The 136,624-nt window shown below is 55.1% G+C and overlaps 6 protein-coding genes across 7 annotated transcripts; 2 read left to right on the forward strand and 4 right to left on the reverse strand.

Moving 5' to 3' along the window:
* Positions 1–2,120: 2,120 nt before the first annotated feature.
* On the reverse strand, positions 2,121–27,225 carry KPNB1 (karyopherin subunit beta 1). Of its 2 annotated transcripts, XM_058820456.1 has the most exons (22): positions 27,142–27,225; positions 26,829–26,887; positions 23,256–23,438; positions 19,284–19,484; positions 17,784–17,936; positions 17,144–17,203; positions 16,948–17,037; positions 15,942–16,052; positions 14,372–14,473; positions 13,345–13,569; positions 12,528–12,719; positions 11,866–11,996; positions 10,770–10,917; positions 10,433–10,504; positions 8,358–8,502; positions 7,682–7,764; positions 6,899–7,006; positions 6,015–6,158; positions 5,385–5,490; positions 4,249–4,363; positions 3,134–3,295; positions 2,121–2,530 (listed from the first exon to the last, which is right to left on the reverse strand). In XM_058820456.1, coding segments are annotated over exons 1-22 (2,631 nt in total). In that variant the 5' UTR covers positions 27,182–27,225; the 3' UTR covers positions 2,121–2,529. The 2 variants fall into 2 exon arrangements, with proteins under 2 accessions (XP_058676439.1, XP_058676438.1); XM_058820455.1 differs by lacking the exon at positions 2,121–2,530 and having other exon boundaries at positions 3,130–3,295.
* Positions 27,226–30,929: 3,704 nt separating this feature from the next.
* NPEPPS (aminopeptidase puromycin sensitive) lies at positions 30,930–64,614 on the reverse strand. Its single transcript, XM_058820447.1, has 23 exons — positions 64,461–64,614; positions 56,659–56,743; positions 49,781–49,858; positions 49,344–49,465; positions 48,412–48,519; positions 47,058–47,258; positions 45,412–45,508; positions 45,256–45,289; positions 43,921–44,035; positions 42,695–42,859; positions 41,924–42,028; positions 41,605–41,665; positions 40,812–40,921; positions 40,296–40,359; positions 39,490–39,629; positions 38,155–38,289; positions 36,746–36,965; positions 35,269–35,411; positions 34,979–35,035; positions 34,585–34,692; positions 33,611–33,766; positions 33,448–33,495; positions 30,930–31,216 (listed from the first exon to the last, which is right to left on the reverse strand). Exons 1-23 carry the CDS (start codon positions 64,581–64,583, stop codon positions 31,064–31,066), a joined length of 2,628 nt encoding a protein of 875 aa, XP_058676430.1. The 5' UTR covers positions 64,584–64,614; the 3' UTR covers positions 30,930–31,063.
* A 4,563-nt stretch (positions 64,615–69,177) lies between these two features.
* MRPL45 (mitochondrial ribosomal protein L45) lies at positions 69,178–73,250 on the forward strand. Its single transcript, XM_058820646.1, has 8 exons — positions 69,178–69,252; positions 69,435–69,630; positions 70,138–70,255; positions 70,699–70,797; positions 71,227–71,275; positions 71,493–71,642; positions 72,223–72,396; positions 72,850–73,250. The coding sequence occupies exons 1-8, from the start codon at positions 69,196–69,198 to the stop codon at positions 72,901–72,903; spliced, it is 897 nt and encodes a 298-aa protein (XP_058676629.1). The 5' UTR covers positions 69,178–69,195; the 3' UTR covers positions 72,904–73,250.
* Positions 73,251–74,693: 1,443 nt separating this feature from the next.
* Positions 74,694–86,112, reverse strand: GPR179 (G protein-coupled receptor 179). The gene is made up of 12 exons (XM_058820558.1): positions 85,280–86,112; positions 84,759–84,867; positions 83,832–83,934; positions 83,442–83,638; positions 83,255–83,323; positions 82,822–82,931; positions 81,963–82,201; positions 81,263–81,401; positions 80,933–81,038; positions 80,339–80,485; positions 77,001–80,060; positions 74,694–76,685 (listed from the first exon to the last, which is right to left on the reverse strand). Exons 1-12 carry the CDS (start codon positions 86,110–86,112, stop codon positions 74,694–74,696), a joined length of 7,104 nt encoding a protein of 2,367 aa, XP_058676541.1.
* Positions 86,113–87,478: 1,366 nt separating this feature from the next.
* Positions 87,479–115,496, forward strand: SOCS7 (suppressor of cytokine signaling 7). The gene is made up of 10 exons (XM_058820559.1): positions 87,479–88,299; positions 107,823–107,887; positions 108,334–108,438; positions 108,882–108,983; positions 109,407–109,537; positions 110,087–110,255; positions 111,632–111,760; positions 111,938–112,073; positions 112,619–112,765; positions 113,286–115,496. Exons 1-9 carry the CDS (start codon positions 87,479–87,481, stop codon positions 112,737–112,739), a joined length of 1,779 nt encoding a protein of 592 aa, XP_058676542.1. The 3' UTR covers positions 112,740–112,765; positions 113,286–115,496.
* Positions 115,497–120,732: 5,236 nt separating this feature from the next.
* On the reverse strand, positions 120,733–128,573 carry LOC131568478 (basic proline-rich protein-like). The gene is made up of 4 exons (XM_058820560.1): positions 128,281–128,573; positions 124,721–125,804; positions 124,118–124,408; positions 120,733–121,032 (listed from the first exon to the last, which is right to left on the reverse strand). The coding sequence occupies exons 1-4, from the start codon at positions 128,571–128,573 to the stop codon at positions 120,733–120,735; spliced, it is 1,968 nt and encodes a 655-aa protein (XP_058676543.1).
* Between the last annotated feature and the right edge of the window lie 8,051 nt (positions 128,574–136,624).

Genomic DNA, 136,624 nt, shown 5'->3' on the forward strand with positions numbered 1-136,624 from the left:
AAGACAAATAAGGAGAAAAAGAAAACTGGAAAAAGGCAGAAAAATTGAAAAAAAATTAAAAATGGAGAAAAAAGAGGACAAAAATGGGGAAAAATGAAAAATGGGAAAGATTAAAATAAATAAAAGAAAAATAAAAAAATTAAAAGAAATAGAAGTAAAATAAAGTGGAAAAAATAAAAATAGGAAAAATAAAAATAAATAAAAGAAAATTTAAAAAAAATGAAAGAAATGGAAGTAAAGTGGAGAAAAAATAAAACAAAAAGGAAAATAAAAATGGATAGGAAAAGAAAAAAAAAAATAAAGACAGAAAACTAGGAACAGGAAAAAAACCCAAGAAAAATTAAAAGGGAAATAAAAGAAAAATTCTGAGAAAAAAATAATAAAAAAAAAGGAGAAAAATGGATGAAAATTAGAAGGAAAATTTAAAAGAAATTAAAAGGAAAACCAAAAGAAAATTAGAAAAATAAAAAATAAAAATATGAAGAAAAAAAGGAAAAATAAAATTTAAAAAAAAGAGAAAACTAAAAGAAAAAATTAAAATTAAAGGGAAAAATGGAAAAAAAAGAGAAGAATTAAAAGGAAAAATAAAACTAAAAAATAAAAAATAAACCTTTTAAGAACTGAGGAGCAAATCCTGCCCATTTTCCTGCTCCCCCTCCCAGGAGCTTTCCCGACACCTCCACAGAGCTGCAAACGAAGTGAAAATTCCAAATCTCCAAACCCTGAACATCCCTAAGGAAAAAAAAAAACTTTTTTATTTTGATTTTTCCCCCCTTTTTTCCTTTTTCCAGAGGAAAAATTCCGCTCCCAACGCGGCGAGAAATTCGGGAACAGCAAAGGAAAAATTCCTTGTGGATTACTGGGAAAAAACACCCAAAATCCATTTAAAAATCCCAACTTTTTCCTGGGTTTCCCTCTGGAAAAGAGCCAAGAGTATCCCAAAAAAAAAAAAAAAAAAAAAAAAAAAGGAAAATATTGGGGAATGTTTGACACCATTTTATTCATCTTCAACTGCAGTGGAAAAATAGAAACCTTTTACAAGCGCCGGCGTTGTCAGCTCAACTCAAGTTATATATTTATATATTTTATATAAATTTCTTTTTTTTTCCTTTTTTTTTTCCTGTTTTTTATTTTTTCCTTGTGTTTTTCCAAGTGCAGCAAGAGACCAAAAACCACATCGAGCCTGATCCGAATCGAGCCCCGAAAAAGCAAAAAAAATCCCAAATAATTCCAAATAAACAGCTTTTAATCCCAGTTTTTGTGGGTTTTTTTTCCACATCCAATTTCCTCTCCAAATACCACCTGAATTTCTTTAAATTTTTCTTTCTTTTTGTGCATATTTTTATTTATTTCATTTTTTTTTCACCTCTTTTTGAACTCTTTGGCACAATTTTGATTCTGCTACAGTCCGAGTCAGGAGATCTCTTTTCCCAATTTGCAGCACTTTTTTAAAAAAAAAATCTGATTTTTAAATTTTTTTTCCTGACTTTTTTTAACTTTTTGAAGCCTGAAACTCGCTGGACAAATGGATTTTTCTATTCCCTGCAACCCAAAAATTGTGTTTTTCCCCCATTTCTACATTCACAGTTGAATATTTAAGGAAGGAAAGGCGCTTTTGTTGCTGAGCAGGACAAGCCAAGAGCTCCAAACATTCAGCATTCCCTAAAAATAAAATCCCTAAAAAAAGCGACTTTCCTTAAATTTAATTTTTTTTTCTTCTTTTCTACTTTTTCTTCCCTATCTCTTACTGCCTGAACCTCAGTTATGAAATGCAACAGCTGAACCCTTAAATTTTGTATATTTTAGATTTTTTTTGTCTTTTTTTTTTCTGTCTTTTGTTTTGTTGTTTTTTTTTTTTTTTTTTTTTTTTTTTTTTCCCCCGGATTTTTTTTTTTTTGTGGTTTTGGGAAAAAAAAAAAAAAAAAAAAAAGAGAAACTGCAATGAAATTTTTTTTCTTTTTTTTTTTTTTTTTTTGGGAAGTTGAGAATGTGGATATGACCTCACTCACACACACTCACTCCTCTTGGAATTCCTTCTCTCTCCTCTAGGATTTGCCTCATCCTGGAGACTCCCAAATCCCTGGGAAAATCCCAAATCCTGGGAAATTCCCAATTTTCCACCTTCCTCTCTTCTCTCTCTCTCTCTCTCCAGCAGCCAAAACCTCACAGAGCACCACTTTAATCCCAATTTTCCCCGTTTTTCCCTCATTTTCTCCTCCGAGCTCAGCCGCTCTCGGGCTGGTGGGAATTTCGCTTTTTTTCCCCCATTTTTTTTTTTTTTGGTGGAATTTTTGGGGCACAGAATTCCCTCCTGGATGCCGGGGGTCACCAAAGGTTGGGATTTTTGTTCCGAGCCTCACTCACTCATCCTCAGCATCCTCTCATTCCCAAACATTCTGCACACGTCCTCACTCCCGGGGTTTTTGGGGGGTTTTCTAGGAGATTGGAGATTTTTCCTTTTTTTTCTCGGTGTTGTTGTTGGTTTTTTATCCAGTGGGGGTCCTCAGGTGTCGTCCCAATGGTAACAGATCTGGAAAAGGGAAAAAAAAAAACAGGGGATTTAGGGGGAAAAATGGGATTTTGGGGGGGAAAAAGGGAATTGGGGAATTCAAGAGGGAAAGGGAATTGAGGGGAAAATGGGGGGAAAAAGGAATTCAGAGAAAAAAGGGGATTCAGGGGAAAAAAGGAATTCAGAGTAAAAAGGAATTCAGGGGAAAAAGGGGATTCAGGGGAAAAAGGGGATTCAGGGGAAAAAAGGAATTCAGGGAATCAAAGCCCTGGAATGTTTAAAAACGGGGGGATGTGGCTCTTGGGCTGGACTCCACCTTGGAGATTTTTCCAAATTTAACAATTCCAGGATTACAACAAAAAAAACCCAAACCTAAATACTGCAAATCAGGAGATAATAAAAAAAAAAAAGTGGGGGAAAAATTGGGTTGGGTTCAATCCTGGAGATTTTTCCAACTTTAAAATTAAGAAAAATCGACTTTGTAGGGTCAAAAGACCCCCAAATGGGACTTTTTTCCCCACAAAAAAACAGGAAAAGAGAACTTTGGGATTGTGGCCCTTCCCAGGCTTAGCTGAGCCAATTCCAGGAATTTCTGGGTGGGAAAAAGCAGGGCTGAGCCCTCACCAAGCTTGGTTCTTGAGTTTCCTCAGCTCTTTCGTGGCCCAGGTCGCGAGGGTTTTCGTTTTGTTCGTCTTGGATCTCCTCCCTTCCGTTAGCAGTTCGTGGATCATGGGTCTGGCTTCTACTAATTTCAGGACGTCCTTCCCAAAAGCTGTACACAAATCCCTGGATGCAGAGGAAAATTGGGGAGAAAAACCAATTGTGAGTGGCACAAAATGCTGGTCGGGGGGGGGGGTGGGCTGATTTTGGGAAAACTGCAATTTAAAAATGCTCCAATTCTTGTTTAAAGGTTGATTTCATCATAATTCTCCTTCAATTCAGCAGGAGAAATGAAAACACCTCAGCCTGCCTTTCTCTGCTACCTAAGGATGAGTTTTTTTGGTTCTAAACTCCTGGAAAAATCCTAAATCTGGGATTTTTGTGACGACTTTCTCACCAGCAGAATTGCTTCACACCTGGAGCCAAACACCCAAACTCCAACCCCAAAACTGACACTAAAAACCTCAGACAGGCAAGAAAAAAAGGGCAGATTCCAGGATTTTAACCTGGTTTCCTCTGTTCCCTAAGGATGAGGGATTTTGGGTTCTAAACTCCTGGAAAAATCCTAAACCTGGGATTTTTGTGACGATTCTCTCACCTGCGAATCCCTTCACACCTGGAGCCAAACTCCAAGCCCAACAGTGACCCTAAAACCCTCAGACGGGCAGGAGGAAGGGCAGAGCCCAGGATTTCAACCTGGCTTCCTCTGTTCCCTAAGCATGAGTGTTTTTGGGTTTTACACTCCTGGAAAAACCCTAAACCTGGGATTTCTGAGACGATTCTCTCACCTGCGAATCCCTTCACACCTGGAGCCGAGCTCCAAGCCCAACAGTGACCCTAAAACCCTCAGATGGGCAGGAGGAAGCCAGGTTGAAATCCTGGGATCTGCCCTTCCTCTGTTCCCTAAGCATGAGTGTTTTTGTGTTCTAAACTCCTGAAAAAACCCTAAATCTGGGATTTTTGTGACAATTCTCTCACCTGCGAATCCCTTCACACCTGGAGCCGAGCTCCAAGCCCAACAGTGACCCTAAAAGCCCCAGACGGGCAGGAGGAAGGGCAGAGCCCGGGTTTTTCCTCACCCTATGAGCCCGGCGGCGCAGGCCACCACCCCGTCCGTGTGATCCTCGTCCCCCGCGATGTGGTCGATGTAGGACAGGATAAACTCCACCCTGGGCTGCACCAGCATCACGTCGGCTGCAGGGAGGGCAAAGGCCTGGTCAGGGCTTTGGCAACGTCTGGGATGCTCCCAAAACCCGCCTGGCTCCCACCCAGATCCTCCCTCTGGATCTGATCAATTCCCCTGGACTGACTGGGGTTTTCGCTGTTTCCTGCTCTGAGGGTTCGCCGCTGCAGGGATGGGGCAACCCCAAAAAGGAGGATCAGGGGGAGCTCCTGGATCCCTGGAAACGCCCCAGGAATGTGGGGATGTGGCACTGGGCATTCGGAGGAAAAAAGGGAATTCGGGGAATCAAGGGGAAAAAGAGGGAATTCGGGGAGAAAAGGGAATCAGGGGAGTAAAGGCACAAAAGGAGATGTGGTTTGGAGGTGACACTGGATGATTTTAAAGGAAGGGATGTGACAACCCCAAAAGGAGGCTCAGGGAGATCTGTATCAGGCAACTGGGAATATTTCTCCACAGGAAGAGTTACAAAATATTGGAACAACTTCCCAGAGCAGTCCCCATGCCAGGAAATGCCCTAGGAATGTGTGGCTGTGACACTGCAGGACATGGCTTGGAGGTGACACTGGATGATGCTAAAGGAAGGGAAGGAGCAGGGATGTGACAACCCCAAAAGGAGGCCTAGGGAGATTTGTATAGGGTAATTTGGAATAATTCCCCACAGGAAGGGTTAAAAATGCCCAAAACCAGGTGGACAGGCCACTGGGGGTGTGGTTTGGAGGTGACACTGGATGATGTTAAAGGAAGGGAAGGAGTAGGGATGTGACAACCCCAAAAGGAGGCTCAGGAGGTCTGTATGGGATATTTAAGAATAATTCCCCACAGGAAGGGTTAAAAATGCCCAAAACCAGGTGGACAGGCCACTGGGGGATGTGGTTTGGAGGTGACACTGGATGATGCTAAAGGCAGGGAAGGAGCAGGGATGTGACAACCCCAAAAGGAGGCCTGGGGAGGTTGGTATCGGGTATTTGGGGACATCCAGGATTCCAGGGCGTGGCTGGTTTCCAGGATGGCTCCCACAGGGACCCCACTCACGGTGCACGTTCTCCTGGTCTCCCTTGAGGCCCTGGATGATGCCCGTGTAGGCCTCCAGGCAGCCCTCCCGCAGCTCGTTCAGGTAATCCACCATGTCGTAGTCGGACTGGGGACAGACACACGGACAGACACAGGGACAGAGTGAGTGACGCCTTCAGCCTCAGCTCTCACGTTTCCCACATGCTGCACTGCCTCAGCGTGGCTCTGAACTCACACAGAGTGTTAGCAGGCTCTGCTCACAGCTCAGTCACACAGAACAATCCTTTAGCCCCAGAGACAAGGACAGACACCGCTGCAGCTTCGGGCCCAAAAAGTGTAGACAACAAAAAGGCCCAAAAGTGCAAACAAAGCAAACTGAGGGGAGCAATCTGTGAGGATGGGACTGCACAACCTGGAGCTGTAATTGGCTAATTAACCCCGATATGGAAATGGACCAAAACTTGTAAAAGTGAGAAAACTCATGACTCTTGAGTCCATCTTGGGTGTAGCCATGGCCAGGCTCTTGTGCTGCCCAAGGTGCATCCTTGAAGCCTTTCAATAAATCCCTGCTTTATTAATTTAACTCTGTACAGCCTCTTTGGGCATCAAGATGAGACCCCAGAATGTCCCCTGGGCCTGGGGACAGCTCACCTTGTCCACCTGGGCCTGGGATGCCTGCTGGAGGGTGTTGAGCACCACGTCCAGGTACTTCTTGAACTCGCCGCCGATGGCCAGGGCGATGTCCCCGAACACCGAGAGGATCTGCGGCTTCACCGACCTGTGCACGTTCTCGTTCTGGGGAAAAACACCCCAAAAAGGGCCTGGATCAGGGTGGGAAGGGGCAAAGGAAAGGAGGGAACGGGCTCAGGCTGCACCGCGGGGTTTGTGTGGGGTGTTCCAGAATGTTTCTCCAGTGGAAAGAGTGTAAAATGCTGGAGCAAGAACAGGGGTTGGAAATGCCTGGAAATGCCTCAGGAATGTGGGAGAGGGAGGGAAAGGGAGGAAGGAATTCAGAAGGAAGAAAGGAATTTGGAAGGAAGGAATTCAGAATTCTAAAGGAATTTAACAGGAAGGGAGGGAGGCAGGAAGGAAGGCAGGCAGGAAGGCAGGAAGGCAGGAAGGAAGGAAGGAAGGAAGGAAGGAAGGAAGGAAGGAAGGAAGGAAGGAAGGAAGGAAGGAAGGAATCCAGGAAGGAAGGAATGAACTCAAGAATTCAGGAAGGGACTCAGAAGGAATTCAGGGAGAGCGAGTGGGAGTGATGCAGAGTGGGAGACAGGAAGGAATGTGGGAGAAACTCAGGAATCCAGGAAGGAATTTATTTAGGAATTCAGCAAGCTGATAAATGAGACATTCCCCCAGCGCCCAAAGCCCTTGCCCCCAGCACCTCCTGGCCGCCGTTCAAACCGCGCCGCGGCAGCGCCGCCAAACACGAGACATTCCCGGAGAATTCCTCCCACTTTTCCCAGGCTTCTCCCACCTCCCACTCCCCTGGGAAGAGTGAGCATCCAACTGTTACTCGGGAATCTCCCACTCACCCCCAGGTTCTCCAGGAGCAGCTGCATCACCTCGTCGCAGAAGGGGAGGATGTTGGACTGCAGGGCTCGGCACAGGTCCCCCACCAGCCCCACTGCCGACAGGCAGACCTGCAACGGAGCAGGGATCAGCTCTGGGATTTGGGGTCATCCCTGGGGATTTTGGGGTCATCCCCCAGGAATTTGGGGTCATCCCCCAGGAATTTGGGGTTGTCCTGGTGCTCCAGAGGGATGGGAGGGTGATTAAATCCTGGGAATAATGAGCTGCCTGACAGCACTGAGGGGAGGCATGAGGACATGCAGGAGTGGCAGGGATTTGGGTTGGAAAAACATCTCTAAATTCCAATTTCAAAGGGGAAATCCCAGCCAGGATTTGGGCTGGAAAAACTACTCCAAAATTCCCATGGAGGCCATCAGGATTGATAATCCAAGGGGAAATCCCAGCCAGGACTGATAATCCAAGGGGAAATCCCAGCTAGGATCTGGGCTGGGGAAAAAACCTCAAAATTCCCCTTGTAGGCACCAGAATTTGACATTCCAAGGGGAATTTGCTGCCTTATCCACATTTTTCCTTGGAAACAACTAAGAAAACTTAAGACACCAAAATTCTACGCTCCAAGGTGGTTTGGATTTGAGAATCCTGGGATTGTTTGGCTTGGAAGTGACCCCACTGGATGGGCAGGGACACCTTTCACTATCCCAAAACTCATCCAACCTGGCCTTGGAAAATTCCAGGGATGGGACAGCCACAATTCCCCCTAGAAGAGGGAGAAAACTGATCCATACCTGGTACTCAGCGTAGTTTTTCAGCCCAATCCCAAGGAAAGGTTTGAAGGCATCCATGTACTTCAGGAATTCTCCACCCAGGACTGTGCAGGGAAAACATTTCAGTGAGAAGGAAAAATCCCAATTCCTGGCATTTGCCATAAACAACAAATCAGATATCCCTCAAATTCAACCCAAACCCAGTGAAAACCAAAAATCACTCGACAACTGAGAACAGTGACATTATCCAGGTCCTCCTGGGACTGGACAAATTCCAAAATTCTTACTGGAAGTAATAAGAAAATCTACCAGACCACAATTCCATGCTCCAAGCTGGTTTAGATTTTAGAATCACAGGATTTCTTGGGATAAAAGGGACCTTAAAGTGACACCTTCCACTACCCCAAGCCCTTGTACACTTCAGCCATGAGAACACCCCCAGCTCTCCTTAATTGCTTTATCCTTGGGAATAATAAAAAATTACCAGAAATCAAAATTCCACACTCTAAGGTGGTTTGGATTTCAGAATCCCAGGATTTCTTGGGTTGAAGGGGACCTTAAAGTGACACCTTCCACTATCCCAGGTTGCTCCAGCCTCGGACACTTCCATGGATGGAGCTCCCCCACCTTCCCTGCACCACAAATTACATTTTTCACCACTTTGCCCAAATTTCCCGGATCCAGCCCCATTCCTGACCTTCCACCAGGGTGCTGACGGCCATCAGGGCGTCCTCCTGCACCCCGCCGGAGCCGGCCGTGCTCTGGAACATTCTGAGCAGCGACGCCATCACCACGTCCGAGATCTGCAGGGCGTCCTGGTGCTGCACCTTCCGCAGCACGTTCTGAGGGAAAAATCATGGGAAAAGGGCAAAAATCACTGTTTATCCTACAGGTAAAGCACTCCCACAGCCCTGGGTCTGCTCCTTCTGAGGGAAAAATCATGGAAAATGGGAAAAAATCATCGCTCATCCCACAGGTAAAGCATTCCCACAGCCATGGGTGCTGCACCTTCTGCAGGGATGTTCTGAGGGAAAAATTGTGGAAAATGGGCGAAAATCATCAGTTATCCTATAGGTAAAGCATTCCCACAGCCATGGGTCTGCTCCTTCTGAGGGAAAAATCATGGAAAATGGGCAAACATCACCATTTATCCCACATGTAAAGTATTCCCACACCAATAGGTGCTGCACCTTCTGCAGCATGTTCTGAGGGAAAAATCGTGGAAATTGGGGAAAAATTGCTGTGTATCCTACAGATAAAGCATTCCCACAGCCCTGAGAGCTTTGATAAGGATGAAAGACCTGCTGTTTGAACCCTTTTGCAGCCAAAAAAATCTGCTTTTGTGGCTGCAAAGTCCCGTTCATTTGGCTGCATTCAGATTTTCCAGCTGAATTTCCCTTTCCTGCTGCATGGGCTGTTCTCAAAGCTTTGCCATGTGTAAGCTGGAATTAAATGTGACCAGCCCAAATTTAGCCTATTAAAAAAACATAATAATGAAATCCTTTTTTTTTTCTGTCGCAGCTGAGCTTGCAGGGGTTGAACCCATCTGAATTAAAGTTTAGAAATGCTTGAAGTGGTTAAAATACAACAGTTCCCAGGAAAAGAAAAAAAAAATCCTTAATTTCCAGAAGAAAGTAATTATTTAAAGTTTCATTTTTCACTCCACAAAAATGGACTTTGGCTGTTCATATAATTAAGATTTGATTTATGGAATTACAGGATGGTTTGGGTGGGAGGGGAGCTTAAAAATCCCCAAACTCCATGGACAGGAACACAGTCCACTGAACCAAGTTGTTCCTTCCAGTGATAGGATTTTCTCACTTAATTTTCAATATTAACAAATGCTTTTTCTTCTGCTGGATGTTTGTAATTGCATTTCCAGCAAAACAACAAATAAAATTGGGAAAACCCCCCATATATTTTATTTTTTTAATACTGAAAAAAGCCCCTCTGCTGAGTTTTACTCAGTGGGTTTTTAGCATTTGCTGCAACTGGGTAAAAAATTCAGGTTCTGGGATAGTAAAAAAACCACATTTAGAAATTAAAATTGGCATCTTAATTCCACCCGGATTATGCTCCCCAGTGCCCACCCTGCAAGATTCCAGGGTGAAAATTCCCCATTGACACTCTTTCTAAGAAGAGATTATTCTCATTTCTCATTATTTTCAAAAATTACCCTAAAATTGGAGCGTGAAAACAACCACAAAGCTTTTGAGGATGAAATTATGGATTTCTCAAATCATCCTGGAGACCACCTGGGTTGCTCTGAGCTGATTTTGGGGTAAAAAACTCCTTTTTTGAGTGGTGTTTGCAACAGTAAGCACTGCCCTGATGGCTCCTGCTCATCAGCAGATGTTTAATTGGGAATTCTGAGGACACTCAGAACATTTTAATTGGTGCCATTTGGATCAGGAGCACCAAGCACGAGAAGCAGATGAGGGAATCTCTAAAAAGCCTTGAGGGAATTTTTTTTGTTGTTGTTGTCTGTGGGATTGTTGAGGCTGTAGCCAACCCAAGAACCAATCTGACAGCACAGACAACCTATAAAATCCCTAACAACATTCTTTGAGTCATATTGCCCTGAATTTTGTCTCTAGAGCACAACTCAGAGACTTCTGAACCTTGCATCACCTCCCACGTGTCAGCTGGGACCCAAAATCCACTTTTTTCATTCAACTCTCAGCACTGGGAGCTGAGGTTGCAGCTTTAGGGGCACAAAAACACCTCAAAAATCACTTTATTCCCACAGCAAACTCAGGAGAGAGAATTTACCTGGAGAGTAGCACAGAGAAGAGACTGGAGGTCGTTGAACTGGATTCTGTCAGAGGTGCTCTGGATGTGAGACTGAAACAAGAACAAAATCCCACGTGTGAAGAGGCTGCCTGGGATCCTGGCAGCTCCAGGGAGAGCCAGGTTGTACTTTAAATATTTGTTCTTTTCAGATTTCAGAGCACAGGGGCTGTGAAGAAGCTGAATATAGAATCCCTGAGTGGTTTGGGACCTTAAATCCCAAATGGGCAGGGACACCTCCCACCATCCCTGGATTTGGACACTCTCAGGGATAGAGTTTTAAATTTAAATTTTTAATTTTAAATCAGGATTTACCCACCTCCATCTGCAGCACTTGCTGGAGCCTCTCCATGATGACCAGGGTGGTTTTTTGGACAGCAGGATAACAGTCCTTGGCACTGTTTTTCACTATTTCCATCAGGGATTCATAGGCAGAACTCCTCAAGTTATTCTGGTGTCCATCAGGTCTGCAACAGAAGGAGGAAGATTTGCAGCTCCAAGTGCTTGGAAACAGATTTTTTTTTAATTTTAGTAAACCAGCAACAGTTCCATTTGAATGCTGTGACAAGCAGGAGCCACTTGAAAAGCCTTGAAATAACGGGAATTTGTGAAGCCGCTTCTGGCAGTTTTGTTTTTAACGATTTTCAGTTTTTGAAATGATTTTCAGCAGCTCTCACGACAAGGAGAGGGACAGAAGGAGCCTCGGAGTTGGTGTCAGGTGAGCAGCACTTCAGAGCCCCTCCCCAGACACCCCTGAGGGTGTGAAATTTGGAATTGAGGCACCTGACATGATTGATGGGCTCCAGAGCCTTGAGCCAGACACTCCACTCCTGGCTGGATGTAAATGAAGACAGGGAAGGAGTTTAAATTTTGAACTGGGACAAGGCTTTTAAGGAGAATCAGCAGCAAAAAAAGCTCCATCAGTCCATGGAGCTGATCCAGGGATTGAACCTGGAGCTGTCAGATTTATGTGACCTTCGAGCCACCATCAAATTTGAGTTTTAGCCTTTTTTTTGCCCTGCATCTGAGAGCAAAATATTTTGCGTCAGATGTGAGAGGAAAATGGAGGAGTCATGAGGGGAAAATGGGGGAGATGTGAGGGGAAAATGTGAGGGGAAAATGGGGGAGTCATGAGGGGAAAATGGGTGAGACATGAGGGGAAACAGGAGAAATTGGAAGGAAAAGGGAGAAGGGACACTTCTGGACTTCCTAAAACCAGATATGGACAAAATATGAGAAATTATTCAGTGAGAAGAGCGGTTTTTACTGGGATTTGCATCCTCTATTCCTCTGGGGTTTTTTATACCAAATAAAGCCATGTTTTAATCCAACAGCAGATCTCAGCTGCCAAGAAGAGCCCAAAAGCGTGGAGTGGGAAATAAATGAGAAAAGGTTTTTTGGGGAGGTTTTTTTACCTGTCTGCAGTCTCCAGCAGTTTCTGCACTATCAGCTCAAAGGAGGAGGATAAGCAGTAGGTTGCTGGCTCTTCCTGATCATCAGCCACATCTGCAGCTTCATAGGCAGCTTCAGCAAGGCTGGAGAAGGCCTGGGACACAAAATATCCAACTTGAGGAAAAATGGGGGAGATGTGAGGGGAAAATGGGGGAGATTCGTGAGGGGAAAATGGGGGAGATCTGTGAGGGGGAAATGGGGCAGATTCGTGAGGAGGAAATGGGGCAGATTCGTGAGGGGGAAATGGGGCAGATCCGTGAGGGGGAAACGGGGGGAGATCCGTGAGGGGAAAATGTGAGGGAAAACAGGAGAATCGTGAGGGAAAACGGGCCAGATTTGGACAGCCAAGACCAAACAGCCTTAAGGGATGTCAAGGCTGGATATTAAGGAAAATTCCCTCATGGAAAAAGTCCCAGGCATCTGCACAAGCTGCCTGGAGCAGGGCTGAACTCCCAATCCCTGGAATTGCTCACCAAATTCACGGATGAGCACAGAAGAGCCAGCACAACTGCACTGCTGCTGGCAGAATGCTCCGACTTGGTGACACCAAAACCCCTCCAGATCCCACCAGGAGCTGCTGTTCCCAGTGGATCTGGATTCCTGCAGGGTGTGGGGGGTTCCTCACCCAGCAGACGTTGGTGGCCACCCTGGGCTCGGCGCTCAGCCCCTCCATCAGGCACTGCAGCAGCGGGGCCAGGTAGATGTCGTTGATGGCGGCCTCGGGCAGCATCTCGCAGATCCTGCCCACGGTCCAGGCTGTCGTGTCCCTGACCACCACGCTGGGATCCTTCATCAGCTCTATCAACGTTGGCATGGCCTGGAAGGAGCCAGGAGAAAACACATGAGGAAAAAAAAAAAATTCTCCAAATAACCATGCAATTTTAAACTCTAAAAACCCCTAAACAAGAGACTTCTACCTCCAAAACCAGACTACACCCTCCTGATTTTCCTCAAGTGAAACCCTCCAAAACCCCACAAAACCCAGGCTCCAGAAGCCTCCAAAACAGGCGACATCCTTCTGATTTTTCTCAAAATAAGATCATGTAGAAACCAGACATTCTCTCCCAATTAACCTAGTGATTTTGGGTTCTAAAACCCTACAAAACTCAGGCTCCAGAAACGTTCAAAACAGGTGACACCCTTCTGATTTTCCTTAAAATAAAATCAATTAACCCAGTGATTTTGGGCTCTAAAACCCTACAAAACTCATGCTCCAGAAACGTTCAAAACAGGTGATATCCTTCTGAATTTTTTTAAAATAAGAGCATGTAGAAATCAGACATTCTCCTCCAAATAACCACAAGACTTTTACCTCTAGCAGCCCCTAAACAAGGGATTTTTTTACCTCCAAAACCAGACTGCACCCTCCTGACTTTCCTTAAACGAAAGCCTCACACAAACCAACACCCTCCCCGAAGAACCACAGCCAAACGAACGCTGACCTGTATTACTAAGGGTTTGAGCTGGTTGGGCTCGGGCCCCTCCAGGATGCAGCCGAAGGCCATGACGGCCGCGTCGCGGTACCGCCAGTCGGGATTCTTGATGTGCTCCTTGATGAAGGGCAGCACGTGGGGGACGATGTCGTCCTCGCAGCACGTGGCCAGCAGCATCAGGCACACCCCTGCCGCCTTGCACGGGTTCCAGTCGTCGTCGTCGTCGTTCTCGTCCTGCAGGAAAAACATCAGGGTGACGCCTGAAGTTTGAACTTTGATTATCACAGATTTTGTGCTGCCTTAGGGTGAGGGTCTGGGCTTCCTATTAAGGGTTAGTGAGCTCTCTTCATAGAGTAAGGAGAAAAAATAATTCCTTTTACAGCTTGGGACCAAGGACAATCTTACAAGTTACAGGCCCAAGAGCACATTCTTGGGTCAGGAATAGAGGGAATCACCAAATCTCTCTGGGAACAAGAAATATTGGGAAGCACAGCTCCAATAAATCCCTGGAAGTTTAACAGGGAGTAAAGAAATCCAGGCCTCAAAAATCCCAGGGATTGGGAGCTCACACGAAGCTGTGGAATATTTGGTTTAATATCCCAAATAGGAATAGAGGGAATCACTAAAACCCTCTGGAAACCACAAATCTTGGGAAGCACAGCTCCAGTAAATCCCTGGAAGTGTTTAACAGGGCCTAAGGCCTCAAAAATCCCTGGAACTGCAGCCCACATGAGACAGGGGCTGTGCTATATTTGGTTTAATATACCAAATATTCTTTCAGGAATACAGGGAATCACCAAACCCCTCCGGAAACTACAAATGCTGGGATGGGATCAGGGAAAAAAAGGAGGCAAGTCCCAGTCTCAGCCCAAAACTTGCTGCATCACTGGCTCAGAGTGGTGCATGAAAGCTCATCACAGACCAGGGACTGCCATCTCCTGAGGCATTTCTGGGATCCCAATGGGACCAGAGGAATCCAAAACCCCATTCCCAAGAGCTCCTGAGCTGCAATTCCCTCAGGGAATGTGGCACTCACCTGTTTTGTTAAGGTCTGGGTTAGAATAGGGACCAAATATTGCAGTGCCCCCTTGGCATAGAACTTGCTGGTGTGCTCTGGGGGCCGTCCTTGTTCTGCTGCCTGCAGAGAAGAAAAAGAGGTGAAAAGTTTACTTTCATCAACATTTTTATCTGTTTCTATGTAATCTTTTTCAGCATTAAAAGGCTGAATGATCAACTCCAGGAGGCACAAATTCCCCATTCCCCTCCCTGCTCCCCAGCACAAATTCTGAGCTGCCTCAAGGGCACTTTGAACTGAGGTAAATATTCCAAAATCCACTTTAAATATTCCAAAATCCACTTTAATTCCTCATCCCTCTCACAGGGCACAATTATCCCCATTTTCACTTGGCTGTCAGGTGTAATTACCAAGTGACCCCGAGGTGAAGGAGCAAAAGGTTTGGAGCAAATAAACCCCACCCCACTGCTGCTGCCTGTCCTTTTATCCTTCATTTTTTATTTTTTGGGAATGCAAGCATAAATATAGATTTAGCTGCTTTAAAAAAAATGGATGTGATTCATGCAGAGCCCTTCAAAGTTTCAGCTGTTATTGATCCCCACAGATAATTTCTGCAAACAGCATCTGCATGCAGAACAAATTCCCCAAATTCCTCTCCAGCCCCAGCCATTCCATAGGATAATTACTTTTATTTCATCCAGAATTCCAGGTCTGACTCATAAATAATGGATTTTAGGGAATGTGAACCATCTTCTGGCATAAAGCCCCTCATGGTTGTGACAGACCCCAAAATTTTGGACATTATTTTATTAATCCCATGGATTATTTCCAGGAAAAACACAGGGGAGCCCTGTGATGGAGCTGCATGTGGAATTGGGTGGAAATAGGGAATAAGAGTGGTAAAATTGGGTTATTTGAACAAAACCCACCAGGCTGGAGAGTGCTGGGACGGTGAGAGGTGTCCCTGCCCATGGCTGGGATTTAAGGTCCTCCCAACCCAAACCATGCCAGGATTTTGGGATTAACAGGAATTCCAAATGCAGAGTCAGCCAAAAACCCCCAATTTACCTGGGGGAGCAGGACCTCGGCCAGAACCAAGTGAGGAGCTAAAAACTCCTTTCAAAGGAGGAGCCAAAGAGTCCCAAATGAGGAACTAAAAACTCCCAAATCAGCAGCTAAAAAATCCCAAAAGAGAAGCCAAAAACTCAACTCCCAAATGAGCTAAAAAGGCCCCAAGGAGGAGCTGAAAACTGCCAAGGGAGGGGCCAAAAAATCCAAAAGGAGGAGCCAAAAACTGAACTCCCAAATGAGCTAAAAACCTCCAAAAGAGGAACCAAAACCTCAACTGCCAAAGGAGCCAAAAAACTCGCAAAGGAGGAGCTAAAAACCCCCAAATGAAGCTATAAAGCTCCCAAAAAGAGGCGCCACAACCTCTTTTAGGGCTTTTCAGGCGGTGCTGTGAGCCCCAAACCAGCCGGGAATTGCCCCATTTCCCCCAGGAACAGCAGGGGCAGCTCCTGGGGTGGCCAAAGGCAGGAATGGCAAATCCCAGGGGAAGAGCAGGGGACGGGTGAGGGGAGCCCAGCCCCACCTCGGAGGCCTCGATGGCCAGGTCCATCTCCTCGTCGCACACGTTGGACCAGAACTCGATGCCCTGCAGAGCCACCTCGTCTATGTCGCTTTTCATCGCCTCAATCGTGATCTGCCGCGGCACAAAAACGAGATTTCAGGGGTTGATCCCACCTGAATTCACCCTGCTTTCGGGGAGATCAGGAGGGGACTGGGGATTGCCGGAAATTCAAGTTATTGAGGTTTAAAATTACAAATAACTGGATTTTTTCCCCCTTATTTTGTCACCTCGGAGTGAGGTTTCTGTCCCATTTGGAATCTCAAAGATGGGGTTTGTAGGGATTTTTTAGGGATTGGGATTCCCAGGGATACAAAGGAAAATCAGGAATGGAAGTTTATAAAGAGATGGCCTTTGGAGAAATAAAAATGGAAAATATAAACTGAAATTGAGGGAGATTTGGGAAATAAACATCAGAAATAGAAACATAAACAAAGGAAAATCAGAGATACTAACACGAGGAAATATAAATATAAACAAAGGAAAGCCAGAGAAATACTAACACAAGTAGAGAGAGAACAGAGAAATAAATATGAGAAATACAAATGAGGGAAATCACAGAAATATAAATAGAAGAAAACCAAGAAAATAAATATCAATATAAACACAGAGAGATCAGCCAAAAAAAGTGAGAAATATAAATTCAAATGAGGAGAAATCAGAGAAATAAACCAGAGAAATAAAAATACAAATGGGGGAAAATACAAGCAGAGGAAAATCAGAAGAATAAATATGAGAATTAGAAATAAAATTTATTTCTTTATTATAAATAAATAATTTATCACATAGGAACTTATTTAATATATTACTTACATACTATTAACATATATTAATGTATCAATGTATAAATATTATACTGTTACATTATCTTAATATATACTTATATATTAAATTATGTTTATTATGAATATAAAAATTATTTTATAATTAATTATACAATTATTTTATAAATAAAATATGAACCACTCACAGCAAAGAGGGCAGGCCCCATGTAGGTCTCCATGTATTGATAATAAAGGGACATTATCTTCACCAGGTTCTGTAAGGCAGCCACTCGTACCTGGGGCAGAGAAAAATGCCCAATTTCACACAATTTACTTATTTTAATTTTAACATATTTTTGGCAGGCAGATACTCCCCAGGAAGGGAATTTTGAATTTACTCACCCTTGTGTCTGGACACTGTGTGGCTTCACAGACTACTTGCATAATAAAGTGCCTTTCGGACTGAAATAAAGAGAAATAAAAGAACATTTAAAGGGGTTTAAAGAAGAATTTAAGCTTTTAAAGGCTTCCCAGGGAGGGTGAATTTAGGTCTGGACCAGCACAGGGCACCACTCCCTGCTCTATCTTAAACCATTTTTTCCCAATAATGGGAATATTTCCCCCCCAAAACAGGAGTGCTTTTCCCCAAAACTGAAGTGGTTGTTTCCCCCAAAATGGGAAATTGTTCCCGCCCCCCCCCCCCCCCCCGAATGGGAATCCAACATTTGCATTTCAAGGCTGTCCAAAATAAAGACACAGCAGAACTTCAGAATTCAAAAATCCTGCTGGTCCCTGAATTATTTCAGCAATTTCTTAAAAAAAAAAAAGGAAAAAAGAAGGAAAAAAAGGAAAAAGTCACTGCTCCCCTCCCTGCAGATCCCCAGCGCTCCTGCCTGCCCAGAGCTGCATCCAAGTCTCAGTTTCCACAGGATTTATCCATCAAAACTCAGCGTGGTGCATGAACCTCATCACTGACCGTGGATCAGCAGCTCCCCCTGCAATCCCTTCCCAAAGTTTGGGATTTCTGGGGTTTTTCCCTCACCTCTTTGTCAAAGTTTGCTTTGGTGAATTCCAAAGAGTTCAGGAGTGCGTTGGTAGCTGCAAGCTTCACATTGTTGCTGGGCTCCTCCTTTCTCATTCCCTGGATTATGGCAGTCAGGATCTCATTGGATTTGTCCTGGAGCTGCTCTGGATCCTGAAAAAAAACGTTTAAAAAATCTGGATAAAGTTATTTATGATTTAAACAGATTTTCCTGTTTTCAAGCAGCAGAATCTACGCATGAAAAAGATTTTTTTTTTGGCCAGAATCTACAAATAAATGTTTTGGAAAGATTTTAGGATAAACCAGGAAATCATGGGAAATCCAAGGAATTCCTGCAGCACCTGGGATGGGAAGGAGAAGCCTGAACTGAGCACAAATGCTCCAGAACTCCCCTGGCCAGAGGAAATCCAGGATTTTCCAGGCCAGGGAGGATCCCAAGGCTGGTCCCTGTTTTCCCCGGGATGTGGATGCTGAGCTGAGGTTTTCCCTCAGCCTGCGGGAGCCTCCACGTTCCCTTCGGGAATGGTGACCTGGATTTGGGGTGGGAAAGGAGGTCAGGCCTTCCAGGAACCTGCTGGAGCGGCCAGCAGGGGGAAAAGGCTCCTGGAAACCAGGGAATCCCCTCCAGAGGCGTAAAAGCCTCCTGGAAATCAGGAATGCCTTAAGGCTGCCAATCAGCAAAGGATCATCAAAGTTTCCTGGGAATCCTTAGCTCAGGAAAGCCCTCCGAGATAATTTTAAATCTCCCGGAAAGCAGGATTTCCTTAAGGCTGGAAAAGCCCAAGACCGTAAAAATCTCCTGGGAATCCTAAAAAAACAAAATCCTTAAACAAAAGATCCAACTTAAAAAGCCCCAGTTCAAAATCCAACCAAAACTCCTACCAAAAAAGTCCAGCCTAAAGAACTCAATCCTAAACCCAGCCTAACAAATCAAAAAAACTTCAACCCAAAAACTTCAACCCAAAATACAATCCAAAGAATCCAAGCTAAAACCCAACCCTAAATCCAACCCAAAAAATCCAAAAAACTTAAACCTAAGAACCAATCCAACCCAAAACGCAACCCAAAGATCCAAGAAACTCCAACCCAAAAACTTCCAACCCAAAATCCCATCCAAAGAATCCAAGCCAAAACCCAATCCTAAATCCAACCCAAAAGATCCAAAAAACTTCAACCCAAGACCCAATCCAATCCAAAACGTAACCCAAAAAATCCAACCCTAAGAATCCAAAAAAATCCAACCCAAAGAACCAATCCAACTCAAAATCCAATCCAAAGATCCAAGAAACTCAAACCCAAAAAATCAAACCCAAAAAATCCAAAAAAAAACTCCAACCCAAAGAATCCAAACAACTCCAACCCAAGAACCAATCCACCCCAAAATCCAACCCAAAGATCCAGGAAACTCCAACCCAAAAAACCCAAAAATCCCCAACCCAAAGAATGCGAGCCCCAGCCCAACCCGTCACGGCCTCGGCCCCACAGCCCCGTCCCACTCACGATGTCCTGGCAGATGTAGCCGATGGCCTCGAGCGTGGACTCCTTCATGTGCTCCGTGCTGTGCTGGTTGGTGACGTTGGCCACCAGCTGCGGGATCAGCTCTGGCCACTGGTTCATGGGGATCTCGGCGCAGGCGATGCCGGCCACGCACTGCGACGCCGAGCTGGGCCGGTACGTCTCCGTGCCCAGCGTCTGCAGCACCTGCACGGCACGAGAAACGGGGGGATAAATTATCCCACAGAGCCCTGTGCCCAGGGAAACGGGGATAAACACCCCACAGAGCCTGATCAATCACCCACAGAGCCCCTGTGCCCCGAGAAACGGGGATAATCACCCCACAGAGCCCTGTGCCCAGAGAAACGGGGATAAACACCCCACAGAGCCCCTGTGCCCAGAGAAACGGGGATAATCACCCCACAGAGCCCCTGTGCCCAGAGAAACGGGGATAATCACCCCACAGAGCCCCTGTGCCCAGAGAAACGGGGATAATCACCCCACAGAGCCCCTGTGCCCAGAGAAACGGGGATAATCACCCCACAGAGCCCCTGTGCCCAGAGAAACGGGGATAATCACCCCACAGAGCCCTGTGCCCAGAGAAACGGGGATAAACACCCCACAGAGCCCCTGTGCCCAGCGTCTGCAGCACCTGCACGGCCAGGGATGGGAGAGACGGGGATCAATCACCCACAGAGCCTGATCAAACACCCACAGAGCCCTGTGCCCAGGGAAACGGGGATAAACACCCCACAGAGCCCCTGTGCCCAGAGAAACGGGGATAAACACCCCACAGAGCCTGATCAATCACCCACAGAGCCCTGTGCCCAGAGAAACGGGGATCAATCACCCACAGAGCCTGATCAATCACCCACAGAGCTCTGTGCCCAGGGAAATGGGGATAAACACCCCACAGAGCCCCTGTGCCCAGAGAAACGGGAATAAATCACCCCACAGAGCCCCTGTGCCCAGGGAAACAGGGATAATCACCCCACAGAGCCCGATCAATCACCCACAGAGCCCTGTGCCCAGAGAAACGGGGATAAATCACCTACAGAGCCTGATCAAACACCCACAGAGCCCCTGTGCCCAGGGAAATGGGAATAAATCACCCCACAGAGCCCCTGTGCCCAGAGAAACGGGGATCCATCACCCACAGAGCCCAGAGAAACGGGATCAATCACCCACAGAGCCCAGAGAAACGGGATCAATCACCCACAGAGCCCAGAGAAACGGGATCAATCACCCACAGAGCCCAGAGAAACGGGATCAATCACCCACAGAGCCCTGTGCCCAGCGCCTGCAGCGCCTGCAGGGCCAGGGGCCAGGAGAAACGGGCATCAAACGCCCACAGAGCCCAAACCCCACAGCTTGGGCACAAACCACCCGGGGTCTACTGGAAAAACAGTGCTGGGGACGGGAACAGTCCGGCTGGGACTGCCGTGGTAAAGGTTCAACAAATCGGGGTTGAATTCACCCCAAAAAGCAAATCTTTTATGCCAAAATTATCTGGATAGTTTTGTTGGGCGTTGGGATAGATCAGGAGGAGTTCAAAACTTTGGGAACTTTTCATTAAAAACATGGAGGGACTGGGATGGATTTTTTCAGCTTTCCCTGTAATACACCAGTAAAATTTTCTTTAAAAAATAGAGGGAGCCGTTTGCACTTTTCCATCATTTTTAGTTGTACACCAATAACTTTCTCTAAAAAGTAGAGGGATTTTTCCCAGCATTTCCCAGTCATACACCAGGAAAATTTTCTTTAAAAAGTAGAGGGAGGGGTTTTCATTTTTCCATCATTTTTAGTTTTACCCCAGTAACTTCCTCTAAAAAACTGGAGGGACATGGGATGAATAATTCCCAGTTATACACCAATAACTTCTACTTAAAAAAAAATTGAGAGTGAAATGCTTTTTTTTGATAATTTCCACTTGAATACCAATAATATTTTCTATAAAAACCAGGAAGGGATTAGCATTTTCCCAACATTCTTGGTTATAACCAATAAAACTTTCTTTAAAAACCAAAGAGATGAAGATTAATTTTTTCAGCATTTCCAATTACACACCAACAACATTTCCTTTCCAAACTGGAGGGAGTGGGATGCATTTTATCAGCACTTCCAGTTCCACACCTTCATTTTCCAAGTTTCCACCTAAATGTTGGATTTTTGGTGTTGAAAACAGCAGCAAATTGTTCAATTCCAGTGCACAAGGACAGCTCCTGATCCCAGTAAAATTCCGTGGAAATAAAGGAGCAAAGGTGCTCCATCATCTCTCACCCAAATTCACCCTCTGGTGTGGCTGCCCCTGATCCCTGCATGTCCAAGCCCTGGGAGAAGGAAAGGTGGGAATGGATGGAATTTAAGGTTCTCCCCACCCAAATAATTCTGGGATTATTGAGAGACATTCTATTAACACCAAAAAAAAAATAAACATAAAGCTCAGGGCCGAGCTGATTCAGTCACAGAGCACTGCACAAATCCCAGCACCATTTTTTGCTCCCATCAGCCAAAAAGAAACAACAAACCACTGAGCCACCACTTCTGTCCCTGCAGGCTCTGCACTCCAGCTGGGCAAAAAGCACCCTCAGGAAAACACACGGATTTTTATTTATTTTCTATCTGGGACTTGTAATTTTTTCCCCATTTTCCACTTTTAAAACTTGCTGGGCCTCATGTGAACATTGCTCAGACTCAGAGCATTTCAAAGGTGTTGGTGGGGAGTGGAGAGCACCTGGGGAAGCTCCTCCTCAGAAAGGGAAGAAAAATCTTCCTCAAAAAGCATTTCCTGCAGAAAATTCAACGCCCAGCCCAGCTGCAGGGGAAACCATGGAATCCTGGAATGCTTTGGGTGGGAAGGGACCTTAAATCCCACCCAGGGCCACGGGCAGGGACATTTCCCACTGTCCCAGGGGCTGCCAGCCCTGTCCAGCCTGGCCTGGGGCACTTCAGGGATCCCGGGGCAGCCACAGCTGCTCTGGGCAATCCCTGCAGCGTTTTCAGAGCTTCACTGTAGAAACTTCTTCCTTCAGCTCACCTAAACCAACCCTCTTCCAGTCTGAAACCATCCTCTGCTGTCCCAGCAGAGCCTTCCACAAACCCCGAACATCCTGGGCTGGAAGGGACCCACGGGGATCACCCAGCCCAGCTCCCATCCCTGCAGGACACCCCAAATTCACCCTGAGCCCCCCTGGCAGCGCTGCCCAAATGTTCCTGGAGCGCTGAGAGGTTTGGGATCACCACCATCCCACGGGGAGCTGGCCCAGTGCTCTGGGGGAAATCCCACAATCCAACTCAAAATCCAACCCAAAACTGGAGCTCTGAGAGGTTTGGGATCACCACCATCCCACGGGGAGCTGGCCCAGTGCTCTGGGGGAAATCCCACAATCCAACTCAAAATCCAACCCAAAACTGGAGCTCTGAGAGGTTTGGGATCACCACCATCCCACAGGGAGCTGGCCCAGTGCCCCAACACCCTCTGGGGGAAACCCCAAAATCCAACCCGAGAAATCCACCCCAAAACCCCTGGAGCTCTGAGAGGTTTGGGATCACGACCATCCCGCGGGGAGCTGGCCCAGTGCTCTGGGGGAAACCCCAAAATGCAACTCAAAACTGCTGGAGCTCTGAGAGCTCTGGGATCACCATCCCTCCTTGGGGAGCTGTCCCAGTGCTCAAACACCCTCTGCGGGAAGCCCCAAAATCCAACCCCACAAATCCAGCCCCAAGTTCTCCCGCAGTTCTGGCAGCTTTGGGATCACAACCATTCCACGGAGAGCTGTCTTACCCCTCAACCAACCCCCGGGGGAAGCTCTTTGTCCAAAGCTCATCCAGATGAAACCAACCCCCAGACCTGAGCAGCTGCTGCTGCTCCAGGGACCGGGAGAAGACTTTCCATGTGGAAAACCACGGGTGACGACCCTGCCCGACCCCTCGCAGGGCACACACAAGGGGAAGAGGAGGAGGAAGGGCAGCACTTACGAAGTTCTTGACCTCCCTGCGGGCGTTGGCGTCGATGGCCAGCCATCTCTGCTGGTACTGCGCCTTGATGTCGGGGTCCTTGGAGGTCAGCGAGTTCTTGATCTGCAGCCCCGCGGCCACGCGTGCCACCTGGCTGTTGCCGGGGTTGGCCAGCACTTTGGACAGTTCCACCAGGAAGGTGGGCTGTGGGGAGAGGGGGTCAGCCCCGGAGCCCCCCCAAGCCCCCCCAGAGCCCCCCAGAGCCGGATCTGGGCCAGATCAGGGCTAAGCTCCTCGCGGCAGGGGCGGAGGCGCCGCTGGCTCTGCGCCGCGGGGATTTCTCTGGAGCTGGCACCGGAGCCCAGTGACCTCCCCTGCTCCTGCCTGCCCCGACAGCTCCGCCAAACCACTGCATTTATGGGTCCAAACACGGATTTTCCGGGTGGGAGTTATGGAGGAACCCCCTGCTCGTTGTTTCGGTGATTCCACACCCAAACCAGGATGGGTAAAACGTGGAATCTCTGATTTGTGACGTTCCAAACCCTCTGCTGATCACAATGATGATTAACTCCTCAAAATCATAATTAACCCCTCAAAATTATGATCAACCCCCCCCCAAAATTATGACTAACCCCCCCAAAATTATGATCAACCCCTCAAAATTATGACTAACCCCCCCCAAAATTATGACGAACCCCTCCCAAAAACGCCTGAGTGCACACAAAACCCCCTGGCGTTGGTGCCACTTCCTTTGCTAAAACCTTTAATTTTTAAACTTTTCTTCTTTCGAATCTTTTTAAAATTTCTTCAAGTTTCAGAAGCTTCCCTGAAGCCAAGTGTCAGCAGAGAAGTTTTATTTTTTCCTGAGTATTTTTCCTCAAAAGCTTTTTGCCTGCCCAGAAAAGCCTTCCTAGAAAATAGTGGGAGCAGATGCATTGCTTTCCAAGTGATTTTCCTAAAAATCTTCTACTTTTTTACAATAAACCCATTTCTAAAATCTCTTAAGAAATCTTAAAATACATCTTTATAAAAACAACTTAAACAATCCTAAATTACAAAGAGTTTGGGGCACCAAAATCCCATTTTTAAAACTAACCCAACATTCAAAAGTTGAACAAACAACTCCAGTGCCTTGGACTCCAGGTTTCCAATGCCCAAGCTCAGCTCTTGAGATAAAATTGATTTTAGTTGTTCCATCCCAAACTCTTTAAGTTCAAGCTGAAGAATTTGGGGTTAAAAAATGGGGGAAAACTTAAAGGGATGGGTGTAAATCATTAGAAATATTCTAAACTTAATGCAATAGAAAAAACCCTACAAACAGACCCCACTAAACCACTTCAAACCGAATTTTAAACTCTGATTATATCAGGAGTGAGGAACCAGCCAGAATTAGTTCACAGGACAACCCAGAAGTGTTGCTGCCACCTTGGACATGAAAACTCCTGAAATTCACAGGTGGAGAAGCATCCTTGGGTTTCTCACTCATAAATTAGCAGGAAAATTTGTATTTTCATGAGGTTTTGGGGTAAATTCAGCTAAAAAAAATGAGCAGCATCACAAGAAACCTCAGATTTGAGAGGTAAGGTGAGGGCAGATGGGCCTGAGCTGGGTCCCACCTGCAGAGGTGTCAGGGAACAGCTCAGGTAAAAAGGGATAAATTAGCTAAAGGGGATGAATTAGGGGTGGAGAGGAGGAGGAAGGGGGTGAGGAAGAGCAGGAGGCTGCAGCAGGGAACTGGGAGATGCTCCCAAAGCCCTGGGGCTCTCCTGCCCCTTCCCTCTCCTGGGAAAGGCTCTTCCCACCCAGGGACCACATCCTGTGGTGGGGACGGGCCTGAATTCCTCATCCTCATCCTCCTGGCTTCGTCCCCACCCTCATCCTCATCCTCCTGGCTTCGTCCCCACCCTCATCCTCATCCTCCTGGCTTCGTCCCCACCCTCATCCTCATCCTCCTGGCTTCATCCTCATCCTCATCGCTTCATCCCCATCCTCATCCTCATCCTCCTGGCTTCATCCTCATCCTCATCCTCCTGGCTTCATCCCCACCCTCATCCTCATCCTCATCCTCCTGGCTTCATCCCCACCCTCATCCTCATCCTCCTGGCTTCATCCCCATCCTCACCCTCCTCCAGGACTCAGCCCCCTTCCATCCTGGACCATTCCCCCTCCCCGTCCCACACAAATCCTTGGTGCCAGCCCAAGCTCTGCTCTCACCCAGCCCTGCCTCTCTCTCACAAAGCAAAGTAAAAATGAAAGCTTGGAGCAATCCCCCCAGGCAGAGAGGAAAAATGAAACCTCGGGAAATCCACATTTCCCCAGCCCTTCCCAGCACCTGAAATCAGGACCATGAGCAGCTCCTGCCCATCACCCCAAAATCCCTCACACCGCAGAGCCCTGGAGCTCCAGGCTCAGCTGGGGCATCCTGAGACTCCCCCAGCACCAACCCAGAGGATTTTCCCTCAAAACTGAGGCTCAGCACCAGGGCTGCATCAATGCTGACCCTGACAGGAGCCCACCCTCCTCGCAGGAGCACCACAAACACAGAACCCGCGTGGCTGTCCCAGCGCACAGCAGCCAGGGCAGGAGCTGCTGCGGGGTGACAGGTGCCAGTCCTGGGGGTGACAGCGGGGCCGTGACCAGGACAGCACCGGGACACCGGGACCCGGCACCCCCCAGTGCTCCCCACGGCTGCAGGGAGCGGCCAGAGCTGCAGCCCCTCACCTTGACTAAGCAAAAACCCTTCTGGAGCAGCAGCAGCCTCAAATCCCCGCTGCAGCACAGCGACTACACCCGGGGCTCTGGGCTTTTTGTTCCCCCTTTCTTTTCTTTTTTTCAGACTTCTTTTCTTCCTCAAATCTAAGGTCACCGGGGGTGCAGCTCCCCCGGCCCAGCCGCACCTCCCTCCCCCACCGGCCGCCCCCGAGCTCCTCCCCAGATCGCCAAGCTCCGGTCCCGCCCCGCGGGGGCTCCAGGGGCTGCGGCGGGACCGGTGCGCCGGGCAGCAGGACCGGACGGGGGTCCCGAGGGCACAGGAACCGGGCAGCAGGGCCGGGCGGGGGTCCCACAGGCAGCAGGACCGGACACCGGCACCGGGCAGCAGGGCTGGGCAGGGATCCCGCGGACGGCGAGGCTGGGAGAGGGTCCCGCTGGAACCGGCCGGGGGTCCCGCGGCCGCTCGGGCCGGGCGGTGGAAGCGGGCAGCGGGACTGGGCGGGGTGCGGCGGGCACTGGGAGCGAACGGGGTCCCGCGGGAAGCGGCGGGCGGGGCCGGCCGGGGGTCCCGGCGGGCGGCCGGGCTTTAGGACCGGGCGGCGCCCGGGGCCGCGATGGCCGCGGCGGCCGCACATGGCCCGCGGCCGCTCCCGCACCGGCCCCGCCCCCCGGCCCGGCGCCGCGCGCTGATTGGCTGCCGGACCCGCAGGGCGCGCTGTGATTGGCCCGCGCGGCCGCCGGGCGCGGGCAGGGGCGGCAGCGGCCATGGCGGCCGGGCCGGGCCGGGCCGAGCCGGGCGGGGCGGGGGGGCCGCGGAGCGCTCGGGGCAGCGCCGGGCCCGCCACCGGCCCCGCCACCCCCGGGGCCGCCCCGAGCGCTCACCAGGTTCTCGATGGCCGCCTGCTCCAGGAACTTCTGTGCCGCCTCGAGCTCCGAGCAGTCTGCGGAGGGGAAACCGGCGTCAGCCGCGGCCCAACCGCCCGGGCCCTCAGGCTCCGAGCGCGCCCCTTAGCGTGCCCGGGAGCCTCCCCGCCGCCACGGTTCCCGCCTGCCCCACGGCCTCCGCCGCCGCCCACGCCCTCCCCGGGGCTGCGGGCGCCGCCTCGGCCGCCCCGCGGGTTGCGCGGCCCCCGCCCCGCCCGGCCCCGCCGGGCCTGCCCGCCCCGCCGCCCGCAGCCCTCAGCCCGCGCCCTACCCGGCGAGACCGTCTTCTCTAGGATGGTGATGAGCTCCATGGCGGCGGCGTGGCGGCTCCGGCGCCGGCGGGAGGAGGAGGAGGAGGGGAAGGGGAGGGGAGGGGGGGGGAAGCGGGGCGGGCCGGAGGAGGGGAGGGAGGGGAAGGGCGGAAAGCCGGGGCCTGCCCCGCGGAGGCGGCGGGCGGAGGCCGGAGCGGGGCGGGGGCGGTGGTGGCTCCCGGTGCGGCTGCGGGGCGGTGGCGGGAGATTATTTTCAAAAAAAAAAAAAAAAAAAAAAAACCAGAAAAAGAAGAAGGAAAAAAAAAAGGGAAAAAAAAAAAAAAAAAAAAAGAAGGGGCCGCGCGAGCGGGGAGGCGGCGGCGCGCGCGCGCACCGGGCGGCGGAGGGATACGCCAGGAGGCCCCGCGCGCGCGCCCCGCGCCCGCCGCGCTGATTGGCCGGCGGGGCCCCCGGGCCGGCGCGCGCGCCTTTCTATTGGCTGGGCCGGCGGCGCGAGGACATTGGCGGGGGGGGGCAAAAGGGGGGCAACGGGGGAGGAAAGAGAAGGGGCGGGGCTTCCGGCGGCGCGCGCGGGGATTGGGCGGGGCCGGGCCGGGACCATTGCCGCGGGGGGGGGGGGGGGGGGGGCGCGACCACGTCGGGCCGCGGCGGGGGGGGGGGGCGGCACCGGGACCACCGGGACCGGCGGAAGGAGAGCCGGGGCCCCGGGGCACCGGCACCGCTGCTGGTTCCGGCCACGGCCCGCGCAGCTCCGCCCGCGGCGGGCGCGGAAAGCGGCGGCAGCGGAACCGGCTTGGGAGGAGCCACGTGCTCGGCGCGAAGCGGAGCCGGCGCGGGTGTCCCGGGGCCGGGGGTGTGTCCGGTGTGTCCGTGTGTCCTGCCCGGCCCGGCCCTGCAGAGTCGCTCCGGGATCCCGCAGGAACCGGCATGCAAGCGCTGCCTGGGGAGAGCCCCGCCAGGACCCGCCCCGCACCGGTGTCCCCCGAGTGCCCCGGAACGGGCACCGCGCTCCCTCCGCGTCCCGGTGTGTCCCCAAGCCGGGTGACACCGGCACAGCCGAGGGGTGCGGGAACGGGCAGGAAAAGAGGGAAAACGGGACCGGTGTAGAACGGCGGGTAATAATTAATTAACGGGCCGCAAGTGGCAATTAGTGACACACAAACCGCAAACACCGCGGGGACAAGCGACAATTACCGGGCCACAGCCCGGCCCCTCCCGCGGCCGGGAGGCTCCGGGAAGGGCCGGGAGAGGCGAGCGCCGCCCCGGGCGGGGGAGCGCCGCGCTCGGGCCCCGCTCCCGGGGCATCCCGGGATCCCGGGCAAGGAACGCGCTCCAGACCCCGGATCCGGGGGGAATTGAGCCGGGCAGGGTCGGGCGGGTCTGGGGAAGGAATTCCTGCCTGGGAGGGAGAGGTCGGGCTCTGGGACGGCGCCCCGTGCCACGGTGGCCATCGCAGACCTCGCGGAGCTCCGGCAGGTTTGGGTTGGGTCCATGGATCCCTCCTTGCGTCCCTCAGGTCCCAGGGGACGCTCCCGAATCCCGTGGGCAAAATCGCGGAACGGTTTGGGTGGGAAGGAGATCAGAGCTCATCCAGTGCCACCCTGCCACGGACAGGGACAGGTCCCGCTGTCCCCGGTGCCACAGGGACACTGCAGGGGTGTGGCAGCCACAATTCCCTCGTCAGTCACCACAATTCCCTCAATAATCAGCCCTTTCCTCACCCCAAAACTCCTCTGTCCTCGTCCTGCTCCTCTCCCCAGCCTCACTTTGTCTCCCACGATAAAAATGAAGATTTCCTATGGAAAGGACGGATCCCAAAGTTCCTTAGCTGGGGATTGAGCCGCTCGCAGCCCGGCCCGGCTCTGTTGTTGCTGTGCCGGTCCCACACGGATCCCCGGGGTTGCTCTCGCTTTGTCCGTGTGCAGGGAGCAGAAGGGAAAGCGGCTGAGCTGGGGCAGGGCTGGCGCTGACCGCAGGCAATTCCCAACCCGGGCTCGTTCCCAGCCTGGGGAGTGCAACAGCCAAGAGCTCAGAGCCCCAAAATTCACATTTCTGGGGTGTTCCCCACCCTGGAAGCGCCTCCATGGTGTTATTCTGTCAACTTCGTGCTGTTTGATAAAGTTTTTGTTATTCACAATTAGGTTTTTGCTTTCATTTCTCTGCTAAATTCAGTCCTGGGCAGTTCTGGAGTGCCTGAGGGTGGTTTTTATTCACATTACTCAGGCTCTGATTGGGTCTGTCAGCCTGAACTCTACCCCTGGGGCACAGGAGGGGTCCTGCAGGTGACACCTCGGCCTCTGCTGTCCCCTCACAGCTTTGGGTCCTCTCAGCCTCCAAATAAACCCAGCTTTGGGTCAAATAAACCCAGCTTTGGGTCCTTCCAGCCTCCAAATAAACCCAGCTTTGGGTCCTTCCAGCCTCCAAACACAACACAAGGTGAGGATGTGGATTTCACATTGACATTTTTATTAACGCCAACTGTTTTAAATCTTTTTTTTTTTTTTATTATTTTGTACTCTTTTTTTTTTTTTGTTGGTTTTTTTTAGGATTTTTTATGGGTTTTTTTGTAATCTTTTTTTTTTTTAACAATAGCACAAAAATGTCTCGAGGGGGAAGCAGTCTGACAAGTTAAATCTGATGACCTTCCGAAAAAATTAACAGTTAAGCCACACCAAATACGAATTCCTGTTAAAGAAAATAAGGAAAAAAAGGGAGGAAAAACCAAAAATAAGAAGCTGGAACTCCAACCTTTGTGTATTAGAGGGTGGCTGGTTAGTAGGACCACGCTGCTTTGGGAGGGGATGATGGCACAGCTTCTTCATCATCATCATCATCATCATCGTCACTGATTTAAGGCTTCAGAATCGCATTTTCCACGGCAATGATGGAGAGGAAGGAGCAGGAGGAGCAGGGCAGCCCCGTCCCCCTGCACGGGGCAAGGGGCCGGGAGGAAATGGAAATAAAATCAAACTGCACGAACCTTTCTGCTTTAATGTGGCTCTGAGAGGAGTTTCCTTTACAATCCCGACTCTGCTCGAAGGACACCAGCGACAGGGGTGGGGGAACCCAGGAGAAACAGAACAGGGGATTTTGGGGGGTTTTTTGTGGGGTTTTTTGTAGGTTTTTTGTTGCTGAGAGGTAACACAAAAGGGAAAGGGAACCCTACTATCCTTGGGGTGGGGAGGGGTTCAGGGACAGCTCCCCAAAACCTTGCACAGGCTCTGTCCAACCGCACCTGCCTGGCCCCGGGACCTGTTCCACACAGGGCTGAGGCCCCGCTCCTGCCTCAGACTCTGCACTGCCCTCAACACCCCTGCTTTCCTCTTTTGGGGGGAGGGAGGGTGTAAAAAACAGAACATCTGTCAATAAGTGTCAGGAAAGGGGAGGGGGGTGTTAAATATTTTAACCACTGACAAGGCTTGAGGAAGTTTCACAGTTTTGTTATGCTCTATTTTATTACTATCATATTTACAGATTTTTCTCTCTTTTTTTTTTTTTTTTGTATTTTTGTATTTTTTTTCTCTCTCTCTCTCTCTTTCTGCAGAATCGCTGATAGATTTTTTTTTTTTTGTTGCTGTTGCTGCTGTTGGTGGTTTTTTTTTTTTCCCGAACAGAATTTTCCCAAATTCTTGGAGTGTGTGAGCAGGAACCGATTAAACTCTACATTCACGGTCCAATCCCCACGGGCTTGAGGAGGAGGAGGAGGAAATAAACAAACAAACAAACAAAAAAAAAAAAAGGAAAAAAAAGGAGGAAAAAAAAAAACATAAAAAAAAAAAAGGAGGGAAAAAAAAAAAAAAAAAAGAAAAATGGGAAAAAACAAACCAAAACCAAACTCCCGAATTCTTGGCAGGTGGGTCGGCGGCGGGGGCTCCTCCCGGTGCCCGGGGCTGCGCTGCGGCCGCGGCGGGCGCGCGGGGCTCACACGGGCGCGGGCGGCGCCCGGCGCTGCTGCAGGAAGTGCTGGATGCTGTCGGCGTCGCGCCGCAGCCACGCCGCGTTCAGCAGGATGTTCTCGCAGCACTGCTGCACCGTGCGCTCCGCCGACGGCGCCGGGTGGCTCTCGAAGAACGCCTGGGGGGGGGGACAGCGACACGTGGGGCGGGCTGGGGACACGGCCCGGGGGCGGCGGCGGGAGCGGGGCCGGGCGGGAGGAGCCGAGGGGCTGCAGGGGATGCCGACATGATGGAGTGCGGTGGGGGGAGATGAAAAATCGGGGTGGGGAAACACCTGCAGGGGTGGGGAAACACCTGCAGGGGTGGGGTGCCCAGTCCAGCTCCTGCCCTGCAAAGGATGATGACCCCCACAGTGCCAGCCTGTCCCTGAGGAATTGCCCTCACACCCCTGAGGAATTGCCCTGACACCCCTGAGGGAATTGCCCTCACAGCCCTGAGGAATTGCCCTCACACCCCTGAGGAACTGCCCTGAGGAATTGCCCTCACACCCCTGAGGGAATTGCCCTCACAGCCCTGAAGGATTGCCCTGACACCCCTGAGGAATTGCCCTGAGGGAATTGCCCTGACACCCCTGAGGAATTGCCCTGACACCCCTGAGGAATTGCCCTGAGGGAATTGCCCTGAGGGAATTGCCCTCACACCCCTGAGGAACTGCCCTGACACCCCTGAGGAATTGCCCTCACACCCCTGAGGAATTGCCCTCACACCCCTGAGGAATTGCCCTGAGGGAATTGCCCTCACACCCCTGAGGAATTGCCCTCATACCCCTGAGGAACTGCCCTGACACCCCTGAGGAACTGCCCTGACAGCCCTGAGGGAATTGCCCTGAGGAATTGCCCTCACACCCCTGAGGAATTGCCCTCACACCCCTGAGGAATTGCCCTCACACCCCTGAGGAATTGCCCTCACAGCCCTGAGGAACTGCCCTCACACCCCTGGAGCTCACAGGGAGCATCAGTTCAACCCCTGGCCCTGCTCACACACCCCGAACCCACCCCGGCCCCATCTGGGCACTCTCCAACAGCTCCAGATCAACCCTGGCACCCAAAACTGCCCGAGGTGACGCCACTCTGAAATCCTGAGCTTCCACTTTGGATGGGCAGTGCCCCCATGCCCAGTTCACTGCCCCCAGCCCCATTGCGGCCAGCTGAGTGCCCCCATGCCCAGTTCAGTGCCCAGCTGAGTGCCCCCAGCCCCATTTTGCCCAGGCAGTGCCTCCAGGGGATGGCCAGTGACCCCAGACCCAGTTCAGTGCCCCCAGCCCCATTTTGCCCAGTTCAATGCCCCCATTTTGCCCCACGCAGTGCCCCCAGCCCCAATTTGCCCCATTCCCTCGCCGTTTCCCAGCGCTGCTGTGACTCTGCATTTCCAGCCCAGGCAGTGCCCCCAGCCCCATTTTGCCCCATTCAGTGCCCCCAGCCCCAATTTGCCCCATTCCCTCGCCGTTTCCCAGCGCTGCTGTGACTCTGCATTTCCAGCCCAGGCAGTGCCCCCAGCCCCATTTTGCCCCATTCAGTGCCCCCAGCCCCAATTTGCCCCATTCCCTCGCCGTTTCCCAGCGCTGCTGTGACTCTGCATTTCCAGCCCAGGCACCTGCCCAGCCCGGAGCTGTCCCTGCCTCCCTCCAAGCAGCTTTCCCACACTTGGCACAGCCCTCACGCCCTGCAAGGTGACACTGAGCCTCAGGCCTGGCAAATTCCCCTCTCAAAGGTCAGGAATCCTCTTAGAAATGAGCTGGGATTTATTCAGGGCTGGTTTTCCCGCTCAGTGTTTTGCAATAAAATAAAATAAAATTAATTCTAATGCAAAATTTCTCTGTAAAGTAATTTCTGCTATTAAATCTTTACTAAGAAAAGTCATTAAATGATAAAAAGGACAGAGCCAGTTCAGGGCTCAGCTGATCTTTGGAATAACAATTCCTCCTCAGTGTTTTCCTAATAGGAACATGCTAATTAACCAATTAACAGCCCTATTCTAAAGTTTCTTCTTCCAAGATGTTCTTGGAAAAATGTGGGGAAAGAATAAATAATGAAATCCACTCTCAGAGCTCTACCAATGATGGAGGTTGGGATAATTCTGAATATTTCAAAGTTTCCTTTTTTGGGGAGGCTCAAAGCTGCTGCCAAACTTTGCTGGATTTTATCAAAGTTGAAATCAATGAAGAATAAATCAGTGGAAATTACAGATCACTTCCATAATGCTGATTTAAGGCATTTCAATAAAATTTTATCCACCCTAAAGAGGTTTGGGGACAGAACAACAAAATCCACCAAGGTTTGACTCTTCCAGCCAGAGCACCCCAAGTTTATCAGCGACTAACTAATAAATTCTTTAATTAAAGCTTCTTACCTTCACTTCTGCAGCCATTTTATCATTTGCAAATCCATCCACTGTGAGCTGAAGGGGAAACAAACCAACATTAAATTATTAATTCATTATTAAATTAAAGGTGAAATTCACCATTTCCAGTGGCAGATATGAGGGAAGGGCTTTTCCCCAGGGCCCCACGTACCTTTATTAATCTGGATATTAGGAATCCACCTTGGTATCGATTATAAAGCTCCTCCCAGTTGTCCCTCACGAATTTCCAGGCAGCTTTCCTGCCCTGTTTGCTGCCTCCAGCCACCCCTCCGATCACTGACACCGTGTCCTGGGGACGTACCTCTTCCTGGGGAGGGAAACAGCATCAATATTCCACATTTCCCCAACAATTCCAGCGCCTTGGGTTGAGGTTTTAGGTATCTCTATACCCAATCAATCAAGTAAAGCAAAATTTTTACCCAAAAATGTAATGTACAACTCAAAGATTGAAGGAGAAGCAAATCCCTGAGTTATTCTCAGGTTACACCCACCAAAAAAAAAATCTTATTTTAACTAAAAAAGGAAAGATTTAGAGGGATTATTTTGGTTTTTTTGGTAAATTGAGAGGTCAAACTGCATTTTGGCTTCCTGGGAATTGGTGCTGGAAGCAGAGCAGTGCCAGGAAAATTGGGATTAATTTCCACAGCACCAGGGAACCGACTGCTCTGAGCACAGAAAGTCCCTGCAGCACAGCAATCAGAATTTTCTCAATTTTATTCACACTCAGAGGGTTTTTTTTTCAATCAACTCATTCAGAGTTTTTTTTTTAATTTGAAACCACCTTCCTCCGATTTTTTTCTCAATTTGGAACCAACTCTCTCAGATTTTTGTTAATCTGAATCCAGCTCGAAATTTTGTTAATTTGGAACCAAGGCTCTCAGATTTGTGTTACTCTGAACCAACTCTCAGATTTTTCTTAATTTGGACCCAGCTCAGCCAAATTTTTTCTTAATTTGGACCATTTCAGTCAAATTTCTCTCGATTTGGACCCAACTCAAAATCCAAATTTTCCTTAATTTGGACGCAACTTGCTGAGATTTTCCTCAGTTTGGAGTTTCCCCAAACTCTGAAGACCCAGGAGGAGAATTCCTGCAGGTTCAGCCCAGCCCAGGGAAGGGAACTCACTGAAAGTGCAAAGGTGAGAACTTTTTGGATCAGCTCAGGCTGGGAGATGGCCCCGAGGACGCGCTCGATCCGGTTCTTCTCCTCCTGCATGTCAGCCTGCTTGTGCAGCTGCAGGGAAACACAGCCAAATATTAATTCCTCGTTAATCCCGCGCCTAATGAGCCCTCTGTGGGTGCCAGGGCTGCTAATTACTCAGCAACCCTAATCAGGGACAAATTGGCCTGGCTGGTGGCGCCGTTCATTGCGAGGAATAAAGTGATTTTCAGCGGTTTGTATAAAGGTCAGGGAGAAACTCCCAAGGGAACTCCACACCAGCAGGGACTGGGCGTGGATAAACCCCAGCCCCGAGGGGTTTTTAGGGGGAAATGTGGGGTTTTGGGGAGCGAGCACCCACCTTCAGCATGGTGTCCAGGGTGGAGCTGTCCCCGTGCTTCAGCACGGTCACATAGACCTGGGAGGAAAGCAGAAACAAACCCATCGCACTCTTGGAAACGCAGCAATTTGTGCGGAATTGGGGTGGAATTCCCACATCTAGAGAGATTGCTGCAACCCTTGGGTGTTTTCAGGAGAATTTTGGCGCTTCCCAAAGCGGGAAAAGCAGGGTGACAGACGGCGGGATGCTCCCATCTCGCAGCCTGCTCCCTCTCACCGCCAGGGCATGGTCGGGGGCACCCCGGGACGTACAGGACTCCTCAGGTCAGCGGACAGGACGTGCTTGCCCTCCACGTGCTCCTTGAAGCGGCGCCGCGCCTCCTCCAGCGTCGCCCTGTGCCCGGCCTTGCCCAGCTTGCCCAGCACCAGCCCCCGCAGCAGGGCATCCAGGTGCCCTGCGGGAGAGAAACGACACAAAAATCAGATTTTCTGCGAGCTCTGCCCAGCACCAGCCCCCGCAGCAGGGCATCCAGGTGCCCTGCGGGAGAGAAACGACACAAAAATGGGATTATCTGGGAGACAAAACTCAGTATTGGATCTTTATTTGAGCTGTGTGATAATCCCTGAGGATATCCAGAGAATCCAGGCCTCCAGGGGTGGTTGAATGCCTCTTCCAGCCTCATTTTCCTCCCTTCTTTCCCCCAAATCCCTGATAATTTATTGACACGCAAGATTCCCAACTCCATAGCTGAATTGCCCAACAGAAATTTTCTCCCAAATCCCTGATGATTCATTAACACACAAGATTCCCAACCCCACAACTGAATTTCCCATCATTTCCCCCCAAACCCATTATGATTTTCACCAACCCTCAATCTGAATTTCCCAGCATTTCCCACAAACCTCTGATGATTTTTATTCAATCCCAACCTGCATTTACCATCATTTTTCCCCCCAAACCCCTGATGATTTTCACCGATCCCAACCCGAATTTCCCATCATTTTCCCCCAACCCCTGATGATTTCTACTCAATCCCGAACTGAATTTCCCATCATTTCCCCCAAAGTCTTGATGATTTTCACCCAAACTCACAACTGAATTTCCCACCATTTCCCCCAAACCCCTGATGATTTTCACCCAACCCCAAGCTGAATTTCCCCCCAAACCCCTGATTATTTATCCCCAACCTCAAACTGAATTTCCCACCATTTCCCCCAAACCCCTGACAATTTTCACCCAACCCCAACCTGAATTTCTCATCCTTCCCCCCAAACCCCTGATGATTTTTACTCAATCCCAACCTGAATTTCCCATCATTTCCCCCCAAACCCCTGATGATTTTTACTCAATCCCAACCTGAATTTCCCATCATTTCCCCCCAAACCCCTGATGATTTTTACTCAATCCCAACCTGAATTTCCCATCATTTCCCCCCAAACCCCTGATGATTTTTACTCAATCCCAACCTGAATTTCTCCCCAAACCCCTGATGATTCTCACCCAACCCCAACCTGAATTTCCCATCATTCTCCCCCAAACCCCTGACGATTTTCACCCAACCCCAACCTGAATTTCCCATCATTCTCCCCCAAACCCCTGACGATTTTCACCCAACCCCAACCTGAATTTCCCATCCTTTCCCCCAAACCCCTGATGATTTTTATTCAATCCCAACCTGAATTTCCCATCATTTTCCCCCAAAATCCTGATGATTCTCACCCAACCCCAACCTGAATTTCCCACCATTGCCCCCACGCTGACGATTCTGCCCCAGCCCAGCTCTCGTACCCTCTCCGGGCCGGGGGTCCCAGCCCAGCCTCTCCCCGATGGGCGAGAAGACGTCTCTGACGAACACCTGGATGTCCTCGTAGAAGTCTGTGTGGGACAGCAGCGTGCCCAGGATGCCCAGGTTGCAGCTCAGGTCGCTCCACACCGTGTAGTTGGGCTCGTTCACAAAGGCTTCCATCACCTTCAGCACCTCCACCGTGCTGATGATGCCAGCTCGGGCCTGGCGACGAGGAAAAAAAAGAAAAAAAAAAGAGATTAATCCCCATTTCTAATAGCTCGTCCATTTATTTTATTGATTATTCGGAAAATACAGGGATTAATCCCACTTTTTAATGGGATTGCTCCATTCCCAGAGTATTTTGCCCCAATCCCAGAGGATCTTCCCTGTTCCCAGAAGATATTGCTCCATTCCCAGATGATTTTTTCCCCCAATCCCAACTGATTTACCCCAATCCCAGCTGATTGACCCCCATTCCCATAGGATTCCCCCCATTCCCATAGGATTTCCCCCCATTCCCAGCTGATTCCCCCCATTCCCAGCTGATTCCCCCCGTTCCCATTCCCATCTGATTCCCCCACTCCCACAGGATTCCCCCCATTCCCAGCTGATTTCCCCCCATTCCCAGCTGATTTTCCCCCCATTCCCATTCCCAGCTGATTTTCCCCCATTCCCATCTGATTCCCCCCATTCCCATTCCCAGCTGATTTTCCCCCATTCCCATCTGATTCCCCCCATTCCCATAGGATTCCCCCCACTCCCATAGGATTTCCCCCCATTCCCATCTGATTTCCCCCCATTCCCATTCCCAGCTGATTTCCCCCATTCCCATCTGATTCCCCCCATTCCCATTTCCAGCTGATTTTCCCCCATTCCCAGCTGATTCCCCCCACTCCCATAGGATTTCCCCCCAATCCCAGCTGATTTTCCCCCATTCCCATAGGATTCGCCCATTTCCATAGGATTCCCCCATTCCCATAGGATTTCCCCCAATCCCAGCTGATTTTCCCCCACTCCCACAGGATTCCCCCATTCCCAGCTGATTTTCCCCCATTCCCACAGGATTCCCCCCATTCCCATTCCCATAGGATTCCCCCCATTCCCAGCTGATTTTCCCCCCATTCCCATTCCCAGCTGATTCCCCCCACTCCCACAGGATTCCCCCCATTCCCATTCCCAGCTGATTTTCCCCCATTCCCATAGGATTCCCCCCATTCCCATAGGATTTCCCCCCATTCCCATAGGATTCCCCCCATTCCCACAGGATTCCCCCACTCCCACAGGATTCCCCCCATTCCCAGCTGATTTTCCCCCATTCCCACAGGATTCCCCCCATTCCCAGCTGATTCCCCCCATTCCCACAGGATTCCCCCCATTCCCACAGGATTGCCCCGCAGTGCCAGGGGCTCACCAGGGAGAAGAGGTCGTTCTGCAGCCCCAGCCTGTCCACGGGCGGCAGGGACAGGTCCCTGATGGCCGGGATCAGGCTCTCCAGCATGGCCGGGCTGTACTGCGTGCGGTAGAACCCCACCGTGCCCAGGTTCAGCTGCGGCACAAGCGACAAACAGGGTCAGCGGCCAAGGACCGCACATTTCACACCTCTTTGTGCCTAAAATGGGCTCTGAGTTTGTGTACATTTAAATAAAATTCGGTTGTGTTTGTATATTTAAATAAAATGCCATTTATTCTTGCACGTAATCATATAAAATCTGATTTATGTTAATATATAGTTGTGTATATGTATCTAAAATATGCCCTTGTATCAATTCATAGCTATATAAAATATGTATTTGTATTTATACTTACTTATCTAAATTTTATAGGCATTTATCTAAAAAATCTTTTTATCCATATATATTTATCTAAAAGATCGTCATACTGTTATATATTTAAAATATGCCTGTGTATTTACACATATTTATCTAAAATACATCTTCATATTTATCTAAAATACATCTTCATATTTATCTAAAATACACCTTCATATTTATCTACAATACACCTTCATATTTATCTACAATACACCTTCATATTTATCTAAAATACATCTTCATATTTATCTAAAATACACCTTCATATTTATCTACAATACATCTTCATATTTATCTACAATACATCTTCATATTTATCTAAAATACATCTTCATATTCATCTAAAATACATATGTTTATATATGTGTTTTATATATTAAAAGCATATGTAAGAAAACTATATACAGAAAACCAATATATCAAATTATGCATTGATATATATGCATATTTTTATATGCATTAAAAAGATTATAATTTTAAAAAATATAAATATATTGTATATCTGTATTCATTAAAATAATAAAATGCATAGGCTTATAATATATATGTAGTTAAGAATTTTAATATAAATGTATTATAGTAAGATAATATATTTAATACATGGCATAAAGTATATCATGATTGTAATAATTATAATGAGACAATAATACCATAACCATAATAACAATAATTGCAATAATAATGATAACAATGACTAAAAAAAACACCACATCTCAACTCAAATCCTGCCTTTAATTTCACTTATTTTTCCAGATTTGAATTCTCAAAGAATTCCAGTAGACACTGTAGGAAAATGGGAAAGAAAGGGGAGGAATGGGAACCAAAACTCCACAGCAGCACAGGGAAGAAAAGGAGGTTTTCCAGAGGAAAATCAGAATTCCAAGGGGAAAGGGAAATAAAAGGGGGAGGAGGAAAACGAAATTTTGAGCTCTCACCTTGACCCACTGCTCTGGCTTGGTGTCCTTCAACACCACGGTGAGCTCGGGCTTGTCCATCAAAATCTGCATTTTGGCACAGCTGGGGTCCTCGCTCGTGCAAATACTGATGGGCACCATCCACATGGGGAAATCCTCCCCTGCAACAGAGGGAAACGGGGGGAAAATGGGTGCAGAACACTGAGAAACAGCTCAAAACCAGCCAGGTTCAGCACTGAAAACGAAATTGGAAATAAAAGGCCCAAATCTGGAATGTCTGTTTTCAGAGGTAAAAATCTGAGGGAAAATGACAGTTTTAATCTGGAGTAAAATGTCAGTTTTAGAGTTGAAAATATGAGGGAAATCACAGTTTTAGAGCTAAAATCCCCAAAATCTTTAAATCAACTTTCAAGCCAAACATTTTAATTTAGATAAGCATGGAAGGGGAGTGGAATCAGGGCTGGAATCAGTGGTTGTGCCCACCTGAGGTGTTTTAATTTCATTTATTTCAGCAGCACCACAAACCAGCTGCTCCCCAGCCCCTCAGAGGGCCTCGGCCCTAAAATTGACATTTTTGAAGGAATTTTGAGACAAGAAATGCTGCTCTCCATGCCAAGATATGGAAACCACAAGTGGGAAAGGCCCAAACTTGGATTTCCTCACATTTCCCCCCCTGGATCCAGGCAGAGCACAGGCCTGGGGCTGTTCCAGCTCCCAAAATTGCTGCTTTTGGATGAAAAACAACAAAAACCCAACAATATCCCTTCAAAATTGGGATATTTTGTGGTTTTGTGCCCACCCATTCCTGCTCCCTGCTCTCCTCTTACCAGTATATGGTCCACTGGCACAGAATTTCTTCTGGACCAACTTCAACACTTTGTCATCTTCTTGCTGAGGGAAAAAAATTTAAAAAAAAAAAAAAAAGAAAAAAATGTGAGAAAATGAGAAAAGGGGATGATTAGTTTAATTTCGGTCCCTGTGTGTCATTGCCCTCTGTTTCATGGAATAATTTGGTTTACCACCCCTAATGCAAGGAAGTCCTCTAAGTCAGGGAATATTGTTAAATTTGATCCAAAATTTAGGCACAATTCCATTTTCACCACCCCTGATCCACAGGAATGCCCAAAATTTGTGGATATTGTTAAATCTGATCCGAAATTTAGGCACAATTCCAATTTTACCACCCCTGATCCAAGGGAATGCTCGAAACCAGGGAATATTGTTAAATTTGATCCAAAATGATGGCACAATTCCATTTTTACCAGCCCGGATCCAAGGGAATCCTCCAAATCAGGGAATATTTCTGAATTTGATCTGAAATTAAGGCACAATTCCCTTCTTACCTGTTCAGCCTCCACGTAAATGAGTGGAAATCCCATTTGTTTGGTCCACGTGTTCATCACAGCAGCAATGGGTTTGCCACTGGCTTTTTCCAGGCTTTCCCAGAGATCCTCTGCAGGAGAAAAGGATTTGAATCAGGTTTTATGAGTGATAACATAGGGAAAGTTGGGTTCTTAATTCACCTTTTACACTTTTGGGTTTTGTTGAAATTTAACAGATAACAGGCAAAAATAAAATGGAAATAGTTTAAACCTCCTCAGGAAGGAGAGAGGGGAAAAGCAGCCTCTTTACTGCTAAAAAACCCCAATCGATACACGTGGTGATACAAAAATTAACATTAAATATTAAAAGAGAACAACATTTCCCTTTAGGTTTTTTATGTATTATGTCAAAAATTGCTGAGCAAACACCACGGATTGGATTTGGCTGATGGAGCTTTGATGTCCTCACTTCCACGTTTGTGCCTGATCCACAAAAATAGGTTTAAAAGCAAAAATATCAGATTTTGACCTGTTTAATCACAGGATCAATACTGCAGAAGGCTCTCTTGGCAAACCAAAGAATATTTGTAGGATATTTTTCAGTGGTAACTGAAAATATCTTACAAATGTTGGAGATCACCTCAGCCACACACTCCAGGGACAGAAAATCCCCAGGCACGCTGAATCCTTCCCATGCAGGGCATGAAACTGGGAACAAGCCAGGAACGTCCAGGAATTTCAATTATTTCAGGTGCAAAACCAGCAGTTTTGAGTCCCAAAATAACTTGTGTGCCCATCCCAGTGACCCAGTTACCTGTGGCAGCATTCCTCTGCTGGAACTTGGTCAGGTACAGGTTCATTCCTTTCCGGAAATCCTGGGAACACACAAGTGGGGATGTCACAGGGATCTCCCATCCTCCTCCTACTCTGCTTTTATCCCCAGGAAATCAGGCAAGGAATCTTCAAAATCACTAATTCCGTCTGCATTTCCCATTATTATTTTTCCCAGATGAGCTCAAACAGAGCTTGAAGTGGAGAAATTTTCAAAACGCAGAACAACTTCATTTTTTTTAAACCCCGGTAATTTTAGCTGTAAAAAACGCCCTGAAAATGTCAAATTCTCATCCCTTCACCTCATCCCCAATGTAGTCGTGCAGCATCCGGATCACAGAGGCTCCCTTGCTGTAGGAAATGGCATCAAATATTTCATCCACCTCGGAGGGATGGCCCACGCTGACCTGCGGGAAGCACCACAACCCCCAGTGAGAACGACCTGGGCTGCCAAAAAATTGCATTTTGCTTGTGGCAAAGTTTTAGAGTTGAAAGTCCGAGTGAAAATGTCAGTTTTAGAGGTAAAAATGTGAGGGAAAAATCACTTTTAGAGGTGAAAATCTGAGGGATTCTTTCTCTCCTCTCCCACTGCTGGATTGTTTGAGGGGAATCTGAAAATCCCTCACATATGTCTGGGTCAGGGCTGGTTTGGATGTTAAACATGGTTTAAGTTATGTTTTGGCGCTGGATCAGATAAATTTGGGGATCTCCCTTCAACCCCTGGCTTCCCAAAAGCAGCAAATCTTTTGTTAAATTAAGATTAAGATTATTAAATCCAGGAATAGTGGGCAAGGCACGCTCAGGGAGTGAATCACTCTAAAATGCCCTGCTGGACAAGGTTAATTCCCAAAATTTACTTTAAATAATTTGTAAAGCATTAGAATCCACAGGAATTAGATCTTTAGGAATTAGAATTCCTAGGAGTTCCAAGGGAGGTTTTTGGGGCACGGGGAGAGCAGAGCCCACAGGGCGCAGCCCCAGCTCCGGATCCCGCTTTGCCCAGCGACCACCACAAAATTCCCTTTCCAATCCCAGGGACAAAGGGGGGGAAAGGCTGGAAAAGGAGGGCTGACCTCGATGGGGTGGCTGTTGTCTAAGGCATCGAGCTCCTGGGCCCGCGTGTAGTCGGCAGACACGAACTGGGTCCAGATGTCGTACTCGGGGAAGCAGTGGTCCACGCACAGGTACTCGATCCACGAGGCAAAGCCCTCGTTCAGCCACAGGTGGGTCCACCACTCCTGCGGGGCACCAAAGCCAGGCATGAGGGGCAAAACCCACAGGGAATAATGAATTTGTTATTTTGACACAGCGTGCTGCTGTTTAGGGGCACCCAAACTCAGATTTTGGGCGGGATACGAAGCAAATTTGAATTTAAAAAGGGTATTTTGGCGGTACCGTAAACCACCATTTAAATATTAAATTTTGTTATCACGGCGTGCTGCTATGGAGGGGCACCCAAACACAGATTTTGGGCAGGATATGAGGCAAATTTAAATTAAAAAAGGGGATTTTGGAGGTACCATAAACCACCATTTAAATATTAAATTAATTATGTTATCACAGCATGCTGCTGCTTAACGGCATCCAAAATCAGATTTTGGGCAGGATAGGAAGTAGATTTAAATAAAAAACTAAACCTTGAAGGGTTAGCTACTATATATCACCGTTTAAATATTAAATGAATTATTTTAACACAATGTGCTGCTGTTTAGGGACACGCAAACCCAGATTTTGGGCAGGACAGGAAGCAGATTTAAATAAAAATTAAATTTTGAAGGGTTAGCTACCATAAATCACTATTTAAATATTAAATTAATGCTGTTATCACAGCCTGCTGCAGCTTAGGTGTACCCAAACCCAGATTCTGGGCAGGACAGGAGGCAGGTTGGAATAAAAGTGGATTTTGGAGGGCTGAGATACCATAAATCACCATTATAACAGCATGCTGCTGTTTAGGTGTATCCAAACCCAGATTCTGGGCAGGACAGGAGGCAGACTGGAATAAAAAGTGGGATTTTGGAGGGTTTAGGTACCATAAATCACCATTTAAATATTAAATTAATGCTGTTATCACAGCCTGCTGCAGCTTAGGTGTACCCAAACCCAGATTCTGGGCAGGACAGGAGGCAGACTGGAATAAAAGTGGATTTTGGAGGGTTTAGGTACCATAAATCAGTATTTAAATATTAAATTAATGCTGTTATCACAGCCTGCTGCAGCTTAGGTGTACCCAAACCCAGATTCTGGGCAGGACAGGAGGCAGGCTGGAATAAAAGTGGATTTTGGAGGGCTGAGGTACCATGGTGACGAGGTTCCCAAACCACTGGTGAGCCAGTTCGTGTCCCACCACCAGAGCCACCCACTGGCGGGACGAGGAGCAGGAATTCTTGGGGTCGATGAGCAGAGCAGTCTCCCTGTGGGGCAGAGAAAACAGAGCTCAGCAGGGACGGGACAAGCCCGGGGCATCAGAAACCACAACCCAAAGGAGGTGAAATTACCTAAGGGAGGAAAAAAACCCCCCCAAAAAACCAACCCACAATTTATCTCAGTGTAGCCATGACATTGTCAGGGTGAGTTCCACAGCTGCTGCAGCGCTTTGGAGCAGGAATTATTTTATGGCATGCAAGAAGTGGAAGGAAAAAAAAAAAAAACAAACAAAAAAAAACAGGCAGAAGGAGGAAAATTTAGTTTTTATTTATCAAAATGCTCCCCTAGGTAATTTTTGGAAGCTCAGCTACCTCTGTGCTCAGATCTTGTTCCCCTTAGTGGTCCCAAAGGAATTCTGGCTGTTCCAAGAGGTGCCAACAGCACTTTCTCCTCTGTGGCACCTCCAGCCCTGCTCAGGGACCTCTGGAATGCTGAAATTCCAGGGAAAAACCTCCCAGAAAACCTTCCCAGGATGGGGCCTGCAGGTGCCCAAATGGGGCAGAGCAAACTCAGCACCAAGGGGCAAAAATTCACAGCTCCAGCCCAAAAATTCTCCTCATCCAGGATAAATATATTAAATTGTTTTCCCCACATGGAATAAAATATCGGATTTCATCAGAATTGCAATAAGCAGGGAAAAAAATTAAAACCTGGGCTTGAATTTGTTTTGGATTTTTTAAGGCCAAATTCAAACTGAGCAGAAGAAATCCCAAATTATTTCAGGGTTTAAAGTCCAAAGCTTACAAGTTGGTCAAAATTCAGGGAAATCCTCCTGACCACCAGCACAGAAAATGAATTAATATCAAGCAAAAGTGCAAAAGCTTGATCAGAAGAAGGAAAAAAATCAAACTGCAAAGGAAGGCGAGTTAATATTTTTGATTTTCCCACTTCCACACCTTTACTCTGTGGCTGCCAAATTTACCTACGAGGCAAAATAAACTCTCCCAACTGTGTCAGGAGATTTTATGGGAGAAAAAAGGGGCCAAGAAGGTTCTTGCAATTTAAAACCCTCAGCCAGTGGCTGAATTTTGCCTTCCCAAGCTGTAACACCACCGCCAAAATCATCCAAACCAAACTAAAAATTGAAAGGATTGGTTCTGTCTGATTGGGGATGACACCCAGCAATTAGAGCTGCCTCAAATGAATCCAATTAACTCCAAGAATTAATGAACAGAGAGGGGGGAAAGACAGTATTTTAACATCATACCTATAAGTAACAAGGCCCCAGTTCTCCATGGCACCTTTATAAAATAAATACAAAGGTTTATTGATATTGATCCACACCTCTTCCTAAAGGTTTTTTAATAAAAAAAAAAAAAAATCAAATAAAATACAATTTCAGCAATAAAGTGAGTTACTTTACCAGCAGCAAAGTCTGCAATAGCTATGAGATCAATTTTAGGAAGAGGGTAAGGAACATTGAAGTAGTCCTTATAAAAAGGCAGAGTTTTAGCAGCAACCTGTAAGAAACGAGAGGAGAAATGTTCTGTTAACCTGGAACTGGGCAACACTTGGGAAATTGTGACTGAAACTGAGGAATTAGGATTGAAACTAAGGAGTTATGGTTGAAACTAGGAAATTATGACTGAAAATAGGAAATTACCATTGAAACTATAAATTTATGACTGAGACAAAGAAATTACAACTGAAAGTAAGAAATTGTGACTGCAGTTAAGAAATTAGGATTGAAAAACTAAGGAATTATGACTGAAACTAAGAAATACGGCTAAAATTAGGAAATCACGAATGAAACTAAGAAATTATGACTGAAACTAGGAAAAGAAACCCCAAAACTCCCAGATTTCTGTGAATCACCAGACCCCAAACCCCTAAACCAGACTCGGATTTACCTCCAGAGCAAACTTGCCGTTCTGGGCAAAAACGCCCCAAAAACCAGGAATACAACCAACAAAAAACTCCAAGAAAACCCAGAAAAAAAAAAACCAAAACTTGCTGATTTCATAGAGTGACCAGACCCCAAACCCATCTCAGATTTACCTCCAGGGCCAACTTGCCCTGCTCGGCCTTGCCCACGGGCGTGTAGACGCGCACCAGGACATGTGTAACCCAGAAAAAATGAACAAAAAACACCCCCAAAACCCCCAAAACTGGCTGATTTCAGTGAATGACCAAACCCCAGACCTGTCTCAGTTTTACCTCCGGGGCCAACTTGCCCTGCTCGGCCTTGCCCACGGGCGTGTAGACGCGCACCAGAACTCTGCTTATGTCGAGAACCCACCAAAAACCCCTATAAAAACCCCCCAAAACCCCAAAAACCCCCTCAAACTCAGAGATTTCTGTGTGCGACTGGATCCCAAAGCCATCTCAGGTTTACCTCGAGGGCGAACTTGCCCTGCTCGGCCTTGCCCACGGGCGTTTAGATGTGCACCAGGACTCCGCTTATGTCGAGAACCCACCAAAAAAAACACCAAAAAAACCCCCAAAAACCCCTCAAACTCAGAGATTTCTGTGTGCGACTGGATCCCAAAGCCATCTCAGATTTACCTCGAGGGCGAACTTGCCCTGCTCGGCCTTGCCCACGGGCGTGTAGACGCACACCAGGACTCCGCTTATGTCGAGAACCCACCAAAAAAACCCCCAAAAAACCCCCAAAAACCCCAAAATTGGCTGATTTCAGTGAATGACCAAACCCCAGACCTGTCTCAGGTTTACCTCGAGGGCGAACTTGCCCTGCTCGGCCTTGCCCACGGGCGTGTAGACGCGCACCAGGACTCCGCTTATGTCGAGAACCCACCAAAAAAAACACCAAAAACCCCCAAAAACCCCTCAAACTCAGAGATTTCTGTGTGCGACTGGATCCCAAAGCCATCTCAGATTTACCTCGAGGGCGAACTTGCCCTGCTCGGCCTTGCCCACGGGCGTGTAGACGCACACCAGGACTCCGCTTATGTCGAGAACCCACCAAAAAAACCCCCAAAAAACCCCCAAAAACCCCAAAATTGGCTGATTTCAGTGAATGACCAAACCCCAGACCTGTCTCAGGTTTACCTCGAGGGCGAACTTGCCCTGCTCGGCCTTGCCCACGGGCGTGTAGACGCGCACCAGCACGCCGTCCTGCGAGCGCGCCTCCACGAAGTCGTACTCGCCCACCACGAAGGCCACCAGGTACGTGGACATGACCGGGGAGCGCGCGAACTTCACCTCCACCAGGCTCTCGTCGTCGGGGTACGGCCGCCGCTCCACCACGTTCTGACAGACAACACGGCCAGTTTGGGGGCTTTGGGCCTCCAAAACATCAATTTTTTACCCGAGCGCTGCGTTTTTTTTTTTTTTTAATGGCACAAAGAGGTTCAGAAAAGGTAAAAAAAAAAACCCCAAAAACGGAATTTCTAAATGGGATTTCTTGATGGATTTCAGATCATCCTGCTGCTGCTGTCTTTATCACCACTAAAACAAGTTAAATCTCAAACCATTTGGGGAGTTGCTCCAAAATAACTCCTAAATTACCATTATGAGCAACTTTCCAGCTCCAGGACTGGAATTATTTGGGATAAAACCCCTCAGGTGCATCATGCCTGCTCCAAAGTGGGAATTACCAACATGCTGCAGAAACCATTCCCTCCTTGGGGTTAAAATTCAAGGGATTTGGTGTTTTCAAGCAGTTCTCTCGTGGCTGAAGTGCCCCATCCCAGCAGCAGGTGTGATTTTATTATTATTATTAAGTATTCATAAATAATATTAATTATAATGTAGTTACAGTGTAATTATAAATATTACAATATTTATATTGTATACAAGTATAATTATTACATATAATATACAATGATTACATAGTATATATAATTTTCCTATTATATTTCTATTGATAATATTAGCATATTATTGATACTATAATAAATTTTAGTTCATATTTCAGTTATATCCCATTAGCAAATAAAGAGCTTCAATCCCATCCCAGCAAGGCACCCCTCTAAATCCAGACCCAAAAACCTTGTGCAGGGCAGGCCAGGCTTTATTTATTTATAAATGAATTTATTTATAAATAAATAAACCCTATTTTAAAACCAATTCTTCTCCAGCAAGATCACCTAAAAACACGTGCAGGCAGCAAATCAAAAATGCTCATTTGTGTTTGTTTGTGTTTACTCTGTTTCCACATTTTGTTCCAGCTCTGGACAGAAACCCAAACAGGAAAACTCACAAAGGATTTTTTTCCCAGTTCCTCTTAATCAAGCAGCACATGAAATTAATTTTAATTTTGTTTTTTTAAAACCACCAGGTTTGTCCTGACATCAAATTTTGTGTTTCTCTCCCCATTTATTGCAGATTTTATTCCCAGCTGTTATCAAGGCAAAATTTTAATTATCAATGGCATATTTAATTGAAATATTTAGGAACTTACCATATTTGACAAAGCTACTCTGTCTTTGGGAACCACCAAAGAAATATCAAACGTTGCTTTGATTGCAGGCTCATCCCAGCAGGGGAAAGCCCTGCGAGCATCAGTGGCCTGGAATAAAGAGAATTAAACAAATAAATCACAGCACATTGTGGTAAAAACCACAGAAATTCAATTTATTTCCAGCAAAAAAAAAGGGAGAATCATGGCTTGGTCTCCTCACTGCACTCCTGACCTCTGAATTAGGTTTTTATTCTTCTTTCACTCCCGATTTTACATAAAAATTTGTCCAAATTGAGCAGAGGCACAGCAGGAGGGGAAGCACTGAGGGCACCCAGGCGGGCACAAACCACCCCAAATTTGTCCAGAAGAGCCCCAAAAATGCTCTGTTTGTGCTGGGGGAGTGCCCTGGACAGCACCAGCCCAGCCCTGAGCTCACTGCAAGGAGGGGAAAAATAATGGAAATTTCTGATATCCATCCAGAGGGGATGGGTGAAGGTGAGAAAATGTGTCTTTGCCTTTTGATTTACCCTTTGTTGCAAGGATAAATCCTGGTTCGAAATGTAAATGAAAATGAAAAGAAAAAGAAAATAAAAATAAAATGAAAATAAAAATAAATAGAAAAAGAAAATAAAAATTAAAACAAAAATAAAATTAACATTAAATTAAAACTAAAATTACAATTAATTTAAAATAAAATTAAAATCAAAAATAAAATAAAAATGAAAATAAATTTTAATTAGAATTTTTAAACGAAATAAAAATGAAAATATAAATGAAAATTAAAATAAAAAAGAAAATACAAATGAAAATAAAAATGAAAATATAAATAAAACAAAAATGAAAATATAAAATAAAATTAAAATTAAAATTAAAATGAAAATTTTATAAAAAGAAAAATAAAAGAAAAATAAAAATAATGCAGAGAGGCTTACCTCGAACTGGGTGACGGCGGCGTAGCGCGTGTCCCCGCTGGGTGTGCTGTACTTACTCCGGTAAAACCCTTTCATTTTGTCATTCAGCTCCCCTACAAAGTCTATCTTGAGCGTCCCTGTCCCTGCAACACAAGCACACAGACCTGGCCTGGGCAGGTGGCACAAAACTTCGCTGTGGGGTTGTTCCCTAAATAAAACAAACCCACAATTCCCCACAGGGTTTTTGGATTTTTTTGAACAGAGCAGCGACCAAGAGAGACCTCAAAAGCTCCATCTTCCAATGAAACTTGGAGGAAAGTCTGCAAACTCCGGGATTTAAGGAATTGTGGCAAATCAATGATGGATTTCAGCGCAAACCAGCCAAAATCTGCAGTTCCAGGGCAGGTCCAGGGAAGGAGCTGCTGCCCAAAGCCCCAGCAGGCAGGGAGGGCTCTTACCTTTCTGCAGGGTGCTGGGGAAGGACAGAGTGACCTTTTCATCCTCATTCTGGTAGTTGAACCCTGTGGCGTGAACCTCTGGAAAGGGAAAAACAGCACTGGGATCAGAATCGTCCTGGAAAAGGGTTTGGGCTCAAAACTCTGCAAATTCACCCAAAGCAGCTGAGCTCCACAGCTCTGAAATAATTCTGAGTGATTCTGAGTGAGGAACTACAGGAACGGGAATTCTCTCTCGTGGCGGGAATTGCAGGAGTGAAAGTTGGGCTGAAAAACCCCAAACCTGCAGGAGAAACGGGATTTGTGTCCCAAGAATGGTGAAATACAGCCCCAAATTCCCCCCTTGCTGTTAAACACTCCCGTCAGTGCAGCAGGATTCCCATTAATTATCCCAAACAGGATGCTTAGGGTTTATTGACCTAATTTGTGGCTCTCACTATGAAAATCCCATTAATCTCCACAGCAATGGGGAGGGGGGGGTTTGCTTGGATTTAACCACAAAATAAATGTTGATTTTATTTCAGAAATGCCTTCAGAAGCTGGGCCCTACTTTGGGGTTCCTGCCCTGCTCAGGCAGAGGATCCCAAAGGCACCCAAAAATGAGGGAATTTGGTATTTACACAGAGATCCCAAAGGCACCCAAAAATGAGGGAATTTGGTATTTACAGAGCACAGGAACTCTTTGGGGATGCAAAAATCCAAACTATGAGGGGGGTGAGACTGTCCTGGAGCACCTGGGGCTGCTCCTCCCTTCCTAATTCATCACTCCCTCCAGGGGATGGGGATCCGTTCTCATTCAGCCCAATAAATCCGGGATAACCCCACAGAACCTCACTCTGCAATGCTGCTCCCTCCATGCTCAACCTGTGAGAAATTATAATTACTTCTGAACTTTGAACCCGCTCCAAAGCAGCATCTCCAGCTGCCAAAGCCGGCAAGCCCGGACACAACGAGGCGCTTTTCATCCCCAAACAAAACCCTGCCGCTCAGCCAAAGCCCCGAATGACAAAGGCCGGGCTGAAATGACAATTTTAGTCACAAAAGGACTCGTTTTGCTGCTCAGGTGTCACTGCAAGCGTTGGGTTTCAGCCCCAGCGCCCTGCAGGAGGTGCGGTGACAAAGGGAAATGGAACGGGGCTGTTTTACGGCGCTGAAATTTCCAGGGCTGTTTATTCTGCAGCAGTGGGATCTCAGCATTAAACCCGGGTTAATTCCAACCTCTGCTCAATGCAGGAGCTGCAGGAATGAATTAGGTTTAAGTACAGGTTTCACAGAGCTCTGCTCGGGGTTTAATCTGAGTTTTACCACCGCGCTGGGGTGCACAGCACTGAGAGGCTCCAACAACAGAGCAAAAAACACGAGGCAGGAATAAATTACAAAAAAAAAAAACCTCTACAGGATCAATTTCAGGATCAATTTTAGGCTCTCCTGATCCATGCTGAGGAGTTCCACGATTTTAAAAATCAGCTGAGTTGAGCATTGAAGAAGAATCCGCCCAAGGACAACTAGCTGCCAGCAAATGCCAGGCAACCAAAAATAAAAGTTTGAGTTTTCTTCTTAAAACTGGGGATACCGAGGCAGAAAATGAGATAGGAGAGGAGAGGAAATTATCCAGGAGAGGAGAGAACAAGCCAGGAGAGGAAGATCTGGAGGAGAACAATCCTGAGGGATGGGATTGGGTCCCAGCAGAGAGGAGCCGGGTGCTGATTTTGATCCTGATCATTGCCAGAGTCCATCAGAGCAATGAGGGCGACCCAGGCCAGAGAGGGGCTGCACACCTGCTGGGAATTTACTCATTTATCAATAAATAAATCAACAGGAATTGATAACTGAGGAATCCTGCTGCTGGAGCCGTGCTCAGAGGGTCCCTGATCAGCCCAGGAACGCAGCAATGCTCCCCACCTGGATTTTGGGGGATTTTTGGTGGATTTTCAAACACCACCACAGCAAAGCCACAATATAAAAACATTTTTATGTTTTTTTTACAGCTTCCAAAGGCCACGATCTGATCCTGCAGCCTCCTGGAACTCAGGAATACGCAGGAATTCCTTGTGTGGAGCTTCTGCCAAAGGCTGACAATGGATATGGAGCTTCCTTTCCTCCTCCTCTTCCTCTCTACTAGAGTTCTCCATTTGGGTTTCAATTTGTGGAATTTCTGCTGCTTTGGAAGTTTTAACTTGTCCCAGAAAAACCCAGAGGTGAACATCACCAAGGCTGGAAGACGAAACACTGAAACCTTCAGGGTTTTCCAAATCTCCAAGCAGCTCCTTACAAATCAAACCCCAAACCAACCAAAGATCCCAAATTACATTTTCTCTCTTTTTTTTTTTTTTTTTTTTTGTTTGCTTGTTTCCTTTCTGAGTTTTTTTTTTGCTGTTGTTGTTTTTTGTGGTATGTTTTGGGGGTGGTGGTGGGTTTTTTTGTTGTTTTTTTTTGGTTGGTTGGTTGATTTGGGGGGGTTTTGTTTGTTATTTTTTTTTGTTTTGTTTTGGCGTTTTTTGTTTTGCTTTTTTTTTTGTTTAAACTCCTTATTCAAGGGCAATAATTCAATCCAGAGCAGCAGAAGCACACAAAACACTGGACAATACTTTTAGCTGGAGTGCAAGGGAGCTGCTGCTACCAAAGCTGAGAGTGCAGCAGAGCCTGGCTCGGTTCCTCGGGCTGGGAAACAAAAGCTCCTGGAGGGACCAGCCCAGCTCTGGAGAGTTTGGCACTGCAAGGTTGCAAGTTAATCACTTGCACATTACAGCACAGGAAAAGTTGCAGGAAATAAAGGATTTTTTTTTTTTTTTTTTTTTTTTTTTTTTTTTTTGGCATGGAGAAAAAGAAAATAAGAAATCAGAAAATTAAAATAAAGGGAGGAAGCACCCAGGAGTAAGATGTGTTACCACTTAAATCAGAAAAAATACACAGAATAGAGAGGGGCTGCTGCAGGTTTGAGGGGGTGAAGTGGGAGCTCCTCAAAAGCTCCAGCAGCATTTGGGATAAATCACATTTCCTGCAAAGGGACAATCCCAAATCCTGCTGCACCCTCGGGTGGCTCACACAGGGCCCAGAGCCCAAGCCAGGACAAAGCTGAGAGCAAACCATGGAAATGTTCAAAATGGAATGTTCTCAAGATGGAATTTTTTCAAGGAGCCCTTCTGTGGTGTGGAGAAGTCACAGGCAATTAAGGTTTGGGTTTGATTTTTTTGGTTTGTTTGGTTTTTTGGTTGGTTTGCAGGTTTTTTTTGTTGATTTGGTTTTTTGGGTTGGTTTGGTTTGCAGTTTTTTTTGGTTGATTTGGGTTTTTGGGTTGGTTTGGGGTGGTTTTTTTTGGTTGATTTGGGTTTTTGGGTTTTTTGGTTGGTTTGGTTTGGGAGGTTTTTTTTTGTTGGTTTGGGTTTTCTGGTTGGTTTGGGGGTTTTTTTTTTGGTTGATTTGGGTTTTTGGGTTTTTTGGTTGGTTTGGTTTTGGGTTTTTTTTTCCGTTGATTTGGGGTTTTGGGTTTTTTGGTTGGTTTGGTTTGGGAGGTTTTTTTTTTGTTGGTTTGGGTTTTCTGGTTGGTTTGGGGGCTTTTTTTGGTTGATTTGGGTTTTTGGGCTTTTTGGTTGGTTTGGTTTTGGGTTTTTTTTTTTCCGTTGATTCGGTTTGGGTTTAGGGGTTTTTTTTTTGCTTGATTTGGTTTGGGTTTTGGGTTTTTTGATCGGTTTCTTTTGTTTTTTGGGGGGTTTTCTGTTCGTTCTATTTTAACCACCACCCAAATCACTGGTGTAACACCACCCAAATCACTGGTGTAACACCACACAGAGAAGGAAAAAACCCAAAATTACGAATTGTGCCCTCAAAACCTCCCCAGTCTGAGCTCAGCCCAAATGTGCCCCCACTGCTCCTGCTGCACTGGGACCCCAGGGGAAGCTGCCAGCCCTCTGGGTTGCAGAAACCCCTTGGGATCCCCCAGGATCTGCGGAGATTCCAGGCAAATCCCCCGATCCCACCACGATTTCACGGCTCAGAGAGGATTCACAGGGAGCTCCAAACTCCATCCCTTCCTTCCCAAAAACTGACATTTTTGTGGAACTCCAGCTCATCCTTGCTCCCACCCCAGAGCCAAGGAATCCACCTGCACACGTGCACGCCTCGGCGCTAAAACTCCAGTGGAAATGTTTAAAAAAAAAAAAAAGAGAAAAATACAACAGCTCTGGGGAGAAAATAAATATAAAAATATCCAGCCGGTTTGAATCCAGCCATGGAAAACTCTGGTGTTTTGAGCAGCTTTGTTCCATTACAGCACTGCTGGCACAGAGGGAACCCAGAGCCCTCCCTGACAATCTCAGTTTTGGGCTGAAACTCAGGAATTTCTGCTCCCCAGTGCTCAATCTCTGCTGGTTTTGTTACTCAGTCCTTGCTGCTCCTTTGTGGATTACACAGCAAAAATTCTTCACTTTGACTTTAACGCTGTGGGGATCCTCCCTCAGCTTCCTGTCAAATATTGGGCAATAATCTGCTTTCCCTGCAAATCTGCATTAAAATTCCAAAGTCCTGCCCTCAGCCGTGCCCATCAGCACCAGGGGTACAAGAGCTGCAGCCAAAATCCGCTGGGCAGCCCCAGGGCAGGGGCACTGACAAGACTGGGGGAAAAAACAAATTATTCTGCACAAAAGTCACCAGATCTGCTCCTCAAACAAGGAACTGGGATCTGTTAAATAAAATCTCTGTCCCACAGCTGCTTTTCAGGCTTGGAAAGGAGATAAATTCCCAATTATTTTTTATTTTTAGCGAGGGTGAGACCGATTCCTCCCTACAGGACGAAGGGTGACAATTCTTTATAAGCACCATGAGCTTCTCCCTGTGCACAGCTCCAGGAGCGAGCTCCAGGCTCTCATTTTGGGGGGCATTACACAGTCCCCATCCCCAGGCTGAGCACAGGGGGAGCCTCAGGGTCTGCATCAACAGGTGCCAATTCCATGCAATTCTCCTTCCAAAGCCATTCTGCTCCTTGGCACCTTCCCAAATCCCACAGATCCGTTTTTAACCCCGTGGAGCCTGGCTGTGATGATAGCAATTCATTGTTGTTTTATATTTTTTTTAAATTTTATTTTAAAATTTCTAAATATTTTTAATTTTAAGCTATTTTAATTGCAATTTTAACTATTTACTTTAATTATAAATTTGAGTTATATTTATTTTAATAATTTTAATTGGATTAATCTTAATTTTATTCTTTTTATTATTTTCATTCTATTATTTTCTTTTTTCTTTTAATTTTATTAATTTCAATCTTATTAAATTTACTATTTTCATTTTACTCTTTCCATTTCATTCTTTTTAGTATTTTTAATTTTATTATTTTCCTTTTATTCTTTTCATTCTATTTTAAATACATTCGTTTTAATTTTATATTAATTCTATCTTTAACATGAATTACAACAAAGTTACACCTCGAGTGTTCATGATGCAGCAGTTGGTGAGTGCCAGTGTGTCATTCTCTCTTAATAGGAGGAATAATTTTAATTACTAAGTGCTTAGCAACCCCCTCGCGGTGGCGGGGCCAGCCTGCGGTGCCAGGGGACAGCCCCGAGCACTTGGGGACATTTTTCCAGCCCGGTGGCCCCGTTCCAGGATCCTGCCCGGCCCTTCCTGAGCTGAGCCCTGCTTTTCCACACACGCCCTCCTCCCAGGGCAGCTTCCTCACGCCCACAAAAATCCTCCAGAAGCGAAAAAGAAACCAAACCTGATGAAGTGCAAAGCTGGGTGGGGATGCTGCGCTTGGGGTCCTGGAGCTGCAGAGCCTTGTGGGGTGGGGGGACCTTAAATGCCTCCAGTCACCAGCCACCCCTGCCAGGGCAGGGACACCTCCGCTGTCCTGCCAGGGACGCAGGGGCAGCCCCAGCTGCTCTGGGCACCTGTGCCAGGCTCTGAGCACCCTCACAGGGAGGAATTCCTTCCCCAGATCCCCTCCTGAGCCCATTTGTCCACCTGTGAAAGTGGAGCAATGCTACAAGGACCCGGAGAGTGGCACCACGGAATGGTTCGGGTGGGAAGGGACCTCAGATCCCACCCAGTGCCACCCCTGCCAGGGCTGGGACACCTCCCCTGTCCCAGGTGCTCCAGGGACACTGCCAGGGATCCAGGCACTGTGCCAGGGTCCGACCAACCCCACCGGGAGGAATTCCTTCCCCAAATCCCCTCCTGAGCCCATTTGTCCACCTGTGAAAAGGAGCAGTGCTACAAGGACCTGGAGAGTGGCACCACGGAATGGTTTGGGTAGGAGGGACCTCAGATCCCACCCAGTGCCACCCCTGGGGAACTCAGTGACTGCAGCTGAGGGCTACACATTTCTCCAGCAACTCCCAGCCTTTCCCTGAGCTGGTCTCCTCCTCACAATCACCCTTTTCCGCATTATCCAACACTCAGAAAATCCTGCTGAATGCCAATTAAGTGTTTTCTGTGCTCTCCAAACCCTTTCCTGTGAGCATTTCCTACTGCAGGCTCTTACTGATGCGCTCCCTGTCAATATTTCATTTTGTCAATATTCCCAAACCCACAGGCACAGGTGATGTCCTTAGAAGTTTACACAACATCCAGATATAAAAATAATATCAAAGCAGCCCAGCATCCTCTGCCTACACCCCTCAGGAGAGGTGGAGGAGACTGAAGGAATTTTTAACCCTAACAAAAATGAAGGAATTCCTTTTCCAGAACACAATTGAAGGAATTCCTTTACCATATCACAACTGAAGGAATTCCTTCACCACAGCGCCAGTGGCGGCCATGAGAGCCAGCATGGAACCGAGATAAGGAATTCTGTGCTTCCAGGGGCGGGGCTGAGCTTATCAAAGCATGACATCACCGTGTTATCAGAGCTGCAGGGCAGAAACGAAAGCAGGCAGGGCTCCCACCTTCGTCTCCTTCCGGGGCGTAGGACGCCGTGATGATGTCGATGTCGGCGCAGTTCATCACGATCTGGTTGGTTGCATTCTTCACCTGCAAGAGAAACTCCATCAGCACCAGGAAGAAATGGCAATTCTCAGCTCTCGTCCATCTGAAAAGCACCTCCAGGTGTTTGAAGGAGAGTTGGGTGTTTGGGATGGAGAAGGAGGCACTGCAGAGCAGGAGCTGTGCTCAGCCACTCATCCCCACTGGGAATTATTTAATGCTGGGTAAAGAACAGGGCTGAAAACTTCACAATGGGGCCCTTGTGCACGCCTGGGAATCCAAACCTACATAAACAGATCCTGAGCCCATCAGCCTCCTCTGGGGATGGCCCAAGGGACAGCAGAGTGAAAATCTCCCTTGGCGACATCACCAACACAACCTCTGTGCGTGCTCCAGGCTGCCGGAGCTCCTCAGCCCAAAACATCTGCCAGGAGATTCTCCTTCCCCTTCTGCCAGCTCCTGGCTCCACACTCTCTGCTTTATTTACCCAGTGCCAGCTCCCAGCGTAGGAATAAACCGTGGGGCTGTGCCAGTTCTCTGTTTGAATGTGAGAGCCTGAATACAGAGGAATTCAAATTAAATGAAAATTAATTACAAAGGGGTACAATATTTGGGAGTTAAACCAGGGAGTTATTCAGACATTTATGGCTGGAACCACCAGAATGATCAGGCTGGATCAAGCTGGGAATCCTGCTTGTCAGGATAGGATTTCTAGCAGCAGGCACCAGCAGTTTCTTAAACAAAGGAGTAAAAATTTCTGTAGCAACCAACCAGATTTGACACAGGCATGAAGAAACTGCTTCCTACCCCAGAATCAGCTCACCAAAGCCTAAGAAACTCCATCCCTGTTTCGTTTTCCCCACTACCATAACCTGGAGCCATCATCCCAGGTATGCACGTGTGAACTGGGAGCCAGGAACGCGCTGGAGCTGCCTCCGGCTCTGGGGTCTGCACAGGGAGAGATCAGAGGGATGGAGCAGCTCTGCAGGGAGGAAAAGTGGGAAAAGTGGGATTGTTCAGCCTGGAGAAGAGCAGGCTCAGGGGGTGAGCTGGGTTTAGGCTTCCTGAAAGGAGGCAGGGAGGAAAATTAATGAATTTCCAAGAGAAAAGGGGGAATGGGGTTAAAGTGCCAGAGGACAGGGTTGGGTGGGACAGAAGAAGGAATCCTGGCCTGGAGGGGCTGGGCTGGGATTCCCAGAGGAGCTCTGGCTGCCCTGGACCCCTGGCACTGCCCACGAAGCCCCTGGGTGGGCTTTGAGTTCCCTTTAACCCCAAATTCCACAATTCCGAGCCCCTGGGTGGGATTTGAGGTCCCTTTAACCCCAATTCCACAATTCCGAGCCCCTGGGTGGGATTTGAGGTCCCTTTAACCCCAATTCCACAATTCCAAGCCCCTGTGTGGGCTTTGAGGTCCCTTTAACCTCAATTCCAAGCCCCTGGGTGGGATTTGAGGTCCCTTTAACCCCAAATTCCACAATTCCAAGCCCCTGTGTGTGCCCAGGCCAGCTCACCTACAGGCAGCACACAAACTGTTATTTGATTTTGTTTGTAAAGCCACAAGAAAAGGCTCAGGTGTCCCCAGTGCTCCCTGGGCGAGAGGAGGAGCTGGGAATAAACCAGGAACGTTCCTCAGTAATGTTCCTCGGCCATCTGGGACAGAAACCCCAAATCTGAGCCATTTGATGGAGAAGGGATTAATTTCCTTAATTTAAATTTGGGATCTCACAGGTGTAGGATGGTCCATCCCTGAGCCAGCACCCATGCAGGGAGGACAAACCCCACACACCCCAACCCAGGCAGGAGTCTCTCCTTGACCTCCCTGACCTGACAAATATGCCTGGCTCATCCTCAGTTACGGAATTGTTTAATTAATAAATATTATGTAAAGAAATATGATGCATTTACACCTTTTGAGCAGTGACTGTTGGCGCCTCCTCCCTGCTCCCCTGCAGTGGTGTCACACCAAGGGGTGCAGCACGGCTGTTGTCACCTCTTGATGGAATTAAAATCAAATTAATCGTAATTAATAAACCCAAACTGGCTGTGAAAACAACGTTTTTGCAAAGCACTGAGAACAATCTAACGGCTGAGGTGACACAGGGTCAACCTGATTTCCCCAGGAAAGATTTACAACCTGAAATCTGCTTTTTTTTTTTAAATTCTGAGTGCATAAAACTGAAAAATTACAAAGCTCCCTCAAACCCAAAATTCAAATCTCAATAGTTTTTACTACAATACTGGCGCTTGGGGGGGGGGGTTTTACAAGGTTTTTCTAAAACACAGAAAAATCAGGATGAGAAACGCTTTTTATGAGTGTCTGGAGACCTTTATTCAATCTATGAATCCAAATCTCCCTGGATTCTGAGCTGTCCAAATTGCAGACAATGTGAGTTTAACAATGGGCTTGATCTTTAAAAAACAACTTTTTCCAGGACACAACTTTCAGTGGAGCACTGAGCCTGCAAAGTAAGAAAGTTTAGGTTTAAGCAGAGAAAATCCAGAGGCTCCTTAAGCAGGCAATTATCTATTTTTAGGTATTTTTTCCCTCACTTCCTACCAATATCAAGCCAGTTTTATGAGAGGGCAGCATAGAAAAAATATCTAAAATGAGCCAGGAGGGTAAAAAAGTTCATTTTTTTAACTACTCAAAAAAAGGGGTGAAATTCACCATACAGGCAGAAATTATATTTTTCAGCAAGGAAAATGAATTAATTTAATTTAATGAACTGAGAGAAGAGCAGTTCTACACAGCTCAGAAATCAGAGGAATCTCTGCAGGGAAGGAATGGCTCAGGATTGTAAACTCCTGGCTTTTGATGAATTGAATACTGGATTAATCAAAATTCAAACACTATTTTGAGGTCAGACTCGGGCACCTCAAGCAGGGAAGGGAAAATTCACCCAGCAGGAGAAAAAAGCTGAAATCCCCCTGAAAAGTTTAATATTTGATGGAAGAAAAGTTTAAAATTACAATTATTTAGCTCCGCCAAACAATACCTAAAGGTGCTGTGAAGCTTTTTGTGGTCAGAGCAGGGAAGGATTTGATGGAAAATATTTTCCCAATTTTTTGGGATATCAGGAGCAGGGATTTGAACTCCAGCCTACCTGAAATGCAGGCTGAGGAGCATCCAAAGGGATCTCCTGGAGCCAAAATTAATTCCAGATAATTCCAACCCTGTCACACGGCTCCGGAGCCCTTTTCTAAAAGCAGCACTACAACAACTGCGTGTGTTTTTGGCGATTTTCTCTCTAAAAATAGACACCTAAATTTACTCTGGATTGGTGTTCCAGGGCGTGTCTTTTGTAAGAATCCAAAGCTTCAATGAGGAGAGCGATAAAGAGATTTATTAACCTGCATCTCCAGCAAATTCCAGTGGCCAAGGTGTTAAATTAACAGCACCAGGACTAATTGGGAAAACTCCCTTGTTCTGAAGCACATCCAGCTCCAGAGGTGTGGGATTCACAGGGGTGAGTAAATCCCTTCTGTGATCACTGCAAATCCATCCCAATCTTGGGAATTAAGGGGCTCAAGGAGCATTTTTGGGGGGGAAAAAAGGTTAAAAACTCCAATTTTTGAGCTGATGAGCCCTGAGGTGCTGCCAGGCCCCTTAACCCTCCACTGCAGGTTTAATTTCACGTGCTGGAAGTGCAGATCCCAAGGCTGGAGAGCAGAGGGTTTATCCTGGAGCAGCTCCCCAGCAGCACAAATACTACACCCAGCGAGCTGCACTGGGCCAGGGTTCCACCCCAGAGTGTCAGCACTAATCTTTAACCAGCTCCACGCATTCCTCAGGCCAGCAGATATTGCATAATGAACCTATAAAAAGCAGCAGACAAGCAGTTAAATATTGCTAAACCCGCCAGAGATGCACTGAAGGCTGCAGCAGGGATTTGAGGGAGCCCGGGCTGTAAATTCCTCGCAGATAAGCTGCCCTACAATCAAGGAACACCTCGGTGGAGTTTCCAGGCAGGGCAGGGCAGCGGCTCCAAGGAAGGGAATCTGCGGGCAGGGAAACACCAGGGAGCTGGGAGGCAGCCCTGCCCCTCACAGGTGATCCTCTCGGCGCTCAAAAATTCCATTTACAGCCTCAAAGCTGCAGGCAGCTTTGTTTCTGCTGCTGGACAACGCCGGGGCCACACATCCCTTCTTTGTTCCAACCCTCCCAAGAGCCAAAAAAACGGGGAAAAAAAAAGAAAAAAAATAAAGTTTGACCCAGCCACTGAGTAATGCAAGTGCCCTGTGCTGATAACCAGGCCCTGAGAGCCAAGGCTGGCGTAATTAAAGCTCCAGCCAACAGAGGAATAATGAAAATGAACCATTTCCACCCCACAATCTTAATTGTGCTGGTGGAGAGGCATCCCCACGCCCTCCACAAATCAAGTTTAAATGCTGGGAGATGACATAAGTGGCAGAACAATCACAGGAGTGTGAGCAGGAGACTCTGTTCCAGCCCCGGCTCTCCCACTGCCACGCTCTGTCCCAGCTGGGACCCGCGCTCCTTGGGAAACAGTTCATTTGAGGATTTTTTGGGGTTTTCAGCTGTGATAAATGGGAATTATGTACTGTCACTTTATGTAATTGTTACACAACTGCACGGACTTCAAAAGTATTCATGTGGCCGCAAATTATACTATTTAAAAATCTGGAAGAACCGGTCAAAATGGTAATAGCTGGGTTACCAGAGCCTTCAGAAGCACAGCTCCGAAAAGAGGCTGTGAAATGCAACTTGCCAAGGTTTCAGGATCATTCCTTGATCCAGGGGAGACAATTCCCTGAGCTGGACACGGGAACAAACCACAGGCAGGTCCCCACTCCCCTTCCCAGGCTTTGAAATCTGCTGCCACCTCTTACCGTCTGCATCACCAGGGGTTTTATCCCCTGAAGATTATCTGGAGTTGCCATGCGAGTGGCACCGTTTATTACTGTGGCACAAAGTGCTTCGGGTTATTTATAGGCCCTAAAGCCAGCACAAGTGTCCTGCCCCACAGCCAAGGCTGCAGCATTTTTTTTATTTTTTTTTTTTAGGGTTTGAAAGCCCCAAATTCTCCGCAGAGGGCTGCAAATCCTATTACTGGAGTGAGTAAGAATGATCAAGTGTTTACTTGTAATACCTTGACTAAACACCACAGCCTGCACTAATTCCACTCCGCTCTTAAAGATGCCAAATAACAAAGCAAACAAAGCACTTTGCAGGCTCTGGAAAGTTTGTTCCTGGTTTTTGGGGGTTTTTGTTTTTGGTGTCAGAGCCTCAGAAGTCACCCCATGGCTCAGAAAGCATCTTGGTGCGGATTATTGCCATTATCCAGCTGGGATGGAGCAGGCAATTATTACTGATTGGGATTAAAGGAACAACTTAAAGATCTTCAAGAGGAGGCAGCACGTGTATTTTCCCCACCCCAAAATAAAAAAATTTTGTGTTTTAACACAAACCCACTTTTGCCTCTGTGAGTTTACAGAGACTCCAAAGCTCTCAGGTGGTGCTGGAAACAGAAAATCTCTGCTGGGCTTAGGCTCAGGTAGAAAAGGTCCTTAACTGAAGTAATTTGACCCCAAAAGCACCCAAAAGTGTTAATTTCTAGACCAGCTTGACGGAAACATGCTGATAGTTATCAATTTTGTTCATCCAGCCCTGTACAGAGAGCGTCCTGCGGATGAGCCAGGTGTTCCTCTCCCCGTCAAGGAGCAGAGCATTTCCCCTCTCATTTCCTGGGATCTCCCTGTGCTTTGGGCCCTCGGCAGCCCCAGGAACCCCTCCAGACGCCCAGCCCTGCTCGGGCAGGTGGACTCACCCCTGATCCACTGCCCTGCCCGAGCCGGGAAGGTGCTCCTCCTTCCGGGAGGTGCCTCCTCCCGGGCTCACCGTGTTAAAAGTTATCCAAAATAGAGATACATTTCTTTAGATCTGTTTCAAAAACCTCGCTCTCTGCGGTTTGTTGGCGTTTTCTCCCCTCCTCTCCGCTGCGGAGCAGCACTCCAGGATGTGAGAGGGGCTTTTTCACAGCCTGGAACCTGTGGGGGTCACAGCTTTTCCCTGGGGAAAGTGCAGCACTGCCCATCTCCAGGTGGAATCCTCTGCTGTGGGAACGCACCTGGACACAGCAGGAAATTCAAACCACTCCCCGGGAACAAACCCTGCAAACCAGCGAGCCCTGCCAGGAGGGAGCTCCGGGCCATTCCTGCATCCCAGAGCCGTTCCCAGGGCTGCTCTCCCCAGCACCGGCTTAAAAAGCCGCTGCTCCCCTCCCCCCGAGCGTTATTTTTAACCTGGATGATTTCAGTGATCCCATTTACAGCCCCACAGCTGTAACAGGGCCGGGGTGCGAGGACAGGAATAGGTGCCTGGGATTAGAGCGGAAGAAAATGGGAATTTCTCAGACCGGCCTTTTTCGAACTGGAACACCCCAAAAGGCAGCGGCGGCCCCGAGGCCGGAACCAAAGCCCCGAGCCAGCATCAAATCCGCAGGGAGATTTGGGTTTTCAATATTTCTGTCACATGACACAAAGTTACTCATGTCTGCTTGGGTTCCTGCAGCTCCCCAAAGTCGCAAGGTTCCCCATCATCCCCAGCCCCGGGCCTTCCCCAGGGAAGAGCTCTCCTGCTTCTCTACCTGTGCTTCACATCCCGCAGCTTTTATTGCCTCCTTGCATTTATTACCTATTTAAAACCAGGTTTAACCACCCCTTCAGCACAGCAAGGCTTAGATCTGCTCACATCTCGAGACTTAAAACCTTCCGCAAATATTTTTTTAAGCTCTCTGTGTGACCATCTAATTTTCAGGAAAAAAAAAAAAAAAAAAACAAAACCCCCAAAAATACAGTTATGCTATTATAATTCTGTACCTCTCTCAAATCGCAAGGGAAAAAAAAAAAAAAAAAAAAAAAGAAAAAGACGTGAAAGCAAATTCGGGAAATCTTGGCAGGGCAGCCAATGAGAATGACTGGGAGAGACTTGAAGGCTCTCACAGAACTGGTTCCGGCTCTGAAGCACGAGCACGGCGAGGAGGATTTTTCTCGCCTTGCAGAAGAACGCGGCGAGGTTTCGGCTCCGCAGCCCTCTCCCGGCTCTCATGCCCAGGCTCTCTCTCCATGACACCGAGGCCTACCCTCCCCGGGAGCCGCACCGGGGACTTCTCCTTTCACGGCTTATTTGGCTTTTCCAGCAAAACCCCCCGCCATCCATCCATCCCCAGGCCGGCTCGGAGCGCAGCTCGGGGGGTCCCCGGGGGGCTGCGGGCACCGGGGAGGGATCCCGGCCGTGCCCAGCCCGGAGCTCCCGCGGCGCTCCCGCATCCCGGCCCGGGCCGGGCCGGCCCAGCCCGGAGGAGCCGCCCGGGGGGACCCGCGGGGGCCGCGGCGGGGCTGGGCGGGGCTGCCCCCGAGCCGGGCCGGGTTCGGGGGGTCCCGCAGGGCTTTTGGCGGGTTCGGAGGGGGTTTGCCCGCCCATCGTGAATGGAAACGCGGAGGAGCGGCGGGGGGAGCCCCGAGGGGCCTCCCTGCACCTGCCCGGCCGGGCCCGGGGAGCGCAGGGAACGGGGGGATCGGGGCCGGGGGTCCCTCAGGGCACGGCCGGGAGGGGCCCTGAGGGGGAGCGGGGTCCCTGGGGACGGGGGGGAACCGAGGAGGGGACCGGGGAGGGGATCGAGGGGTCCCCCGGGGCACTGCGGGGTCCCCTCGGGGGGCGCGGGCCGGCGGGACCCCTCGGGGGCGGGGCGGGAGGAGGAGGATGAGGAAGGGCAGGATGGGGAGGAAGAAGGGGGGGCCCTACCTGCACGGCGGCCTCCAGCTTGCCCTCGAAGGTGAAGTCGATGAGGTCCGGCTTGAGGCAGAGCCCATAGTTGAGGGGGGACACGTCGGCGGGCAGCCGCTCGAACGGCCGCTTCTCCGGCATGGCGGGAGCGCGGGGGGTGCGGGGCTGCGCCCCCCCCGGCGGGGCGGCGGCGGCGGCGGCGGGGGGGGGGGGGGCGGGGGGGGGGGCGGGGGGCGGTGGGGGGGGCGCGGGAAGGGCGACGAGGCGGCTCCGCACGGACGCACCGAGAGGGAGCGGCGGCGGGAGCGGAGGATGAGGATGAGGAGGATGAGGAAGATGAGGAGGAGGAGGGAGGGGCGGGGGCGCGCGCGCGCTCCCGGCTCGAGGCGGCCCCGGTGGGGGAGTGCGGGGAGCGGAGCGGGAGGGGGGGAGGGAGAGAGGGAGGGAGGCACGCGGGCGGCGCGTGCGCGTGCGCGCGGCGGCGCCACGCGGCCGCGCACGTAGCGCGCGCGGGGGGCGGGGAGGGGGGGGGGAAGGCGGCGGGAGGAGTTGCGTAAGCTCTGGCCGGGAGTGCGCCTGCGCAAAGCCACGCCCCTCGATGACACACCCCTTTCTCTGGGTCACGCCCCTTCCCGGTGCTGCGGGACGGGGCAGCCCCGGTAACGGGGATCCCGGTAACGGGGAACCCTGTGAGCCCCCGTAATGGGGATGCCGGTAACGGGGATCCCGGTAATGGGGAATCCCGGTGTGTCTGTAATGGGGATCCCGATCATTGGGGATCCCGGTGTGTCCGCTCCAAGCGGGCCTGGCACATTGCACCCCATTAAGGTGCAATGAGGCTCCCGGTGCTCCCGGTTTGGACGGATGCTGGCACCCCGTTAACTGGGGCTCTCGGGTCACCTGGTCTGGGTGGGGATTGGCGCAGTGCACCCAGGGGCTCCCGGTTTTGGGGTGGCACGGGCACCTCGTTAGCGGGGCTCCCAGTACTCCCAGTTCAGGGGGATGACGGCTGCTGGATCTCCCGGTGCGCTCATACTGGGGGGGACAGAGCTGAAATGGTGCCCCTGTGTTGGGACACCCGGGTTTCCCTCTTTGCTCTCTGTATTTCAGTTTATTTCTCACTATTCCTTCCCCAACGAGATTTACTTTTGTTTAAAGTGATACTTTGCTGTTTAAAAAAGACAAGTTAGTGCTGAGCCAGGGAGAGAGCGAGCAGGGAGTGGAGAGAGCGAGCAGAGATCTGGGGAGGGGAGCTGGATTCGAGGAGGGAACGGGGATTTGGGAAGGAAAAGGGATTTGAGGAGGGAAAAGGGATTTGAGGAGTGGAGTAGAGATTCCAGGCAGGGGGGAGCAGGGATTTGAGGGAAGGAGCAGGAACTCAGGAGAGAGAGATGGGATTTGGGGAAGGGGATAGGATTCGAGGAGGAGAGAAGGGGTTCAAGAGGCGAGAAGGGTTCGAGGGAGGGAACGGGGATTCACTGAGACCTGGAGGAGCCGGCGGCACGAACTGGGGCAGGGAGAAAGTACAGACAGCTCTCAGCACATGGTTACAGAAACCCAGCGCTGCCGAGCCCGGGTTCATCCGGGGCGGCCGCGGGGCCGCATTGTGCTGCAGAGCCCCGGGGAGGGAAAGGGAGACAAGGGAACAGCTGGAAGCAGCTGGAAGCAGCTGGAGCCGCGCGGGGGGTTCGGGCCGCTGCCGCCCCGCTCCACCGTGCCGGCTCGCAGCGCGGCGGGGCGCGGAGCCCCGCGGGACACGCGCGGGGACGCGGGGGGACAGCGGCGCTGGGAGCCGCGCCAGGGAACGGTTCGGGGTGTGACGGGATCCTGGCGGCGCTCTGGGCGGAAAGCCGCGTCTGCCCCGCAGCGAGGGAAGGGCTGCGCCCCGCGGCTCGGCGGAGAGGCTCCGTGCGGGGTTTGCAGCCGGGATGGACGGAACCGGTCTGAGCCCGGCCGCGCCACGCCGGGGACACCCCGGGGCCGCCGCGGCAGGAGGAGCCCGGCTGTGCCCCGGCCGGGCTGCGGGACCTGGCCAGGGCAAAATCCCGGTGCTGGCAGCGCGGGTGGCCGCGGGTGACTGTCCCTGGCAGAGCCGCGGCAAGGTCAGGGCCAGGATAAAACCTCGAGCAGGGCGGCACGGCTCCGCGGGAGGGCAGCGGAGGGGATTGTCTCCTCTGAGCTTTAATTCCCATCCCCGGTGGCCGCGGGGTCACCGGGTGCCCTCCTGGCCCGCCGGGGGGGCGCGGGGGCCGCGGGGCTCGTGCTTGGCAAAGCGCTCCGGGCGCTCTCCGCGGGTGCTGCCCCGCACGGGAGATGCTGGGAGGTGACAGATGCTGCTGTCAGCAAGAATCCAGGAAAAAAAAAAAAAAAAAAAAAGAAGGAAGAAAGAGAGAAAAAGAGCGAGGCTCCGCGGAGACAGGCGGGGGGAAGCCGCCTCCTCCGCCGTGTCCCGAGCAAACCGGGCTCTCGTGTAGTGCCAGACTGCGGAGGGCCCGGGGACAAACGGACGGGGTGGAAGCCAGGAGCTGTAATTAGCCCAGAGCCACCAACCGCTGTCAGTGCTCCTTTCTAATTAGAAAAAACAAGGGAGAAAAAAAAAATCAAAAAGGGGGAATAAAGGAAATATATTAAATTCCCAGGAGAGGCTTTTCTTTTCTTCCCTCTCTCTCGCCGGAGTTTTCGCCGCTGCTGCCGGCAGCGGGAGCAGCCGGAGGGCACCGGCTAATCCTGCCTCGCAGGTCTGGGCCGCCGGCTTAGGGCTGGAATCTCTGGTATTCGGGAGCACGGGGACAGCCGCGCTCCGAGCTCCGGGGCCTCCTGCTCCGCGGGTCATTCCGGGGGTTGGGAGGCGATTTCCCCTGGTTTCCCCCTCTCCGTGCGTGCGTGCGGCTCTGCCCGTCCCCTCCCGCCTCCCCGCCGGGCACCCGGGACAGGTTGCACGAGGATGGAGGCAAACGTGGCCCAGCCCCTGCCTGGAGCTGGCGGGGACAGCTCGGGGCGGGTGCCGAGCCCCGATCCCAGCCCTGATCCCGCTCTCCCACGGCACAAATCCCCACGCGGTGGTTTTGCAAGGAGGAGAGCACAGGTGGGACGGGGGCATCATCCAGTGCCATCTCCACGGCCCCATCCCAAATTTCCTCAGGGATGCTCCCTGGCCGAGCCCCCCACGGGCAAGGACGCGGCTCCAGAGGGGTTCCAGAGCGCCCCAGCGCTGCCCACGGCGGTGAAACCGGCCGGGATGGCATCCCGGGCATCCGGGAGAGCCAGCCGGGCTGGGAAAATCCAGCCCCACCAGTCGGGAGCCGTGGGAAAGCGCCGGGGCCGCGGGGCTCGGGGCCGGTGACTCAACCCCGGCTGCTCCAGGACCGTCCCCGAGCCCCGGGGCCTCACCCCGGCTTTCCAGAGCGCTCCGCTGTTCCCCACACCGGGTGCTGCGGGAAGCGCTCTCTGCTGGCTTTGCCCCCGCACGCCCCAGTGAGCATCACGCCGGATTTTGGGATTTTGGGAGGTGCCGGCGGGCTGCATCGCGATCCCCCCAGCCAGGGGGACCCGGCTGCCCCCGCGCCCCCGGCCCAGCCCCGCACGGCCGCTCCCGGCTCGTCCCGGCTCAGATAAGAGCGCGGGCCGGGATCAACGGTCTCGGGCACGGCGGAGCCGTCACTACACATTAACCAGCTGTCCGATGGAGCAACGCGGCCTCGCAGCCAAGATCAACAGTCCCCAAAGCAAACTGGGAGCGGGGCCAGGCGCGGCGAGCGCGGCCGGAGCCTCCCGGCGAGCCCCCCGCCCCCGAGGGGCCCCCCGGGCTTCGCACCCCCGGCCGGGCTCGCCTTTGGCTGCGCGGGCCGAGCCCCGCGGGCGTGGGCGGGTGATGAGCATCCATCCCCAGGGCGTCCCGGCGGCTCCCGGGATGGGGTTTCGAGGGAAAAGGGCTTGGGATGAGCCGGTTCGCGTTTTAGGGCGGGGGTGCCGCGTCCTGGATTGTCCCCGGGATATTCGGAGGGACCCCTGCCCTCGATATCCCCCCCTCACCGCCAGCGTCAGGGGCTGCTGCGATGGGAAACCCCAAAAGCATCGCACAAACCCCACGGAGCTGCTAGGGGTGCAGGAACCTGGGGGGTTCTGCGGGTCCGGGGGGCTCTGGAAATCCGGAAGGGGGTCCTGCGTGCCCGGGGGAGGGGCTATGCGGATCTGTGCAGGGGGGGCTCTGCGTGCTCAGAGGGGCGCTGCGGGTCTGGGGGTGCAAATCTGGGGGTCCGGGGATGGCTCTGCAGGCCTGGGGGGGCTCTGCGTGTCCGGGAGTGCCCTGCGGGTTACGAGGGGGGTCTCTGCAGGTCCATGGGGGGGATCACTACAGATCCGGAGGGGGGGTCTCTGCAGGTCTGGGGGGGCTCAGACACCCGCAGCATCCCCCGCATGGGGCAGGGTGGGGGTCCCGCGTGTCGCACGTGACCCGTGTGGGGGGTGGGGGATGGGGGCAGTGCCACCCCCCCCCGCCCCCCGCACTGCACCACGCACGGGGGTCCCCCCTCCGCGCGCTCGGGGGGTGGGCGGAGCCTCCCGCGCTGGCCCCGCCCCTCCCCGGCCTCCGCAGCCGATGGAATTTTCCACTCGCGGGCGCGGCGCGAGCTCCCGCCGGCCACGCCCCTTCCGCGCGCGCGCGCGCGCCCCGCGCGGCCCCGCCCACACATTCCCCTCCCTCCGCGCGCGGCCCCGCCCTCCCGTTCCCGCCATCCCCCGCGGCGGGGTAAAGATGGCGGCCGCCATGGCGGCGGGGCTGGGCCGCGGGGCCCCGCGGCTCTGCTGGAAGGTGAGGCCGGGAGAGCGGCCTGAGGGCGCCGCGGAGCGGCCGTGGGGCCGCGGGAGGAGCGGGGTGGGCGCTGAGGGTGAGGGAAAGCGCCGGGGGCCGTGGCGCGCGCGGGGCGAGAGGGGAAATCAATTCAGGCCTGGCGCTGCTGGGCTCACTCGGGCTCTGCCTTTGCCTCCCCTCAGGCCGCCGAGTCCCTGCTCCGTCCCGGGGCGCTGCCGCCCTGTGTGCTTGTGCCGGTGAGGAGCAGGAGGAAGGGCCCGCGGCTGCCCGAGTGGGCCCGGGAGCTGAGCCCTGAGGAGCGGGAGCGGCGGCTCCGGTGCGCGGCGCCGGTTTTCCCGGACGAGCGCGTGGAGCGCACCTTCTTCCTGGCCTGCACGGGTACGGCAGCGCGGCGCACTCGGCCTGGCCCGGGTGATGTGACAGAGAATCGGGCGGAATTCCTTCCCCACTGTTCCCTCTGGCCCGGGGAGAGGCCTCCCTGCCTGATCGCCAAAGCTGTTGGTGCCTTTTCCTTGAATCCTGGAATCCCAGGGGGGTCTGGGTTGGGAAAGGCCCTCCAGTGCCACCCCTGCCATGGGCAGGGACACCTCCCTCTGTCCCACATGGCTCCAAGCCCTGTCTGGGACTGTTGCAGGGATCCAGGGGCAGCTTCTCTGGGAATTCCATCTCAGCCCCTTCCCTCCCTCTCACGGAGGAATTCCTTCCCAAAATCCCCTCTAAACTTCATTTTGAAGCTATTTCCCCTCTTCCCTGGGCTGTGAGGGAACAGCAGAGAGCAGAACCTGTGTATGAGCTTTATCCAGGAATTCTCTCGGAAATTCTCCCATTTCCCTTGTTCATTCCCTGGGCTCTGAGCCTCATCCTGAGCTGCTTTTCCCACCCCAGCTGAGATCATGGATCCCTACGTCCCTCCCGAGGGTGATGCCCGCCTGACCTCGCTGTCCAAGGACGGGGTGAAGCAGCAGATGCAGAAGCTGAGGCAGACAGCGGCCTCCCAGCTGGCGTACGTACCCCTTGTTAGCTAATTAGCGTAATTACCCTGCTGCTTGGCCTGTCCTGGGTCTGTCCATGGGAGATAGTCCTCCCCAGTTCCCACCCGGGACCCCCCCAAATCCCCCCACATCCTCTCAACCCCCACCAAACCCCCTCTGTGGGGGGGCTGAGGGATCTCTGGATGATTTTTAGGATTAAGGGGTTGTTTCCTCCCTGTTTTTCCCATTTTTGTTGTTGTTTCCCCTTCCCCTCTCCTGCTGGGAGCAGCCACGCTGTGCACTCCCAATTTTTTTGGCATTCTTTAGATCTGGCTCTTTCGTGACCACCTGAAGGTTTTGTCTTAGTGGGGGATCTCAGATTCTGAGCTGGTAAAAGCTGGGATTGAATCCTGTAGGATCCAAATATCCAGGATGGCTCCAATTCTGTTCTTCCCTGAATTTTATTCTTTCCCAGCCTGCGGAAGATCAAGGATCACGACCCGGATTTCAGCACCAAAACCTTCCCTGAGAAAGCCCAGGAGATATTTATTGAGGCCCACAACTCCCTGGCAAAGTAAGGCCCTTCCCTGACCCATGGGGAGCTGGAATTTGTGGGGAAAATGTAGTGGGATTTGTGTGGGGGGAAAAGGCGGGATTTGTGTGGGAAATGCAGAATTTGTGTGGGGGGAAAGTAGGAATGTGTGAGGGGGAAATGCAGGAATTTGTGGGGAGGGAAAGGCAGAATTTGTGTGGGAGGAAAAGGTGGAATTTGTGTGGGGGGAAAGCTGGAATTTTCGGGGAGAATTGCAGGAATTTGTGTGGGAAGAATTTAAGGAGTTTGAGGAGAAAGCAGGAATTTGTATGGGGAGAATTTAAAGGAATTTGTGTGGGGGGGAAAGCAGGAATATGTGTGGGAGGAAAGGTGGGATTTGTGAGGGGAAAGCAGGGATTTTTGAGGAACCTCCTTTCCTGTGCTGAATTGACCAGAGTGTTTCCTCTGCAGCTTTAACAAGCAGAAGCTTCACTCCCTGGTGACGGAGCGCTGCTACCCCGTAAGTGCCTGGAATTTTGGGGAATTTTGGGGTTTCTCAGGTGGATGGAAGGGACCCCCAGGATCAGCAACCCAGCCCTGGCCCTGCCCAGCACAATCCCAACAATCCCTCCCAGGCGTGGGGTCGTGGCTGTTCCAGTGCTGGAGCTGGTTTTTGCTGTCAGGAGCGAACAAATGGTTAATGATTTCATTAATTCCGAGCCGGTCTCTGCTGGCAGGACATGGTGCGAGGGAACAGGTACAAAACCATCCGCTGGCGGTTCCTGGAGTCCCTGGAGCCCCCCAGGGTGGTGCACGTGCGCTGTGAGGGCATCCTGAACCGCGGCAACCTCTACGGGCAGGTGACGGTGAGGATGCACAGCCGCCAGGTGAGCCCCGGCTGAGGGGGGCTGCAGTCCCACCCAGGCCAGGGCAGGGACACCCCTGCTGCCCCGGGTCACACAGGAGCCTTCTCCGGGAGGGACAGGCCCAGATTTACCAGCTTGTCATGAAAGGTCACTTGGGTCATCCAGGAGCCTTCTCCAGGGTGAACAATCCCAATTTTCCCAGCCTTACCTGGGAAGGTCACTTGGGTCGTCCAGGAGCCTTCTGCAGGGTGAACAATCCCAATTTTCCCAGCCTTTCCTGGAAGGTCACTTGGATCGTCCAGGAGCCTTCTCCAGGATGATCAATCCCAATTTTCCCAGGTTTTTCTGGGGGGTCACATAGGTCACCCAAGAGCCTTCTCCAGGATGAAAAATCCCCATTTTCCCAGCCTTTCCTCCTATGAAAATCCCTCCCTCCATCTTCCCTTACCAACCCCAACCTGCTGCCAGCCCAGCACAGAGATTCCAGCCTTTTTTGGGTTGAAATCCCTTAAATCCCATCCCGTGGGCAGGGACACCTCCCATTATCCCAGGTCACTCCAACCCCATCCATCCTGGGGTTATTTTTTGGATCTCTTGACAGATTTTGGCCATCTATGACCGCTTTGGGCGGCTGATGTACGGCGGGGAGGAGATTCCCAAGGATGTTCTGGAGTACGTTGTGTTTGAGAGGTACCTGGTGAACCCCTATGGAACCTGGAGGATGCACGGCAAGATCGTCCCAGAGTGGGCCCCACCCAAGGATCCCATCATTAAGGTGGGAAAAGGCTGGAAAATGCAAATCCCTGGGGGAAAAATGCAAATCCCTGGGGAAATTGCAGCTCCCTGCGGATCATTCTGGACAAGGCTGAGCTGCCTGGGAAAGAAAGGTGGGGGGGTTCATCCATGGGCAGAGCTGTTTGGAACGTCCATGGAATTGTTCCCTGCAGCACCTGGGAGCTGGAATTAGGAGGTTGAGGGCCTGGAATGGCTGAGGACAGTCTGGGATAATTTTGGGAATTATTTCCCCCTGTGCCCAACCTCCATAAGTGTCTCTGCCTCCCTGTGTTACTACAAACAGATCTTGGGAAAGAAGGAGGGGAGGATTCCAGTAAAATTCGAGGCTTCCCATCCCATTCCCTCCTCCTGCCTCCCTCTGAACCCCTTTTGTCCCTTTCCAGAATCCTTCTGCTCCCATTTTCTTGCTGATTTTTGTCCCTTGCTTTTGCAGACCGTGATGATTCCAGCCCCGGATCCCTCACAGGAGCATGAAACAGCAAAGTAGAAAGTTCCGGAATGTGGACAGGGACAAACAGGCCAGCAGGGAAGACTGGGAATGTGTTGGATGTGGCTGTGCCTTCAGCAATGTGTTCCAGCCACCCCAGATTTGTCCTTTGAGGGGCTGGGAGCAGGATCTGGATGAGCTCTGGGAGGAGCTTGGCGCTGTCCCACACTCCGTGTGCTGCAGCCTCACCCTCGCTGGGTTCCCATGAGGATGAGGAGCCTTGGGAGCATCCCCAGCCACCCTCTGTCCTGAATTCCATGGGAGAGCCCTGGGAATATTTGTCACCCCCATGGGAGGGGTCACAGAGCTGCTGCTCAGTCATTAAAGCTTCACCAGTGGCTTTGGCACCGTTTTTCCCCGTCTCTTTCTCTGCTGATTCCCAAACTCCTATCTTTTAACAGAAACTAGGAAAATTTAAATCAAGTTCTGTGAGGAGGGGGGTGCTGCCGTTGGTGTTTCCCAGAGGAGCTGCAGCACAGCTGGTAATTGGGTTTAATTTCAGTTTTGGTTCCTCACAAGGGCTGGGGTTGGTGCAGAGCTGGTGCTGTCACTGAGGGAGTGGCACCATCCTGTGGACACGGGGACATTTGCAGCTGTCCCTGCTTTGCCTGGTTGGGAAAACACATTTTATTCTTCCTCCTCTGTGAGTCTCCTCTCTTCCTGCTCTGCTCAGCCAGTTCTCCTCACTCACAAAGCAAAGCCCTCCCTGCTCACCCAAAACAAACCCTTTTCTCCTTCTGGCCCTGCTTTTTCACTCAGCCTCTTCCAGAGCGTGGGAGAGTTCAGGGGATTTTTGTTTCTTCCTCGAGAGGGATTTTGCAGAGCTGTGAAAGAGGAGCTGTGGCTCCTGTTGGCTCCTCGGTGTTCCTTTTGGGAGGGCAGGGCCTCCCCTTTGTGCTGTGCTGGGAGAGCAGCCAGCAGAGGAATCCCTGCCATGTCCTTGGGGATGTCACAGGGGTGTCACAATCCCTCTGCTCCTGAAAAACAAAATCTCCTCCATGGAGCCCCTGCCTGGCTCAGGAGCTGAGTGTGGAGCTCAGATCCCTCCGTGCATCTCAGGGCAGGAGGGGATGGAATTATTCCTGAGGGAGGAGAGGATTGGGATTGTTCAGGAAAAGGGGATTTTTGGGGTGACCTCACTGAGGATTCCCTGAAGGGGCTGCGGGGAAGGTGGAGAGAGGGATGAGGGGACAGGACACAGGGAATGGGCTCCCTCTGCCAGAGGGCAGGAGGGATGGAATACTGGGGAGGAATTCCCAGAGAAGCTGTGGCATCCCTGGCAGTGCCCAAGGACAGTGGGAGGTGTCCCTGCGTGGGATTTAAGGTCCCTTCCCTCCAAACCTGGGGTTCTCTGGGGTTCCCCAGCCCTGACTCTGAATGAAAAGGGTTTTTTTTTTTTTGGGTGGAATGTGGATTTTTTGGGAGAATGGCCTTTCCTTCCAGCCAGCCCCTCTCCAGCCTCTGCCACCCAACCCCTGCACTGCTGGGTTTCCTCTCCAGCCCCTTCCCAGCTCTTCCCCACCTCACAGCGAGCCTCTGTCTGAGCACACTCCATAGATAATTCAGTTTATTTCCTGTATTTACACAAAATTACACAACCAGGACCTTCAGCTTCACACCTCCAGGGCCCCCCAGTCCAACTCCGGGGCTGGGCAGGGGGGATCAGGATGGATCTGGGGATGGATCCACGGAGGGATGGATAGAGAGAAAGGACAGAGGCATGGGTCCGTGGATGGATGCATGGATCCATGGATGAGTGGAGGGATGGATCCATGGATGGATGGAGCCCCTCACAGCCCGCCCCCATCCCGGGCTCCGGAGGGCTCCGTGCTCTCCTCCTCCCACGGACACACCTCCGAGCTTTTCCTCGTGCCCAAGCTGGGCTCGGCAGGTGCTGCCGGAGCCTCCCCAGCCTCCCAAGGACGAACCTCGGCCAGGCCAGCGCCGGGGCTGGAGCTGCTGCCCGCCCCCGGGCGCTGCATGCCGGGCAGGAGCCGGCGCAGGGGCTTGTGCTCGGCCTGCCCCGGGGATCTGCCCCCGGATCTCTCCAGCAGTGTTGGAGACACGGTGCCGGCTCCCGGCTGTCCCTTCCCTGCAGGGGAACCTCTCTGGGCTGCCTGGGGCTGCACACCTGGCTGGGAGATTGCCTCCTCCAGCCCAAGGGGCTCTGCTGCTTCCCAGGGGCAGATCTCAGATTTCCTGCTCTCCGTGCTGTCGGATTTCTTGGATGGCTCCTTCCCCACTGCAGATTTCAGGGACAGCTCCTCTGTGTCTGGGCTCTCCCATGGACAGATGGGCTCTTGGTCTCTGCTGCTCTTCTCCACAGCTCTGGAGGCTTCTCTTGGTGGGAGCTTCTTACCTGGGCCAGTTCCTTTCTCCTGGGGCTCAGCCACCTCCCAGGGACAGATTTCAGCTTTGCTGCTGGATTCAACATCCTGAGACTCCCAGGGACAGATCTCTGCCTTCTCGGAGCTCTGGGATTTCCCTGGGGCTGCTTTGGGCAGTGCTGAGCTCCCAGTCTGGGGTTTGGCCTGGGGCTGCTCCATGTCTTGGCTTTCCCAAGGACAGATGGACTCTCGGTCTCTGCTCCCCTTCTCCACAACTTTAGATGTTTCTTTTCCTGGGAGTTTACCCTTACCTGGGGCTGTTCCCTTCTCCACCTGAGGCTCAGCCACCTCCCAGGGACAGATTTCGGCTTTGTCACTGGATTTAGAGTCCTGAGACTCCCAGGGACAGATCGATTCCCTCTCTCTGCTCCCCTTCTCCAGAACTTTGGTCTCCCCTTTTCTTGGGAGTTTCTCCTTACCTGGGACTGTTCCCTTCTCCAGCTGAGGTTCAGCCATCTCCCAGGGACAGATCTCAGCTTTGCTGCTGGATTCAACATCCTGAGACTCCCAAGGACAGATCTCTTCCTTCTCCAAGCTCTGGGATTTCCCTGAAGGGGCTTTGGGCAGTGCTGAGCTCCCAGTCTGGGGTTTGGCCAGGGGCTGCTCTGTGTCCAGGCTCTCCCAAGGACAGATTGATTCCCTCTCTCTGTTCCCTTTCTCCAGAGCTTTGCTTGTTTCTCTTCCTGGGAGTTTACCCTTACTTTGGCCTGTTCCCTTCTCCAGCTGAGGCTCAGCCACTTCCCAGGGACAGATTTCAGCTTTGCTGCTGGATTCAATGTCCTGACTCTCCCAGGGACAGATCTCTGCCTTCTCGGAGCTCTGGGATTTCCCTGGAGCTGCTTTGGGCAGTGCTGAGCTCCCAGTCTGGGGTTTGCCCGGGGGCTGCTCCATGTCTTGGCTTTCCCAAGGACAGATGGACTCTCGGTCTCTGCTCCCCTTCTCCAGAACTTTAGAGGCTTCTTTTCCTGGGAGTTTCTCCTTTCCTGGGGCTGTTCCCTTCTCCACCTGAGGCTCAGCCACCTCCCAGGGACAGATTTCAGCTTTGTCACTGGATTTAGAGTCCTGAGACTCCCAGGGACAGATCTCAGCTTTGCTGCTGGATTCAGTCTCCCAAGGACAGATCTCTGCCTTCTCCGAGCTCTGGGATTTCCCTGGGGCTGCTTTGGGCAGTGCTGAGCTCTGGGGTTTCACCAGAGGCTGTCCTGTGTCCGGGCTGTCCCACGGACAGACGGACGCTCTGTCCCTGCTGTCCAGGGATCTCTCGGGGCTGGCCAGCGCTGCCTGGCGCGTGATGCGCTTGTCCCCCTTGGGGCCCACGGCAGGGCCCTGCTTTGCATTTGGCTGCTGGGAGGGAGGTTCAGCTGCTTCCCAGGGACAGATCTCGGCTTTGCTGCTGGATTCAATGTCCTGAGACTCCCAGGGACAGATCTGTGCCTTCTCTGAGCTCTGGGATTTCCCTGAAGGTGCTTTGGGCAGTGCTGAGCTCCCAGTTTGGGGTTTGACCAGAGGCTGCTCTGTGTCCGGACTCTCCCAAGGACAGATGGACTCTCTGTCTCTGCCTCCTTTCTCCAGAGCTTTGGTCTCTTCTTTTCTTGGGAGTCTCTCCTTACTTGAGACTATTCCTTTCTCCAGCTGAGGCTCAGCCACCTCCCAGGGACAGATCTCAGCTTTGTCACTGGATTTGAGGTCCTGACTCTCCCAGGGACAGATCTCCGAGCTCTGGGATTTCCCTGAAGGTGCTTTGGGCAGTGCTGAGCTCCCAGTCTGGGGTTTGGCCGGGGGCTGCTCCGTGTCTGGGCTCTCCCATGGACAGATGGACTCTCGGTCCTTCTTTCCAGAAGTGAAGGAAGCTCCCACTTCCTTCAGGAGTCCTTGACTTGTGGAAGGGCTTCTGCTCACCCTGGATGGATCCTCTTTGTCCTGTCTGGGCTTCTCTTTACCCGAGGGTTGATCAGCCACCTCCCAGGGACAGATCTCAGCTTTGCTGCTGGATTCAACATCCTGACTCTCCCAAGGACAGATCTCTGCCTTCTCTGAGCTCTGGGATTTCCCTGAAGGGGCTTTGGGCAGTGCTGAGCTCCCAGTCTGGGGTTTGCCCGGGGGCTGCTCCGTGTCCAGGCTCTCCCAAGGACAGATGGACTCTCGATCTTGGCTCCCCTTCTCCACAGCTTTGGAGGCTTCTCTTGATGGGAGTTTCTCCTTACTTGGCGCTGTTCCTTTCTCCAGCTGAGGCTCAGCCACCTCCCAGGGACAGATTTCGGCTTTGTCACTGGATTTAGAGCCCTGAGTCTCCCAAGGACAGATCTCTGCCTTCTCCGTGCTCTGGGGTCTCCCTGAAGGAGATTTGGGCAGGGCTTTGGCGGGGGGATGCTTTCCCTTTTCTGGTGCTCTGGATCCCACTTTTTCTTCCCTTTTGGGAGTGCCACGCGTGTCCTGCCCCAATCTCTCCTTCCCTGACGGAGCTGCAGCCTCTTTCCAGGGGCAGATCTCTGGTTTTGGGCGCAGCTCATCCTCCACCTCCCCGGGACAGATGTTTGCCTTTTTGCTCTCCGTGGTTCCAGCCCGCTGGGGTGAGGGTTTGGGCAGAGCAGGGGGTTTCTCTGTGAGCTCCGTGCCAGGCTGCTCCACACCTTCTCCAGATCTGGGGGATCCCTGATCCGGCGGAGCCCCCTCTGTGTCCCAGGGGCAGATTTCTGCTCGGACACTCCTTCCCTGTTCCCGGCTCTCCCACGGGCACACCTCAGCCCTCTTGCCCTCCGCTTGCTTCAGGGCCTCTTTGGGCAGCCCTGGCGGTATCTCCGTGCCCGCAGAGCGCTGAGAATCCCCCTCACTGCGGCCCTTCCCAGGGCCGGCTCCTGCTTTGGGGCTGGCATCTCCCCGCGTTCCCCCAGCACCGAGCTCTCCCTGCGCGCTCCCGGCGCCGCTCCAGCTCCTTCCAGGGCCCCGCTCGGGCTCGGGCCGGCTGCTCCGCTCTTCCAGCGCCTTCTCCGGGCTCTCTGGGCTCCCTCCATCCTCCCGGGGAGCGATGGCGGCCTGGCGCAGCAAGGCTCCCCTTCCTGCCGGCGTTCCGAGCCCTCCGGGCGGCCTCGCCCCCCGCACGCTGCTCGGGGTGGGCTTCGCGGGCGGCTGCTCCTCCTCCGGGTGGTCCCTGGGCTGGAAGGACCTGCTGGTCCCCTCGGGCTCCTCCAGTGTCCCTTCCTCCGCTGTGACCGCAGGAACGTCCTCCCCCAGATCCACGGCCGGAGCCTGCTCCCCTTCCCGGGGCTGTACCCGTGCCACCTCCGGGGCACGTTCAGCTCCTTGGTGGCCCGCGCTGGGCGGCTCCAGAGCGGTGCCCGCGTCCTCCCGGGCAGCGCTGGGCTCCTCTGCCGCTCTGTCCCCACGGCCTGTCCCCGCGGCCAGCCTGTCCCGTTCTCCTGTTCCGCTGTCCCCCCAGCCCGCGGCCTCCCCGGGGGTGGCGGCGTTGTTGTTGTGCTGCAGCGCGGGGACCTCGAGGCTCTGCCCGCTCCCCTCGGGGCTGGCCCCGCCGAGGGACGCGGCCGAGGCCTCTGCCGGGCCGGACCTCTCCCTCCGGCTGCTCCCCCTCTTCCTGAGGCTGCCCTCGCTCTTCCCTTTCAGGATGCTCTTCCCCCTGGAGCGGTTGAGGGCTTTGATGGCGAGCCCCAGACTCCGGAAACTCTTCGTGGGGGCCGGCTTGGGCCCGGGGGTGGCGGCCGCTGTGTCCCCGGGGCTCCCCGGCTCCGCTGCCTCTGCCGCCCTGTGTTTCCTGCCCAGGATCTCGTCCTGCACCAGCTCCCAGGGACAGACGTGCGCCGAGCTGGCGCTCGGGGCCGGCGGCCTGCCCTTCCCATTCGGGAGGGACGCGCGCTCCGGGCCGTGCCCTGCTGTCCCCTGCGCCTCTCCCGCCTGCCCCGGGGGCACCGGGGGTGGCTCCGCGCCGTCCCCGAGCGTCCCCGAGCGCTGCAGGCTCTGGTAGCGCACGGGGGGCGCGGGGGGCGTTTTCCTCACGGTCACCCGCACCTTCCTGCCGGGGTGGGCGCTGTCCACGCTGACGCTCTTGATGGGCGCGTAGGTGACATGCTTGTGTCCCTTGGCGTCGCCGTCGTGCGGGCCCCTCTCGGCGGGGCTCGGGGGCGTCGCGGTGCCGCTGGCGACCCCCGGGGCGGGCGCGGACAGGTGGCGGGCGCCGTGCCACTGCTCGCGGGTGGCCCTGCGGGCGGCCAGCAGCGCCGCGTCCCGCGCCCCGGTGACAGCGCTGTGCGACTTCTGCAGCGGCGGGGCGCGGCCCGGGGGGCGCGGCCAGGGCCCCGCCAGGTTCTGGGCGCTGGCCGATTTGCACAGGAGCGGGGCGGCGTCCAGCGAGTCGCTGTCCGATTGCTCCAGGTCGGTCACGGCCGCCGGCGGAGGCTCCTGGGGCGGGCTGGGGGTGCGCGACCCTCGGCGGGGCTCCCGCGGGGGCCCCTCGGAGCTGCGGGACTTGCGCAGGGCTGAGGAGCGGCGCCGGGAGCTCTCGTCCCGCATCCTCAGGCCGGGCCCGGCGGCATCCGCGAGCCGCTTGGCCGAGGAGCCGCGGCGGGACGGGGTCCCCGGCCGCTCCCCGGCGCTGCTGCGGCGGGACGCGCTCTCGGCCAGCTCGGCGCCGCTGCGGCGCAGGATGGAGCGGGCGAGGCTGCGGCGGGAGCTGCGCTTCTTGGCCAGGTGCGGGTTGTTGCTCGCCATCCGCCACGTCTTGTGCACCTCTAGCTGTCGGTAAAGCTTCTTCAGCTCCTCCTGCGCCGCGGGCGGGGGGACGCGGCAGAGAAAAGGGAGAGAGGAGAGCGCCTACAGCGGGGGCTGCGGACGGGAGCGCTCCGCCGAGCCCCGGGTCATCCCCGTGTCCCCGGAGCCCCCCGCGCTGCCCAGAGAACGCAGCGGGTTCGCCCACCCGGGTGGGGTCACCCCGCACCCCCTCGTCCCCTCCCTCTGCTTTGCATCAGGAAAAGATTGCGAAAGGCACCTCTTACTCTGCACAGCTAGCGTCAAAAGAAGGTCCTGAGTGTGCCACCCACCCGAATGTCATCGGGGTCGAGACTGTGCTCGCTCCAGGCGGACGCGATGCTGCTGTTCATGCAGGAGCCCGAGCGCCGCATGTCCAGCTCGTCCTCGTACACCTCGGCCGTGATCTCCTCCCGCAGCGGCGAGCCCGTGTGCAGGAACTGCCGGGGGACACGGGGGAGTCACTCGGGGGGTCCTGTCCCCGCTCCCTGAGCCCCTGGGATGAGTGTTAGCGATGGAATTGTGGGGCTGGAAATGCTCTCTGAGGTCAGCAGGTCCAGCTGTTCCCCCAGCGCCGACAGAGCCGCCGCTTGCCCAGGTCCCCAGTGCCACATCCACACCTTCTGGAGCACTTCCAGGGGTGGGGACTCCACTTGTTCCAATGCTGATCACCCTCTCCATGAGAAATTTCCCCGATATCCAACCCAAACCTCCCCTGGCCCCATTCCCTGGGAGCAGAGCCCGACCCTCCCCAGGTCCTGTCAGGGCCTTGTGGAGAGCCAGAAGGTCCCTCTGGGCTTCCTGTTCTCCCAGCTGAGCCCCCCCAGCTCCCTGAGCCTCTCGTGGTGCTCCAGCCCCTTCCCAGCTCCGTTCCTTCCCTGGGATACCTTGGGGATGAAGAGCAGGGCCAGGGTCATGGTGATGGTGCCGTGGGTGTGAGCGAAGAAGAGCAGCAGAGTCCAGTCCGGGTGCAGCGAGGGGACAATCAGGAACCTGGAGGGACCAGGAGGGCAGTGCCAGCTGCCACCACAGCCCCTCCCCACCTCCAGAGCCACAACCCCCCTGCCTGGCCACCCAAACCTCAAACCCTTCCCACTATGGGATTCCCGAGCTCCCAAACCCCCTTTCCTCTGCAGATCCAGAGCACCCAACCTCTCCCCACCTTGGCACGGCTCCTGAGCATCCCCAGGGGTGGGAACCTCGGTCCCTGGCCCTACCTGACCACGTGGAAGGTGGCAGAGACCATGAGCTCGTTGTGCAGGGCGATGCCCATGTAGCGGGGCTCGTGGAAGGCCGAGGGCACGGCGCGCGTGGCATAGCACAGGAAGCTGCCCCACAGCAGGAACAGCATCTCGGCTGTGGGGCAGAGCAGGACACGCCCTGAGCGGCCACAGCCAGCCCCGGCAGCTTTTGGGGTGCTCAGCTGCTGCCCACCACCCTCACCCCGGAATGTGCAGGGTTGCAGCCGGGTCTGGAGCGTCCCCCAGCACGGCCTTCCCAAAGTTTGGGACTCAACCCCAGGGGATGCTCAGGGGGAGGATGGGGGACCCCAACCCTCCTTGAAACCTCCAGGACAATTAAAGGGACAAGGGAATGAAAGCCCCAAATTATGGGATGGGGTCCCAGGGCTGTGGGAACCTTGCACCTTCCTAGAAGGATTAAACAGGCAAAGGAATGAAAGCCCCACAGTTACGGGATGGGACCAATGGGGACCCCAGATCCTTGCAGCTTTCAGGAAGTTTAAATGAGTAAGAGAATGAAAGCCCCAAATTATGGGATGGGGTTGTGGGTCTGTGGGGATCCCAGATCCTTGCAGCTTTCAGGAAGATTCAATGGATAAGAGAATGAAAGCCCCACGTGCCCGGGGTGGGATCTGGGGGCCGTGGGGACCCCAGCCCTGCCGGGGGCCGGTCTCACCGATGACCATCATGTAGTCCCAGCAGTCGTGGCCGCAGATGGAGAAGTGCAGGCCGCGGCTGGTCTGGGTGCGGATGACCAGCGGGATGTTCTTGCGGGCGTTCTCCAGCATGCCGATGGTCCAGGCCGCCAGGAACCACAGCACCAGCAGCAGGATGGGCGCCAGCATGCGCAGCACCCGCCCGCTCGACACGTAGGGAGCGCGCTGGGCCGAGCGCGACAGGAACACCTTCAGCACCCTGCCGGGGGCAGCGGGGTGAGACCCCCAACCGTCCCAGTGAGACCCCTGACTGTCCTACTGAGAGCCCTGCCCATCCCACTGAGACCCCTCACTGTGCCAGTGAGAACCCCAACCATCCCAGTGAGACCCCTGACTGTCCCAGCGTGACAGGAACACCTTCAGCACCCTGCCGGGGGCAGCGGGGTGAGAGCCCTGCCCATCCCAGTGAGACTCCTCACTGTGCCAGTGAGAACCCCAACCATCCCAGTGAGACTCCTGACTGTCCCAGCGTGACAGGAACACCTTCAGCACCCTGCCGGGGGCAGCAAGGTGAGAGCCTGGCTGTCCCACTGAGACCCCTGCCTGTCCCACTGAGACCCTTGACTGTCCCAGTGAGACCCCAATCCATCCCACTGGGACCCCAACCCATCCTATTTTGGGGATCCCAAGCCCTCCCCACTCCGTGAGCCCTGAGCCTCCAGTCTTCCCCACTGTGGGCGTCCCAAGCCCCTCAGCCTCCCTGAGCCCTCCCTACCATGGGTGTCCTTAGCACCCAACCCCTTTCCACTGTGGGGGTCCTGAGACCCAAACCCTTCCTGCTGTGGGGGTCCCAAGCCCCCAGCCCCCTGTCCGAGCTACCTGTAGAGCTTGAGGGTGATGGTGCCGTAGACGATGGCGAAGCCGAGCATCCGCACCCAGCGCAGGACGATGCAGCGGAAGATGCTCGGCTTGAAGTACAGGATGAACACCTGGAGCACAGGAGAGAGGGATCCGGGCTGGATCCCACCTGCCCCAGCCTCAGGAGCCCCCTGCTTTCCAGGCCAGCCCTGTGCCACCCTCCCCCGTGACCCTGCAGCACCCTCTGCACTCGTGCGGGAGGGAGAGGGGATTTGGGCAGGGATTAATTCCCGCAGGCAGCGGGAGAAAAGGGATTTGGTTTTCTGAGAAGGTTTATACGGCAGCCCCCAGGGACCGTGCCAGCAAAATTAACAATTAGATGGAGCCGTGCCCTGCGTGGGGCAGCTCCATCCTGGAAACCCCATCCTGGAGCTTTCCAGCGCTGGGGACTCACAGGGAAGTAGAGGAGGAGGGAGCCGAAGAGGATGGTCTCCAGCAGGATGATTCCCGATGTGCGGATTCTCTGCAGGGATACCAGCGTGAGGGTGCAGCCTCGGAGGGGCCAGGGCCAGGGCAGGGGGATCCCCGACCCTGCAGGGTTTGGGGTGGCAGCGGAGCAGGGGGACACGGGGACGGCTTGCCTTGCTCCGTCGGAAGTGGTAGGACACGAGCATGCTGAGGAAGATGGCCAGCATGCAGCAGGCCTGGCACGACAGCACCGCTGCCCGCAGCACCTGGTCCTCCTGGGTCAGGCAGGGCGTGTCGTCCTCGCAGGTGGCACAGCCCGGGCGGCACGGCCGGCACCCCAGCCGGGACCCCCCGTCTGTCCCTGCCACGCCTGGGGACAGAGCGACGGCCAGGTGGGATCGTGGCATTGGGGTGGGATCAGCACATCCAGGGTGGCATCAGCACATCCCAGGGCCTGGTGGCACCCCCTACACCAGGGCACGTGCTCTGTGTCCCCAGAGCCCCCCAGCCCTGGTCCCCACTGCTGTATCCGTGTGCCACTGGGGACAGCAGGGACAACCCACCTGCCCAGGCACCGCTGGCCACTCCATCAGTCCCATAGAAACCCGGCTTGCACCTGCACAGGTACCTCCCGAGAACGAAGCCGCGGCTCTCCTGGGGGACACACTGAAGGAGACAGCCTGAGACACGTCCCCCACCCCCTGCATCCCCTCTGTCCCCAAATCCCCCTGCCCCAGGGGCTCCAGCAGCCCCCAGCTCACGGCTACCTGACCCCACGCCATCCTCCCCCAGAGCCGCGAGGAATCAGTGGTTAAACATTTCAGAATTAAAACCCAAAGCTTGGCCCCAAATCCCTCCCTAAAACCTAAATGGACACCTAATGCAGCGAGCGCCCTAATCCTGCCCAGCCGTGACGGCAGCCTGGGCCCGGGCCCCGCTCCCTAATCCCCCCCGGCCGCCTCCTGCCCCGGCGGCCGCGCTGGCGGCTCCCTGGGCATTGTTGTTTTCTGGAGGGATGCCCGGGCCCGGGCCCGGCCCTCTGGAAGGCATCGCTGGTAGGAAACAGGAGCTGGCGACGCCTTTCCCGCCTGGGGACAGCTCTGGATGGACCCCAAGGCTGGGCGGCTGCAGGTTCGCCCTGCCCGGTTGTGCCCAGCCCCGAAACGCAAGGGCACCGCTCGGGCTCTGCTGCAGGCACCGCGGTGCTGCTGCCAGGCCCCGTGCCCACCGTCCCCGCGGTGCCCGGGCACGGAGCAGCCGGGTCACACGGCGCGGCTGGCGGTGGGGAGGGAAGATTTGCACAATAAACCTCTCACCGCGGTGCGAGAGCAGCTGAGCGAAGCAGATGGATCGCCAGGAGAGGATAAAGCTCAGCCCGGAGGGAGGGACAGGGGCACGGGCAGCCCGGCCGGGGCTCCGGGGGTGCTGGGATGCGGGGTACCCCGCTCCTGGCGGGGCAGGATGGGGTGCGGGGTGCCGGGGCGCGGTACCTGGGTGCTGTTGAGGTCACAGCGATGCGTGTCCGAGAACCAGCCCGGCCCGCTGGAGCACTGGTCGATGGCCACGTCCCGCAGCTCCACGTCCACCCGCACGACCCCCCTGTGGCCAGGGACGGGTGAGCCCAGGGGGGGAAATGGGGCCGTGGGCTCTGGGACTGATCCCAGCCGACCCTTCCCTCCCCACTGGCTCCCCGTGCACCGGGGTGCAGCAGGGACCCCCCAAATCCCGGGAGGGGTCCCAGCCCGGCTCACCGCCACCAGCACAGCAGTGACAGGGGGTGGCAGTGCACGGTGGGCAGCACAGGGGACACCGAGGGGGGAACAGGGAGTCACCCCCATGCCTGGGGATGTGTACAAACCCCTGCGCACCTGCAGGCACACGCAGAGGGACATGGGCGGAGCACTGGGGACACCCTGGGGTGGGTGACACATCCAGCTGCACCCCCAGCACACACACGGGGCACCCCCCCACCCCTTCTGACACCCCCCGAACCCCTCCGGGCTCCACTTACTTGAACTCGGGGCTGAGGTCGGGCTTGAGGCCGTAGAAGGCGGAGGAGAGCGTGACGGCCCAGGCGGGCAGGAAGCGGCCCTCGCGGCACTCCAGGAACGGCGGGGACCAGCGCACGTGGCCCGCGTCCCCCACGTAGCTGTCGCCCCGCTGCCACTTGGGGGTCTCCAGGCTGCGCAGGTCATTGCTGAGCACCCGCTTGCGGAGCGCCGGCACCCGCTGCGACTTGAGCGCGTTGAACCACTCGTTGTCCCAGCTGAGGTTGCCCAGGCTGGGAGCGGCGCCGGACACGTCCTGCAGCAGGATCTGCCCGTCCCCCTTGGTGGCCTGCAGCATCAGCCGCGGCTTGGGGGCCAGCGGGTGGGCGTCCAGGGCCAGCACCGCCCTGCGCACCCACGGGTGGCCCTCGGCCAGGCTGCGCACCAGCGCCTGGTACCACTCCACGTCCTCGGCCACGCTGGCCTCGCGGATGTCGTTGGTCTGGAAGAGCATGTTGAGGAAGTTGGCGGCGTGGGCCAGCGCCTCGGGGGCGGCTCGCAGGGCTGCCCGCAGCGCCGGGGGGGGCCCGGGCCCGGCGGCCCCCGCCGCGACACCGCCGCTGCAGTTGGCCCGGGCCAGGCGCTCGGCATCGCCCGTGCGCAGGAACGCCAGCGCCGCCGCCGAGCCCTCGCCGTCCGCCGGCGCTCCCGGCTCCGCGGTGGGCGCCCACGGGGGTGAGGGGGCCGGGGACCATCCCGGGGGTCTCTGCTGCGGGCGCTGCCCCGCCGTGAGCACGGCCACCTGCACCAGCACGGCGCGCAAGCCCCAGAGCAGCGGCCAGCGGCGCGGCCCCATGGCCGGGGCTCAGCGGAGCCCCCCGGCCCCCGGCGGGCCCCCCGGCCGGCGCATGGCGGGCAGGGACCCCGAGCCGCCCGGAGCCCGCCCCGCGCTCTGCCGCCCGTTCTTCTCCCTCGGCGATGCCGGAGCAGACGTCACCGGCTCCAAACCGTGTTCAGCGGCTGGCGCTGCCCGGAGCCCCCCCGCCCGCCCCCGCGCTCCCGCTCGGGCGGCGGCGCTGCCCGGAGCCCCCCGGTCTGAGCCCCGTGGGCACCGGCACCGAGGGCACCCCGCGCCCCGGCCCCTCGGGCTGGCCGTGATGCAAGCGCATCCTGATGGGAAGCCATGGCAACCGCAGCCGGAATTTTCCTGCCCGTATCCCCCTCCCCGCGGCCCCTCGGCAGCCGGGGCGAACGGGGCGCCCGCGGGGTCCCCATACGGTGGCGGGATCCAATCCCGCAGTGCCCTGTCCCCCCTCCGGGCCATGGGGTGGGAATGGGGGGTGGCACCCACGGGGGTGTCCCTGTGGGGCTGGGGGCGGTGGGTGCGGGCAAGAGCGGGGTCTGAAGCCACCCTCAAGTGCGGGGGGATGTCCCACGCAGCAGAGCCGGGGTGCAGAGGGGAAACTGAGGCACGGAAGGGTGCTCACTTTCCTTGCTCCAGTCTCAAGCAACCATGACCTTCCCCAGCCCCAGCCCGCGGGGACGTGTGGGGAGAGCCGGTTCCCGTCCCCTCTGCTCCGGTTGGGACGCGCTGCCCGCCAGAACCGGGCAAGAGCCGCGCAGGGCTCGCGGTACGAAGCGCCGCGTGCCCGTGCCTCAGTTTCCCCCGCCGCATCCCCCGGTCCCGGAGCGGGGCGTGAGTCCGAGGGGTCACGGCTGGAGCTCCGTGTCCGGGAGCTCTCGCTGCCCCCCGGCCCCGCCATCCGTGACACCCCCGTGCCCGCGGGTGCCGGGACCGGGCTGGTGCCGGGGCTCGGAACCGCTCCCGCCCGTGGGTACCGGGCACTCGGAGCGGCTCCCGGGGCTCGGAGCGGGTCCTTCCGTGGGAGCCGGAGCCACCCTTGGGTTCCGGTGCCGCCGGTGGGCGCGGAGGCTCGGAGCGGCTCGCGGGGCTCGGTGCGTGTCCCGAGGGTGTCCCCGCGGCCCCTCCACGTGCGCTCGGGGGGCTCGGGGGCGCGGCCTCCGCACCGGGGCGGGACCGCGGCCACCGGGGGAGGCGGGACCGGCACCGGGGGGCGCGGCCAGCGGCGGAAGCGCGGGGGCGGGGCGGCGGCGGCAGCGAGGGGGGGGGCGCCGCGGCCGTGCGAGGGCGGCGGCGGCGGCGGCCGGTGCCGGTGCGCTCCCGGTCCCCGGTCCCCGCGGGCCATGCGGCGGCCGTAGCCATGCAGCGCGACGGGGATGCGGCGGCGGCCGCCGCGGCCTCGTACCGGGTGCTCAGCCGGCTGCTGGGCTATGGCACCGGGCCGGAGGCGGGCGCCGCGGGCGGCGCCGGTGCCGGTACCGGCGCGGCGGGCGCGGGGCCCGGCGGCGGGGGGCGGCTGCCGGGGGCCGGGCCGGCGCTGCGCAGCCCGCGGCCGCAGCTGATGGTTTTCCGCAACGCGGCGGCCGAGGGCCGGCCCGGCGAGGACTGCGGCCCGGTAGCGGCGGCGGCGGCGGCGGCGGGCGGGGGCGTCCCGGGGGGCGGCGGGGCCGAGCTGTGCCCGCGGCACCGCTGCGCGCTGGAGCCCAAAGCGGCGGCGGGCTGGGGAGCGGCGGCGCAGAGCGGGCTGGAGCTGCAGCTGGCGGCGCTGGGGCTGCGCCCGCCGGGGCTGGGGGCCAAGGGGGCGGCGGGCGCGGCGGGCACCCCCTGCCCGTGCCTCGGGCCGCCCGCCGGCGAGGAGACCAGCGATGCGCTGCTGGTGCTCGAGGCGCTGGAGCCCGACGAGGGCGGCAGCGGCTCCGAGGACGAGCCGGGGTCCCCCGGGCGCGGGGCCGCCCGTGCCGGCGGCAGAGGGGCAGCCACGGGCCCTGCGCAGCCGCCCGCGGGCACCGGCACCGGCCCCGGCGGCAGGAAGGGCTCGCTCCGCATCCGCCTCAGCCGCCTCTTCCGCACCAAGAGCTGCAGCGGCGGCTCGGCCACCGGGGACGCCGCCATCGCCGCCGCCTCGGCCGGGAGCCTCACGGATGTGTGCGGGGCCCGCGGCCGGGAGCAGGAGCCGGGCAGGTACGGGGGCACCGGGCTGGGATGGGGGGATGCCGCCGGGGCAGCGCGGGGTGCGGGCCGGGGTGTCCCGGGGCCATGTTGTGATGCTCTCCCGGAGGGGGATGTGGGGCTCCGCGGCCATCCCGCCCCGCGGGTCCCGGTTGGGATCGAGCTCTCGGAGCGGCTGCCGAGGCTAGGGAACGCTGGAGCCCGGGAGAGGCCGGCGGAGCAGGGTCGCGCTGATCCAGGCCTGCAACCCTGATGGGGATGGTGGTAAAACCTCTGGGAGCGGTACCGGGAGCGGGGCTTGGAGCATCAGCCACGTGAGGAGAGGCTAAGGGGGCTGGGGGTCCCAGGCACTGCCACTGTCGGGGCTCAGCTCTCCCCTCCGTGCAGGAGGAATCATTGCCAGCCCCAGCTTGGCTGGGATGGAGGCAGAAATCCCGGGATATCTTGGTGTGGGGCCTCACAGGTCCCTCCTGTCCCTCACCTCTGTTCCAGCAGGCAGGAGCTGCTTAATGCCAGCTATGGCTGGTCCAGGGCAGCTCCATGCCTGCTCCCAGGGCAGCTCCATCCCCGCTTCCAGATCTGCTCCATCCCTGCTCCCAGGGCAGCTGAGAGGGTGCTGAGTGGGTCGTGAGATGGTGCTGAGATGGTGCTGAGATGGTGCTGAGTGGGTGCTCAAATGTTGCTGAGTCGATCCTGAGTCTGTCCTGAGAGGTGCTGAGGGGGTCCTGAGGGGCGGCCGCTCCCACCCGGGCTGCGCTGCCGCCGTCTCCGTGGACGCTGAGGGCTGTGCCCCTCTGCAGCGTGTGCGGGACGCGTGGCCGGGCAGAATTGCGGATGGGAGCCCTCGGTGTGAAATAAACAGGGCAGGAGACTTTTTATCCCTTTAAAGCCTTTATTAAAAGTGATCAGCTCACAATTGGGAAGCCCGACGGAGCTGCAGTTTCCGTCGTTTCTATCTGGGTGACTCGGAGGAGGACGATACACACAACTTTGTCCACCAGGGGCAGAGCTGCGAGTCCAATCCTCGTGCGAGCTTTTGGCGTAACCCTGATCTCGACGCTCCACTGGCTCCCGGCTCCAGGTCTTGGTTTAAGATGAGATCTTTATCCGGGAAGAAGAGCCATTAACTTAGTCCTAGCCGGGGCCTTTTCTGATAGAAAAGGAGCCATTTACTGCAACGACATGTGACCTTCACTTTGCCATCAACTCCTCAGACTGGTTTTGCAGCTCTTTTTTTCCACAAAAAAATTGGCAGTTTTTTGTTTATGACAGGTGCGTACCGGGGCTCGGTGTGTACCGGGTGCGTGCTGGGTGCGTACCGGGCCCCGGTGCCACCACGGCCGCCACAGCGGAGCAGGGCCGTGAGGGGCGGAGGCGCTGCGGCAGCACCCCCTGCCGGCCAGGGCGGAATGCGCAACCCACTCCCCGCAGACAATGGGGGGGTGGTGGCTGATGAGGTGCTGAGTGGGTGCTGAGATGGTGCTGAGTGGGTGTTGATTGGTTGCCTAGATGGTGCTGAGTGGGTGTTGATTGGTTGCCTAGATGGTGCTGAGTGGGTGCGGATTGGTTGCTGAGATGGTGCTGAGTGGGTGTTGATTGGGTGCTGAGATGGTGCTGAGTCGGTGCTGAATTGCTGCTGAGATGGTGCTGAGTGGGTGTTGATTGGTTGCCTAGATGATCCTGACTCTGTGCTGAGATGGTGCTGAATTGCTGCTGAGATGGTGCTGTGTGGGTGCGGATTGGGTGCTGAGATGGTGCCGAGTGGGTGTTGATTGGGTGCTGAGATGGTGCCGAGTGGGTGTTGATTGGTTGCTGCGATGATCCTGACTCTGTGATGAGATGGTGCTGATTGGTTGCTGAGATGGTGCTGAGTGGATGTTGATTGGTTGCCTAGATGATCCTGACTCTGTGCTGAGATGGTGCTGAGTGAGTGTTGATTGGTTGCCTAGATGGTGCTGAGTGGGTGTTGATTGGTTTCTGAGATGGTGCTAAGTGGCTGTGGATTGGTTGCTGCGATGATCCTGAATGGATGTTGATTGGTTGCTGAGATGGTGCTTAGTGGGTGCGGATTGGTTGCCTAGATGGTGCTGAGTGGGTGCGGATTGGTTGCCTAGATGGTGCTGAGTGGGTGTTGATTGGGTGCCTAGATGGTGCTGAGTGGGTGTTGATTGGGTGCTGAGATGGTGCTGAGTGGGTTTTGATTGGGTGCTGAGATGGTGCTGAGTGGGTGCGGATTGGTTGCTGAGATTGTGCTGAGTGGGTGTTGATTGGGTGCTGAGATGGTGCTGAGTGGGTGTTGATTGGTTGCTGCGATGATCCTGACTCTGTGCTGAGATGGTGCTGAATTGCTGCTGAGATGGTGCTGAGTGGGTGTTGATTGGGTGCTGAGATGGTGCTGAGTGTGTGCGGATTGGTTGCTGAGATGTTGCTGAGTGAGTGTTGATTGGTTGCTGAGATGGTGCTGAGTGGATGTTGATTGGTTGCTGAGATGGTGCTGAGTGGGTGTTGATTGGGTGCTGAGATGGTGCTGAGTGGTTGTTGATTGGTTGCTGCGATGATCCTGACTCTGTGCTGAGATGGTGCTGAATTGCTGCTGAGATGGTGCTGAGTGGGTGCGGATTGGTTTCTGAGATGGTGCTGAGTGGATGTTGATTGGTTGCTGAGATGGTGCTGAGTGGGTGTTGATTGGGTGCTGAGATGGTGCTGAGTGGGTGTTGATTGGGTGCTGAGATGGTGCTGAGTGGGTGTTGATTGGGTGCTGAGATGGTGCTGAGTGGGTGTTGATTGGTTGCTGCGATGATCCTGACTCTGTGCTGAGATGGTGCTGAATTGCTGCTGAGATGGTGCTGAGTCGTTGCGGATTGGTTGCCTAGATGGTGCTGAGTGGGTGTTGATTGGGTGCTGAGATGGTGCTCAGTGGTTGTTGATTGGTTGCCGAGATGGTGCTGAGTGGGTGTTGATTGGTTGCTGCGATGATCCTGACTCTGTGCTGAGATGGTGCTGAATTGTTGCTGAGATGGTGCTGAGTGGGTGCGGATTGGTTGCCTAGATGGTGCTGAATGAGTGTTGATTGGGTGCTGAGATGGTGCTGAGTGGGTGTTGATTGCTTTCTGAGATGGTGCTGAGTAGGTATTCATTGGGTGCTGAGATGGTGCTGAGTGGGTGTTGATTGGGTGCTGAGATGGTGCTGAGTGTGTGCGGATTGGTTGCTGAGATGGTGCTGAGTGGGTGTTGATTGGGTGCCTAGATGGTGCTGAGTGGGTGTTGATTGGGTGCTGAGATGGTGCTGAGTGAGTGTTGATTGGTTGCTGCGATGATCCTGACTCTGTGCTGAGATGGTGCTGAATTGCTGCTGAGATGGTTCTGAGTGGGTGCGGATTGGTTTCTGAGATGGTGCTGAGTGGATGTTGATTGGTTGCTGAGATGGTGCTGAGTGGGTGTTGATTGGTTTCTGAGATGGTGCTGAGTAGGTATTCATTGGGTGCTGAGATGGTGCTGAGTGGGTGTTGATTGGTTGCCGAGATGGTGCTGAGTGGGTGTTGATTGGTTGCTGCGATGATCCTGACTCTGTGCTGAGATGGTGCTGAATTGCTGCTGAGATGGTGCTGAGTGGGTGCGGATTGGTTGCCTAGATGGTGCTGAGTGGGTGTTGATTGGGTGATGAGATGGTGCTGAGTGGGTGTTGATTGGTTTCTGAGATGGTGCTGAGTAGGTATTCATTGGGTGCTGAGATGGTGCTGAGTGGGTGTTGATTGGTTGCCGAGATGGTGCTGAGTGGGTGTTGATTGGTTGCTGCGATGATCCTGACTCTGTGCTGAGATGGTGCTGAATTGCTGCTGAGATGGTGCTGAGTGGGTATTGATTGGGTGCTGAGATGGTGCTGAGTGGGTGTTGATTGGTTGCTGCGATGATCCTGACTCTGTGCTGAGATGGTGCTGAATTGCTGCTTAGATGGTGCTGAGTGGGTGCGGATTGGTTGCCTAGATGGTGCTGAGTGGGTGTTGATTGGTTGCTGCGATGATCCTGACTCTGTGCTGAGATGGTGCTGAATTGCTGCTGAGATGGTGCTGAGTGGGTGCGGATTGGTTGCCTAGATGGTGCTGAGTGGGTGCGGATTGGTTACCTAGATGGTGCTGAGTGGGTGTTGATTGGGTGATGATATCGTGCTGAGTGGGTGTTGATTGGGTGCTGAGATGGTGCTGAGTGTGTTTTGATTGGGTGCTGAGATGGTGCTGAGTGGGTTCGGATTGGTTGCTGAGATTGTGCTGAGTGGGTGTTGATTGGGTGCTGAGATGGTGCTGAGTGGGTGTTGATTGGTTGCTGCGATGATCCTGACTCTGTGCTGAGATGGTGCTGAATTGCTGCTTAGATGGTGCTGAGTGGGTGCGGATTGGTTGCCTAGATGGAGCTGAGGGGGTGTTGATTGGTTGCTGCGATGGTGCTGAGTGGATGTTGATTGGGTGCTGAGATGGTGCTGAGTGGTTGTTGATTGGTTGCCTAGATGGTGCTGAGTGGGTGTTGATTGGGTGCTGCGATGATCCTGACTCTGTGCTGAGATGGTGCTGAATTGCTGCTGAGATGGTGCTGAGTGGGTGTTGATTGGTTTCTGAGATGGTGCTGAGTAGGTATTCATTGGGTGCTGAGATGGTGCTGAGTGGGTGTTGATTGGTTGCCGAGATGGTGCTGAGTGGGTGTTGATTGGTTGCTGCGATGATCCTGACTCTGTGCTGAGATGGTGCTGAATTGCTGCTGAGATGGTGCTGAGTGGGTATTGATTGGGTGCTGAGATGGTGCTGAGTGGGTGTTGATTGTTTGCTGCGATGATCCTGACTCTGTGCTGAGATGGTGCTGAATTGCTGCTGAGATGGTGCTGAGTGGGTGCGGATTGGTTGCTGAGATGGTGCTGAGTGGATGTTGATTCGTTGCTGAGATGGTGCTGAGTGGGTGTTGATTGGGTGCTGAGATGGTGCTGAGTGGATGTTGATTGGGTGCTGAGATGGTGCTGAGTGGGTGTTGATTGGTTGCCTAGATGGTGCTGAGTGGGTGTTGATTGGTTGCTGCGATGATCCTGACTCTGTGCTGAGATGGTGCTGAATTGCTGCTGAGATGGTGCTGAGTGGGTGCGGATTGGTTGCCTAGATGGTGCTGAGTGGGTGTTGATTGGGTGCTGAGATGGTGCTGAGTGGGTGTTGATTGGGTGCTGAGATGGTGCTGAGTGGGTGTTGATTGGTTGCTGCGATGATCCTGACTCTGTGCTGAGATGGTGCTGAATTGCTGCTGAGATGGTGCTGAGTGGGTATTGATTGGGTGCTGAGATGGTGCTGAATGGGTGTTGACTGGTTGCTGCGATGATCCTGACTCTGTGCTGAGATGGTGCTGAATTGCTGCTCTGATGGTGCTGAGTGGGTGCGGATTGGTTGCTGAGATTGTGCTGAGTGGGTGTTGATTGGTTGCTGCGATGATCCTGACTCTGTGCTGAGATGGTGCTGAATTGCTGCTGAGATGGTTCTGAGTGGGTGCGGATTGGTTTCTGAGATGGTGCTGAGTGGATGTTGATTGGTTGCTGAGATGGTGCTGAGTGGGTGTTGATTGGTTTCTGAGATGGTGCTGAGTAGGTATTCATTGGGTGCTGAGATGGTGCTGAGTGGGTGTTGATTGGTTGCCGAGATGGTGCTGAGTGGGTGTTGATTGGTTGCTGCGATGATCCTGACTCTGTGCTGAGATGGTGCTGAATTGCTGCTGAGATGGTGCTGAGTGGGTGCGGATTGGTTGCCTAGATGGTGCTGAGTGGGTGTTGATTGGGTGATGAGATGGTGCTGAGTGGGTGTTGATTGGTTTCTGAGATGGTGCTGAGTAGGTATTCATTGGGTGCTGAGATGGTGCTGAGTGGGTGTTGATTGGTTGCCGAGATGGTGCTGAGTGGGTGTTGATTGGTTGCTGCGATGATCCTGACTCTGTGCTGAGATGGTGCTGAATTGCTGCTGAGATGGTGCTGAGTGGGTATTGATTGGGTGCTGAGATGGTGCTGAGTGGGTGTTGATTGGTTGCTGCGATGATCCTGACTCTGTGCTGAGATGGTGCTGAATTGCTGCTTAGATGGTGCTGAGTGGGTGCGGATTGGTTGCCTAGATGGTGCTGAGTGGGTGTTGATTGGTTGCTGCGATGATCCTGACTCTGTGCTGAGATGGTGCTGAATTGCTGCTGAGATGGTGCTGAGTGGGTGCGGATTGGTTGCCTAGATGGTGCTGAGTGGGTGCGGATTGGTTACCTAGATGGTGCTGAGTGGGTGTTGATTGGGTGATGATATGGTGCTGAGTGGGTGTTGATTGGGTGCTGAGATGGTGCTGAGTGTGTTTTGATTGGGTGCTGAGATGGTGCTGAGTGGGTTCGGATTGGTTGCTGAGATTGTGCTGAGTGGGTGTTGATTGGGTGCTGAGATGGTGCTGAGTGGGTGTTGATTGGTTGCTGCGATGATCCTGACTCTGTGCTGAGATGGTGCTGAATTGCTGCTTAGATGGTGCTGAGTGGGTGCGGATTGGTTGCCTAGATGGAGCTGAGGGGGTGTTGATTGGTTGCTGCGATGGTGCTGAGTGGATGTTGATTGGGTGCTGAGATGGTGCTGAGTGGTTGTTGATTGGTTGCCTAGATGGTGCTGAGTGGGTGTTGATTGGGTGCTGCGATGATCCTGACTCTGTGCTGAGATGGTGCTGAATTGCTGCTGAGATGGTGCTGAGTGGGTGTTGATTGGTTGCCGAGATGGTGCTGAGTGGGTGTTGATTGGTTGCTGCGATGATCCTGACTCTGTGCTGAGATGGTGCTGAATTGCTGCTGAGATGGTGCTGAGTGGGTATTGATTGGGTGCTGAGATGGTGCTCAGTGGTTGTTGATTGGTTCCTGCGATTATCCTGACTCTGTGCTGAGATGGTGCTGAATTGCTGCTGAGATGGTGCTGAGTGGGTGCGGATTGGTTGCCTAGATGGTGCCGAGTGGGTGTTGATTGGGTGCTGAGATGGTGCTGAGTGGGTGTTGATTGGTTTCTGAGATGGTGCTGAGTAGGTATTCATTGGGTGCTGAGATGGTGCTGAGTGGGTGTTGATTGGTTGCCGAGATGGTGCTGAGTGGGTGTTGATTGGGTGCTGAGATGGTGCTGAGTGGGTGTTGATTGGGTGCTGAGATGGTGCTGAGTGGGTGTTGATTGGTTTCTGAGATGGTGCTGAGTGGGTGCAGATTGGTTGCTGCGATGATCCTGACTCTGTGCTGAGATGGTGCTGAATTGCTGCTGAGATGGTGCTGAGTGGGTGCGGATTGGTTGCCTAGATGGTGCTGAGTGGGTGTTGATTGGGTGCTGAGATGGTGCTGAGTGGGTGTTGATTGGGTGCTGAGATGGTGCTGAGTGGGTGTTGATTGGTTTCTGAGATGGTGCTGAGTAGGTATTCATTGGGTGCTGAGATGGTGCTGAGTGGGTGTTGATTGGTTGCCGAGATGGTGCTGAGTGGGTGTTGATTGGTTGCTGCGATGATCCTGACTCTGTGCTGAGATGGTGCTGAATTGCTGCTGAGATGGTGCTGAGTGGGTGCGGATTGGTTGCCTAGATGGTGCTGAGTGGGTGCGGATTGGTTACCTAGATGGTGCTGAGTGGGTGTTGATTGGGTGATGATATGGTGCTGAGTGGGTGTTGATTGGGTGCTGAGATGGTGCTGAGTGTGTTTTGATTGGGTGCTGAGATGGTGCTGAGTGGGTTCGGATTGGTTGCTGAGATTGTGCTGAGTGGGTGTTGATTGGGTGCTGAGATGGTGCTGAGTGGGTGTTGATTGGTTGCTGCGATGATCCTGACTCTGTGCTGAGTGGATGTTGATTGGGTGCTGAGATGGTGCTGAGTGGGTGCGGATTGGTTGCCTAGATGGAGCTGAGGGGGTGTTGATTGGTTGCTGCGATGGTGCTGAGTGGATGTTGATTGGGTGCTGAGATGGTGCTGAGTGGTTGTTGATTGGTTGCCTAGATGGTGCTGAGTGGGTGTTGATTGGGTGCTGCGATGATCCTGACTCTGTGCTGAGATGGTGCTGAATTGCTGCTGAGATGGTGCTGAGTGGGTGTTGATTGGTTGCCGAGATGGTGCTGAGTGGGTGTTGATTGGTTGCTGCGATGATCCTGACTCTGTGCTGAGATGGTGCTGAATTGCTGCTGAGATGGTGCTGAGTGGGTATTGATTGGGTGCTGAGATGGTGCTCAGTGGTTGTTGATTGGTTCCTGCGATTATCCTGACTCTGTGCTGAGATGGTGCTGAATTGCTGCTGAGATGGTGCTGAGTGGGTGCGGATTGGTTGCCTAGATGGTGCCGAGTGGGTGTTGATTGGGTGCTGAGATGGTGCTGAGTGGGTGTTGATTGGTTTCTGAGATGGTGCTGAGTGGGTGCAGATTGGTTGCTGCGATGATCCTGACTCTGTGCTGAGATGGTGCTGAATTGCTGCTGAGATGGTGCTGAGTGGGTGCGGATTGGTTGCCTAGATGGTGCTGAGTGGGTGTTGATTGGGTGCTGAGATGGTGCTGAGTGGGTGTTGATTGGGTGCTGAGATGGTGCTGAGTGGGTGTTGATTGGTTTCTGAGATGGTGCTGAGTAGGTATTCATTGGGTGCTGAGATGGTGCTGAGTGGGTGTTGATTGGTTGCCGAGATGGTGCTGAGTGGGTGTTGATTGGTTGCTGCGATGATCCTGACTCTGTGCTGAGATGGTGCTGAATTGCTGCTTAGATGGTGCTGAGTGGGTGCGGATTGGTTGCCTAGATGGTGCTGAGTGGGTGTTGATTGGTTGCTGCGATGATCCTGACTCTGTGCTGAGATGGTGCTGAATTGCTGCTGAGATGGTGCTGAGTGGGTGCGGATTGGTTGCCTAGATGGTGCTGAGTGGGTGCGGATTGGTTACCTAGATGGTGCTGAGTGGGTGTTGATTGGGTGATGATATGGTGCTGAGTGGGTGTTGATTGGGTGCTGAGATGGTGCTGAGTGTGTTTTGATTGGGTGCTGAGATGGTGCTGAGTGGGTTCGGATTGGTTGCTGAGATTGTGCTGAGTGGGTGTTGATTGGGTGCTGAGATGGTGCTGAGTGGGTGTTGATTGGTTGCTGCGATGATCCTGACTCTGTGCTGAGATGGTGCTGAATTGCTGCTTAGATGGTGCTGAGTGGGTGCGGATTGGTTGCCTAGATGGAGCTGAGGGGGTGTTGATTGGTTGCTGCGATGGTGCTGAGTGGATGTTGATTGGGTGCTGAGATGGTGCTGAGTGGTTGTTGATTGGTTGCCTAGATGGTGCTGAGTGGGTGTTGATTGGGTGCTGCGATGATCCTGACTCTGTGCTGAGATGGTGCTGAATTGCTGCTGAGATGGTGCTGAGTGGGTGTTGATTGGTTGCCGAGATGGTGCTGAGTGGGTGTTGATTGGTTGCTGCGATGATCCTGACTCTGTGCTGAGATGGTGCTGAATTGCTGCTGAGATGGTGCTGAGTGGGTATTGATTGGGTGCTGAGATGGTGCTCAGTGGTTGTTGATTGGTTCCTGCGATTATCCTGACTCTGTGCTGAGATGGTGCTGAATTGCTGCTGAGATGGTGCTGAGTGGGTGCGGATTGGTTGCCTAGATGGTGCCGAGTGGGTGTTGATTGGGTGCTGAGATGGTGCTGAGTGGGTGTTGATTGGTTTCTGAGATGGTGCTGAGTAGGTATTCATTGGGTGCTGAGATGGTGCTGAGTGGGTGTTGATTGGTTGCCGAGATGGTGCTGAGTGGGTGTTGATTGGGTGCTGAGATGGTGCTGAGTGGGTGTTGATTGGGTGCTGAGATGGTGCTGAGTGGGTGTTGATTGGTTTCTGAGATGGTGCTGAGTGGGTGCAGATTGGTTGCTGCGATGATCCTGACTCTGTGCTGAGATGGTGCTGAATTGCTGCTGAGATGGTGCTGAGTGGGTGCGGATTGGTTGCCTAGATGGTGCTGAGTGGGTGTTGATTGGGTGCTGAGATGGTGCTGAGTGGGTGTTGATTGGGTGCTGAGATGGTGCTGAGTGGGTGTTGATTGGTTTCTGAGATGGTGCTGAGTAGGTATTCATTGGGTGCTGAGATGGTGCTGAGTGGGTGTTGATTGGTTGCCGAGATGGTGCTGAGTGGGTGTTGATTGGTTGCTGCGATGATCCTGACTCTGTGCTGAGATGGTGCTGAATTGCTGCTTAGATGGTGCTGAGTGGGTGCGGATTGGTTGCCTAGATGGTGCTGAGTGGGTGTTGATTGGTTGCTGCGATGATCCTGACTCTGTGCTGAGATGGTGCTGAATTGCTGCTGAGATGGTGCTGAGTGGGTGCGGATTGGTTGCCTAGATGGTGCTGAGTGGGTGCGGATTGGTTACCTAGATGGTGCTGAGTGGGTGTTGATTGGGTGATGATATGGTGCTGAGTGGGTGTTGATTGGGTGCTGAGATGGTGCTGAGTGTGTTTTGATTGGGTGCTGAGATGGTGCTGAGTGGGTTCGGATTGGTTGCTGAGATTGTGCTGAGTGGGTGTTGATTGGGTGCTGAGATGGTGCTGAGTGGGTGTTGATTGGTTGCTGCGATGATCCTGACTCTGTGCTGAGATGGTGCTGAATTGCTGCTTAGATGGTGCTGAGTGGGTGCGGATTGGTTGCCTAGATGGAGCTGAGGGGGTGTTGATTGGTTGCTGCGATGGTGCTGAGTGGATGTTGATTGGGTGCTGAGATGGTGCTGAGTGGTTGTTGATTGGTTGCCTAGATGGTGCTGAGTGGGTGTTGATTGGGTGCTGCGATGATCCTGACTCTGTGCTGAGATGGTGCTGAATTGCTGCTGAGATGGTGCTGAGTGGGTGTTGATTGGTTGCCGAGATGGTGCTGAGTGGGTGTTGATTGGTTGCTGCGATGATCCTGACTCTGTGCTGAGATGGTGCTGAATTGCTGCTGAGATGGTGCTGAGTGGGTATTGATTGGGTGCTGAGATGGTGCTCAGTGGTTGTTGATTGGTTCCTGCGATTATCCTGACTCTGTGCTGAGATGGTGCTGAATTGCTGCTGAGATGGTGCTGAGTGGGTGCGGATTGGTTGCCTAGATGGTGCCGAGTGGGTGTTGATTGGGTGCTGAGATGGTGCTGAGTGGGTGTTGATTGGTTTCTGAGATGGTGCTGAGTAGGTATTCATTGGGTGCTGAGATGGTGCTGAGTGGGTGTTGATTGGTTGCCGAGATGGTGCTGAGTGGGTGTTGATTGGGTGCTGAGATGGTGCTGAGTGGGTGTTGATTGGGTGCTGAGATGGTGCTGAGTGGGTGTTGATTGGTTTCTGAGATGGTGCTGAGTGGGTGCAGATTGGTTGCTGCGATGATCCTGACTCTGTGCTGAGATGGTGCTGAATTGCTGCTGAGATGGTGCTGAGTGGGTGCGGATTGGTTGCCTAGATGGTGCTGAGTGGGTGTTGATTGGGTGCTGAGATGGTGCTGAGTGGGTGTTGATTGGGTGCTGAGATGGTGCTGAGTGGGTGTTGATTGGTTTCTGAGATTGTGCTGAGTGGGTGTTGATTGGGTGCTGAGATGGTGCTGAGTGGGTGTTGATTGGTTGCCGAGATGGTGCTGAGTGGGTGTTGATTGGTTGCTGCGATGATCCTGACTCTGTGCTGAGATGGTGCTGAATTGCTGCTGAGATGGTGCTGAGTGCGTATTGATTGGGTGCTGAGATGGTGCTGAGTGGGTGTTGATTGGTTGCTGCGATGATCCTGACTCTGTGCTGAGATGGTGCTGAATTGCTGCTTAGATGGTGCTGAGTGGGTGCGGATTGGTTGCCTAGATGGAGCTGAGGGGGTGTTGATTGGTTGCTGCGATGGTGCTGAGTGGATGTTGATTGGGTGCTGAGATGGTGCTGAGTGGTTGTTGATTGGTTGCCTAGATGGTGCTGAGTGGGTGTTGATTGGGTGCTGCGATGATCCTGACTCTGTGCTGAGATGGTGCTGAATTGCTGCTGAGATGGTGCTGAGTGGGTGTTGATTGGTTGCCGAGATGGTGCTGAGTGGGTGTTGATTGGTTGCTGCGATGATCCTGACTCTGTGCTGAGATGGTGCTGAATTGCTGCTGAGATGGTGCTGAGTGGGTATTGATTGGGTGCTGAGATGGTGCTCAGTGGTTGTTGATTGGTTCCTGCGATTATCCTGACTCTGTGCTGAGATGGTGCTGAATTGCTGCTGAGATGGTGCTGAGTGGGTGCGGATTGGTTGCCTAGATGGTGCCGAGTGGGTGTTGATTGGGTGCTGAGATGGTGCTGAGTGGGTGTTGATTGGTTTCTGAGATGGTGCTGAGTAGGTATTCATTGGGTGCTGAGATGGTGCTGAGTGGGTGTTGATTGGTTGCCGAGATGGTGCTGAGTGGGTGTTGATTGGGTGCTGAGATGGTGCTGAGTGGGTGTTGATTGGGTGCTGAGATGGTGCTGAGTGGGTGTTGATTGGTTTCTGAGATGGTGCTGAGTGGGTGCAGATTGGTTGCTGCGATGATCCTGACTCTGTGCTGAGATGGTGCTGAATTGCTGCTGAGATGGTGCTGAGTGGGTGCGGATTGGTTGCCTAGATGGTGCTGAGTGGGTGTTGATTGGGTGCTGAGATGGTGCTGAGTGGGTGTTGATTGGGTGCTGAGATGGTGCTGAGTGGGTGTTGATTGGTTTCTGAGATGGTGCTGAGTAGGTATTCATTGGGTGCTGAGATGGTGCTGAGTGGGTGTTGATTGGTTGCCGAGATGGTGCTGAGTGGGTGTTGATTGGTTGCTGCGATGATCCTGACTCTGTGCTGAGATGGTGCTGAATTGCTGCTTAGATGGTGCTGAGTGGGTGCGGATTGGTTGCCTAGATGGTGCTGAGTGGGTGTTGATTGGTTGCTGCGATGATCCTGACTCTGTGCTGAGATGGTGCTGAATTGCTGCTGAGATGGTGCTGAGTGGGTGCGGATTGGTTGCCTAGATGGTGCTGAGTGGGTGCGGATTGGTTACCTAGATGGTGCTGAGTGGGTGTTGATTGGGTGATGATATGGTGCTGAGTGGGTGTTGATTGGGTGCTGAGATGGTGCTGAGTGTGTTTTGATTGGGTGCTGAGATGGTGCTGAGTGGGTTCGGATTGGTTGCTGAGATTGTGCTGAGTGGGTGTTGATTGGGTGCTGAGATGGTGCTGAGTGGGTGTTGATTGGTTGCTGCGATGATCCTGACTCTGTGCTGAGATGGTGCTGAATTGCTGCTTAGATGGTGCTGAGTGGGTGCGGATTGGTTGCCTAGATGGAGCTGAGGGGGTGTTGATTGGTTGCTGCGATGGTGCTGAGTGGATGTTGATTGGGTGCTGAGATGGTGCTGAGTGGTTGTTGATTGGTTGCCTAGATGGTGCTGAGTGGGTGTTGATTGGGTGCTGCGATGATCCTGACTCTGTGCTGAGATGGTGCTGAATTGCTGCTGAGATGGTGCTGAGTGGGTGTTGATTGGTTGCCGAGATGGTGCTGAGTGGGTGTTGATTGGTTGCTGCGATGATCCTGACTCTGTGCTGAGATGGTGCTGAATTGCTGCTGAGATGGTGCTGAGTGGGTATTGATTGGGTGCTGAGATGGTGCTCAGTGGTTGTTGATTGGTTCCTGCGATTATCCTGACTCTGTGCTGAGATGGTGCTGAATTGCTGCTGAGATGGTGCTGAGTGGGTGCGGATTGGTTGCCTAGATGGTGCCGAGTGGGTGTTGATTGGGTGCTGAGATGGTGCTGAGTGGGTGTTGATTGGTTTCTGAGATGGTGCTGAGTAGGTATTCATTGGGTGCTGAGATGGTGCTGAGTGGGTGTTGATTGGTTGCCGAGATGGTGCTGAGTGGGTGTTGATTGGGTGCTGAGATGGTGCTGAGTGGGTGTTGATTGGGTGCTGAGATGGTGCTGAGTGGGTGTTGATTGGTTTCTGAGATGGTGCTGAGTGGGTGCAGATTGGTTGCTGCGATGATCCTGACTCTGTGCTGAGATGGTGCTGAATTGCTGCTGAGATGGTGCTGAGTGGGTGCGGATTGGTTGCCTAGATGGTGCTGAGTGGGTGTTGATTGGGTGCTGAGATGGTGCTGAGTGGGTGTTGATTGGGTGCTGAGATGGTGCTGAGTGGGTGTTGATTGGTTTCTGAGATGGTGCTGAGTAGGTATTCATTGGGTGCTGAGATGGTGCTGAGTGGGTGTTGATTGGTTGCCGAGATGGTGCTGAGTGGGTGTTGATTGGTTGCTGCGATGATCCTGACTCTGTGCTGAGATGGTGCTGAATTGCTGCTGAGATGGTGCTGAGTGCGTATTGATTGGGTGCTGAGATGGTGCTGAGTGGGTGTTGATTGGTTGCTGCGATGATCCTGACTCTGTGCTGAGATGGTGCTGAATTGCTGCTGAGATGGTGCTGAGTGGGTGCGGATTGGTTGCTGAGATGGTGCTGAGTGGGTGTTGATTGGGTGCTGAGATGGTGCTGAGTGGGTGTTGATTGGTTTCTGAGATGGTGCTGAGTAGGTATTCATTGGGTGCTGAGATGGTGCTGAGTGGGTGTTGATTGGTTGCCGAGATGGTGCTGAGTGGGTGTTGATTGGTTGCTGCGATGATCCTGACTCTGTGCTGAGATGGTGCTGAATTGCTGCTGAGATGGTGCTGAGTGGGTGCGGATTGGTTGCCTAGATGGTGCTGAGTGGATGTTGATTGGGTGCTGAGATGGTGCTGAGTGGATGTTGATTGGGTGCTGAGATGGTGCTGAGTGGTTGTTGATTGGTTGCCTAGATGGTGCTGAGTGGGTGTTGATTGGGTGCTGCGATGATCCTGACTCTGTGCTGAGATGGTGCTGAATTGCTGCTGAGATGGTGCTGAGTGGGTGTTGATTGGTTTCTGAGATGGTGCTGAGTAGGTATTCATTGGGTGCTGAGATGGTGCTGAGTGGGTGTTGATTGGGTGCCGAGATGGTGCTGAGTGGGTGTTGATTGGTTGCTGCGATGATCCTGACTCTGTGCTGAGATGGTGCTGAATTGCTGCTGAGATGGTGCTGAGTGGGTATTGATTGGGTGCTGAGATGGTGCTGAGTGGGTGTTGATTGTTTGCTGTGATGATCCTGACTCTGTGCTGAGATGGTGCTGAATTGCTGCTTAGATGGTGCTGAGTGGGTGTTGATTGGTTGCTGCGATGGTGCTGAGTGGATGTTGATTGGTTGCTGAGATGGTGCAGAGTGGGTGTTGATTGGGTGCTGAGATGGTGCTGAGTGGTTGTTGATTGGTTGCCTAGATGGTGCTGAGTGGGTGTTGATTGGTTGCTGCGATGATCCTGACTCTGTGCTGAGATGGTGCTGAATTGCTGCTGAGATGGTGCTGAGTGGGTGTTGATTGGGTGCTGAGATGGTGCTGAGTGGGTGTTGATTGGGTGCTGAGATGGTGCTGAGTGGGTGTTTATTGGGTGCTGAGATGGTGCTGAGTGGGTGTTGATTGGTTTCTGAGATGGTGCTGAGTAGGTATTCATTGGGTGCTGAGATGGTGCTGAGTGGGTGTTGATTGGTTGCCGAGATGGTGCTGAGTGGGTGTTGATTGGGTGCTGAGATGGTGCTGAGTGGGTGTTGATTGGGTGCTGAGATGGTGCTGAGTGGGTGTTGATTGGTTTCTGAGATGGTGCTGAGTAGGTATTCATTGGGTGCTGAGATGGTGCTGAGTGGGTGTTGATTGGTTGCCGAGATGGTGCTGAGTGGGTGTTGATTGGTTGCTGCGATGATCCTGACTCTGTGCTGAGATGGTGCTGAATTGCTGCTGAGATGGTGCTGAGTGGGTGCGGATTGGTTTCTGAGATGGTGCTGAGTGGATGTTGATTGGTTGCTGAGATGGTGCTGAGTGGGTGTTGATTGGTTCCTGCGATGATCCTGACTCTGTGCTGAGATGGTGCTGAATTGCTGCTGAGATGGTGCTGAGTGGGTGCGGATTGGTTGCCTAGATGGTGCTGAGTGGGTGTTGATTGGGTGCTGAGATGGTGCTGAGTGGGTGTTGATTGGGTGCTGAGATGGTGCTGAGTGGGTGTTGATTGGTTTCTTAGATGGTGCTGAGTAGGTATTCATTGGGTGCTGAGATGGTGCTGAGTGGGTGTTGATTGGTTGCCGAGATGGTGCTGAGTGGGTGTTGATTGGTTGCTGCGATGATCCTGACTCTGTGCTGAGATGGTGCTGAATTGCTGCTGAGATGGTGCTGAGTGCGTATTGATTGGGTGCCTAGATGGTGCTGAGTGGGTGTTGATTGGTTGCTGCGATGATCCTGACTCTGTGCTGAGATGGTGCTGAATTGCTGCTGAGATGGTGCTGAGTGGGTGCGGATTGGTTTCTGAGATGGTGCTGAGTGGATGTTGATTGGTTGCTGAGATGGTGCTGAGTGGGTGTTGATTGGTTCCTGCGATGATCCTGACTCTGTGCTGAGATGGTGCTGAATTGCTGCTGAGATGGTGCTGAGTGGGTGCGGATTGGTTGCCTAGATGGTGCTGAGTGGGTGTTGATTGGGTGCTGAGATGGTGCTGAGTGGGTTTTGATTGGTTTCTGAGATGGTGCTGAGTAGGTATTCATTGGGTGCTGAGATGGTGCTGAGTGGGTGTTGATTGGTTGCCGAGATGGTGCTGAGTGGGTGTTGATTGGTTGCTGCGATGATCCTGACTCTGTGCTGAGATGGTGCTGAATTGCTGCTGAGATGGTGCTGAGTGGGTGCGGATTGGTTTCTGAGATGGTGCTGAGTAGGTATTCATTGGGTGCTGAGATGGTGCTGAGTGGGTGTTGATTGGTTGCCGAGATGGTGCTGAGTGGGTGTTGATTGGGTGCTGAGATGGTGCTGAGTGGGTGTTGATTGGGTGCTGAGATGGTGCTGAGTGGGTGTTGATTGGTTTCTGAGATGGTGCTGAGTAGGTATTCATTGGGTGCTGAGATGGTGCTGAGTGGGTGTTGATTGGTTGCCGAGATGGTGCTGAGTGGGTGTTGATTGGTTGCTGCGATGATCCTGACTCTGTGCTGAGATGGTGCTGAATTGCTGCTGAGATGGTGCTGAGTGGGTGCGGATTGGTTTCTGAGATGGTGCTGAGTGGATGTTGATTGGTTGCTGAGATGGTGCTGAGTGGGTGTTGATTGGGTGCTGAGATGGTGCTGAGTGGGTGTTGATTGGTTTCTTAGATGGTGCTGAGTAGGTATTCATTGGGTGCTGAGATGGTGCTGAGTGGGTTCGGATTGGTTGCTGCGATGATCCTGACTCTGTGCTGAGATGGTGCTGAATTGCTGCTGAGATGGTGCTGAGTGGGTATTGATTGGGTGCCTAGATGGTGCTGAGTGGGTGTTGATTGGTTGCTGCGATGATCCTGACTCTGTGCTGAGATGGTGCTGAATTGCTGCTGAGATGGTGCTGAGTGGGTGCGGATTGGTTTCTGAGATGGTGCTGAGTGGATGTTGATTGGTTGCTGAGATGGTGCTGAGTGGGTGTTGATTGGTTCCTGCGATGATCCTGACTCTGTGCTGAGATGGTGCTGAATTGCTGCTGAGATGGTGCTGAGTGGGTGCGGATTGGTTGCCTAGATGGTGCTGAGTGGGTGTTGATTGGGTGCTGAGATGGTGCTGAGTGGGTTTTGATTGGTTTCTGAGATGGTGCTGAGTAGGTATTCATTGGGTGCTGAGATGGTGCTGAGTGGGTGTTGATTGGTTGCCGAGATGGTGCTGAGTGGGTGTTGATTGGTTGCTGCGATGATCCTGACTCTGTGCTGAGATGGTGCTGAATTGCTGCTGAGATGGTGCTGAGTGGGTATTGTTTGGGTGCTGAGATGGTGCTGAGTGGGTGTTGATTGGTTGCTGCGATGATCCTGACTCTGTGCTGAGATGGTGCTGAATTGCTGCTTAGATGGTGCTGAGTGGGTGCGGATTGGTTGCCTAGATGGTGCTGAGTGGGTGTTGATTGGTTGCTGCGATGATCCTGACTCTGTGCTGAGATGGTGCTGAATTGCTGCTGAGATGGTGCTGAGTGGGTGCGGATTGGTTGCCTAGATGGTGCTGAGTGGGTGTTGATTGGTTGCTGCGATGATCCTGACTCTGTGCTGGGATGGTGCTGAATTGCTGCTGAGATGGTGCTGAGTGGGTGCGGATTGGTTGCCTAGATGGTGCTGAGTGGGTGTTGATTGGGTGCTGAGATGGTGCTGAGTGGGTTTTGATTGTTTTCTGAGATGGTGCTGAGTAGGTATTCATTGGGTGCTGAGATGGTGCTGAGTGGGTGTTGATTGGTTGCCGAGATGGTGCTGAGTGGGTGTTGATTGGTTGCTGCGATGATCCTGACTCTGTGCTGAGATGGTGCTGAATTGCTGCTGAGATGGTGCTGAGTGGGTATTGTTTGGGTGCTGAGATGGTGCTGAGTGGGTGTTGATTGGTTGCTGCGATGATCCTGACTCTGTGCTGAGATGGTGCTGAATTGCTGCTTAGATGGTGCTGAGTGGGTGCGGATTGGTTGCCTAGATGGTGCTGAGTGGGTGTTGATTGGTTGCTGCGATGATCCTGACTCTGTGCTGAGATGGTGCTGAATTGCTGCTGAGATTGTGCTGAGTGGATGTTGATTGGTTGCTGAGATGGTGCTGAGTGGGTGCGGATTGGTTGCCTAGATGGTGCTGAGTGGGTGTTGATTGGGTGCTGAGATGGTGCTGAGTGGGTGTTGATTGGTTGCTGCGATGATCCTGACTCTGTGCTGAGATGGTGCTGAATTGCTGCTGAGATTGTGCTGAGTGGATGTTGATTGGTTGCTGAGATGGTGCTGAGTGGGTGCGGATTGGTTGCCTAGATGGTGCTGAGTGGGTGTTGATTGGGTGCTGAGATGGTGCTGAGTGGGTGTTGATTGGTTGCTGCGATGATCCTGACTCTGTGCTGAGATGGTGCTGAATTGCTGCTGAGATGGTGCTGAGTGGGTGCGGATTGGTTGCCGAGATGTTGCTGAGTGGGTGTTGATTGGTTGCTGCGATGATCCTGACTCTGTGCTGAGATGGTGCTGTATTGCTGCTGAGATGGTGCTGAGTGGGTGCGGATTGGCTGCTGAGATGGTGCATAGTGGGTGTTGATTGGTTGCTGCGGTGATCCTGACTCTGTGCTGAGATGGTGCTGAATTGCTGCTGAGATGGTGCTGAGTGGGTGTTGATTGGGTGCTGGCATGGTGCAGATTGGTTTCTGAGATGGTGCTGAGTTGGTTCTGCTTGGTTGCTGAGATGGTGCTGAGTGGGTGCTGAGCAGTATTAGTCTGTCCTGGCCAGGTTATGAGGGGAGGCCGTTCCCACAGTAGTGCCAGCTGTTGCTGGTTCCCTGCCCTGAGCAGGAGTTGGAGAAACCCGTGGCTGGAGGGGCTGGCAAGGATGGAGAAGGTTCTCCTGGTAGGAGAGGGTTCTCCTGCTGAGAGAACGTTCTCTGGTGGAAGAAGTTTATCCTTGTGGAAAAGGTTCTGCTCTTTTTCCTGCTGGGATTCAGGGTCTCCCCATCTCTCCTCACCCCATTTTTCCCTGTTTTCCACCCCCAGGAAACACAGACTGACAAGAACCCAAAGTGCCTTTTCCCCGGTTGTGTTCAGCCCCCTCTTCACAGGTGAGGATTTGGGGGGAATTTGTGCAAGTTTGGGTTTTTTTGTTTTGCTGTGGGACGAGCAGGGAGTGGGGAATTTCGCTTTTGAGGGATCCCATGCTGGGATCTCTGTGGTGTTGCTTGGTCCTGCTGGCCTCAGACCCAAAAGGAGACGTCTGATTATTTTTAAAAATACTTAAATTTTTTTTTTTTAAATGGTCACGTCCCTGGTGCTGCACATGGATCAGCTCTGCTCAGTGTGGAAATTCCATGCTGGGAAAAATCCTTTGGAGCCTCCTCATCCCATCCAGCTGCTGGGCTTGGGGCAAATTACCTCAAGATCTCTCCTAAGATGGAAAAACTTATCTTGGGAGCATCGAGTGGGAAAAACCTCTCAAACCCTGCAGAATTCCTTTCCCTGTGCTCATCATCCTGGGTCCTAACTGGGCTTTTCCCTCTCCCTTTTCCAGGTGAGACGGTGTCCCTGGTGGACGTGGACATTTCCCAGCGAGGGCTCAGCTCCCCTCACCCTCCGACCCCTCCGCCGCCGCCCCGCCGCAGCCTCAGCCTGCTCGGTACTGCCCTGGGATGGTCCCTGGGAACCCGGGGATGGTCCCTGGGAACTTGGGGATGGTCCTTGGGAACCTGGGGATGGTCCTTGGGAACCTGGGGATGGTCCTTGGTGCCCTGGGATTCATCCCTGGGGCCCTGGGAATTCCAGTGCTGGAAAAGGGATCCCTGTCCTCCAGCAGTTGCCAAACCAGAGAGAAGGTGCTGCTGGGAATCCCCCAATTCCCTATTCCAGGCAGTTTTCCCAGATTTTGAAGCTCCACTGGGAATTCCCACATTCTCTTTTCCATGCTGTTTCCCCAGACTCTACTGGGAATCCCAAAGTTCCCTTTTCAATTCTGTTTTCTGGGGCTCCACTGGGAATCCCCCAATTTCCTTTTCCAGGCAGTTTCCCAGGCTCTGGGGCTGTTCTCTCCCTGTTTCCTGACCTGTCTCTGCTCTCTCCTAGATGATATCAGTGGGACGCTGCCTCCGGCTGTGCTTGTGGGGCCCATGGGCTCTTCCCTGCAATCCTTCCCTCTGCCTCCGCCTCCTCCGCCCCACGCCCCAGGTCAGCTCAGCTTGGCCAGCTCTGCCTCTGTCCTCCAGGAATTCTGCTTTTTCCCCTCCTGGAGTTCTGCTTTTCCCCCCTCCTGGAATTCTGCTTTTTCCCCCTCCTGGAATTCTGCTTTTTTCCTCTCTTGCAATCTCCACCTTTTCCCTTCCTGGAGTCCCCACTTTTTCTCTCCTGCAGTTTCCAGGTGTCTCTGGGTGACAATGACAGTGGCAGTGACCTGTGTGTATCTAGGTGACAGTGACAATGACCATGGCTGTCTCTGGGTGGCAGTGACCTTGGCTGTTTCTGGGTGACAATGGCAGTGACAATGACCTTGAGGGGTGACAATGACAGTGATAGTGACCCTGTCTGTCTCTGTGTGACAGTGACAGTGGCAGTGACAATGCCAGTGACCCTGTCTGTCTGTCTGTCCTGCAGAGGCCTTTCCCCGGATCGTGCCCCTGCGTCCCCCCGAGGCCCCGGGCCAGCCGCCCCCTCCTCACCTGCAGTGTCCCCTGGCCCGGCCTGACCCCAGCAGCTTTGCTGCCAGCCTGAGGGAGCTGGAGAAGGTACCTGGGACGGGGAGAGTCCGAGCCCTCAGGGATTGGGATTGGGAATGTGGCTGCTCAGGGACTGTGATGGGAATGCGGCCCCTCAGGGATTGGGGTTTGGAATTCCTGCCCTTCAGAGACTGGGGTTTGGGAATGCAGCCCCTCAGGGATTGGGGTTTGGGAATGCAGCCCCTCAGGGACTGGGGTTTGGGAATGCAGCCCCTCAGGGATTGGGGTTTGGAATTCCTGCCCCTCAGGGATTGGGGTTTGGGAATGCGGCTCCTCAGGGATTGGGGTTTGGGAATTCCTGCCCCTCAGGGCCTGGGATTGGGAATGCGGCCCCTCAGAGACTGGGTTTGGGAATCCATGATTTTGGAGTCCAGGAAAACGTTTCTGGGTGTGGAAGGGGGGTCTGGATCCCCTCTGTCCCCTCAGGGCCTGGCGTCCCCTCTGTCCCCTCATCCCTCAATCCCAACCGCCCGCACCGGGTGCAATTCCCCATGAGGATCGGCCTCCTGGGAGCATTCCCGAGGGAATCCCCATTCAGCTGCCGCTCTCTGTTCCCAGTGTGGGTGGTACTGGGGCCCCATGAACTGGGAGGACGCTGAGATGAAGCTGAAGGGGAAACCGGACGGGTCCTTCCTGGTGCGGGACAGCTCCGACCCCCGCTACATCCTGAGCCTGAGCTTCCGCTCTCAGGGCATCACGCACCACACCCGCATGGAGCACTACCGAGGTGAGACATTCCCGGGATCCCAAATCCCATCCATTCCCTGCTCCAGGGCGTTATAAATCACCCACATACCACACCCGCATGGAGCACTACCGAGGTGAGACATTCCCAGGATCCCAAATCCCATCCATTCCCTGCTCCAGGGGCTTATAAACAATCCATGCACCACACCTGCATGGAGCACTACTGAGGTGAGACATTCCCAGAATCCCAAATCCCTGGGGTGCCATCCATTCCCTGCTCCAGGGGGTGATTTATAACCCACACACCACACCCACATGGAGCACTACCGAGGTAAAACATTCCCGGGATCCCAAATCCTTGGGATGCCATTCTCAGCTCCAGGGTATTAGAAATCACCCACCACACCTGCATGGAGCACTACCGAGGAATAAAAAGCTGCCAGTGCCTTGGAAAAATGGAAAAAAGAACTGTCAGTGTCTGGAAAAAGTGGGAATAAGGAGCTGGCAGTGCCCTGGAAAGCTGGATTTAAAGGAAATTCTGACAAATGGAGATTTTAGGGAGAATTTATTCCTGGGAAGTGTGATCAGGCATTGGAACAGGCTGTACACAGAGTCCCCATCCCTGGAAGTGTCCAAGCCCCACGTGGATGTGGCACCTGGGGACACGGTGACGCCAGTGTCCAGGGGGCGAGCTGGGATCTTTCCCAGCCTTCAGAATTCCCAGATTTTGGTGGAGGAGGGGGTGCCCAGGCTGGTGTGACCCACTGGGAGCTCTGGTGTCCCCAGCTCCAGTTTCATCCTGGGCCACCTGGTGGGTCAGGTGACAGCACGGGGACAAAGGGTGACCCAGGGCCTAATTAACAATCCTGTTAATCAAGGAGCAGGAACATGAAACTGCTCCCGTGGAAAATGATCCCAGGGCTGGGAAATGGGGATAGCAGCACCTGGGAATGCTCCAAGGTCACCTTCCCTTGGGGATGTTGGCATGGAGAAGGGGCACGCCAGAATATGAGAATATTTAATTTCCTAGATATCATAATAGTAAATTAACTAAATATAAGAATATTTGATTGATTAAATAGAATAATATTTAATTTATTTATTATAAGAATATTGAGAAGTTTAGCTGTTCCCAAATCTACAAAACAGAGCCCATTCCAGGGGATTTTGGCAATGCCATATTTGTCACTGATCATCCTTCCCCTGTTGCTTCTGTGATGGTGCTGGGGAAGATACTTTGCCAAAAATTCATTGGAATAAAGTGAATTACTCCCCTCTGCCTTCCCAAAAATCTCCTGAAATAACGGGAATAACTCCCCTGTGCTTTTCCAAAATTCCCCTAGAATAACAGGAATAATTCCCCTGTGCTTTCCCAAAATTCCCCTGGAATAATGGGAATTCTTTCTCTTGTGGAAGGGACCTTCAGCCTGTGGTGCCACCCCAAGTTCGAGGACCGCTGCCAGTCCGTGGTGGAGTTCATCAAGAGGGCGATCATGCACTCCAAAAATGGGAAATTCCTCTACTTCCTGCGCTCCCGGGTCCCAGGTGAGCCCGGGATTGGGATGGGCCAGGTGAGCCCGGGAATGGGATGGGACAGGTGAGCCTGGGAATGGGATGGGCCAGGGATCCAGGTGATCCTGATAATGGGATTGTCCAGGTGAGCCTGGGAACCTAATCCTGCCTAATCCTGATCTCCAAAATCTCCTTTTTTTCCCCCAAAAGGTCTCCCTCCGACGCCCGTCCAGCTCCTGTACCCCGTCTCCAGGTTCAGCAACGTCAAATCCCTGCAGCACCTTTGCCGCTTCCGGATCCGGCAGCTGGTCCGGATCGACCACATTCCCGAGCTCCCGCTGCCCAAGTGAGTGCTGGGATTCCCCCATGGATCATCCCTGGAATTCCCTCCCTCCCTCCCAGGCAGCGGGAAGGCATCTGTGAGCTCAGATCCGGGAGGGAATCGTTGGCTTTTCCAGCTTTGGGGTAGCGGGATCGATGTCCTGTGGGGTTTTGGGGTGCAGTGGGAATTCTGAGCGGCCTGGGAATGAGGAATTCCCTGCTGTGCCAGAGCTTTGGGAAGCAGCTCCTGTTCCTGTGGAATTTCAGAGGAGTTGTGGCTCTGGGATCCTGCTCTTCCCAGTGTTTTCCCAGGGAAGAGGCTCTGGGTGTGCTTCAGGAATATTGGAAGGTTGTGGCTCAGGGATTCGGCCCTTCCTGGTGTTTTTACTGGTGTTTTTTCTGGTTGTGTTTTGGGAACATCAGACGGGCTGTTCTCTGGCAATATTGGAAGAGTTGTGGCTCAGGGGTCCGGCTATTCCCAGTGTTTTTCGGGGGAAGAGGCTTTGGCTGTGTTTTGGGAATTTCAGAGGGGCTGTGGCTCAGGGGTCCGGCTGTTCCCTGTTTTTCCAGGCCCCTGATCTCCTACATCCGCAAGTTCTACTACTACGACCCGCAGGAGGAGCAGTACCTGTCCCTCAAGGAGGCGCAGCTCATCTCCCGACAGAAGCAGGAGCCCGAGTCCTCCACGTAGCGGGGCGGAGCCGCCCGGCACTGACGGTGCGGGAATGGGCCGGGAACGGGCAGGGAATGGTTTTGGAACGGTCTGTGGATGCTTTGGAATGGTCTGGGAATGGTGCCTCATCCCAGGATCCAACCCTGCTCCCTCAGAACCCCCCTGGGGAAGCCGTGGCTGCTCCCTCAGGGGTCTTTTACCATTCCCAAATTTTCTCTGGAGAAGAGAACAAGGCTTTCTGGCCTTCTCCCATTCCCAGTTTTCCTTGGGAAGGGGAGCAAGTCTTCCTTGCCCCTTACCCTTGGGAATGGGAACAGCATTCCTGGCCTTTTACCATTCCCAAAATTCTTCTTGGAGAGGAGAAGAAGGTTTCATGTTCTTCTACCATTCCCAGCTTTCCTTGGGGAGGGGAACAAGGCTTCTTGGCCTTTTACCATTCCCATCTTTTCTCAGGAAGGGCCCAACCCTGCTGCTCCTCCCTTGTTCCCATTCCCCCTCTCCCCCAGGCCCCCATCCCTCCCAATCCCATCTCTGATCCCAACTCCTGGTGTTTTTTCCCGGCAGGAATTTGGTTGTTGCCCTCCTGCCACGGTGGGGAGGAGGCCGAGCTCCTGCTGCTGCTGCTCCTGCTCTTTTCCTGGAGGAGAGGGCCCAGCATTCCCGGGAAGCCAGCAGAGCAGGATCTGGAGCCCCGGCTCGTGGGAAAAGGAATCCTGGGGGAACCCAGCCCGGCCCCGCGGATCCCCGCGGAACAAAGAATGTCATGGCACTATTCCCGAGTTTTCCTGGAAGATTTCAGTTCGGATGTCTCTGGAGTTTTAATTTTTTTTTTTTTTTTTTTTTTGGATCATCGGCATGAGGAAAAACTGGATTTTCTGATCCCGCTGGATTTTCAGATCCCACCTTGGGAATTTCCAGGTGGGCGAGAGGGAGGAGAAAAGGGGGAATTCTCTGGGAAGATCCATCCATCTGCTCCCAGGCGTCGTGGCAAGGCTTTGATCCTCTCTGGAGAGCTGCAAACGGAGCCAGGGGCTGGAAGAACCCCTGGGAATAAACAAAGTGTGGAGTTCTGAGCAGCTCCACAGCTCCCCCGCTCCCCAGGATTTGGGATAAGAGATCCAAACCCTCCAGGAGAGGCAGGAGCATCCTGGGAGAAGCTTGGACCCGTGGAAGATGGAAGGAAGGGAGGAAGGAGGAGCGTGGGATGTGGTGGATCCAGAGGGAACGCTGCTGGAAGGTTCCCTGGAGCCCTGGGAAGGTGGAAGAGCTGCTGCTGGAATTGCTGGAGCTGCCCAGGAATCCCAGACCTGGGATGGGCTCTCCCAGTCTGTCCATGGTGGGTTCCAGAGGCTGGGAATGGAGTGAATCCTCCTGGAGCAGCTCTCCCCTCTCCCTGGGACATCAGGAACAAAATCCAGGAGAGTTTTGGCTCTTTCCCTGATTTTGGGCCCAAATTCCCTCCCTCACCCCTTGGGATCCCGGGCTTCTCCATGCCCCGAGCAGGAATTCCATGGGGGAACTTCCAGCTGGGAATTCTGGAGAATTCTCCCCTGCCGTGTGTCAAGGAGCAGCATTCCAGTGCTCTGGATCCAAGGAATTGCCCCATCCTGCTGGATCTGAGGATTCCCTGGAGCCCTGGGACAATCCCAGTCCTGGAATTCCTGTGGATTTCAATGGAAAAAATTCCAAGCTGCTTTGCCACAAAAGGTGCTACAAATCCTGCCCTGCCTGCCTCCTCCAGCTGGGATTTGGAGGGGGGGAAAAAAACCCACAATCCTTAAAAAAATTCCAGGTTTCTGGGTGAAACTGAGCCTGAAAATCCATGGAAATACCTCATGGCACTGTGTGAGGGAAAACCTTCCCAAGAACCAGGCCTGCTCCAGCTTTTCTTCCCCCCAAAAAAATCCTGGAAAAAAAAAAAAAAAAGGAAAAGTGGATCAGGGATGGATAGTGGGATGCAGGGAATTGGGAAGGTGTGAGTCAATCCAGGACAAATCCAGGGAAAATTCTGTTCCCTCCATGGGGTGGTGGTGACAGCATTTCCACTCTTCTTTGGAATGGGAGAGGTTTGGGAAGGGGAGCAGCAGATCAGGGAAAAGCAGAGCTGGGGTTTTTGGGGGTCTTTTTGCCATCCTGGGGCGCTCCCAATCCCCCAAAATCCACCTGGGGAGCTCCCAGTCCTTAAAATCCAGCCTGGGGTGCTCCCAGTGCTCCCAATCCAGGGCTTCACCCCAAATCCCAGGAATTTCACGGGATCCAGCCTCACCTTTGGAGGAGGAATGAGCAGATTCCAGCAGCTCCCAGGGCAAGAGATTCCCAGGATTTTGGGAATCACCCTTTGGAACTAAAAAAAAAAAAAAATAATGCAGCTTTTGCTTAATTTTATTTTTTTTTTATCCCCCCTTTTTTTAATTTTTAATTTTAATCTTAATTTTTTTTGGCGTGTGCTTAATTTATTCAAATAGTGGCTGTATAATTTATTTTCATAAATATATGAGAAAAGTTACTAAATTGTTAAAAAAATAATAATAAAAAAACCAAACGGACTTTGCAGGCCAATCTTTCAGATTTAATGAAAAAATTAATTAATAATAATAATATTAATAATTATGGGTTTTGATATGAACCACAAATGCACTTTTGGGTGTGTTTGGTTATTTTTTGGGGTGGGGAGCTGTGGGGTTTGTGTGTAAATATTGTATTTATAGGCATGTTTGGCCTCTTGTGGGGGATTTTAGGAACTGCTGGTGTGGAATTCCTGGATTTTGGGGCTTTTGGGGTTTTTTTGGGGGTATTTTTTTTCCTACAGGGTCAGCCAGGAAGAGCTGACTTGGTGTTTGTAAAACTCATTTTTAGCGTCGATTTTGGGGTTTTTTTGGGTTGTTTGGGATTTTATTTTTTTTGCTGTGGGAGGGGTGGGAAGGGAAAAGAGAAAGGGTTTGAAATAAAAACCTTGGAAATTGTTGGATGTTTTTTGTGGTGAATTCTGAGTCTTTGACCCCTCCAGGTTCCTTTTTTGGGGCATCCTGTGACCCCAAAATCCATCGGGGATCTCGGGGTCCCCCCCTGGCTGCTCCCAATACCCAAAAATAAATTTGGGGGATTTCTGGGTGCTCCCAGTACCCCAAAACCCATCGGGGAGCTCTGGGTTCTTCTGGCACCCCAAAACCCATTCGGGGGGACCTCTGGTGCCCCCAGCACCCCCCTGGATATCGGGGTGCCGCTGGTGCTCCCAGTTCCCAAATCCCTGTGGGGTGGGCTGAGATCCCGAGGGCTGGAGAAGCCCAAACCCCCCTCCTGACCTCCAAAATCCCCCTCCTGACCCCCAAAGTCCCCTTCCCCATTTCCCTCCTCCCAAATCTCCCTCAGGCCACGCAGATCAAAGGTGGAATTGGGGCTGGGGGGGTTTGGGGGGGCTCCGAGCCCCAGGGAGCTTCATCCCCTTCATCTCCCCCCCATCCTCCTCCTCCTCCTGCACCCCAAACCCGGGGCTCCCTTTTAGGGTTTTTATTTCTTGGTTTTTGGGTCCCTTTGGCTGCTGGAACGCCCCAGAGCCCCTGGGGCAGATTTGGGGTCCCTGGAAGGGGGTGGGTTTGGGGTCCCCGGGATGGAGAATGGGGCAGATTTGGGGTCACTGAGATGGCGAATGGGACAGTTTTGGGGTCCCTGGGGTGGGGATCAGGGCAGATTTGGGGTCTCAAGGGTGAGGAGGGAAGCAGACTTGGGGTCACCAGAATGGGACAGATTTGGAGTGCCTGGGATGGGGAATGGGGCAAATTTGGGGTCTCAGGGATGGGGGGCGAGGCTGATTTGGGATTCCCAGGATTGGGAATGAGACGGATTTGGGGTCCCCGGGATTGGGAATGAGGCAGATTCGGGGTCCCAGGATTGGGAATGAGGCAGATTCGGGATCCCCGGGATTGGGAATGGGGCGGATTTGGGAACCCCGGGATTGGGAATGGGGCGGATTTGGGATTCCCAGAATGGGAAAGGAGGCGGATTTGGGGTCCCCGGGATTGGGAATGAGGCAGATTCGGGGTCCCAGGACTGGGAATGGGGCTGATTTGGGGTCCCCGCAGCCCCAGGAAGCTTTGGGGCGCTGCATTCCCGGGAATGCTCCGGGCATTCGGGGCCCCGGGATGCGCCCACGGCCCGGAGGAGCCCGTGCGGACCCGCGCACCCCCTCGCTGCCCCCGGGCCCCCCAAAAAAGCCGCTTTTGTGCGGCCGCCCCCGAGCGGGGCTGGAGAGCGCCCAGCCGGGCCGGGGTTTTATTTTTACCTCTCATTAGCATCAGAAAGCGGCGCGGCCCCCGCGGGCGGCGCGGCCCCGGACAAAGGGCGCTTTCTTCCCGCTCCGCCCGCCCCGAGCCCAGCCCGATCCCGCAGGCGCTGCTCCCCCCGGGACCCCCGAGAGCAGCCCCGGCGCCCGCGGGGTCAGCGAGAGGGGGGCGGCTGCTTGTGGTGCCCACCCTGGGGAAAAAATTGGAAAAAATCCCGTGGGGTGGTGGGGTGTTGCTCCCCGTCCTTAAATCCCGTCCCTAAATCCCATCCCAAAATCCCATCCTAAATCCCATCCCCAAATCCCACCCTTGACCGGCTCTGCCCCAGCCGCGGGGGTGGGTTTGGGGGGTCCGAAGCCCCAGTTTGGGGCTGGGTCCCGTGGGGGGTGTGGAGTGGGGGCGCTGCCCCTCCTCGGCCAATGTGCTGAGGGGAGTGTGGGAACGAGGGAAACTGAGGCACGGCGTGCGATCAGTCTAAGGGAAACTGAGGCACGGGGTGGGGAGGGAAGGAGAGAAACTGAGGCGCGGCACAAGACCACTCCAGGGGACACTGAGGCATGGCCTGGAGCCATCCAAGAGAAACTGAGGCATGGCATGGGACCAGTCCAGGGGAAATTGAGGCACAGCATGGGATCAATCCAAGGGAAACTGAGGCACGGCCTAGGCCTGGGCCAATGCAGCCAGGGCCGTGCCCGGGGATGGGAGGGCGTGGTGCCCGCTGTGCCCGCTGTCCCCGGCCGGGCGCTGGCAGTGCCCCAGGGTCAGCGCTGGGCTGGCACCAGCTCCGAACTAACATTTACCGAGCCCCGAGGGCTTGGCTGCCACCCCAGGAAAGGACAGGCCAGGGGCCACCAACCCAGCCCGGGGGGACAGACAGTGACAGTGCCACTGCCACCGCGCCAGCCCTGCACTGGGCACTGCCAGGGAGAGCCAGGGTCCCTGGGAAATGGGGAGAGGGAGAGAGGGATGGATTGGGGATGGATGGATGGATGGATGGATGGATGGATGGATGGATGGTGGATGGGTGGAGGGATGGATGGATGATGGATGGATGGATGGATGGATGGATGGATGGATGGATGGATGGATGGATGGATGATGGATGGGTGGAGGGATGGATCCATGGATGGATGGATGGATCCATGGATGGAGGAGGAGGGAAGCAGCTGGGCTGGGGCTGGCGGGTCCCGGGAGGGCCGGGCGGAGGGGCGGGAGGGGAGGGCGGCGGCGGGGTCCGGGTGGGGCCGGGGCCCCCTCCCGTCGCCGCTCACATGACGCCGCTCCCGGGATGCGCCGGGCGGCGCCGGGCGTGGGCGGCGGCGGCGAGAAGCGGCGGCAGCGGGACCGCACCGGGGCGCGCCGGCTCCGCCGCCGGCACCGCCACCGGCACCGCCAGCAGCACCGGCAGCGGGAGCGGCCCATGGCCCGCGGCCGCACCGCCGCGCCCGCCCCCTGAGCGGCCCCATGGAGCAGGTAGGACCGGGACCGGTATAAGGAGCGGGACCGGGAGCGGGAGCGGGGCCGGAGCTGCCGCGGCGGGGACCGGGCGGGTCCAGCACCCACGGGCGCGGCGCCGTTCCGGGGGTCCGGCACCCCCGGGAACCGCACCTGCCATCGCTGTGCTCCCCACCTGCGGCCGCTGTGCTCCCCACCTGCTGCTCTCTGCCCCACCCACCCTCCCCCGGCAGCACCTGAGCCCCGCGGCAGCATCGCCCACCCGGGATCCCCGGTACCACCGCCCTGAGACCCCCCCGTGCGCCTGCCCCAGCCCAGGTGTGCGGCGGGACCCCGTCCCCGTCCCTGTCCCTGCTCTGCCACCGCCTCCCGCCACAGCCCGGGCGGGTCCCGCCCGCGGTTTGGGGAAGGGGTTTCTGCTCGGGGAACGGGCTGGAGCCGCCGTGGGGTGTGGAAAACCCCCGGGGGGGGTCCTTTGCTCCGTCTCCCCATCCCGTTATTCACCGGCCGACGCCTCCAGCCCCGTCCCGCTCCGGCCGGGCTGTGGCCCCCCTCCTCGCCGTCCACCCGGGGCCGGGGGTCTCTCGGACCTCCCGTGCCGTGGCTCTGCGTGGACAGGAGGCTCTCTGGGGTGGGGGTCACCCCCTCCTGACCATCCCCCCCCCAATTTTGGGGTCCAGCTCCCTCCCCGCAGCCCCCGGGGCTCTGCCTCGTGTTCCCCCCGCCGCCCCCACGGCTCCGGCTCAGCGCAGATCCCAGCGCAGGGTTTGATGCCTCGCGGGTGCCCCGCACCCCTGGACCCTCGGAGGGGCTGTGGCAGCGCTGGGGACCCGGCGGAGCCGCCGCTGCGGGCACGGCACGTCCCCAACAGGCAGCGAGCTCTGCCCGCACGTTGGGGGCCGCGTGCTGCAAAATCCGCCCCCCCTACCCGAGCCGCGGCGGGGGGGCAGCACCGGGGGTGCCACAGTATGGCCGTGTCACCCACCCGCCATCAGCGCCCCCACCCCACAGCCCGGACCCCCGGGATGGCCCCGCACCCCCGGCAAAGCCACCGCGGGGACATGGCGGGGTGCAGCATCCCCCGGGGGCTGCCATCGCCCGGGCCCTCGCTGCCGGCTGCGCTCTCCCCGCTGGTAAAATCCCCTCTTCCCACATCCAGCTGCAATGCAGAGGAGCTCCCGAGCCGCCCGCACGCCTTCCCCGCCGCCCTGATTGGCGGCGCCGCCTCTGGAAGGGGCCGTGGTAATTTTAGGCCGTGAGCGGCAGCAGGTTGGCATGTGCCCGCCGCCCCGGGCACGGCCGGGAGGCTCCGGCAGCGCTGCCCGGCCGCGCTCCGCGCTCACGGCGCCCCACGGCAGCCGGGGATGCTGCGCAGCGCCCGGGGCTCCCCGAACCCCGCCGGGATCGCGGCCCCTCCCTGATGTGCGATGAGCGCGTAAGTCCTCGGCGCCCCCCCGGCCGGGCGCTGCCCCCCCGGCCCCGCTGTTGTTTATCCCGACGGCCCCGCCGGCGGGCAGGGAAGGAGGGGCTGCGGCCGTAACCCTTTCGTCTGGCCGCCCGCTCAAAATGGCTTCGTGCTGCTGCCGCCGCCGGGGATCGGGAGCTGCGGGCCGGGAGCGCCTGCCTGGAGCCGGGGGGGCGCTGGGCGGGGGGCACCCGGCGAGACCCCACCCCAGAGGGGCACCCCCGGCACCCCCGTGGGCAGCGCGGGTCACCCTGCGCGCCCCGCCCGATCCGCGGCCCCCCCCAGCTCCTCCCCGCGCCCCGCTTTTGCTTTTCTTCATTTTAATTCCCGGGATTAGGTTAAAACCCATCTTCTACCCAGGCTGGATTCCCCTCTCGCTGCCTTTGTCTGCGGCGCGGAAGCGGCTCCGCAGGGAGCGGCGGGCGGGGGGCTGCTGCTCCACCCCTGCTCCCCCAGATCCCCTCCTGCTCCCCCAAATCCCTTCCTGCTCCCTCGGATCCACCCCTGCTCCCCCAGATCCGCTCCTGCTCCCCCAGACCCGCTCCTGCTCCCCCCGATCCCCTCCTGCTCCCCTGGATCCGCTCCTGCTCCCCAGACCCCCTCCTGCTCCCCCAAATCCCTTCCTGCTCCCTCGGATCCGCTCCTGCTCCCCCAGACCCGCTCCTGCTCCCCCCGATCCATTCCTGCTCCCCTGGATCCGCTCCTGCTCCCCCAAATCCCCTCCTGCTCCCCCAGACCTGCTCCTGCTCCCCTGGATCCGCTCCTGCTCCCCCCGATCCATTCCTGCCCCCCCCAAAACCCTCCTGCCCCCTCAAAAACGCTCCTGCTCCCCCAAATCCCCTCCTGCTCCCCCAGACCCGCTCCTGCGGCCGGGATTTGGGGTGGGGGTCGGGCAGCGATGGCTCTGCCCCCCAATGGGGTGGGCAGGGATCGGGGGCGCTGCCCGGCCGCGGGAGGGAGGCAGGGCGGCGATGTTCGGCTGGATGGGCACGGAATGGGGCGCGGGGAGCCCTGGCGGGTGTGAGCCCTGTCCCACCCCGCCCGTGGGGACACAGGGGCGCGGTGGCCCGGGGGGCTGCGGGTGCGGCTCCCAGACAAAGAATGGGAATTCCTGGAGCGGGGAGGGAGCACCTGGGGCATGGTGGCACCCGAGCCTCGGGGACACCTGTGGGGAACGTGCCCAGGGGCGGGGATGGGCCTGGGGGCTCTTCTGGAGCCCCCCGGGCTGTGCACCCCAGGATGGGGCTGGGGTCTCTCCTGGAGCCCCCCCGGCGGGTGGGGATGGGGCTGGGGTCTCTTCTGGAGCCCCCCGGGCTGTGCACCCCAGGATGGGGCTCAGCCCTCGCCGTGTCCTTGTCCCTGACCCCGTGTCAGGGTCAGTCCCTGTCCCTGCAGGGCCACGGGGCCAGCTCAGGTTGTGTCACCTCCCTGGTGGCACTGGGGACACCAAGAGGGGACTCGGAGTGTCGGGATCCTGCCTGGGGGTGTCACAGGCCGGACATGGCCGTGTGTCCCCTCGTGGGGGACACAGCCGGAGGGGCCCCAGGAGTGGCAGTGCCACAGGGGACAGGGCGGGTGGCGCAGCTGGAGGAGCTCTCTGCTCTTCCCACGGCCTGTCCTGTGCGCAGGGACAGACGGACGGACGTTGGTCAGGCTGACCCGCGGTGCCAAAGGCAGCCCGAGGAGACATTTCCTGGAAAGTCCCTCTGGAGAGCGGCCAGTGGGATGGAGCCGGGCGGGACGGGCAGTGCTGCGAGGCCGGGCAGGCAGAGGGCAGCCCTGGCACAGCCCAGCGAGGGGACAGCGGGCAGGGAGGTGTCCCATGTGGGTCTGGTGACATTGGGACCCCCTGTGGGTGCCACAGTTGGGGTCTGGGGGTGCCTGGCTGTGCCCTGTGGGGAGAAAATTCCCGTCACTCCCATCCTGCTGTTTGTCCCCTCCTGACTCCCAAGGCCAGGCAAAGGACAGCAGTGATGGCAGCGACCCCGTGCAGGGGACAGCAGTGGTGGCAGTGACCCCGTGGGTCCCCTCAGTGCTGGCACCCCCATTTCCAGAGGGAGAAACCCCTCCATCCCACCCCTGGGTGCTGTGGGTGGCACCAGGGTGCCACCATCCCTGGGTGACCCCCGTCCCTCCCGTTTCCTGGATGTCCTTGGTGGCCCCACGCCCGTGTTTCCCTGGGTGTCCCTTGCCTGCTCCTGTCCCTGGTGTCCCCTGCCCAGAGGTGGGAGCTGCCCCCCGTGAGCGGCTCCGGCCCCGTGGCCCCGCTCCAGCCCCGGGTTCTGGTGGCTCGGGCGTTTGTTTGTTCTGGGGGCGCCGCGCCCGCCCCGGAGCCCGCAGGAAGTTGTTGTTGACACAGGAGTTTCTTAATGGTGTCACGGAAAACTCGCGCTTGGCAGCCGCGGTGTCGCGGGCTGGCATTCCCGGGATCGTGGTGTGGTATGGGCTGGCATTCCCAGGAATGCTGCGTGGCACGGGCTGGCATTCCTGGCATCACGGCGGGACACAGGCTGGCGTTCCCAGGAGTGCTGCTTGGCACCGGCTGGCATTGCCGGGATTGTCAGGTGGCATGGGCCAGCATTCCCAGGAGTGCTGCTTGGTACGGGCTGGCATTCCTGGGATCACGGAGTGGCAAGGGCTGGCATTCCCAGGAATGCTGCGTGGCACAGGCTGGCATTCCCAGGATCACAGGGTGGCACTGGCTGGCATTCCCAGGAATGCTGTGTGGCAGGGGCTGGCATCCCTGAGGGCAGACCTGGGATGCAGGCAGGGAAACGCCCGATGATCGCTCGGGACTCGGGGAGTGGCTGGGGCTGGCAGTGACACGGGGACATCGCGGGGACATCGCGTGGAGGTGCCGGGGCCCTTGGCACCGTGCCAGCTGCAGGATTTGGGATGCTGCCTCCCCCTGGAATTCTGGGGTGCTGTGGGGGTCTGTTCCAGCCCCCACCTCTGTCCCACACATGGAGCTGTGTCCCGTTTGGGGACAGAGAGGGGACAATGACACCTGCCAGCAGCAGAGGAGCCATCTCGGAGTGCTGTGAGGGGATAATGGGAGATGATCCTGCTGTGCCCTGCCCTGAGCCCCTCCCTGGGCTCCTCTGCGCCTGGCTGGCCCTGCTGGCTCCAGCCCTGTCCCTGAGGTGGCTCTGTCCCCTCCGGCCCTGTCCCTGTGCTGGCCCTGTCCCCTCCTGCCGTGTCTCTGTGTCCCCAGGGGTTGTGCCCACCATTCCTCCCAGTTTTCTTCACCTCCTCCCACTTTCCTGTCACACGTGGCTCCATTTCCCTCCCAAAATTGCCCCTCATGCACCCCAGGGCTGGTGGTGGGTCCTGGCTGTGCTGGTGCCACAGGTGACTCAGGGCTTGTGTCACGGCATTGATGTCACCTCCTGCCACCGTGGAGCCTTTCAGGTGCCATTTGCACCCTGAAATTCAGCTGTGGGATTTGTTTCCTCAGCAGCTTCTCTTGGGATGCTCTGCTGTGTCCAGGCAGCCTGAGCCAGGCCAGGCCCTGCTGGCTGTCCCCATGCTGGCTGTCCCCATCCCTCACTCTCCCAGGCCAGGCTCTGTCCGTCCGTCTGTCCAGCTGTTTCCCGCCCTCGCTGTTTCCTTTCCCCGCAGCTCTGTGTCAGCCTTTGTCCGTCTGTCAGCCCTGACCCGGCTGTTTCCGTCCCCCTGTGTGCCTGTGCCAGTCCCCGTCACTCCTGTCCCTCTGTCCTGGCGTTTCCTGTCCATGTGTCCGGCAGTGCCCGGCCTTGGCCTCGCCCTGCTGCTGCTTGTCCAGCTCTCCCTGTCCTGCCTCTCCTGGTGCCCTGTGCCAGCTGCCCTGTGCCAGCTGCCCTGTGCCAGCTGCCCTGTGCCCGTCCTGCTCAGCTCACGGTCCCTGTCCCTCTGTCCTGGCTGCTCCTGGCCTGGGTGTCCCCTGCCCATTGCTGGGTGATACAGCCCTGTCCCTGGGTGTCCCCTGCCCATCCCCGGGTGTCCCACTCCTGTCCCTGTCCCAGTCCCTGGGTGTCCCTTTCCTGATCCTGTTCCTGGGTGTCCCCTGTCCACCCTGGGTGTCCCACTCTTGTCCCCGTGTGCCCTGTCCTGGTCCCTGGATGTCCCTCCCTGTTTCTGGGGGTCTCTTGCCCATCCCGCTCCCATCCCAGTGCCAGTGCTGGTTCTGCTGTCCCGGTGCCAGTTCCCATTCCCACCCCGCCATCCCGGTGCCGGTTCCAGCTGTCCCGGTTCCCGTTCCCGTTCCCAACCCGCCATCCCGGTGCCGGTTCCAGCTGTCCCGGTGCCGGTTCCGCTGTCCCGGTTCCCGTTCCCACCCCGCCATCCCGGTGCCGGTTCCAGCTGTCCCGGTTCCCGTTCCCGTTCCCAACCCGCCATCCCGGTGCCGGTTCCAGCTGTCCCGGTGCCGGTTCCGCTGTCCCGGTTCCCGTTCCCGTTCCCACCCCGCCATCCCGGTGCCGGTTCCAGCTGTCCCGGTGCCGGTTCCGCTGTCCCGGTTCCCGTTCCCGTTCCCACCCCGCCATCCCGGTGCCGTGCCGGTCCCTCCCGCCGGGCGGGCCGTACCGAGCCGAGCCGCCCCGCGCCCCGCCCGCCGCCGCGGGCGCCCGGAGGAGGCGGAGCCGCGACCGGGGCCGGGGCCGCCGCCGGCCCAGCCCGAGCCGAGCCGAGCCGGACCGCGCCGTGCGGGGCCGCGCCGGGCCGAACGCAGCGGGAGCGCGCCGCGCGGGGCCGCAGCGGGCAGCGCCGTGCGGGGCCGTGCCGAGCCGAGCCGAGCCGTGCGGAGCCGGGCCGGGCCGAGCCGAGCCCGCCCGCCGCGCCTCGATGAATGGGATCGCCTTCTGCCTGGTCGGGATCCCGCCGTCCGCCCCCGCGGTGAGCGACACCGGCGGCACCGGGGACACCGGGGACGCGGCAGCGGGGACTGGGAGCGGCGCTGGGGGCACTGGGCGGGCTGGGAGGGTGTGGGCTCGGCGGAGCGGGGTCTGGGAGGAACTGGGGGGCACTGGGCGGGCTGGGGAGGGAGCAGGCTCGGGGAAATGGGGTCTGGGAGGAAATGGAGGTAGCGGCCGAGTGTAGGTCTGGGGGAATAGGGACTGAGGGAACTGGGAGGGACGGGGAGAGTATGGGATGGCGCCGAGGTCTGGCAGCGCGGCCGGGTGTTGGGTGATGCCCTCGGGGACCGGACCGGGACCGAGCCTGTTCTCCGGGGCCGGGCTGTGGGTCAGGGCCAGCGGGTCCGGGGGTGTCCGGCCACCCACGCCACGCCACGGGCGCTGGTGGCCGCGGTGGCCTGTCCCCAGCCACAGCGGCGTCGTGGCAGGGCGGAGGGGCTGCGGCGCCCGGATCCGGCCCGGAGACCCCGGGAAGGCGCTGCCCCTTCCCGGGACGGACCCACGGACACCCACGCACTTCCTCCGAAACTCCCGGCCGGGCTGGCTGCGTGCGGCTCCGGCCGATCCATCCCCGCCAGCGCTCGCCTCCGGGCAGGCAGCAACCCCCGGCGTGCCAGGAGCTCCTGGAAGCCAAATCCATCCCCCCCAGCCCCAAGCAGCCCCCCAGGATCTGCTGATGCTCGGGCGGGCATCGGCATCGCCCGGCGCCGCTGCCCCGGAGGGCGATTCCCGTCTCTCGTCCGTGGTGCCAAGGAAGGCCAGCCCAGCCCTGGCTACGTCCCCATTTCCTGCCCGCTTTATGCCAGATCCCGGCGAAACCTTGGCGTGGGGATGAGGACAGCGCTGGGGGACGTGGGGCGGGGGTCTGGCTGCCGTGGGGACCCCTCGCTGTGGGACTGGCACATCCTGGCCCCAGAGCTGGATTGGTCCCTCCGTTCCTGGTTTTTTGAACTCGGCTTCCTCGGCCCCGGCCACGGGGGAATTAACCGGGCTGAAAGGGTTAATTGGGGTGTGCGGAGTGGCCCGGGGATGAGGAGCATTAATCATGGTTCCTCCTGGACCCGTCCCTGCTTACCCCGTACCGCTGGGCGCCGGCGCTCGGAATTTTGGGACGGGGATGGGTGTGTGTCTCTGAATCTTGGAATCAGCTTTTCTGCTCTGTTTTGGGGTGAAATGTGCCCTCCTGGGGGGCGGCACCTGGGGCAGGGCTCGAGTCGCTGATTTGGGGGGATTTGGGGTGCTGAGGGATTTGGGGTGACTTTGGAGGGGTTCATTACCCACCACGTGTGGGGATGAAGGCTCTTTGCCATCCTCCCGTGAGGTGAGGATTTAGTGCTGCGCCAGCAGAAATCCCTCCCGGCAGCCGCCCCCAGGGCTGCGTGGCAGGGACGGTGTCCCACTGTCCCCAAAGCCCTCACCCCTTCACGGCTTCTGCCCCGAACCCTTTTTGCTGTCTCTGCTTTACAAGTTGAATTTCTTCACGCCTTTTTTTTTCTTTCCCCCCCTCCTTTCTCTCTGAACCCTGAACTTGAAAGACAGGAAAAGCCTGTGCTTGGGGCTGCTGCCGCAATCCCGCCTCGCCAGCGCGAAACCTGGCACGGGCACCGGGCTGGGCCACGCGGTGCCACCCGGGGCCCCGCCGGTCACCCCGGGGTCCTGCCGGTCACCCTGGGCTGGTGGCAGCCCTGGCTGCCAGGGCTCTGACCTCTGTGGTTTGACCTTGGCGTGTCACCGCTGGCACCGGGCCCTGCGCGGGGACAGGGGGGTGATGGTGATCCCAAATGTGACCCGGGGCTGGCAGCGCTGCCCGGTGCCATCATCCAGGGTCAGCTGCCAGGCTGGGGGCTATTTGGGGCTTGGGGACTTTGGGTCTGGGGGCTTTGGGTTTGGAGAGTTTGGGGGCTGTGGGTTTGGGGATTTTGGGGTTGGGGAGTTTGGGTTTGGGGCCTGTGGGTTTGGGGGCTTCGGCATGGGGAGACAGCTCGTGGGGGATGCTGAGTGTGGCACCAGCTCCAAACTGGAGTTTGGAGCCTCTCCCCAGTTCACGTGGAGCCACTCACTGGGAGAAAGCACACGGGGATGAGGGGGGGCTGTCCTGGGAAGCTGCCGAGCCCCGGGATGGCCTTTTATTCTCATTAAAAGGGAAAAAAACAGGATTAGGTTTCAAGTCGGTGCTGTCCCATTAATAAACCAAGTTTGTCTTCGGCAAGGCAGCAAGACCTGATTTAAAAAGGAATGGAGATAGATGACCTATTTTAAGCTCTCAAGTTGGAAAATATCGACCTGGCTGCCTCCAGCCCGCCAGCGGCAGGGCCGGCTGTGCCAGCTGGGCCACAACGCGCTCCCAAAACCCTCCTGGATATCCCTAAACCTGCCTGGTTCTCCTAAAACCCCTCCTGGATATCCCTAAACCTGCCTGGTTCTCCTAAAACCCCTCCTGGATATCCCTAAACCTGCCTGGTTCTCCTAAAACCCTCCTGGATATCCCAAAACCCTCCCAGATATCCCAAAACACACCTGGCTCTCCCCAAACCCACCTGGCTATCCCAAAACCTGCCTGGTTATCCCAGAACACTCCCAGTTCTCCCAAACCCCACCTGGCTCTCCCAAAACCCTCTTGGATCTCCCAAAACCTGCCTGGCTCTCCCAAAACCCTCCTGGCTATCCCCAAACCCGCCCAGCTCTCCCAAAACCTGCCCAGCTCAGGATGCCCCAGGTGGCTCCTTCAAAGGCACCGCCGACCTCCTGCCTGGAGCTCCTGGAGCGGTCGCCTCCTTTCTCCCCAGGAGTTCATTAAGGCCTCGCTAATTGCCAGCCTGGCACACCTTGGCGTGGCGCAAGAGCCGCGGCGGCGCGGTCCGGCAGCTCGGTGCCACCGCGGCCGCGCCGGGACCGGCCGCATTCCCCGTGGGTTCGGTGTTACCAGGGTTTGGGAGAGGTTTTAGGGGTGGTTTTAGGGGTGGGAGGTGTTGGGGTGTGGGGTTGGGCCCGATCCTTGGGGGGTGAAGCTGGAGCTGGGCTGGCCTTGGGGAAAACAGGGTGAGTTGTCCCAAAGTGACCAAAATGAGGCAGTGGTGACCAGGGGGATGGCCCTGGTGACAACAGAAATGGCCCTGGTGGCTGTGGGGTGGTTCTAGTGACCATGGGGATGGAGCCTGGTGGCCATGAGGATGGGACCTGGTGGCCTTGGGGATGGGATCTGGTGACTGTGGGGATGGCCCTGGTGACCACAGGGATGGCCCTGGTGACCATAGGGACAGCCCTAGTGACAATGGGGACAGACCCTGCTCTTGCCCAGTAGAATCCCTTTTCCAAACGCAGCAGGAAGGATTTGGGGTTCCAGGAGCCATCCCAGGCTGGGGAACAGTTCCTGACACAGCCCTGAGCCCCAGGCTCGTGTCCCCTTCAGTGGCCAGCCAGGTCCCCATCGCCCCTCTGGTCACCCACCACTGGTGGCACTCCCCGACCTGTCCCCGCACACCCCGGGGTGCCCACGGTGACCGTGCCCCCCCCGCCATCCCCCGAGGGCAACAGAGGGTCCCTTGATGGGGCCGAGCGCGTGGGGCAGCCCCGGGGCGGGTGGGACGGAGCGCGGTGGCTCCGGGGGACAATCGGGCCATTGTCGCACATCCTTGTGGCACATAGTGGCTCTTTCTGTGCGCGCCGGGCGGGGGCCGGGCTGCGGTGCCAGCGCTTTCGGGGCCAAGCGTGGTCCCCAGCGGGGCTGGCGGTGACTGGTGTGGCAGCAGGGGCAGGACATCGATGTCCCCGGCCGGGGAGGGGACACGGACTGGACGTTCGGCTACGGACGCGTGTGGGATGAGGAAAAATGCTGGGCTGCTCCTAATTGCAGGAAAACACTGCTGGATGCTGCTGGAGCTCGGTGTCCCCAAAGCCGTGTCCCCAAAGCCACCTCCTGTCCTTGCTGTGGCCAGGGGGAAACCCAGGACCTCTTTTGGCTCCTTATTTCCACCGTCCAGCGAGGGCTGTGGGGTTTGTGCTCCCTCCCAAACCCTCAGGCCTCACCCCAAGGGTGTCCCTCACATCTCTGGGGGGCTCATGGGGGCTTCCCCACCCCAGGCCCCCCATCCTTGGAGGGAGCAGGGGCTGGAAGGAGCTGCAGCCTCCCCCTGAGCCCCGTGGGTCGCGTTTTCCACGCAAGGTGCCTCTGGAGCCGCCGGAGGAAATGGCTCATTGTTAGCCCGGCTGAAAAAAACAGAGACCCAAAAACCGGCCCTAATGAGGCCAGCTTCTATTTGAGGGTTTGCACGGGAAAAACAGGAAACGGAATCCTGTTACTTTTCTAGGGCCCGCTGCCGATAACGCCGATTGTAGGATGGGGCACAGGAGGAGGAGGAGCTGGTGATGAAGGCAGCCCCAGCGTGGCCTTGGTGGTCCCACTTCCTCCTGGGCTGGGGGATGAAAACTCCTCCTTGGTGGCTCCGTTGTTCCCGTCTTTGTGCGGGCTCTGGTGTGTCCCCAGCCTTGTCCCTGCCTCGGGGCTGCTGGCACTGGGTGTGGGCACAATCCGGGAGGGATGAGGGGCTGGGAGGGCTGGGATGTGGGGATGGACAGAGCATGGTGCTGTGGAGAGGGGTTTGCTGCCTAAAGTGTCCCCAAAACTGGCCCTGGCTGTCCTGGATGTGTCCTGTGGATGTCCCACAGCCCTGTGGGTCTGTCCCTTGTCCCCATCACCCGTGGCATTCGGGAGGGTTGGGATGGAGCCGTGTCCTGCCCTGGAGATGTGACGGGGAGGGTCCGCGTGGATGCTGTCACTTCAACATGGTGACATCGGCTGGTGACACCTGCAGTGACATCGGCTGGTGACACCTGCAGGGCTGCTCACAGGGACAATCCAACAATTGCAGCCCAGGGATGCCACCAGGGATGCCAGCAGCCATGGGGACCAGCAGGGACAGTGCTGGTCCAGAGAGCCACAGTGGGCACCAGGAGAGGCCGGGAAAGGGGATGAGGCTCTGGGGTCCCCAGATTCCTCTGGATGTGGCTGCAGGGACCCCCTGACCGGGCGAGCTGGAGCTGCTGCTTCCAGATGTGTCAGGAATGGGATCCCTGCGGGTCCAGGGATGGCATCTCGGGGTGACAGTGCCAGTGTGGGGTTTGGTGACAGGACAGAGCCACCTGGGGTGGGCCGGGGAGGGGACACTGTCCAGAGACAAATGGAAGGAAGGAAGGGAGGGAAGGAAGGAAGGATGGATGGATGGATGGATGGATGGATGGATGGATGGATGGATGGATGGATTTCCTTCCCCACGTTAACACCCAGGAATGTCACAGGGATGGTTGGTGGATGCAGCAAACCCTTCTGGCATCAGCTTAGAGTCACCCCAGCACTCCCACCCTCCCAGGGCTGGTGCATCCGTCCTGAGGGATCCTGCCCAGGCTGGGACCTGACACCTGGGGCGTTTCTCTCCATCACCAAGGTGGTTTTCCCTCCTTTTCCCTCCTTTTCCCTCCTTTTCCCAGCGCTGCTGCTCCCGCCTGGGCTGTGCCTGCACTCCCGGGGCTCCCGCCCTGCTTTCCCCCATTCCCAGTGGGATCCAGCTGTGTGGGATTGGGGTGGGGCCGTTCCCGGGGCCCGGAGCACCCCGGGGGCTGCTGCAGGCCAGCACCCCCCTGAAATCCCTGCTGAGCTGCAAAGCTCCTCAGCCCCGGTTCGAGTTAAAGAGAATTAAAATGCTTTCTCCTGCCGATCCCTAATCCCCGCGGCTGCGGCAGGGCCCGAGGGATGCCCGCATGCTCCCGGCGTGGTCACCTGTCCCCATCCCTGTTCTGCTGTCACTTCACCCCCTCCCCGGTCCAGGTCCCGCTGCCAGAGCGTCCCCATCCCCTTTCCTGCCGGGGAGCATCGATCTCGGCTCTCTTTGTGGGTGCATCCCCCCGCAAACGCTGCCTGGAGCCCGGGGAGGGCGTGTGGGACCCCCGACCCCCTTTCCCCATCGCAGCTTTGCCATAAAAGGGCTGGAAATGGGTTATTGTCTCAGCAGGGCTTTCTCCTCCTCCCAAATCCTATTAAAACCTCATTTTTCTGACCCTAATCTCAGCTGGCCCTTCTGGGGGGGGGGGGGGGGGGATTAGTGGTTGTGTCCCCCCCGCCCCGGCCCCGCTGGGTCCGTGCGGGAGAAGCGCGGCCGGAGGGGGGCGGCTGTGGGGCCGCGGTGGTGGCAGCGCTGCTGTCGCTGTGTCGCTGTGTCCCTGTCGCTGTCCCTGCCCAAAGGGTGACGTTATCCCCGCCGGGTGCCAGGGCGATGGCGCCGCTGGCAGGGACAGCTGGTGACATGTCCCCAGCTGGGCCCGGCGCCTGCAGCCCCGCGATGTCACCGCGCTCGGGGCGGGGTGGGGTCGGGCCAGGAGCGGCACGGGTGGGACAGGGGAGTGGCATCGGGGTCAGATGTGGGCATCCCTCAATACGGGGAGCAGGGCCGTGTGTCCCCATGGCCGTGTGTCCCCGTGGCCGTGTGTCCCCTGTCTGTGTGTCCCCATGGCCGTGTGTCCCCCTGTCCATGTGTCCCTCTGTCCGTGTGTCCACCTGTCTATGTGTCCCTGTCTGTGTGTTCCTGTGTGTCCCCCTGTCCATGTATTCCTCTGCCCATGTGTCCCTCTGTCCGTGTGTCCCCCTGTCCGTGCGTCCCTCTGCCCATGTGTCCCTCTGTCCGTGTGTCCCCCTGTCCGTGCGTCCCTCTATCTATGTGTCCCCTTGTCTGTGTCCCCCTGTCCGTGTGTCCCTGTCAGTGTCCCTGTGCATGCCGGGAGCTCCCTTTGCAGCGTATTTAGGACACTCCTGTGCAAACGGAACGTTCTGGAAGGCGTCCAGGCCGCTCGCATTCCTCGGGGTGGAATCTGCCCCCGCCAGCGCCGCCTGACCTTTCCCGCTTTGGGCTGCGGGAGCAATCCCAGGGACCGTCCCCTCGCTGTCCCCCTGCCAGGGCTCGGGGACCCCTCCCCAGGCCCCTCCGGGCTGCTGGGGCAGCTCAGTGCCACCACGAGGGGCTGAGGGGGCGACAGGGTGGCACTCATGAGGGGCAGGGGGCAGTGACAGGGTGGCACCCACGAGGGGCAGGGGGCAGTGACAGGGTGGCTCCCGTTGTCCCCAGCTGTCCCGGGAGCCCCGGGTGTCTCCAGCCCCCCATTCCCAGCTGGATTTCCCCCTGAGCCGGGAAGTGAAGCCCCCCGGGGCTGTTTGCACCCTCAGCCCGGTCTGGCTGCTCCAGCCGGGCGGCTCAGCGAGCTGGGTCACGCCAGAGCCTGTCCCCGGGCTGGGCCGAGGCCACCGGGGTGGCCCTGGGCTGGCTCAGGGACAGACCTGGGCACAGGACCCTGGTGACACTGTGGTGGCCCCGGGGGTGCTGCTGGCATGGTTTGGCTCCCTTGTGTCCCCATCCTGGTTTGTCACGGCTGTGCCGGTTTGGAGGGCACCCCGGGTGTGCAGAGGGGTGCCTGGGCACACTTTGGGTCCTTGGGGACATGGCTGCCACCAGGCCATGCTGCCCAGCTGGCCTGGGGTGGGTGCTGGAGCTGTTTTGGGGCAGATCCGTGTCACCTGCAGGGGACACTGGGGACATTCTGGCCACCGCAGCATGTCCCTGTGTCCCCGCATTGTGTCCTTGTGTCCCCACATTCCCTGTCCCCTTGTACCCACATTCCGTGTCCCCACATTCCACATCCCCCTGTCCCCTCACTCCGTGTCCCCCTATCCCCGTGTCCCCACGTTCCCTATCCCCGTGTCCCCGCATTCCGTATCCCCCTATCCCCGTGTCCCCGCATTCCGTGTCCCCTCGCTGTGCCCACCTGGCGGGTGTGTGGCACCCCCCTGGCGGGGCGGGGCCGGCCGGGGGTGCCGGCCCGGGCCCGCGGGGCTGCAATGCCAGCAATGCCCGGCATTTCCCGGCGTGGCCTCCAGCGCGGCAGGAATGCGGCCGGGACCCCCTCGAGCGGGGACGGGGACAGGGACAGGGACAGGGACAGACCGGGGGACGCTGCCAGCCCCCAGCCCCAAACCGAGCTGGGCCGGCTCCGCTCTTTTCCTAATTCCTCCCAAAATTGGCTGCCACAGGGGGTGCTGGTGTCGCTGTTCCTGGGGGACAACAGGGGACCTGCCACCCCTGGGTATCCCCCAAAATGAGAGGTGGGGCTGGGGGTGCTCTTGGTTTGATTCCAGCTAGGAATTGTCCTTAGAGCTTTTTTTTAAATTTTAATTTTTTTTTTAATTTAAAATTATTTAATTTTTTAATATATATTTTTAAATTTTTTTTTGTCTCCTTTTTGCCACAGGCACTGAGAAGGCCGTGAGGTGCTGTGTGTGTGTCTCTGTGGGGATATTTATATTTTTGGCCTTCATGGGGCTGTTTTGCCCCTCTGGGGGATTTTGGTCTTTGGGGTGCAGGACACGTGTCCCCCCCACTCCCAATTGCCAGGGAGGGACACAGAGGGGATCTGGGGTGTCCCGCAGCCCCCCCAGCTCTTCCCGGTGGGGACAGAGGGTGACAGCTCGCTCCGTGTCCCCGGCATCGCCCGGTGCCCTGCGGAAAGGAAGGAAGGAAGGGGCCGGGAGGAGGGAGAGGAGGAAGCGGGGAGGGTGGGATGCTGCCCGGGGTGATGGAGGAAGAAGGGGGCGGATTGAAAAAAAAATATAAAAAAGAAGGGAAAAAATTAAAGGGAAAAAAATGAAAGGGAAAAATAGGAGGAAAAAAAAAAAAAAAAAAAAAAGAAAAAAGAAGGAAAAAGGGAAAGTCCTGGCAAAGTGACACCGGTGGGGGCGCTGGGGGCGGCGGTCTGGCTGGGGGCGGTGGGCTGGGCACTGATCCCTGCCAGCAGCTGGAGCCGCAGCCGGGACTGTGCTGCCCGCCCTCCCCGCGTCCATCCTTCCATCCATCCCTCCCTCTTTCCATCCCTCCCTCCCTTCCCTCCCTCCCTCGCTCCATCCGGGGCCGGGGGTGGCTGTGCCTGGGTGGGGGCTGAGCGAGCGAGCGAGAGGCGGCTCCTCGGGCCCGCCGGCTCCGGGAGGGGCGGCTGCCACCCCCATGGGGGTCCCGAGCCCGGGCTGAGAGCCCCACGCCGCTGGGATGGTGCAGGAGAGCGCGGGGGTCGCGGCGCGGGGGTCGCGGCGGGCGCCGCGAGGGCGCTGCCGGCCGCCCCCGGCCCCCAGCCCCAAGCGGCTGTGGAGCGTGGAGCGCTCCGGGAGGGGCTGGCGCCTGGAGCGGCCCGTGGGGGTGGACTGCAGCTCCCCCGAGCCCCGCTGCATCTGGCTGAGCAGCCTGCGCCGCCACGCCGCCGCCGCCGAGCCCCCCGGGCCCGCGCCGAGAGCCGAGCGGTGCCGCCGGGTGAGAGCCGGGGAGCGGGGCACGGTCGGGGAGGGCGGGTGGGGGTCTCGGGAGGGGGTGGGGGTCTGTCACAGCGCCCCCCGGCCGGCGGGGTGTCCCCTTGGTCCCCTCCTGTGCCCGGGCAGGGTCCGGCTCCCGCGTCCTGCTCCTGCTGCGCCGTGTCCGGGGTGGGGACAAATGCTGAGCCCGGGGTGGGGGGACAGCGCTGCTCTGTTGGACAGGAGGGGGACACTGGCAGGAGGAACTGTCCCCATTGTGTCCCCATGGCAGGAGGGACTGTCCCCACTGTGTCCCCACGGGGGTGGTTCAGTGACGTGGGGACAGGACCTGTGCTGAGGGGGCTCACAGAGATCGGGATGACCCTGCTGGCTGGGTCTGGATGTCACAGGATGATCAAGGGGGTGCCCCCATCCCTGCAGCACTCATGGGAAGGGGGATTTGAGGCTGTTGGCATGAGGATACATCTGAGGGAGCACGGCAGGAACCACCGGGGTGAGGCTAAAACCGAGCCAGAAATTTGGGAGGAGGGACAGAGCTCTGAGGACAAACGGGTGAGGTGACAAAGTGTCTGGGGGAGCTGGAGCATCTCAGCCAGCACTGGGTGGCTGCCCAAGGCCACAACCGCAAGCTTCAACGCAAAAAAAAAATCCAAATCCGGGTGGTGGAGAGGGAAACTGAGGCACAGCAGCCAGGCAGGACGGTCACCTCACACCTGGGGACACGTCCCTGAGCTGGAGCCGCCCGCACGGCCGTGACACGGGGACACGTCCCTGTCCCCGCGGGCCGTTGGTGTCGGCAGCCCTCGCTGCTGCCGGGCCTGTCCGTGCCGGTTACCGTCAGCGGGGCACATTCAGCTGTCAGCTTAAAAATAATCCGGCGAGCCGGGGCCGGCACAAAGGAGGGCGCAGATGGGCCGGGCGCCGCCGGGATGCTGCCGGCCCCGGGGCCGCGGGATGGGGTCCCCCGGGAGCGGGGGGCGCCCGTTGCCAGCTGGGCTGGGATCACCCTCTGGGATTGGTGGGGTGGGAAGCGTTGTGGTGCTGGCAGAGGGGTTTTGTGGCTCTCCCGTGGTGGTTCTGTGTGGTTTTGGGGGCAGCCGGTTTTTGGAGGGGGTCAAGGCGGTGGCAGAGGTGTGTGCTCGGCACAGGGACCCCGTTCTCAGGGGGACAAGGTCCCCGTGGGCACCGGGGGCTCCGTGCAGGACGTGCTGGACAGGGGGCACAGCCCGGCCCTGCGTCTGATCTCCCCACCGGCAGCGAAAAGGCCCACTCAGCACAGGCACACACAAAGGCTTTTTGTGCCTTGTCCCTTTGTGTCCCTTGTCCCCGTCCCCTCCCATCCATCGCTTCCACCCAGACAGCCCCTGAATTTTAACACCCTCATCCCAGCACGGGCTGACTCTGGCAGCGGGGAAGGAGCCAGGGCTTGGGCAGGGTCCCTGTGGATCCCTGTGGATCCCTGCCTGTCCCTCCTGCTCCCACATTCCCAATTTCCCTGGATTTGGCAGAGCTGGGTGGTGCCAGGACATCAGACAGTGCCTTCTGCTCCCCTCGGCCCTGGAGCTGCTCCCATCCCAGCCAGATGTGCTGCCAGATGTGCAGCCATGGGGAGCAGCTCCGGCCCTCATCAGGGCTGTGCTGAGCCCTCCCAAACCCATCCATGCTGAACTCCAAGCTCCTGGAATTCGGAACCCAGGAGTTCACCCCAGGTGTTGGCACTCTGGCTGCTCCTTGGTGCCAGGAGAGGTGCCCGTGGCCGCTCCGGCTGTGCCACAGCCCCATTCCCTGTCCCAGCACTGGCACTGGGAGCTGTGGGATGGAGCCACATCCCCTTGGCACTGCTCTGGGCAGTGTCCCCTGCCAGGTCCCTGCCCCGTTTTGGGAAGCCTCACTCATCCCACCACCTCCTGGATGGCTCTTTCCGCCTTTGCCCGAGGTTGTTGCTGTGGCATCGGGGACCTTTTGTCCCCAAGTGCCACATCCCGTCCCCTCATCTCCCCTCCTGGGTCCCATCCAGACCCCCAGGCACTGCTCATTTATTTTGATTTCCTTTCCATTCATCTCCTTCTCAAAGGCCCCACAGGAGGAGTCGGGCTGGAATTCACTGGTGGGGGGCTGGGATTACGGATTGGGGGGATTGGGAATGGAGCAGCTTTTGGGCAGAGCTCAGCCCCATCATGGGGCTCAGGAGCACATGGGGTGACACCTTGTCCTTGTCCCTGCAGCCGACGCCGGCCCGGAGAGATGGGGCGTCCCCGAACGCCAACGCGCCCCCCGAGGGGGGCTCCTTCCCCTGGGTGGGGCCCAGGACGGTGGCGCTGCGCAAGAGCCCCCAGGGCGGCTTCGGCTTCACCCTGCGCCACTTCATCGTGTACCCTCCGGAGTCAGCCGTGCACTCGGCCAAGGTAGGGCCGGGGTCCATCCTGGGGATGCTGCAGGGGGAGGTGGTGGGGGCAGGATGAGGGCTGGGGGTG

The sequence above is a fragment of the Ammospiza caudacuta genome, chromosome 27, assembly GCF_027887145.1.
Source record: "Ammospiza caudacuta isolate bAmmCau1 chromosome 27, bAmmCau1.pri, whole genome shotgun sequence".
NCBI lineage: Eukaryota > Metazoa > Chordata > Aves > Passeriformes > Passerellidae > Ammospiza > Ammospiza caudacuta.

Excerpts from the sequence above, each read along its gene's own strand:
- MRPL45 (XM_058820646.1), top strand. The coding sequence starts at position 69,196 with ATGGCGGCCGCCATGGCGGCGGGGCTGGGCCGCGGGGCCCCGCGGCTC. Across the intron at positions 69,253-69,434 it reads CCCCGCGGCTCTGCTGGAAG|GCCGCCGAGTCCCTGCTCCG; the intron begins GTGAGGCCGGGA and ends GCCTCCCCTCAG. Across the intron at positions 71,643-72,222 it reads TGAGGATGCACAGCCGCCAG|ATTTTGGCCATCTATGACCG; the intron begins GTGAGCCCCGGC and ends ATCTCTTGACAG.
- SOCS7 (XM_058820559.1), top strand. The coding sequence starts at position 87,479 with ATGCAGCGCGACGGGGATGCGGCGGCGGCCGCCGCGGCCTCGTACCGG. Across the intron at positions 108,984-109,406 it reads TCCTCCGCCCCACGCCCCAG|AGGCCTTTCCCCGGATCGTG; the intron begins GTCAGCTCAGCT and ends TCTGTCCTGCAG. Across the intron at positions 111,761-111,937 it reads CCTGCGCTCCCGGGTCCCAG|GTCTCCCTCCGACGCCCGTC; the intron begins GTGAGCCCGGGA and ends TTCCCCCAAAAG.
- NPEPPS (XM_058820447.1), bottom strand. The coding sequence starts at position 64,583 with ATGCCGGAGAAGCGGCCGTTCGAGCGGCTGCCCGCCGACGTGTCCCCC. Across the intron at positions 42,860-43,920 it reads TTGGGAACCTCGTCACCATG|GAGTGGTGGACCCACCTGTG; the intron begins GTACCTCAGCCC and ends GGTGCCCCGCAG. Across the intron at positions 39,630-40,295 it reads TGCCAGTGGACCATATACTG|GGGAGGATTTCCCCATGTGG; the intron begins GTAAGAGGAGAG and ends CCTCTGTTGCAG.
- KPNB1 (XM_058820455.1), bottom strand. The coding sequence starts at position 27,181 with ATGGAGCTCATCACCATCCTAGAGAAGACGGTCTCGCCGG. Across the intron at positions 6,159-6,898 it reads TGCTCCTGGAGAACCTGGGG|AACGAGAACGTGCACAGGTC; the intron begins GTGAGTGGGAGA and ends GTTTTTCCCCAG. Across the intron at positions 4,364-5,384 it reads AGACCAGGAGAACGTGCACC|CCGACGTGATGCTGGTGCAG; the intron begins GTGAGTGGGGTC and ends CCCTCCCTGCAG.
- GPR179 (XM_058820558.1), bottom strand. The coding sequence starts at position 86,112 with ATGGGGCCGCGCCGCTGGCCGCTGCTCTGGGGCTTGCGCGCCGTGCTG. Across the intron at positions 83,639-83,831 it reads GGCCAGCGGTGCCTGGGCAG|GCGTGGCAGGGACAGACGGG; the intron begins GTGGGTTGTCCC and ends CTCTGTCCCCAG. Across the intron at positions 81,402-81,962 it reads GGACTACATGATGGTCATCG|CCGAGATGCTGTTCCTGCTG; the intron begins GTGAGACCGGCC and ends TCTGCCCCACAG.
- LOC131568478 (XM_058820560.1), bottom strand. The coding sequence starts at position 128,573 with ATGTCCTGCCCCTGCTGCCACACCAGTCACCGCCAGCCCCGCTGGGGA. Across the intron at positions 124,409-124,720 it reads AGGCGCGGCGGGCGGGCTCG|CGGAACCGGCACCGGGACAG; the intron begins GCTCGGCCCGGC and ends GAACCGGGACAG. Across the intron at positions 121,033-124,117 it reads ACCGGCACCGGGATGGCGGG|GAATTCCCATTCTTTGTCTG; the intron begins GTGGGAATGGGA and ends TCCCCGCTCCAG.